Raw genomic sequence first — 144,179 nt, 5'->3', positions numbered from 1 at the left:
CTGCTCTTCATCTTAGATGGAAATACCTAAGCTAACTTACAACACTTTTGATCTAATACAAGATCGTCACCTACTGAAAAATGAAATGCACTGACCTTTACTGAATCAGAACGAGACGCGATTGTAGTGCACAGAAATGTTTGAATGAGGATAATACAAACTGGTTTGTTCAAATATTGGTAGCGATATTTCTGTCCTCCAAAAATATTGAATATGCAAACCCACGCCCTCGTTGACCCCACAAGGGGAATCTGCTCTGTGCCTTTTTGGCAAATTGTCTGTCACTCAGGGCTGTGACCTCTGAGCTACTCTCTGTCGAAGAAGACTGGTTACCACAGCCTGCAGGTATGATTAGGACCTCAATTTATCAAATGAAAATCCCTCAAGGGCCCGAGTGTTGCTGAGACTGAAAGCCTTAGAGGCCATTCAATCTTGTTAGTGTCACACCTGTGGGAAACCTGACTTATTTAGCGTCTGTAATCTTGAATTTCAGCAAATAGTATTTAACACGGCTCTTAATTTGTTCACACTGTCAGCTCATTAGAACCTTTTTTTGTTTTTTACCTCAGAGCAGACACTCTTCACACAGGCCTCTGTTGACCAGTGTGAATCCTGGTGGACTGCACCCAGGGAATTATGCGAATTTGACACCACAAGGACAAAAGGTAAACCAAGATTGCATTACATTCGACAATAAGGGTGCTACTTGACTAATCCAGTTGTTCAGCTAAATGGTATCAACACACCCTTTCATATTAAGCAGTTTGACTGCTTATAGTCATATTTACACGCAAACAAAGATAAATATATTATTAGCAAAGAAAAAACAAACCTTTTCTCTTTGTAACTGAATTATTTTATTTATTTATTTATTTTATTACATATGGAATCTAACAGGGACCTGAAGCTTTATACAATCCAGTGGGGGGTTTCTGTAAATTATACAAAACCTTTTCATATGGAATACAGGATAAAAACTTATTAGCTGCCATCATTGCTATTCTTAGAAACATATTAATATATTTGGCAAGGGTTGTAAGTTTTGAGGTGCTGGCTACAACCCAGTCACTAGAAAAAATATTGGCAACTTATGTTACTGCTCTACCCACCAGGCGCCCCCAAAACACCCATATTTGGTGCCTAAAAAGCCGCTTGTCAGGTGTATTGCCATCCACTATCCCCTTCACCTTCAGATGGCAAAGTCAGCTCATACACTACGTCGCTATAGAAATGTGTGAAACATGCAGATGAAATATATTTGTAGTTTGCAGAAAACAACAATGCCAACATTTTCTTCTGTCGACTGAGCCGGGTTTTGAGGATTTCGTTGGGTAAAGCTTTTCTAGCATAGTATAGAAATCAAATTCCAACACAAAGATTTGACCATGAACATTTGACCGTTCTTTCCCAGCACATTCAAAAATCTGAAGTCCAGCATACACCACTTATGTAAATTTCCAGCTCCATCACATTACTTTTATTTAGCTGAGGCTTTTATCCAAAGCACTTACAATAAATGCATTCAACCATGGTTGTCAGCTTACGCTGGACTAAAGCCTCTGTTAAACAAAGTGTGAGTACAGTGTGGTAGCAGACTTTGTTAGAACTTAAAGGGATTGTGTGAAAAGTCACATCTTGGTCATTAATGTAAAATAGTTCCAGTGATCCACACGGGAAATGAGCATACGTCTCTGGGGAATCACCCTGGGTATCTGACTGTCCGCCCACTGATTAGGCAGTTGTCACCAGAGGCCTGGTTGCCAAGGTAACTGCCCTCTGTCACCTCCCGTTCTCATTCGCTTCCTGCTGCTCGCCACTCTCTGCTGCGCTCTCACTCTCCTTTTTCTTTTTCTTTCTCTTTTCAAAGGGCAAGTGCTCACAAACTTCTTGCGCATGCACCTGTGTGTATGTGTATGTGTGTGTACTTCCATGTCTGTGGGTGTGTATAACTGTATGCCTCTGCATGTGTGTGTTCGAATGTGTGTGTGTGTGTGTGTGTGTGTGTGTGTGTGTGTGTGTGTGTGTGTGTGTCAGTAACAGCATGTTTGTGTTATCAGTCACGCAGAGTGGCCACTGTCTCCCCTGGTGATGGACTGTGATGCCAATCTGTTGCAGCAGCTCACAACAAGTCTGTCAGTACTGAGCTGGAAAGATGGAGAGAAAGAGTTGTTATTCATTTATCCTTTCCTTTCATCACCATCCCACCTTCTTCACCCCTCCTCAAACAGTTTTCATCCATTTTTGCCTCCATTTTCTCTTTCCTTTTTCCCCCCATTCCTCACTTTGTTTCTTTCCTCTCCGCTGCCTTGCGTCCTCTGTGTCTCTGCTGCTCTCTTCTTTCCATTAACCTTTTCATCCCTCCATGTTTTGTCACTGCATTTCCATTTTGACTCGTCTTTGTCTGCTTTATGTCTTGGCATTCATCTTTCCGTCCTTGCTAAGTGAGTCCAACCTGGTTTCATGTCCTCAATCATTTACCATTACCTTCCACATTTCCTTCCTTCCATCTCCCTGCCCTTCATGTGCACTTCCTGTTTGCTTTTCTTGCTTTACCTTTTCCTTACTCTGCTTTTATTCATCTTTGGTCTTCTTTTTTTTTATGTCACCACATCTATAGGAAAAAAAATGGAAGAAATTGTTGCAGAGGTGTGGTAGGAATGAACAAGAATTGTGTTGAAGATAAGATTCACAATACCTGGAAAGAAACCAGGTATGATAGGAAGACAACAATGCTGCAGTGGAAAAGAGGAAAATGGCAGTGTGTGTGAGACTTAGGAACAACATCCTCTGGTGCAACTGAGGCTTATAGAAAATGTGTTTTTAAGATATTTGCAAGAAACTAAAGCACTTACAGTAACAGTGGTGTGAGATACGGGCTCCAGTGTGTGTCAATCACAGACTCTTGAGTTTACTTACAGCAAAATGCTCCACACACACTCTGCCTCAAATTCAGACACAAATTGTACCAGAGATACAGAAAAAAGATTTGTGGACCAGGGCACTGACATATCAGACCTGCATATCTGTAGATGAGAATAAGATTGCCTCTGGGAGGGTGAGACATGCTGCTGAGTGTAATTGTAACCTGGCAAGACATGGAGAGTAGAGGGACAGAGTAGGGAGTCACGGTTTGAGGTCAGAGTCACACATTTTAAAAAAAGGTCCAGGACGTTCAGATCCAGGAGTGACGGTCCCCAAGGCTCGGAGACACCCCCCTCCATCTGTGTGTGCTTGGCTGCCAGATGGATGCTGAGCTCTGCCCAGCTCGTATCGGAGCAATACAGACTTAAACTCATAGCTACCCACCTGGAACATGGTGCATTGCAGAGTATATTCTTCCCCTCTCTCGTTCCACTGGTTGCTTTTCTCTTTTAAATTTTCATTTTTGCATTCTCACTGCTGTTTGTGCAAGTTATCATCATATTAAAAGGATGTGAAATGCTTGCCATGTGAATATGCAAATGTGATGACAACAACAAACGTAGGAAACGTAATTAAATATTTGAGTTGTGAATGCAAAGTTCAGTATCGGCCACAGGGACACTCAAGGACTGCTAAACACTGTCTTTCACCGCCCTGTATTGATGATCTCTCTGTCCATTTGTGTGTTCTTCTCTTGGCACAGTGGTAATTGGTGTAAGAGTTTATGGAGGATAGGCAGGTCCTGCAGGACGGCCAGTCCTCTGTATGGGTCTAATTAAACACAGCTTTCTCATCGGCGCCCCTCCTTCTTCTCATCCCTCTTTCTTCTTCTTCTCCCTCTCGCGTGCCTGTGATGCACAGTGGGCTCATTAATTACTCTGGAGTTTCAGGATCAGCATGCTCCGTCTCAATGTCATCCAGCGGAAGAACATATATGCAGACATGGAACGACGCGGTCACCGTTCCTTGTTCTCCCAGATCGAAATACAAGTGCACGGCCCTGTCTCATCTCCCAGATTGCTATCTGACCAAAAAGAAGGAAGATGCAGAACAAAAGAGAGATTCAATCTCAAGCATGACAAGAAAACACTCGAAGCTGAGTCATAGTTTCAGATGTTGCAAAGAAGTACACAGCAAATACAAAGCAGGAAAAGCCTTGCTGGAAACAAGCAAAAACTCCTGGATGTAGTGAAATTTGTAACAATAAAAACTCCAGGGTGAACAACTTTTACTATAATAAGATTTGCATATACACATAGCGACTGGGAAACACTATTTCACTTTAAAACTAGTTAAAAAAGACGTGTCCAGAGCACCAGGGGAGATGACAATACAGAGACAGTCTCCCACGGACAGGCAGCTCTCATCAAAAAAAAAAAGCTTTACTGAATATGCCCCATTCTACAGTAATTGCAAGGCGGCACTCTCCAGAGGCTTTGGTAATTATTATGGGAGCAGAAGAGGAAGTGAGATGTCCTAGTATAGAAAGTGAAAGTTGTATTAAGATGGGAGAAGTCCCTATAGAGCATGGATGTATAAAGAGAACTAGATACAGCATTGAAAGCAGGGCCCTGGTCATTTCTATGAAAGTTGCTCAGTGGGGCATGAAGCCAAAAATGTTCAACTGTCGTGTAAAATTATCTGATCATCAGCACTGCTTCTGCATCATAAAGTGCTTCAGGAATGAGTCCTAAAATCCAGAAATAAGTCAGCATTTTAGGACTCCCGGTTCCCTCGTTGACTCTCGCCTCCCGGGGTTTTTGAATTGGTTTTGTGTTTAGAAGCCTGAAATAAGGTCTGTGGTAAACAGAAGCTTTCATGGTTTGTTCAATGACATGAAATACATCAGTAAATACCCCACTTGTGAACTTTGAAGCTTTTATGTGTCAAACATAACAAGTCGCTAGATGGGACTACAGAACTTTATCACACCGAACACAGCTTTACAGTTGTGCTGTGGGGGCGATGTTTAGTCATGCGACTGTGATGGAGTTCATCTGTAGCCTAACATTAGCTTTTTACCTCAGGTAAAAACATTGTGGCGATTATTTTGAAGAACATATCACACAGGAATCATAAATGCTTGTTTGATTTGATCCAATATCCAATGAAAAAAAACGTATTGGCTTTTTGACAAAGGAACCAGGGCGATGCTAACTTCCGTATTGGCTTACAAAAAAAACATCATCCCCTGTTGGGTCCAATGAGGTGCACCACAGACATTCACTAGCTAAGCTGGCTACTTTCTGTTTAGCACGTCACTGACTTGAAAGGGGGATACAATTATTTAATTTAGCTGCTTTTCTAGACTTTCCAAATGTTAATGGATTGAATGGATTGAATTATGATAATTATTTTGCGGGGTTGTGATGCTTATAAATGTATCTACTGATTACAGACCTCTATCTAAAAGTATTATTTGTTCCAATATAGCATCACGTAATCTGAGGATGTGATTCCACTGTTTGGCCAGCACAAAAATTTCTTCAGGACCCAGTACACTTCCAGGGGCCCTGCCATAATGGGCGGGAGGGGTGCATGTGTCAAATGAGCACAAGAATTATGCCGCAGAAGACATACTTTGTTAATCCCTGAGGGGAAATTCAATATTTCACTCTGTTGTCATCTGCACACAGGCCTGAAATACACACACACACGCACAAACGGCGATATGTTTGTTTTAGCTATACATGCATTAAATGGAGGGGGGTCAGTGTGGTGCCCTGGGCAGTTGGGGGTTCGGTGCCCAGGAGATGAGCTGGTGCCTCTCCAGCTGCCAGGCCACACTCCATATTTGGTTTGGACAAGGATTGGAACCTGTGACCCTTTGATTCCCAACTCCAGTCCTTACTGAGCTACTGCTGACATCTTTTAATAATTAGCATAGTGTGCTAGTATGTGTAGCATACTACAACGTATGTGACGTCTTATATATGTGATGTTTAATAACAAAAGTAGCTATTTAATGCCAAACCATGATGTTTTTTCTAAGCCTAACCACACAGTTCTGGAGCTGAACAGCAACCATTTTATAATGCTGTAGATGTGTTTAAAACTGTGACTGTTAAGACAGTGATAAAAGCCTGTTGTTTTGGGGACGGTCATATATGTTGTTTTTGAAGTCAGTGAAAATCAGTGTATTCTGTCTTTTATGAGTGAGAGCTGGCCGTGGGAGTTTATTTTCTGTAGTTCAGTTCTGTGAGTTGTTAATATACGCAACACAAATCCACTATTGCAGGGTTTAACCAACACAGAGACTCTTCAAAACATGAAGCACGTGTCAAATACAATGTATTTGATGTGATTACTGTACTTTCTTATCATCTAGTGAAAAGATAATTGCGTTTGTTCTGCTCTCCAACTAAAAGTATTATCTGCTCACATTATCAAAATGATGCATTTGTTGACCAAATCTCCCACTGAGAACAAATGCATCACTGAAGAGAAACCACAGTGTTTGAAAAAACTGATATTAATGCTTCAGAAAGAAAGCATATATTTGGAGCAGGAGTAGAGAGGAATGAAAGGAAGACTCAGGGGGCGCTTAAATGTTGGGATCAGCAGGGGACTTCCCCAGAGACTTTGTCTGTTTTCTTAAAGTCTCTTGCCAGAGGTGAAGTTATCTGAAAAGTCCTGCTGAGCGGAGGTGGTAATATTAGAGCAGAGGGCTGTTTTTACACTAATGCAACGGGGAGGAAGCAGATGATACAACAAGTTAACCCCTGGAGTTATGTGTTAGCCTCCCCCCACGCTTCCTCCACTTTAGCATGGTAGCATTTTGTGCATATGTAATATGACAACTAAAACTGGGAAAAGAGCTGCTTGCATGTGGTCAAAAAATAGAAAATGCTGGGGATTGACAGCCCCAGCACAACAGCTCATAGCAGGAAAGACACAGGTGTAATAAATAATCTTAACAACCTCAAACTTCTTTAATATCATTAGATACACCTGTGCTTTTTTGTTACAAGTCAACATGTCTGCTGTGAAAAAACGTTTGTGACATAAAGCTGCAGCGAATGCAATTCCTCACTGGCCCCTGGAGGTAGGAACAGGATAAAGAAAAGTCTGGAGCATGTGTCAAAGTAAGTCATCGGTTTTAAAATGTGGAAAGAAAATGGCAGGGTGAGGGAGAGAGAAAGACAAAAGCGTGAGTGCCTGAGAGCGAGGCGATGGGTAGAGAGGGGTTCAAAGAATGACATGGAGGTGAACAAAAAAACATAAAAGGCAGGTGGCAGTGTCTGAGAGAGAGAGAGAGAGAGAGAGAGAGAGAGAGAGAGAGAGAGAGAAAGAAAGAGAGAGAGAGAGAGAGAGAGAGAGAGAGAGAGAGAGAGAGAGAGAGAGAGAGAGAGACTGTGAACAAAGTTTTTTGGAAGAAAATGTGTGTCCAGGCTGAGATGGAATCACAACCAGACAGAGTGATAGAGATAATGAGTGAGAGTGTGTGTGTGTGTGTGGTAAGGGGAACAGTAAAAGCGTAGCAGGACATCGGCTTCTTTGAAAGCAATTATCCCTGGAGCAGGTGTTGTCAGATTGGTGACAAGATTTGCCAGCCCTTGCCAGCACATCGCAGGAACGGGGGATCAAATCTGTGATCTGGCAATACACTTCAATTTCAGGCCCCAATAAATAAAATAATAGCACTACTACAAAATATGAATACAGCCAGTATCTGGAGCAATAGGAGCAGGTGGTGAGGTGCCCTCTGGTCATCCAGAAGGAAAGCAGAAGAGCAGAAAGCTTTCCAACCAGCAGTCAAGACAAGGTGAAAGATGGAAACCCCAGAGCAAATGAACCGTGAATTTCTACAGTAGTTAAAAGAAAGTCGTGTTCTGATTTCATAACTGTCCAAGTTTGAAAGAGAGACTGGTGATAGCACAGACATACGGCATATATCCAATATATACATTTCTTTTCTGGGAGATTGTTTTTAAAAGTTTGTTTTGGATTCAGGGACTAGACTGTTAAATAATAATAGTTACACTGACTAGAGCAAGTAGATCATTTAACAGTAAACGGCACAGTGAAATACATACAAGCATACCCCAAAAATGTTTTCTAGCTTCCAGGATTATGCAGGATTATAAATTCCTGCTGCACTCATAGACTTCACACTTTGATGACATCACAGATTTCTTCATTGTTTTTCTTGGCTCCAGGAAAGTTTAACAAATATAAAACATCCATGGATCAATAATTCATCAAAGAAAGATTCATGATTTACCTTGTTTGCAGTTAGAGGTGTCCTGTCAGCAGTTTTATTGATGTTTTTTTTTTTTTTTTTTTACAAAGGTGGCCTGTCATGACCAGTCAAGCTCCCTGAGGTCATGTTTACTTGTCATCCCTGTGTTTCCTGTTTTATTTTGGTAATCACTGCCTAGTCTCGTGTCAGATCCCATGTCCTGTCAAGTTTCCCTCCTTTATGATTACTTGCCCTGCCCTAATGTGTTTCACCTGTGTCTCATTGTCTCCCTTGTCATAGAGTATTTAGGTCCCTATCTTCCCCTTCGCTGCCGGATTGTCTTTACCTTCAAGTGAGAGTTTCAGTGTTTTTCCTAGTGTTTCTTGACTGTGTTTTTGCCTTTTGACCTTTTTTTTTTACTGTCGATTTGGATATTTTTGCCTGTGTTACTGATCACCTATATACTAGTGATGGTGAAATTGAAGCTTCATGAAGCAGTGAACCACTTTAACACACCTGCTTCAAGAATGACACACTGCTTTGAAGCTCAGAAGAGTGACATCTGCTGGCTGTATCTCAGAACTGAATCTAAGTGGAAGACCTGAAAAAGCCTCAAGACTGCCTGTAACGAGGCCTCGCTCTTGGTAGTCACGCGATTGTGGAAGTGCCGAAGCAGGGATCGAAACACTGAGTCTGCTTTATCAGTCTTTACCTGGAAAATGCTTATTGGCCAACAAGGGATGTTTTTTTTCACTGCAATACCACAAGTGGCCACTGGGAAAAATTTGCTGCAAGGCTGATCGGCTTTTCTGCGGGCCTGGTCATACTACTTTGTGAAAATAGAGAATAACACAAACAGCAGCTCCCATGTTCTGCAAGGTAAAGTAACTGCTTTTGTCAAAGGAGTCTGATGACTTTGAAGAAAGCAGAGAATGGCTTTGGTTCCCCGTCAAAGATGGCAGTGTGATGGCAAGGTTAAGTGTTGCAAGTACTCCAAATATAGCATTCTCCTTTAACTAATATTGATTTTTTTTTTTTTTCGGTTGGTCTTTTTTAGGTGGCTAACAAAATCAAAACTGTCCCTTTAAGCTCAGCCTATACACGGCCACATAGTCCAGAGAACAGGATTAATCAGCCAATATAACTGAAATCACCTGTGCAGGTGTTTCTTAAGTGTGCAGAGCCTTTTAGACTGTTGCATTAAGAGATATTTTTTTGTATATTTTGTGATATTTTAAGCCTTGCTAATTTTGCTTTAGGCTAGCAAGTTTCCTGCTGTCCTGCTACAGTGTGTCTGAGCTAGTCAGTTTAACCTGGTTCATGTTACTTGTTTTTCTGCAACAGACTGATGAGTGAAAGGTGTGAAATGGACATGACAATCTTCAAGAGGCCAAGAAGCATGGTGTCTCAGACTGTGAGATGATGATAAGTCCAAAAACAGTGTTGTTAACATTAGCTAACAGAAACATTGATAAGAGGGCGAGCAGGCTGCATGAATGGAATGAATGTTTTTATCTTACTGTCATTTCACAGCTGAATTCATCATCTAAGAAAAGGCTGTAAAGTGGAAATGAAAAAGATCAATAGGTGATAAGCTGATGTTTGACTTAAGTTATCTACCCTGCCAGTAATTAATTAAATTTAAAAAAAGTCATTATTTCTGGTGATTTACTTTTAAGTAACTCATTATGCATTTAAATGTTGTAGTGCTGCTCATTGCTTAACAAGTTGGTATTTAAGTGTTTCATGAGGTCAAAGTCTTTATTCAAAATGCTGCAAAAGTTTTTAAAAAGTTGGGATGATGAGGGAAACTTTAATAAAGTGTAGAGTACTTAGTATATAGTTTTGAAATGTGACAAATGTTTGAACCTTGTTAAATAATTCACCCGTGAGTTTTTTTCAGTTCAGTTCTTGTAATAACTGAAGATGATTAAAGTCAAGCATATGGTAAGGTAATGGTAATATTAATGAAAGCAGTTTCATTGAAGATTTTACCTTTGGGTGTTTGTACTGCAGACTACATCATGTATAGCTGATTCAGATAAAACAATGTGCTCCTTTTAAGATAGACAGGATCAATATTTGAAAAGTGGCTCAATCTATCAGTGTAATAAGATCAATAACTAATTAGGTTTGGAGAAGCTCATCACAGCCTTTGTATGCAAACAGTGTGTTTTGTACATGCCTATAGGAATAATAGGTAAAGGGAAAACCATTAAATTTGTTTTGATTAGGTTTCATGCACCCTGAGGATACAAAATTAAATCAGTTCATACATTTAATTTCAGTAAAAGATTGACCAGCACCTGAAACATTTAACCTGTTTAACCCTTGAAAGAGTCTGTTTGGCCATGACCATCCTCACCAAACATTTCATCTTTCATTATTAGAAATACTCTGGATAAGCGAGAGAATATTATCAGCATCTGTAGATGAGAGGCTGCATCCCCTGTAGATCACAGATACCAGCCACGCTGTACCGCACATCAATAGAACTGACGTGTGTATCCACTAGTAGATCAGAACTGCTGCGACAGTGGGAGGAGATGGAGACAGATTGCATCGTTCCCTCTCCCAGCTCCTTATCACAACAGCCACACTTATCTACTCCCTGCGGAATGATGTTATTAGAAGCCCGAGTGAGCGGCAGGAAGAGAGACAAATGACTGGAAATTCAAAGAGGGAAAACTATGAGAGCTGAAAAGATAAAAGTTTTGAGCCAAAGTCATGAATCAGGGATTAAGTGCTGATGGTGGGAGAGAATACAGTAAACCATTGTTACTATAAATAAAGCAGATGCTGGATATTATTCTCTGTGTATTGACGGTATTGTCAGTTTGATAGCACTTTTGTCAAATAAGTCAACCATGGAGACAAAGGGGTGACATACTGTAAATCCCGTCAGGTTTCTAGTCTCATTGTCCCTTAGGGGAGAAATATTTTTGGAAGTGTCATGACCTCGTGCCCTTGCCATCACCCTTGTTCTTTTATACATGCTCCCTTGCTAGTTAATTACTCCTAACACTCAATCTTGCACTCATACGATTGTCGCCTGGTTAAACTGTGGCTGAGCACCTTTGTTGCATGTCATTCCTCCTCTCACTTTCCCTTCTTTTACTTTTACCCCTTTACACAATTGACAAAGTAAATGCCTCATGTATTACTACAATACTCAGTCACTCAATCAGGAGAATTACAGATTATCTGTGTGGTGATGAGGTTGTGTGGACATCAAAAACTACAACTCTTCCCTCCTACAGCCAAAGTCTGCATGTCAGCGATGGTGTGTGTGTGGGAGGGGAGATATGAAATTGAGACACACCTGGGGCCAGATTCCCCAGTTTTGGTTTTATTATCTGATAGGAAAGAAATGATTTTAAAGATTCAGGGTGCTTTGGCAAAAAAAATTCAACCTTAAAGATTTACATGTATTTAAAGAGGAACTTTACACTGATGATTTTTTTTATATCACAGCATCAAGTCGCCTTCGCTGTCGCCTTCACCTCGCACTCTGTGCGAGCAGCTCTTTAAGACCCATATTTATGTTTAATGTTAGGTGGTACTTCCAGAGGCTGTAGTAGTTATGACAGCAGAAAAGAAGGAAGTCGTGGTAGTTTAAAGAGCGACAAGAGTCCACATAGTGAGGAGGTTGGGGGTTGAAGAGTCAAACCAACACAGGACTTTAACTCAGGAGACCATTGTTTGTGTCCTGTGTGAAACCAAAACTCAATGTAGCATATACTTATTTCAAGCCAAAGCATGATCTTTTTTTCTAAACATAACCACATTAACATGGAAATCCAGATGCCCTGCCCCTAGCAAATTCGAATTTGCTCTGCATGGGGATCTGGCCCCGACGAGCATAGCCCAGTGAATAGTATATCGGACCAATTAGATCAGTCTATCTGACAGAGGCGGGCTCTGGGCGGGCGTAACGTGATGACGACAGCGCTGCTCCGTGGGAGTCGAAAAGTAAACAGCCAAGATGGCAGCTGCCGAAGGACCGCATCCATTCAATTTAGCTTTGGAAGAAACGCTAAGCCAACTACACTGATCTTTTTCCTTGAGAGAGGAACAGAAGGCTGCCCTAGAAGCCTTCGCTTCCAGGAAGGACGTTTTTGCCATTTTGCTGACAGGATACAGCAAAAGCATAATATATCAGTTAGCCCCACCAGTCGGCAAACAAATGGGGCTTAGTGCAATGAATATATCACCTTGTTTTTGCTCTGATTGGCCATCGTGCTATCCAATTGCATGCGGCAGCATTTGAAAGGCCTCAGTTAGTGCCGCCCCTTGGGTAAGAAAGGGTGTATCGGTGAGGGCCAGACTCAGAATCTTTCTAGATTTGAGTCTGGATTTCCAGGCTATAATCACATAGTTTTGATGCAGAACTGTGGCCATTTCGCAATGTTAACCATGTGTCTGAAACTTTGACCGTTAGTATTGGGGTGGTCATATGTGTCATTTCGGTATGAGGATATGTTGCATAATCAAATAGATTCGTGTTGCTGTATGATTTTATACAGGTGATTTTTCCACTAAAACTCACATTATATGTAAAAACTCAAAATTAGCTCATATGTTTCTGAGACTCTGAGGTTTGTCTGACGGTCATTGCTTTCCTGCATGCTGGAGGGAGAGTTCAGAATTTAAGGATTTAATTCCATTTTAAACAAATAGAAAACTCTTAGTATATGAATCCGTTCGAAAGCTGCAGTAAAAGTTGCAGTGCTGTATAATTTGCTGCTGACTGTCAGTCCAGCAGAAGATTGTTCTCTCTTGTCTGAAAATTAAATGAGAATTCTGTGATTCCCTTAATTGAAATATAATTGAAGCACTCACAGTGAACTTCTGTATTGTGAAATATTTCTGAATAATTCATTGGTGTCAGTCACTGGTGTGTAGGGAGAATAGATATTGGGAGAGGACACTACCTCCTTGGAGTTTCGTTGTTAGTGGTGATGGGGGGAGACAGGTGACTGCCAAGCCACATCTGCTGCTTCCTGTCAGTTACCTGGTACCTGCAGCTGTAGCAGCTTGATGTGCAGACAATCAGGGAAGATAGTATTAAAGGCTGAACTGAAGTCCATGAACAGAGTCTGACATAGGTGCATCCTGCTTAAGACCTCAATGGTAAGAAAACTAATCTTACCTAATTAGCATGTTTGTTTAGATCTCACACCCTCTGGACTTTAGCTGTGTTTGCTTTCATCACTTCTGTTTGTCTTGTGCACAGAGCTGAACTGCCAATCAGGGTCATTTTATTCTCAAATGGGCTCCACCAGCTTCAAAGCCAAGTCAACATGCTGGCCCGGCATTGACTGATGGCTGACCGTAAGCTTGTGTGCCAGAGCGGCAAAGGTTCCAGAATGGGATCTGTGGTCCTGTTTTAACCTTGTATTAACATGTGTCTTAGGTGATTGGGTCACTAGTGGACAGTTCTAAGTACAGGGATGGAGGTACCCAATGCGTCCTTGTTGTGTCTGGAGAGCTGAACACTCAGACCAAATCTAGAGGTGGTCTGGGCCTCATATGGCCACATTTCTTCAGCAGCGCATACACTAAGTTGTTCTTTGACACATTGAAGGACTGTCCGCAGAGCCACTCTTGTCCCAAGCTAGTGCACAATCAGTTCAGTGTCTGCCCGATTTGCACAAGCTAACACAGCAGCAGCCGTTAAATGGTCCCTTCCAACTTCCAACTGGTCTTTGCAAACAGAAATGATGTATGTGTTTATTTGCACGTAGAGCAGGGAAGTGAGTTCCTATCACAGTGGTCACTGGAGATGTATGCAGAGTTGCATTCTAATGCCAGGTGTGAACAGACAGACTTGGCTCTGTCCACTTGTGATCAGGGGCCACATTCACAAACATTCTGAGAACACTCTCAGAGAGCTCCTAAGTTAGCCTTAAACTTTATAGTATGGGGTCCTAGCTTCGGGGTGATTTAGTAAAGTTCTCAGAGCAACTCTGAGCAAAGAAGGGACGGAAACTTACCTTACTAACTTACCTTAGTGAGGAGCTGTGGTTGACCCTGTTGCTAGGCATGATGCATTCTTTTAACAGATGTGATTGGTTGTCACAGACCTGGCCTTTAGTGAGCCCGCAAGGTGTAAGGACACCCAGTGGAAATGAAATGAACTGCTGACTGTGAAAGTGTTGTCATTGTTAGTGTGATCACTCTGCTGATGGAAGGTTGTAGCAGACACAAGTCGTCACTGCTGCACTGTTGCATTTTTCAGTTTTCCAAATATCTTGGTGTTGTGATTGTTTAATTTCTGGTGTTATAGAGTTAGGTGGGAAATGTGGGTTTATGTCTAATGAGATCAACCACACATAATATCCACACATGATGTAATGTTTCATTTACTCACTGTCATCCAGAGTTTGGAGAATATTTCTCCGACCTCTTTGTGTTTCCACGATTTTCTCCTCTTCTCAGGAAACTCTTAAGCCCCTTAAAAGTCCTCTCTACTCCTTTCACCATAGGAGCTCTTTGAAGGTCTAAGATGCTCTGTGAGTAACTTTGATCTTTACAAGGACATTGTGATGACAAAACATCACAAAAAAAATTCACTCTTCTTTATATTTCATCACTAGGAGCAACTTTTGTACTAGAAAGCTTTTTGAATACTGCTCCGGATCATCCAACATGCATGTTAATGCCAGGTGTGGACAGGCTCTGTGGTTGGTCTGAAGAAGGACTGGATGAGTCTTTCAGAGACCACCATGACTACTGATGTCAGAGCAATGTGTCTGTCATTCAGGCACATAATTCTGTTTTTTCTTTGGAGGTCTTGGATGTCTAAAACAATGCGGCAGACGAACTGATTGAAAATGAATGAGAACAATGGTGAGAGCTGGGTGGTGCAGTGCCTCAGTGTGGCTGGGGAGACACTGTCAGGACCTCTCAAACCAAGTGTAAAATGTGTTGTGTTCATCAGCCTCTTCCCCCCGGTACTGAAAAAAGTTTCAAATATGCTAAAGTTAAGTTTGTGCGAAAAGTGTGTGTATGTGAGAATGTGAACGGAGGGGCACAACATCCCTGTTGTTGATGCAAATTAAATGAATCCTCTGTGTTTTCTGAAGTGAAGGAATATTAAAGTAAAACAACAGTAGAACTGCACACCAGCTGCCAAGGCGAATTGAAAATGTGTGTGTATAAAATATGTGCGCATGGGGACTGTATGTGCCTTGAACTGCTTTAGTCCTGCTGATGCCGAAGGCTTGTCAGTCATGAGTCAACACACAGCAGAGTAGTGCGTTCATGTCTCTCGCTGTCGGGTTGTTAACAGAGTGGGAGGGATGGGACAATGAAGGTCTCATTGATCCAATAAAGACAACACCCCCTTAATATCTCATTTATCCCCACAAAATGTGGCCATGCAAAGGACACGATTCAGTGTGTCCTGACAGATGTTTGTGTTTCTGTCCCAGCAAAGGTCAGGAAGATGTAGAAACTCTTTGTGAAGTGAGGACGTTTCACTGGCGTTCCTTAAAGCTTAAGATTAGAACATGTTGTAGGGCCACAGTACAAGAACATTCAGATAATATGTACAGCTACACACACACACCCTCCCTCTGTTAATTCATTATTATTGTTGTGCATCATGACTGTAGGCGTTTCCGACTAATGCTTTTATCAAGTCTGCTGATCAATTAACTCCAAATTTTAAGTATTATTTTGTCCTTTTTACACAATTTTATATAAGCATATAAGTTTTTGCACAACAGCTTGTGTTCAGACATTTAACGAATTATGCAGGATTTATACTTCTGCATCGAAGTGATGCCGCAACTACGGTGTAGGCTCTGCATCGAAGTAAAGCCTACGCCGTACCCTAAGCCTTAGCCTGACATGCACCTCCCCAGAAATGTAACTATACGTCTTGGTGCCGCAGACCTCCTGTCTATTTTTGTAAGCTGAAGCCACTTCCCTCAGTAGAACCGAAGCTTTATTTACTTTAATTTCACAGATAAGAAACAATAAATTGTGAAGACAATAAAACCTCCACAAAATAGCATTTTAACTGGTGTGTGATTTATTTTTTCAGGGATTTATACTTCAGGATTTATCCTGGCTTCAAACGAGGAGAGGAAATCTCCGCTCTTTGCTAGGCTAATTTACACAATGTAAAATGCCATAGGCTTGTGCTAGTAACATTGGCATGTTATATTTGTTTGGAAAACGTGTTTAGTACAAGACAGCTGTTTTGTAGGTGAACCATATGAATTGTAATGGAGCAGAATTTTGAAACATTACCTTTGTCAAATGTTGCTGTTGTCCCAGGCGTCTTATGAGTAGAGGAAAAGTCCACTAGCTGCTAGGCTAATTTATACAATGTAAAATGCCAAAGGCTTGTGCTAAAAACATTAGCATGTTGTATTTGTGGGGGAAATGTGTCTAGCAAAAGACAAGTGCTTTGCCTTTGAATGCTGCGAGACACAATGAAGGCCATTTGTGTACTTGTGTTTGAAATTGTCACTATGAAGTCATGTGTAATGTGTGTTTAAAGTGTGTTTTGGGTGTGTTTTGAATCAACTAAACTTTACAGCACTTCACAGAAACCCCGACGCTGACTAGTGTTTTGGAGGTGTAACTGCAGAGTGACACAGACACACCACTGCTCCAGTATAGAGCTAGGGTTGCTGTTTCACCCTGCTTCCAGTCTTTATCTTATGTATGCTATGCTCAACTAAGCTAACTCTCCGCTCCAGCATCAAATGTAGCACACAGGCATGACACATATCATATATCATCTAACTCTCAGCAAGAAACCATATTGAGGTGAGGTCTGTCCAATACTAATTGCTCTATGCTTTGAATTCAGCATCCAGGAAATCATGTCAATAAACTACATGAGTTACCTCATAAATCATTAAAAGTGTATTTGTAGACTGTACTTCCTATTTGATAAAAATCTGACACAAATATACTGTAGAACCTTTTGTGTTTGTATTTACTTTATTAAACCGATACTTTATGACAGAATAAGGGCCCAAGTGCGTGTGTCTCTGTGTGTTGGCTACCTGACAGTGATAATGGCTGTCATAATTTACCAGTAGGTCTTTATAGGATCTGATAGCTGTTTAATCAGTTGTTATATTCATCCCCGGGGGGTTATGAGCACTTGCAATCTATTATTACTCTGTGTGTGCGCGTGTGCTTGTGTGTGTGTGTGTGTGTGTGTACGTAACCACATACTGTGTAACTTTTCTATAATGCATGCTAATGACTGTAATATGTTTCTGAGTAAGTGCACACTACCTGTTAACCTTTATGTCCTGTGGTTTGTGTAATGTCTCACTTTCTTAATGCCCTGTTAATTAGCTCCTGGTTACGTTTCCTTACATTTGGCTGCTCTCGCTTTATTTTCCTGCAGGTGAATGATGAGGTTATTAACCCAGTCGCTTTGTTACACGGGCAGGCTGTTTTGATGTTACTTATTTATGACTGGCCATCTGGAGCATGTAAATATACTATAACACATCAGTGTGCCTGAAGGATTCAGTATTGGATGTTAGATATTGTGCAGTCAAGGTCAATTCTCCATATCCAGCAAGTACTGTAATTTAATTTACTGTTCTCATTGAACCATGGGTCTCTTCCTGTTTGTATATATGCGTACGCTCCATTCATGTATAAAGTATCAAATAATGTACCGTAAATATGTAAATGACATGCAGTATGATGATCATACCCTTGTATTCTCTTCCTTGAATTGCCCATAGTTACTGTATGCAGGTTGATTTAATGGGCTCCTATTACAGTGCAGTCCCATATGCGACTCCCATTCATTGTGTATTAGACACTGCTGATTTGCTGCACTGAGCATGATGGGATACCTGCGATTCAGACCAAGCTGGAAATGTGTAAAGAGAGTATGACAGTGTGACAAATTTCAGCCAGCCTATCTGAAGAACAATGAATAACCTAAAAGATACAGAACACACAAAAACAGGATTGCTGTGGAACTTAAAATGACATTAACTGCACTGGTATTAGTCTGTGCAGATCAGATGATTAATGATATTAAATTGGGCATAGTGTTAGTTCAGGCAGGACACAATGTGAAGTGCAGCTCACATCCCAGCTACATCAGCTGATCTCAAACAGTCCTGTCAACTGACAGAGCAGCTGATTGATGAAAGGGAGTCAGCTGATAGATCACACGATTCCTTTCTATGCAACCAATTGGCACATCTCATTCAGGGAGCCCTATTTAAACTGTTCTGGCCTGCCCACTGTTGCTTCTTCCTCCACAAGCCGCTTTGCAAACCGCCTCCACCCCAGCTCCGCCTTTTCATGCTGTGTCTGACTTATCAATGTTTGTCATTGATGCTGGCTCTGTTCTGTGCCAGGGTGGGCGGGGGGCTTTGCTGCTGCTCTTACTGCCTTAGGCTTTCCATGTAGGTGCATGGAAGGGCAGCGAGGTGTGCTCTCTCCACTTCAGGCTTTCCACATTTGCGTGTGGAAGGGCAAAGAGGTATGCTGACTCCACCTCTGAAGTGGTCATAAAGTCTGAATATGTGTCCATTCCTTGATTATTTATATTCCTTTATTTCTGTTAATTGAATTTTATATACTACACTAGCATAAAAGTATTCCTAAAGTTCAGTTATGACTTTTGGTTTTGGCATGCCAGCCCAGATTTTCAGTGGCCCCTTATGGCCACCCCTATAAAAAATTTCCAGGGGAGCTTCTTCATGAATGCAAACACATCAGAAGCGACACAATTATTGTATGTTGTGGCAATCAAGACAACCCATTGCACAAGTTCCAAACTACCCTCGCGACACATTGCTAGTGACTTCCAACACACTTGTGGGAAATAAAAATACAGAGAGACAACAAAGATGAGACTTGAAAAACATGTTAAGGGACAAAAACAAAACAAAGTTTGAGAAAGAGAGAGCCAAATGCAACCATTACAGTTTTTATTATTTATTCTGTGTGCATGTATTTGCATTTCTAAATTTCACATATTTACAATGTGCACTCTGTGAGCCATAATGACAAGGCAGGCTTTACGTGTAAACTAACGAGCAGTCAACTAGCGGCAGCCACAGCACCCTAACAACAGAGCTGGGCTGACATTTTGTTGTTTTTGCTGTCTAATCACTTGATAGCCTACCAGTACTTTGCTTTCATATTCCTCCCTCAGGGGTAATAACTCATTACGGTATGCTAGCAGGGGGAAGTGCAGCTTGTAGTTTACAATAAACGCTGCTTTGTAATGCAGAACAGTTACATCAGTATGCACACTGAATCTCCGCTAAATATTTCATAATATTTAGTTACACACACAGACATGCTATAGAGGGAGTGCACAGGTAAATATGCACAAAATGACATGCAAAGACACATGCAAACACATTGATATATTTCTCTGTATATAGATATCATTTATAAGAGTGAGCACTTGCAAATACCCTCACTCATTAAACATAAAGTGTGTGCCTGTACACACACACACACACACACACACACACACACACACACACACACACACAGAGGCTACACGTTAATCTTCATTAGAGCCGTGATTAGGGAAAGAGACCTGGGGGTGTTATTGGTAATGCTGATGCTTCTCTCTGATGTCTTCCACTTTGTCTCTTTCAAATCAGGAGATATATCCCTTTCATCTTCTCTGCTTAACTGTATCTGCTCCTTGTGTCTCATGTCTAAGTAATACTAAAATCACATTTAACCCAGCTGACATTAAATCAGACAGTCCAGGACTCTGAGTTTCTCTGTCAGAGTTCTGTGAGGCTTATTTATCTTAGAAAAACAGTTCCTATTGTGTTTCATGCTGCTGTACTGCAGACAGCTAAGGCTGAAATCTGTATGCCTCTGTACATTGTTGGCCATTATAGCAGTAAATGTTACTGTTGGGGTGGGATTCAGTTGGATTATGAGAAATCTGTGTTGCATTGGTACCATTTGGGTTGATCACTGTGGACAATATGCAGCTTTTTTGCAGCCTGAGTTGACAAAGCTGTGTACTCACAGGCTCAGTGCAGTGCCCATTCAAAACATGCCTGTTTGGAACAGGCTGATTGCTTCGCCCAAGGAATTGCTGCTTGCAGCATTTTCCTGAGCCACTTATACAGAAAAAAGTTTTGAGCAGGCCTACTTCGTCTTCCTCTGCCAATACTGACACTCCCAGTTAGAGACTGGGTGAAAAGTAAAGTAAGACAGCATTTATCTGGGTCGCTAAATCTGCCCCTGAAAACATGCTCAAGTTGTGGTCAGAAATGCTGTCAGAATAGACTTAGCTGCAGTATTACTTTCCAAATAGGCGTGTTAGTCTCTTGCTTTGACATAAACATATAAAGCAGTGCATTGATTTAACTAGCAGAGGAATTTTTGAGGCAGTAGCATGTAGTATAGTAAACTAAGCGCTCAAATGAGCCACACAAAAAAGGTGGAGCACTCTAAAAGACGTTGAGCGTGATGCTTTTTCTATAGGCGGCTGCTTACATCTCTCCTCACTGGGAACAATTAAAAATAGACACTGATGCTCAGAAAAAAATTCTTGCTGGACACAGGCCTTCACACACTTTGAGCTGCAATGGCAGAGGTGTGCTGTTCCTGTCGGCTATCTGCTCAGGCTCTTTGACTCCAGGAAAGCAAAGCAAGGTCCAGTTGTATCATTAGCTGGCCCCCAGGAAGTGTGCCAGGCTTTGGAGCCAATTTTTGTGGTGGCCAAGTGGTAGAAATATGCCTTCCTGGCCCATCATGCGATGCCCTATGGGCCAAAAAGACTTTTTCTCATTGAGTTCCATGGCGAAAGAGACGTCTTTAAATCAGTGGATACATTTTTTTGAGCATTACACCCCCTTCAAAGTGACTTTTTCAGTCGAAAGATTTAATCCATTTGGTCCAATAACATTTGGAAAGTCTAGATAAACTGCACAATTTAATTAATTTATTCCCATTCAAGTAAATGAAGCATTAAACTGGAAGTAGCTGGCTTGGCTGGCAGAAGTCTCTACCGTGCCTACTCTATGGGCCGCAGAGTGTAGAAGCAGTGTCCGATCATCTGGGTATTTTGGCTTCTTGCACCACAGATGAACTTTCATAGGAATAAATGGGCCCTGCTGCCAATGCTGTATCCAGGTCTCTTTATACATCCGTAAACATTAGTATATCCAACATCTGGCACAGGGAACTTAATCCAAAAAGCGCACAGGCCGCGCCCCAGCTGCTCCACAGGGTGCTATTCACTAAACGTTTATTAATATTGAATATTTTGCATGTCCAAAGTGGAACACATTTGACACTGCATGTCATTGGATTCCCACCAACACACCCACCAAGTGTGAAGTAGAGCAGATAAAGGATAATTGGTATATGTGAAGGATACATACATACATTCCTCGCTTTAGCTAGATGAGTGTTTTTCTTAAAATGTGAACTGTTTTATTTGTACAGTCGGGAGTGAATTAGTGGCCTCTCCCCAAAGTGCTGTACTCCTACCTTTGGCTGATATCTCCAGGATTAGTCTGATAAGGTTTGGCTTTGGTCTACACACACTTTCTTTTGTGAAAACAGTGAGGACCCTAAATATCTAATTATTGACTAGTTAGTGTTGGATGTTGGATGAAATGATGAAATGCCTTGGTATTTCTCTCTCTAATGAGTAAGAATCAGAGAAAAAAAGACATGAAATAAAGTATCTGAGTGAAGTTTTGACCATGGTTCGGTTATCCTCGCCTGTCTATGGAGGCAGGGCCTCAAAGGAACCACGTGTTTGGCTCACAGGGTACCCATGGGGATTTGGGCAACAGATTTAATTTGATGCAGACATATGTTGTAATGGTCTGGCAGGCTCACTCCTCTGTTATCAAGTTCAGGAGAATCCCACACGCATAAGAACCACACAGAGTAACTATGGCCACCAGTTTACTGCACATGGTGATTTCCCTTCTTGTTAATCTCTCTCGTTTCCTTGCTTTCATCTGGCTGCCTCGCCATCTATAAACATGTTTTCAATATGAGCACACTCTTGCTTTGTTTATACAACCTTCCCAATTTCCCATCCATATTTGATCACTCTTCATGCTTAAATGATAAAGGTAATTGTGGCTGCCAGCTATCTTTGGCTTCGGTTCAGAAACACAACTGGAACTGCCTCCAACAAACGCTCCTCTACCAATCAGAAATGTGATATAAAAGCACGTTCCACCCTTTGGTGCCACAGCAGTTTTGCTCTGTTTGCTTTAGGGTTTGCTTGATCATATTTTGTTTGTTAAAAATTAAATACTCAGGGTAATACAGTTTTATGTGCATTTTGTTCACCTGATGTAGGTTTCTTCATGGTGTAGCTCAGGGCCTACTGTACTGGTTGTACCTGTATCCTGCTCACTGATTATGAAAAGAGCAACATGCAGACAATTGCAGTTGCTCACAATGTTGCCATGAGGATGTTACTATGTATGCTAGTCATGTTTGCCTGCATCACTGCACCCATATGGTAAATGTGTATAGGGCAGAGACAGGGCAGAGTACAGCATTTGTTGAGGCACTGATACAAACTGTACTAAAATCTGCACACATTAGTTTATGCATTTTCTTTACTTGTATATTGTATCATTCTATACTGTTTATGTCTGATGTTTAATACCTTTGAGCATGATTTGATGTCTGGTTTGAAAATGTCATCTTTGAAAATATGAGCCCACACTGAAATAAAGCAAACTGAATAAAATTTATTCCATTTAATCAGAGACTTGATACAATGACAAGCACTTGCGAGTATGATTAAGCTCAATCAGACTGCGTCAGCTAAGTAAAGAGATACTAAGATGGAGGAGTAAATAATAATGCATGCTCTCACGACACTGTTTGTCTTTGCTTGACTAAATTGAAAATGAAATGATAGGGAGATCAAACATAATCTCCCCACAATGATTCGTATTTGATTTGTCATAGATACTGTATCTTCAGGAAACTCCAGCAGAAAGTCAGTCACTACTCTAAACATATGTATGATCAATTCTTACTCCAAGACCCTCTGCTTTTCACAATATCTCCGTGGAGCTCCCTGATTGGATCTGATACGTTCTGATGCATGTTTACCTGTGCATTCAGATCCTTTCCTTGGGTAAAAGTACTAATACCATCAAACCATTTTCAATCACTCATCCAAAGTCTGGTTACAGGGGCAGCAGGCTGAGCAAAGTATTCCACACTTCCCTCTCCCCAGCAACACTTTCCAGCTCCTCCTGGGGGACCCTGAGGCGTTCCCAGGCCAGCCGAGATATGTAATCCCTCCAGCGCGTTCTGGGTCTGCCCCTGGGCCTCCTGCCCGTTGGATGTGCCCAGAGCACCTCTAATGACCTTGTTCGACGTGAAGGAGCAGCGGCTCTACTCTGAGCTCCCTTCAGATGTCTGAGCTCCTTATCTCATCCTTAAGGCTGAGCAGCCACCCTTCAGAGGAAACTAATTTCAGCCGCTTGCATCCGCAATCTCATTCTTTCAGTCACTACCCAGAGCTCATGACCATAGGTGAGGGGTGGGACGTACAGTTGCAATCAAAATTATTCAACCCCCATTGCATATTAGGCTTATTGGCAAAATGTACAATTTTTCAGCTGTTTGCAATAAACAAAGTAGACAAGAACAGTTGAAATAGTTTAATAAAACTAATATTACCATGGGTTTTATCCAAATTCAATGCAAAATGCTACTTTTAATCACTACTGCAGTCTCAAAATTATTCAACCCCCTGTCTCAAGCACACCTGATGCAACTAATCAAAATTATTCAACCCCCTGTTTCAAGCACACCTGGTGCAACTAATCAAGGGCTTCATTAGTTCAGGTGTGCTTGAGATAGAACACATAAATACCTCAACTGGCTAGGGGTTTGTTGAGAGTGACGTTTGATTGCATGTTAGAAATATGGCTAAGTCAAAAGAATTGTCCAAAAAGCTCAGAGAAGAAATCATTGTCTTGCACAAACAAGGAAAAGGATACAAAAAGATAGAAAAAGCTCTGAATGTTCCTAGAGATACAGTTGGAAGCATAGTTCGCAAGTTGAAAGTTAAAGGAACAGTGGCTACACTACCTGGACGTGGCAGAAAGAAGAAACTATCAGTGGCTGCCACCAGATTCCTGAGGAGGCAAGTGGTCAAAAACCCTCGAGTGACTGCAAAACACCTGCAGCAAGACTTGGTGGCAGCAGGCACTGAGGTTTCAGTTTGCACAATAAGGCGCATACTAAACACTGAAGGGCTCCATGCCCGGACTCCAAGACGTACACCACTACTGACCCAAAAGCACAAGAAAAGTTGGCTCCAATATGCTCATAACCATATAAATAAGCCACAGAAGTTTTGGAATTCTGTTCTGTGGAGCGATGAAACAAAACTGGAACTTTTCGGGCCTATGGAACAGTGGTATGTCTGGAGGAAGAAGAATGAAGCATATGCTGAAAAGAACACCCTGCCTACAGTGAAGCATGGCGGTGGCTCAGTGATGCTCTGGGGCTGATTTGCTGCCTCTGGCACTGGAAACCTGCAGCGTGTGGAGGGCACGATGGATTCAGTCATGTATCAGGAAATCTTAGGTAAAAACGTCATGTCGTCTGTGAGGAAGCTGAAGTTTGGGCGTCATTGGACCTTCCAAAAGGACAATGATCCCAAGCATACCTCAAAGTCCACCAAGGCTTGGTTTCAGAAGAAGAAATGGAAGATTCTAGAGTGGCCGTCACAGTCGCCTGATTTGAACCCCATAGAAAATCTCTAGTGGGATTTGAAGAATGTGGTTGCAAAACGCACACCCAAGAATATTACTGATCTGGAGGCCATTGCCCATGAGGAATGGGCTAAGATTCCTCAGGAACGCTGTCTGAAGCTGGTGTCTCGCTATGCATCACGTTTGCAGCAGGTCATAACAGCAAAAGGGTGCTCTACTAAGTACTGAAGATGCTTGTCATGAAGGGGTTGAATAATTTTGAGACTGCAGTAGTCATTAAAAGTAGCATTTTGTGTTGATTTTGGATCAAAACCCTTGTAATATTAGTTTCATTGAACTACTTAAACAGTTCTTGTGTAATTTGTTTATTGTAAACAGCAGAGAAATTGTATATTTTGCCAATAGGCCTAATATGCAATGGGGGTTGAATAATTTTGATTGCAACTGTAGATGGACCAGTAAATCGAAAGCTTTTGCCTTCCGGCTCAGCTCTCTTTTCACCATGATGGTCTGGCACAGTGCCCGCATCACTGCAGATGATGTACTATTACCACACTGTAAATATACTCAACTACAAGACCTGCTTTCAAAACCTTAGTTTTATCCACAAACTACTTGTGTCAAAGGTACTCCTTTTGCTCTACATTCTTCTACACTCTACATTCAGTGAATGTAGAGTCTGTAGGCAAACCCCGGAGATCTTGCCTCCGGAAGCAGAGCGGAAGAGCCCTGGTTTCCGGTTGTAGGCTGTTTGTAGTCCGCGTGATATTGACCAATCACGTTTGAGCCGGCTGCAGTTGTTGCCAGGTTAAATGGTCCATGCGGTGAACTAACGAGGCGGAACATAATTGGCGTCAATGTACTTAGGTACAGTAATTTAGTAAATATACGAAGTTAATTTTAATGATTATTCTGAATATTTCCTGAATTTGATACAGGTCGTGTTAACAGCATATTCTGATTGCTGTTCTGAAATAGGCCTCATTCTGAGTGTAGCATTTTCTGATGTGGAGGATATGCGGATATTATTCAGGTTTTAATAGCCTTTGGACAGGTATGCAATGCATTTGAAATATGCATCGCAATGGGGGTTTTTACTGTAGTTTGTGACACACAGCCTCATGTCTGTTTACGTCAGCTCTGTGTGTTGTCATGGATACAATGTAGACGAACCAACTTGTCTGCAGTTTGCAAAGCGGGGGTAGAGATACATACCCAAAAGAAAATCCTACATTTCTGGTTGGAAGAAGGAACATGTCTTCTTTTAAACCTTATGAAATACTTAGATATCAACAGATTTTTTGATAAGCCAAATATCACAACGCCAACCTTTTCAAGAAAGTGGTTAGAGGAATGAAAGAGGGAAGCTGCGTTTACATGGTCAAACAAGTCTGACACCACTGGAAAACTTTGAAATGATTCTATTTTGACACAAATAAGCAAAATGACACGAGCCGCTTCAGCCGTTTAACTTATCCCTATTTTGACGTGATAAAAATGGCATGTTGTGGCACATAAATCTGAGTATGCACGGCTGCATATAAATGGCAGTGTTAGAATAAGGGCAATATTTTGTGCATGTAAACACATCCTTGGGAGTTTTGTTGTTGCTTTTCCCTCACAAACTTATTCCCTGAAAATATGATGTGATCCATTGAAATGATGGATCTGATTCACTGAATGCAGTAAAACTGAGCTCCATTGAGCTGTTTACCTCAAATCCCTTTTATTTATGAGGAGAAGAATGAGCTGTACTGTATATAGAAATGGAGTTGCAGTGTGGTTCTGTAAGAGCAGTGTTCTGTGGTCTGTGGGTTGAAATACAGGTGAGACTGCTTTCAGGGACAATTTACTGGCCATTATGTTAGGTACCTCTCACCAGAGTGGTCTTTTATACCCAAAAACAAAGGCAGGAAAAAAGGTGGCAATCCAGAGGAAAATAATCACCTCATGTGTTCGTCTTGGCCAAATTTACTTGCAATCAATAGGCTTTTTATGAGGATGTTTTTTTCCTTCTATTTAATCCCTTTGTTTCTTTGGGGTGCAGTGTTTTGCTATTAAATGCGCAATTTATTGCAGCAGGGGACCGAGACTGGCAGTTAAATTCCAGAAGTGTCAGAAATAGAAACAAGGGGTGATTTTTAATGAGACAGTGCAAAGGTTGTATACCTCTATTACTGCACTTATGTTTAGTGCCATTCATCACTATGGAAGGGTATGATTGGGTTCTTGGATTCTGGGCTTCTTATGTGTTTCCCATCTCGCTTGTTTGGACGGTTTCCCAGCTGCGTCCACTCCAGAGTGATAATGCGATTTATACACTGCAGCCACTTGTCTCTTGTCCATTCTCACCTGTTATGTTCTTGAGTATGAACACAAACTAGAGACTGACATGTCTCCTTCTAAAGAGGCTGTTAGTGTTTATTTTCCCATGGGACAGTGTGTACTTTCTGACTTGTTAATTAAATTTGGCCAAAGTTTTAAAGAGGAGAGATGGACGGAAAGGACAGTGTATGTGTGCTTGTGTGTGTGCATGGAAAAGAAGGATGGGCACTGTGCGAGTGTCTGTGAATCATAATTCAGTGATGGGCGCTAATGAAAAATAATTCCGGCTGAAAATAAGATTGAACGGGGAACCAGACACTGCAAGCGCCTGTCTTATCCTCTCCCTCCTTTGTCATTCCTCCCTCGTTCTCCTCTCACTCCCCCTCCTCCCATTATCATGACGTCCTTCCATTTCTGACTTCCTCCCTCTTTGAAGGCCAGAACCAGATAAAGGCGAAAGTAGAGGCAAGCAACAAATGAGGGTTCCCTAATACCCCTGAATATGCTATTATATTTATCAGGCCTGGAGACCAAGCTTGACAAATTTAATTAGCTGTGAGGAAAGACCCTTTCATTACTCGGTATATCCACCTTGGAAACATTGTTTCACTGTTTGCAAAGAGGAGCAGCACTCCACTTCCTCCTTTGATATATTTTAAAGTCGCCTCAGTGTCTAAATGGAACATTGACATTATTGCGCAAGGGAACAAGTGATAATTCAGAATGGAAACGGACTGTATTGTGCTCTAATGACTCTCATTGTAGGTGCAAGAATGGAGGGGTAATATGGCGAGTCTTTAGTGACTTTGCTATCTCCATGTATTAACACTAAAATGCCATTAACATAAAATATTAAGCAGAAACTTTATATGATTTTGCAGTGGTTGGGTATAATTCACTAAGCAGTCTTACACCTTTATATTTATCATTTTGGTTTCATCTTAGTCTTAGATGGTGCTGCAGCAATGAGTCCTTAGAGCAAGAAATGAAAGAGCATTTTTGTATTTGCGGTCCCCTCGTGGTTAGTCTGAGTGGGCGGAAGTTTGCTGCATAGATCAGCCTCTCACTGGGCGGAACAAGCCACCCGTTGAAGTCCCGCCCTACCACCTCCGGTTGTGTAGCAGTTTTCAACACGTCCTTTACTAACTTTTGCGGTGTTTGATCTTGCGGGGATGTAGCCATTTTTCTGCCATGGTTCGCGTCCTGTAGGCAATATTTTTGTGGGCGTGTTACACCAAAACCTGTTTCCCCCCGGCAATATTTTTGCTGTGGCACCGCGTGAGAGTCAGCGCAGCCAGATCTTTATTTTCTTGAGAAAGGTCTGGTGAGCGAGACTACCTCGTGGTTAACACAAGCTTTAGAGACTTTCATGTTTTTTTTAATGACATAAAATATGTCAGGAAATACCTCGCTTGTGAATTTTGAAGCCTTTATGTGTGCTTTTGATGTTTTTGTAAAGCAATTTGAATTGCCTTATTACGGAAATTGCTATATAAATAAACTTGCCTTGCCTTAACCTTGTGGTTTGTAACAAGTGGCTAAATCACAGTATGTTCCAATACCCATACTACCATATTATAAAGTATGCCAGAAAAGTATGTCCCAATTCATATCATGTCAAATGCAGTGTGCCAAAAATACCAGGATTTTCTATTACACCCAATGTGATTTTGCAGAATACAAGCCAGCATGCTTTTCTGGCTATTCTGATCCACAATCCTCTTCGTAGTGAAAGGTACTTCAAATCTACTGTCAGAAGTTGAAATGATGGATAACAGCGCATTCAGGTGACTGATCAAAAAAAAAAAAATCATAAATAAAACCAAGAACGCAATGACGTAAATATAAAATAACAACAACAGGAATGTATAGCCTATGTAATGTTATCATTGTGAATGTTATATGTTAGAATCTACAATGTGTGCAGAACTTATTGCAACATAAGACCTCCATCTCTGGTGGGCTCGCTGAACAGTATCATCTCCATGGTAACGAGCAAGAGGATCAAAGTTCAGGGCGTAATGTTGTGAGAAAGTAGTATGTCCTGATTGTGTGTGTCCTGCATGCAACAGAACATACTTTTTAAGGGCAGCTGCAGCACCTACTAAAAGTAAAAAGAAAAAGTATGTGATTCAGAACGCGCCCTGAGACTACAGAACATCATCACCCCAAACATCCTTACAGTCTTGTTGTGGTGGCGATGTTAAGTCATGTGTCCATAGTCAGGTTTGTTTACAGCCTAAAGTTAGTTTTATACTTCTGGCGATTGCATAAGAATCATTGAAACATTTCATGAAAGTGGTGTTCATTTGTGAGATTTGCAATATTATGTTGCTGAACAAAATGTGTAAGTTGCATAAGCTTTTGTTTGCCACAGAGCTTATTTTCTGCAATAATTCAGTGGAAAAATCCCATTGACTTTTTGTCGAGGGAAGAAAGGGCATGTTAACTTCCTCGCTGGCCTACAAAAAGACATCATCCATGCAGCACTTTATTTCCTTACCTAGTGCTATGACTCAACTCAAATGGTGGCATCAACATGATTGATGATTGTGTGTGTGTGTGTGTGTGTGTGTGTGTGGTGTTTCTGCTCTCTAAAGAAACTGAGATATTGACCTGACATGATTTTGTTGTAAGTGTTGTCAGAATAAATTGATCAATTAGCTCACACAAGTCTGTGTTTGTTTGACCCATCCACCACCCCTCCTGCCCACTCTACATGGACTTACTTGGTCTTTATACTACGACAGCTGATCTGATTGTCAAATATTGCTGTGGATAGGTTTATACTGGAGATGGGTGAAAGCCTGGTGTATCCCATAGACGCAAAAGGATGTCTTAGGCATGGATAGGGTTGCAAAGGTATACCAGTTTCAAGGTACACCATGATATTAAAATTGATGGTTATTGTATTGTGTACATTTGCTTATCTATGATATTGAGAAAAAGGCAACTGGAAACACAGAAAAGGGAGACTTTTTACACATACTTCCGTTAAAAATGGTTTCAAATTTCAGATATAATAATAACATGTTTGTTTAACCAAAACTAACCCTTCTGTTTTAATTCCTTTAAGAGTCATTCTCACAGATAATAATTCTGTAATACTGTTATACTGTGAAACTGCAATAGATTCTAAGACGATTATCATACAGTGAAAATCTAATACTGTTGTAACCCTAGGCATTGGTACCACATGTCAAGGGGCATGACAAAGCATCAGTATTTGACGTCCTGGGAATAAGGATGGACCCAATTGCCCTACCTCGCAATGTTAATGAAAATGATAAATAATTCAATTATCAGTGTTGTGATTCAGCTCCACTCAATTTATTGGGTTCTCCTTGGCCCATGCTACACCCCTCCATACCCCACCAAGTTTCATGAAGATCAAGCCAGTAGTTTTTCCATAATCCTGCTGACAAACAGACAGAAAATCCAAACTGAAAAATAACCTTACGTTATGTATACTGTATGTGCCAACAAACTGGACGCAGTGGAGAGAAGAAATATCTGCAGGGGTGCATCTGGAAATGTGGTTGATGTCTTCATCGCAAATCAGTCTACACGACGGAGCGGTGAGTGATGAATAGCCTGTCTAAGTGATTTAAGTAGCATGACAAAACTTATGGTAATTTTAAACAAATCAGAGATTGCTCAGTTACAAAGGTTGGTCATGTATATAGCTGTTATCACATGAACATGATGAAATATGAGCAAATAGTGGAAGGGGAAGGTTGTTGAGTGGACTTAAAGGATTTTGTTTGTTTGTTTGATTTTGGCAAAAGGGCGACACGGTGGTGTGGTGGTTAGCACTGGGTTCCCAGTTTGATCCCAGGTGTGGGAGCCCCTCTGTGCGGAGTTTGCATGTTTTCCCCTTGTCAGCGTGGGTTCTCTCTGGGCACTCCGGCTTCCCCCCACAGTCCAAAGACATGCAGATTGGGGATTAGGTTAATTGAAAACTCTAAATTATCCATAGGTGTGAATGTGAGCGTGAATGGTTGTCTGTCTCTATGTGTCAGCCCTGCGATAGTCTGGCGACCTGTCCAGGGTGTACCCTGCCTCTCGCCCAATGTCAGCTGGGATAGGTTACAGCCCCCCCGCGACCCTCAAGAGGATGAAGTGGTTAGAAGATGATGGATGGATTTTGGCAAACTACTATTTCCAAGGTAAAGGGTAAAAATTCAGGCTCAATAGATTAGTTCTTATGCACAGGAAGCCTGTTTGCCTTTTTAAGATACAGATTCATGAGGACACATTATGCTGGCTACTTTATTAACAATATAAGTTTAAGTAAGCTCACTGTAGAGACACTTTTAAGGCCTACAATCCCCGCACAAAGAATTTGACACGATATGACACATGTTGCTGTCCACCTGCTGTATTTGCAGGAGAAGCTAAGGCAGGCAGGTAGTTCCCAGTGTTGAAGTAAATAGACATAAGAGACAGTTCATTATCTTTTATGTACTCTGTGATTCAAGATCGCCTAGTGCACTCTTTTACACCCTGGATCCTATTCAAGACAGATCCAATAAGTGAAGTTTAATTTTCACACATGCCTCCTTCTCGCCTTTGATTGAGATCATAAAGATAACAGACATCTGTCGATCCTACTGCCAGACTCAGTCCTTTTATGTGCCCCAGGGTTTTTTTATAACTTCAAACTATGATGGTTAATTTCTGTGCTGTGCAGAGCGAGAAACAAGATGAAGAGGATTAGCTATTGTATTCACTCGTCCCTGTGTTGGGCAAGGCTGAAAAACTGAGCGATATAAAGTGTGAGCTTGGCAAAGAGCAGACAAAAAAGGAAGTGGTAAAAGAGTTTAATTTCCAGCTCGGCAGGGGCAGCCCAAGTTAATTAAACTTTGCGTCTTGTTTAACACAGTTTAAATAATTTATTAAGTCCATTAGAGAGAGAGAAAATGGAGGAGGAGGGGTGGTGGAAAAAACTCTGCTTTAATTTTATCATCCTGGGAGTCATTTGTTTTTCTTTTTCATTGCCTACGATCAAGAACACAGCCTGTAAATGTAACAAGGAACAAGTGAGTGATTCTCTGAACTCACAGCCAAATTTAATAACGCTTTAGGGTGGCGTGCGATCAATTTCTGGGTCTTTGGAGGTTAGCAGATATTGGGGCACCTACTCATTTAGTTTGAAGCTTTGTAGAGCTGGGTAGCATTTAAAAAATTGATGCCAGTACCATCCCAGTACCTTTGAAGTGATACTGACACCAATAAATTACTTCATTTGATGCTTTCCCCCCAGTTTTTCCAGTAATAATACATGTTTTTTTTATCAGATGCCATGGGCTTGCAGTGTAGCCATACTTTGGAACATTTTGGTGGTATCTCAGCCTGCCAGAGACACCACTCTCAACTTCATCACACCACAGACTGTATGGGTTGTAGCTGCTGCGGTGGTGGGCCAATCACAGGTCACACTAAATCGAAGAACTATTGTGATGATTGACTGCGAGGAAAACTACATACAATTTTTTTTTTTTTTCCTAGATGTGGGTACAAAAAGGATTGAATGCAGGTATCGTTTGACTGAAGAAGTTTTGATAATACTTGATGCTGGGTTATTTCTGTTGATATCTTAAAGGGATTGGGTACCGATACCCATCTCTAAGCCTTTGTACAGTCTTTTATATGCAACATATCTTTGACCACAAACTGAGCTGTTACAGTCTGACTTAATACCAGTGCTTAAATATGTAAATTAAAGTAATTGATCACAATTTTTTATGGCTGCATAACTGAAGTAAGTTTTTTGCTTCAATTTATCATAGTAAATGTTGATGACAATGTAATGGCTGGTTGGTAATGGTTGGAACTGCATATTGAAAGTGGCTTGTAGGGACCAATCTCTCTGCTATCAGGTTATCTCCCGGGAAAATGAAGGCCTGAGTCACGGCACAAAGGAAGCTACAATGCAACCGAAACAGGAGGAGGATAGGCCTTTTGTTTTCCCCATAGACTGTATAAATATAGATGAAATCACCATGATGTCACCCACTGGTTTGTGGACTCCTGTTTTGAGGCCTTGAGTTTGGCATTTTGGTAGCTGCCATCTTGGATTTTTGGAGCCACAACTGACCATATTTGGATAAGCTGGTGGAGCGTTGGAGGAGTGAGTGGTGGATCAGACTCTTAGACTGTGGTCACACCTGTTGAGGCAGCCTCTTACTCTTAATATGTGTAAATTAATACAACTTCAAGGGGTGAGTTATATAAGAATCAACCCACCATACAGTTGTCATGAAGGAGGAAATTAGCTATAGAGACCAAAACCTATGTTCATTTCTGCTGTAAAGTCGGGCATTTTAATTTGGGGGTCAGTGGAGACTTGACTCACTTCTGGAGCCAGCTTCAAGTGGCCATTCGAGGAACTGCAGTTTTTGGCACTACCCACTGGTTTCATATTCCAGCCACAGAGGTTGCTGCTTGATTTTCCCTGTCGGCTATTGGTACCCATGGTTGTGTCTCGATGGTAACCCTAGATTTGCGATACTCACAAATGTCTCACTGTTTTATACTTAGGCAACACTGTGGTTACGGTCTTTTATTGGTTTAGGTGTAAAAAGCACTTAGTTAGGGTTAGGGAAACATATTAGTTTGGGTTTTTCGGGCATTTTCGTGAATCTAGGGTTACCATCTAGACACGAGTGGTAGCTGTCCCCAGTTACCAAAGAGTATCAGTGTAAGTTCTTGGAGTTACTGTCCTCAATAGCATAAATGGCTGATGGTTGAACAACTTAACTAAAACACACTAAGCAGTGGCAAGATGCAGCTTGCTGCAATAAGTCATTTTTTCTATGGTCATTAGGAGTGTTCATGTGTTTCAGCCGTGAAGTATTTCTTTGTAACACAGGCCAACATTTCACAGGAGTCACAGGATCCTGTTTACTGATTGGCTGCGCATAAACTCTGGCTGTGATTCACTGCTAAAAGTTAAACTATCCCCAACTTTTAGTTTGGCCCCACTTTGTCATAGAATCAAATGGCTGCAGCTCTGAACAGCCACCACAGCTTTCCACAGACCTTTCATGGCCACATTTTGCAACTGATTGGTGTGTTTGGTGTAACTATGGAACTCAAAATGCAGTGGGTCCTGTGTTATTGATGGTTACTAAGCTCTGAAGGAAACGGAAAGCAGTTGTCTTTGCAAAAGCAGGACTAACAATAATACCAATTGAAAAGGGGAAAAGTTGAGAATTTGTCCATTTCCACTTAAACTGTGACCTCAGATTATTCAAAAAGCCTCTCAAATAACCGAGTGGATCTCTTACAAAGCTTTTAAAAAGGCAGGAACAGTGTGTTCTTGATAAATGCAGGCTGTCTTTTCTCTCAGAGCAAAGACAGCCTGCGGGCCTGAATCTGTGTGTTTTTGTTCACACTCTGTTCATCTGAGAACTACGCTTTTCACTCCTAAAATGTCAGAAGTTTGACGCCCCACAGAGCCAACCTCTAGTGTCATTATTACTTGGCTAGAGCCTTCTCTGTCAATCAATACAACCTTGAAAATACCACATTCTGTGCGTGTATGTGTGTTTGCAACTATGTGTAAGTGGTTGTCATGAAACAAATGTATGTTTTATGACACACAGCTGTGTTGCTCTCCTTCTCCACTCCTTTCACCTCCTGTCTCCCTCTGACAGGGTGTTGCTTGCACTGTCTGTCTGACAATAAGAGGTGAAAAATGTAATTTGAAGGTCAGTTTGAGGTCAAAATGTGCAATTTGTCACCTTTTATGTAACATTTGTGTCAGCGTAGAGAATGGAGCTTTGTTTTGGAGCAGTTACTCTTATCTATGAGAAAATAATTGAAGGATTTTAATTGATGTAAGCCCGTACAGTGGTGCTGATTATATTTTAGACGCTGTGTGGTTCAGTGTTTGTGTATAATCCTGTATGATAATGGCAGCCATGTTTCTTAAAATATGCTGACTCCCTGGTGATGTCGAGTAACACGGTGAAAATAATTAGTTTTAGCAATAACTGTTTGGAGCCACACAACCTCACAGACAATACTATACACACCAAATGCACCCGCCTTCCCTGCCTCCTCAGTTGTTCAATTTGCAAATGAGGTTAAGTGTCACTGAAAGATAAGAGACAGTAGGATGCATCAAGTAGGAGACAGACAGAGAGACACTGAGACACACAAGTGACTGCTCTGCGCCATGACAGATAAGCCATGCAATTCTCTGGCAGCTCCTCATATCTCTTCTTATGCTCGATTGTTGGGACAGAATAACCTTTCAGGAGCCCCCCTCCCATCCCCCGTCCATCTTCGTCTTTATTTTCAGCCTCTGATTTCAACTTGAATACAGCATCTTTCAATACACCTGAGGGGTATCTGGATTTTAATCCTCAGGCCTTGGTCCCGCTCTTCGATGCAATTCCCAGTCAGCTTTTCTTATTGTATTGAATTCACCGAATTGCTAACAATGTGTGAGGAGATCTCATTATCAGGAACCTTGGGGAGATGTGATTGTGGCAGTGAGGGGGACAGAGAGAGACAACAGAAATGAGTAGATGAGTTTTTGTAATTCATTACAGAATAATTTCCCCCCATGAGTAAGTTGGTGCAGTTTGCTCCCCTCCGCTGAGGAAGATAAGATTGAGTGGAGGCAGCAGATGAACTGAGAAAAGCAAATTGGATGTGATGTCATGTGGGAAAACACCTCCCTGCTTCCATTACCTATAAATTAAATGTTAAGTTACTGTGTTTTAGGAGATTAATGGTTATCAATGTAATCAATATAGTTTTCATTCTTATTACCTTGTCTGTCTCTACAACAGGGGAATAATGCTCCTATTTGTGCACCTCCACCTTATTTTCTTTTTTCCTAATTTTTCTGTTTTTCATTTATTCTACCTCCATTTCTTTCTGTTTGCCTGCTTTAACTCCCGGCTCTGACTCAGTGGAAAGACTCCTGTAGATCACAGTATGTGCTTTCTGATGCAAACAGTAAGTCTCTCATAGGTTTTTATTTTCTCCCTCCCACTCCCTCCCAGCCTGCACCTGGTCTTGTTTCAGAGCACAAATAGTCTAAACCTGCACATCTCATCCATATTTTACACAACGCCCTGCCTTTGTCCACCGCTGTCTTTTTCACTCTCCATACTGTCTCCCTTCAGTCTGGGGGCACACTGAGGAGCAAGACAAGAAGAAAGTAGAGACTGTATGGCTTGTGAATGTGATGGACAGAGGAGGCTTAAGGGGAAGCACGATGGAGGCTGGAGAAAGAGGGAAAGTGATGAGAAAAGGTGCAGAGGCAGGAGAGCTGAAAGGCACAGCAGCTAAATTCAAAGCCTGTGTGTTTGTGTGTACATGTGTGGGGAAAGAAAAGGCCCTCCCCAGTCTTTGGGTGAACACCTGAGCCCAATTACTTGCACAAGCCGCATTTCCTATTTGACTGTGAGGGGAAATGCTCGTACACACACCTGTCTTTCTTTCCTATTCTCTGAGAGTCTAAAGGGTAACTGGGAATAAATATAAAATTAAAACAGTGTTCATTTTACTCCTCTCAGCATTTGCCATCTTTTTCCAGAACTGATCGTAACCTTTTCTCTCACGCTATGTAGCATGCGAAACAGAGTATGGTGAATGTGCTAGGAAAGGTAGTATCGGCATGGTCACTACCTGGAGCATGCATAAACGGGGCCTGGGTTTGTTGAAGGTGGTAGTGCTGTTTAGGCTGAGAAAGCTTGTGAGTTTATCTTCTCTATCTCCTTTAACTTTAATCGGAGTTATGATATGTAGCATGTGAAATAGGGTACGGTGAATGTGCTAGGAAAGGCAGTATCGGCATGGTCACTACCTGGAGCTCGCATAAACGGACCCTGAGTTTGTTGAAGGTGGCAGTGCTGTTTGGGCTGAGAAAGCCATGTGTAAGTAAGGTAAAGGAGGTTGTTGGGTTGGTGTGGGGAGCAGTGAAAGCTGGCATTAGGGGAGTGTCTCTGGGACGGCAGAGATCACTGTCTAGCCTCCTGGAGGTGTCGTGGGACTGCCAAGGAGCTAGAAGAAACACACATATTAGTCATCACTGCTCACTGGTCTGTAGAGTTAAGCCTTGCCATCATAGCTTATCGTAGGGCTTAGGAGGTTATTCACTGAGCGCTGATCCTTTCTCTAGAGCACAACTTTATTGTGTTTATTTGAACTGATACAACCCAATCAGTGTCATCAATTTTTGCCTGTAACATTTTCACAAACCACAGATATGCAACATTTGTACGTTATTATTTAGCAGATATGGTAAAACTTCATGTTTCTATATGTTTTCGCAATGTTGTGGTTGTGTTTAGGCTCAAACATCGCTTGGTAATGGTTAGGAGGATGGGATGCCATTGCCTTGCTAAAAAACAACCAGTTTTGTTGTTCGTTGGTCTTGAACAGTGATCTGCAGCTTGGCAGACATCTTGCCATGGTGTCCCACCATCCATCATCCCAACCACCTCTGGAACTACATCACTTTAGAAATACTGATATACTTATGAAGTGTACAAATGTATTCATGGTTTGCAGAAACATACAATGATACCTCAACTCAGTGCTCCTGCTGATCAGGTACCTCTCTGATACTGGTAATCGGTTTCTCCAAAATTGTAAGTCTGTATGCCACACTGCATCAAAAACCTGAGATTAAGTTTTGAGTAAAATAACATGAGACTAGGGCTTGGTGTCACACACACAAAAAAAGCATTGACAGCCCGTTGTGACTGAATCAATGCAACTGATGGTGGAAATATTGAGTGAACAGCAGTGACAGAGAAACTGTATTTAATGTGGATCAGTTGATACCTGGTCTGCTTAATGAGGCTGATAACTGCAAGGTACATGCTCCTCCTCGTGTAATCTTGAAAAACACAGTCACTTGGCTTTTTTTAAGTTCCAGAAACTTTATCTTTGAGATCCAGGGTTTTCATCTGACAGCCACAATTTGTTAGTTGCTGTACACCTACAGTACGGAAACACACACATACACACGGAAACATACTTTGTGCTGTCTAACGAGCTGGAACCTCAACCGAGCAGCAAGTTGGCAGGATAAACGATGCTCGCGTTTCATGGGGGAAATGTTTACTCTGGTAAAACACATTGAACACAGTGTGCAGATAGTGTGTCCTCCCTCTGCTTCAGACAGTCTTCATCATTAACTCTCACACTGTGCTCCTAAAATAAGACAAGTGCACACAGTACAAGCTGGCGTACACCTCTTTAGGTACAGAGAATGAATTTCCCTGGTTTCTTCTTGTCTTCTCCTGTCACTCACATTGTAAATGACTTTCAAAACCATTGCAGCAGTACATGCAAGCCACCCTCAGCCCTAAAGCTTAAACTGTATCTAGTCAGAGGAACGCAGCTGTTTCTGAAGACGTTATGTACCCTGCCAGCCCAGTCGGCAGAGGAAAATGTTGGCATTGTTCGTTTCTGCAATCCACAAATATGTAACATTTGTATGTTTCATATATTTCATATCAACAGTACTAATGTGATGTAATATATGAGGGGACAGTGGATGGCGTGTCACATAGAGGCCGGCCAACCTGCTGATTGCTGCAGACTAATGTTTGAGACGAACAAACAGCAAAACCGAGTCTTCAGTGTCTCTTGGGTTTTTTAGTCCCTTAACATGAGTGTTTATTAGCAACCCATTGCAGTATTTCCAGTGAGGTTAGTGGCATGAAAAGCTTTGTTTTCTTTACCAAGGCATTGTTGTGTTTTCAGTGGGGATTGCGCCCCCAAAACTGAATATTTTTAGCCAAACGTGACCTTTTCCTTATCATAACCAAGTGGTTTTTGTACCTAAATGTGATCTCATGTAAATGACAGTGTTTTTTGAAATGTAAGGTTTCAACATATCTGCTACATAACAACAGGCAATGGTTTAAAGAAACATAAAATGCTAACATGTTGGTGAAGATTCTCAGTCATCCAGGTCATGTTAATTGTAAGGACTTTAGGCACCTGCACTATCTTGAGTTTCTTGAAGATGTTTTGCATCTCAATCAAGAGGCCTCTTCAGTTCTAACTGACAGGTGGGGAGTCGCAGGCTTTAAACTCTGTGTGGGTGTGAACCCTTACAGAGTCACTGAGCCATCATGTGTTTTTAGGGTTAGATGGGTCCAGGGGTGAATGGGTTTATAGCTGTCTGAGGAGGGATCTCAGAACTCCATTGTAAGTGGGTGATAAGTGGAGTAGAGAGTATCTGAAAAAACTCAGGATTTTCAACAAACATCCACATCCCTGTACATCCCCCTAACCCTAACCCTCAAACCCAGCAACACACCCAGGCATAAGCAGAGTTATGTAGTGTATGCCGTTCAATGCACCCAGGAATGCACAGATTTGTACATTGGGAGCCCAAACAGCCACTCCACAAGCACAGGAGAGCCAGGTCCTCAGGTCAAGAGTCAGTTGTCCATTTATATCAAAAGGAGAAGGGACATTCCTTCGGGGACAGCAGTGTACACATCTTGGCCAGAGAAGACAGATTGTTTGAAAGAGGCGTGAAAGAAGCCATCTACGTCAAACTGGAATGACCGTCGTTAAACAGAGGAGGTGGCCTACAGCGCCCCTTATCACCCACCTACAATGCAGAGATCCCTTCCCAGACAGCTTAAAGCCCAGTATACACTGTGCGATTTTGGGTGGGTCAACAACTCACATGTGATCTCAATGACTCTGGTGATTCTGGTGCCATTATATTCTATCTAAATCCTTCCACCCAGATATGTTTCAATAGCTGCATGCTCTCTAACAAACACCAAACTATACACAGCATCCATCTGTTCATGTTAGCTACTTTGTATAAACGATAAGAAATCTAAAAAACCTAAAACTTATGAACATTTTCTTCGCGATAATGTGAAGTGAAAGTCTTGCATCTCAAAAATGTCACCACTTGGGAATGTAAGAACATGTGACAAACTGCAGCGGTTTGTTTGTTTAAAGTGGATTGAGACATGGGGGAGCATTTAGTTCTTTAATAAAACTTTAAGTGCGTAAATAGTTAACATACTGTAGCTACAGCATTGTCCTGCGTATACGGAGCATTGCATTGAGGCAGAGCAATGAAGTCCTGCTTGCATCAGCTGATTGACATCAGCCGCCTCATTCATGCTTCACCGTTAGTGACTCATACATACATCAGCATGTATTCATCAGATTTTTTCAGAGCTCTCTCCAAGAGCAGCTGCCTTTCCTGCCAAGTCTTAACTGCATAAACATTTACTATACATAGTCAGTTCCAAGAACATAAATGACTCTGATTGAACTACAATCAAACTGCCATTGGAGATGGATGTATAGTTATATATGTACACTTCGGTTCAGATCAGATGTTTAGTTATGTTTGGCAGAAGAGTCTGTGATCTTTAGGGAAGCTCCCTCAGTAATCCAAGGTGCATGCCAAAGGATTCTGCTATGAGCACAAAATCCCTCATCGTATTCATCCAGTAAACATTTGAATCTATTAAATACATGATTCAGAGAACTTCCTGACATCATAGCATAAGCCAGACAAGTTCAGAAGTGTTTGAACAAAATACCAGGAGATGAGTTGGATGACGGAGGGAGCTGCAGCTATCACACTGCTGTCTTCGGAGAGATTAGAAGAGTTAAGCTGCAGCCACACCGGAAACGCAAAGTCAACCTTTAAGTCCAGCTTCTGTAAATACATTTGAATGCTATAGGTTTTTCCCAGTCAGCTTATACTAGATGCTGATGTGACACTAAATATACTGATGCCAGCAAGCTGAAGAAGCATCAGCCACCAAGCTCCTGCATCAGTGTTGTGTTGGTTATGTTGTGGGTGCTCAAGGGCAAATAGAGTGGCACTTGTGTATATTGTTCATCTTCTCCCCAGATTCTTGTGGTAGTGTGGGGATTCACACTGGTGACCTGTTGTTCATGAGATGTCCTAATTAAGAATGCATTCATTCTAGGTCATGTAATTTGTAATGTAATATGCTTCATGGTCTCATCATTTGCATGTACCATTTCATTAAAGCACAGCCCTCCCCTCTGTTTCATTGGAATGCCTCGGAGCTACATGGCATGATCATTAGCTGACACTGACAGACAATATTTCACCTCATTTAAATGCCCGAGAAAATCTAGGCATCTCATTTGAATTTTAGCGGCCACTGCAAGTTAGTTTCCCACTCTGCCAGGTAGGCAGTGGAGCATTGGCGGATGCGGTCGGGCCAATAGGTGTGTGTATGTGAAACTGTTACTGAAGCTTGGCATTAATAATGGGATCTTCTTCTGAGAATAATGGCCCTACAGACTTTTGCCACAGTCTTGATTTGTTGCTAAATTTGGTTGGTTGTAAGCAATAACTGCCCCAAATATGGAGGTTGGTTTTGAATATATATGTATTTTAGATTTAAGCCTCTTATCTGAATAACATAGGTTGATTTGATTGTGTATTCGTGTATGACTTTTTCAGTGGACGCCTTGAGCAGTGATTTGCATGCATGACTAAGAATCATAGTGTGAGGCTGGACCTGCTTTATATGCTTATTAAACAGCTTTGTATTCAAAGTCGGCATAGATTAAACGTGCTAGGATACATGCAAATTCACATACAGCCCAGCATACAGTCTTCCCATACTGCATCAAGGTTGTGGATGAGGAAAAAAGCTTTTAGTTGTGGCAGTAAAAATACTTCTGCTGACTAATGAAAACAAGAGACAGTCATAAGATCAACCTTTTTTTATTTAGAAGGAACTTCTAAAATCTAATTTTGGTGAATGATAGCTTTTCATAACATCCAATTTTGCTGAAGATATTATTTCACTCGACTAGTGAGGGAGCAGGAAACTATTATAAGTGCTGTTCTGTCGAAGCCCTTCAAGGGGTCAATCAGAATAAGTAAGTAAATATCAGTGAGCACAGGGCAGAGGTTAGAGACCAGAGAGTGATTGCATTCTCTTGTGTCTATGTATCATCCGCCAGTGTTTAAGCGTCAGGGCAAGTTAAGTAAGATCTTTCATATATTGTGAGGAACATCTAAAAAAAAAAACCTTTCAACTAAATGAAGTGCAATGTGGGGCAGCTTGGTGGTTGAGTAAGTTTTTGAAGTGGGGCTGTATGAAGTACTTAGCCATAGTCAGTGTATTACCTACAATACAGTCATGTCAGTGCACCCGCAGTTAATAGAAGCAGGCAGGAATATCAACACCAAAGCTAAGCAACATGCTGCTGTGGACAGGGTCAGCAGCAAAACATATTTTAGCCACCAAAAAAATCAATAATTTAAGTGTACGCTGTATTTAGAATATTTTCACTGCTTAACCTTGCTGTTAGACAGCAATTTACGTGAAACCTGAAGTGAAACCTATCTATGCTCTCTTCAAAATCAGACTCCATTGTCAGAAACCGTAATTTTACCTCACATAATATGGGAGATGCTGATCTACTGCTGCCTGGATCAGTTAGTTTGTTTGCATTATTGTCTGACTGACTTTGGTGGATCCAACCTAACCTTTTGAAAACACCAAAGTCACACAATAACACAAACAAACTAGCTGATTGAGGCAGCAGTAGACCAGCAACATCTGTTTTCTGTAGCTTTGAACTGGGCATAGATACGTTTCAATTTCAGTTCAGTTCCCCATCAGAAAAGGTTGTGTGATGGCAAGGTAAAGTGGTGAAAATATCCTAAATTTAGTGTACACTTAAACTGATATTGACTTTTTTAGGTGGCTAAGATACGTTTTGCTGCTGCCCCCTTTAAGGAGCAGAACAGGTAACTGTAACTTAAACCTGGGTGGTACCTATTTTTTTATGGTATACGGTATACAATACTAATACTGTGCAGCACTATTAACACACTTCATTCAAACAGACAGAAACAAAATAAAACTCACCAAAACCATTTTGTTTAGTCTCGTTAGTCATCTAGTTAGTTAGTCCACTGTTCCAAAAATCACCAACCCTGGTTTCGTCTAAATAATTCCTAAATTCAGCAAGTTAGATGTAGAAACATGCTGTTTCTCCCCGCAGTCTCTTTCTGCTGTTGCTGGCCGGCTTTTTACAGTCCTGTGCCGTTATCCCCACCCCCCACCACTCAGAGTCTCAGTGTCTGTCAGCTCAGCTGCCTGCTCCACCAGTGGAGCCCATACACGGACCTCTGGTGGCGTGTATTGTGCACTATATACAGTGAGTTAAATAGAGAGAGGGGAGCAGCTGTATTTTTGACCGTATTTTAAAATCATCCTGTCGGATCTCTAAATATACTGTAATATTGTAACACCACCAAGCCTACACCCACTGAACTTTTAGCATCACTCCTTCCTGTATTAAATACTATAAGATAATATGGACAGATTTTAAAGTCCAGTTTGAACAGAAACCCACCTGTAAACCGCCACACTTACCAAGCCATATTGTTATCAGCTGCTCCAACAGTAGCGATCAGTGCAATCTATATAGAATTAATGTGATTTCTTGGAAATCCTGATCATCTTTCTAAAGCATTACTCTCAACATAGCTGTTTCTTTTCAAAGAGAAACAAAACTCGTAACTTGTATGTTGCATGTGTCTCCCCAGTCATGTATTTTACATTATGCAATGCAAAATGCAATAAAGTGAAAATTGCAAGCTTGTTGGTTGGTACAGTGGGTACTCCAGCAATTGTCATACTCAATGAAGTGTCACTTGAGTCATTTTTTCAGACCTGACAACAGCAGAAGACATTATACAACTGTTTTCACGGGCTGAGTAATACTAACCATGACCAGCTAACTGTTATTCATGAGCGAAATCAAAGGAGTGCTGCTTTAAAGGTCCAGTGTGTAAGATTTAGAAGGATATATCAGCAGAAGTGGAACATAATATAATAAGTGTTTTCTTTAGTAGAAGCACCTGAAAATAAGATTTGTTTTGATTTCGTAATCTTAGAATAAGCCGTTTACTATCTACATAGGGAAGAGGTCCTCCTCTGCTCAGTTTTAGCTGGTTGTGATCTGCAGTCCTCACTGCTAGGTGCCACTAAATCTCCCTTAATCTTACACACTGGATCTTTAAAGGATAATGCCGGCATTATTACTTTGTTTTATTAGCTGTCAATTAGTTGTGAAAAACAAAATTTGAATGTTGATGATGAAATGAAATTGACCAGTGTTTTTTATTCTGAATTGAAAATGTCAAACAGGAGGCTAAGAGTTCCATGGTTCTGTATTGTCTACTTTTCTCAGTCCTTATTCATCAATAACATGCATTTACTGAGCCGTTCACTTTTATAGCACCCCTAACTGCCATGGAAAAACACTCACTCCACACACCGCGGTCATGTGTCACTTTCACCTCTTTCTTCAGCAGTGTAGAAAAGGAAATCTAGCCAGCCACTTTATTCTCTCAGGACCCTTTTCAATTTACAGCATGGATTTCCCATGGCTGTCAAAGCTGGGTGAGACTCAGATGAAGGGTTTTCGGTAAAGAAACCTGAGGTGTAACAAGGCAGTTGTACAGCTTGTATGGGTTCATCACAAGGGCTAGAGGCAGATGCATTGTGGAGTCAATTTATATGTTGGGGAGACATGAAACCTTAGTGCTGTCTATTAAAGTGATACTGCTCCCCAAAATCTGTCCTTTTAGGATCAATCGACCCTTAGCTAAGCCCTACCCCTTTGTTATCGTCCGTCAAGCTGTCGGAGCTAGCATGGAGCCCACACTGTCAAGCTGCAATCCCTGGAGAAATATGAAAACATTATAGGGAAAAAAGTTATTCCAGAGAGAAGCAGACAGAGGGGTCTACAATATGCATTTGAGGGATATATCCAGGATGTCAAACTCACTCTGCAGCAAAAACAGGTTCAAAAGATGAAGACAGAGACCCGGACCTCCACCACCAGGCAGGCAGGGAACTAAACATCGTTCTGCACATACTGCAATAACACAGCCTAGCTGCAGCCACTGCGGCTGAAAAGTGAAGCCAACACTGAAGTGCCAAAGACTGCAGTTCTTTAAATGGCCACTTGAGACTGGCTCCAGAAGCCAGTCAGTCCCCACAGACCCCCATGTTAACATGCCCAACTTTACAACAGAAATAAAAATGTTCACAGCTTAGAGCAAAAAATAATTTTGGTGTCAACAGCTATTTCTCCCTTCATGACAACTGTAGGGGGTGTACATTTCTATATAATCTGTTAACATTACCTTGATGCTTAAAGTTGCACATAATTAAGGGCGGGCCGCTTTGAGTGACAGGCTGTCAATAGTGTCCTCGGCTTCTCAGTCAGATCCACCCCTTGCTCCTCCACAGCCACACCCTATCTCCCAAATATGTTCACTTCTGGCTCCAAAAAACCAAAAGATGCTTAACTTGAGACTTCAAAACAGGAGCCCACAAACCAGTGGGTGCTGTTACGGTATCCATGCCCATTATTTTACAGTCAATACACATAGCTGGTTTAAATTAGTTAAGTTTCCCTCCACTTTTCCTGTAAAGCAGTATAGGTCTTAATTCACTGTTATCATTTAAAAGTAAAATCGGCATGCATACACATTCAGTTTACCTTCAGTCGGTAGCTAGCTAAGCCAACTATTTTCAGGGTGTGATTTTGGTTTTGGAGCAGGGAAGAAACACATTTCTCCTTCCAACCACGCAGGCGCAGAACGTACGTGCCACTTGGCCGTTGGATGTAGTCCATGTATTGTGTTCAAATGCAACTGACACAGGGCGACGTGAGGCGACATAGATGACATAACAGTTGGCTTTCGTCGGCGCTAGTTCTTTGATGTCGGTTTGGTGTGTCCGCACCTTAAGATTTTTGATGACTGTGTCAGTCAGCACTGTAACAATTGCATCAAATATTTTTCTTTAAATTTAGTTGTGGGTCAGTTTTTACAGTTCTTCTTTTCTTATGTTTAACTTTTATGTTGTTTGTCTAATCGATTATTCAAGTCTTGCACACAGACTTACAGCATGTCTTGCTGTGCAATCAATAATGATTTGTAAATTAAATTTCCATTCAGGTAGTTTATTCATTATTCATTCATTATTATTCATTTAACTTCAACCCAGGTTGTTTGTTTACTTAGTAGGGGGGGCTCACATTCAATGTTTCTGACTGTAATGTGTTTGTCGCCCACATACATCCAGAGCTGCAACTGTTTAGCTGAGGGAGCAGCCTCAGTGCCGGTGCTGATCCTCTCAGCATAGGCCACTGGTGAGGATAATTGATGGCAGGTATTACTCCAATGATCCGCTCTGAATGGAGGGGTGAAACCGCATTCCCCACTTCACATGGACTACTAGTTGGAGTCTGTGACAGCTCTCACCTCCAGAGTGAAAAATCAGCCGCACTCTAACTGTCAGCAAGTGGAACACCAGTGTGCATTTACTTAGTGAAAAACTGATGTTTTAAACTCACCAGTTCTCAACTGAATGTTGAGGTAATGAAGATCTTACAGAGGATGCCTACAGCACATTTTGATTTATGTAGTTTAATCAGAGGAATAATGACAGTTGTAGTCTTTTGGCCTCTGGTCAACTCTGTCTTCAAGAAATTATGTTTCTACAGTATGTTACTAGACTGCTGTCTTATTTAACTTGTGGCAATGTAAGCCCTTTTTACACAGAGATGGTGCTATAAGGCCGCTACAGAGTTCCTTCTTTATGTTGTCTTTGCATTTTTACACAGAACTGAACAACGGCAGCATCATTCCACTCCAGGGTGTGATTTAAGTTAGCCAGCTGGCATCTCAGAAGAATAGGAGGTGTAACAGGCATAAGGTTTAACAAAGCAGCCTCGGTCTCAACTGTGACATATGCGTCGGCAGTGCTTTCTAAACAAGATCAATGGCATAACATGGCAAAAACAATCATTTACCATCCGTTATATGGCAGTTGATCTCGTCCTCTGCTCAGAGGGTAAGAAGCTCCGGACCTCATTGTTTTCCCAATTTGCAAACTTTTTGATTACTCTTCTTCTTCTTCTTCTTCTTCTTCTTCTTCTTCTTCTTTGTCTTCTTTGAGTTAGCCGCTAACTGCAGCTAGCTGTTTTTTTAAATCTCCCACAGTGGGATGTACGCATAACACATCATCAAAGTGTCACACCTGTCCTGCCCGTGGTCTCGTCCTATCAGCTGTCCTTTTTACGCAGACATGGATTTGGTGCTTACTACTTCTGCTGCTGGCTTAAAGGTGAGACAACAAAATGGTGATGACGCGATTTTCCCGCCTTGAACAGGCAGTGTAAAAGGGGCTGTAATCACTGCCTGGATTATGTTTCTCTTATGTAACAAAGACTGAAAAAACAGCACGCACATCCAAAAATGATAAATACTGGGTGCTGGACAGAAGAACAGATGTAAAATACAAAAACAGGTCCGCACACCAGAAACTGCTCCTTTTGTAAATTTTATTCGGGTCACCATGTGATGTTTGGGGCACCAGCACTTCATCAGACATCTCAGGTAACAAAACACTACATTCATGTACCAAGCAGGCTTCACAAAGTGTTGGTTGGGAGGGGATTGCGGGTGTACAAAGTGCAGGACATTGACACCAGAACCCGAGTTTGCGTCCAGACTATTGACTCTGGATAGGTTTAGGCAAGAAAAGCAATGGTTAATGTTATAGAAAAATTGTGATTTAAGTTAAACTAGTCCATACCCACTGAGTACAGCATACCATACCATGACTTAGTCATACCAACAATTAGAAAAAAAAACAAAAAACACTGGGCCACAGGGGGAGCCACAGCGATGGGTCGCGTTTTAGCCATTTTTAAGCATTTTTCTGTTGTTATAGCGCCACCCAGTTGCCAATTAGAGTTAAATTTCTCCAGTCACCTTGAGGCGTTCTGTTCTACATATCTACCAAGTTTAGTAAAAATCAATATGGTGGTTAAGCTTAGATAAGAAATTAGCTCTCTAGCGCCCCCATTTTGTTTGATGGGGTCAATAATGGAGGAGTCCCCTCAGATTATGTGTGGTCATATGCCTACAAAGTTGCGTGGTGAACGGTGAAACCCTTGAGATGTTATACACCTTTATGTGATGAGCCACGCCCTCCACAATATTCATTGCCTTATAGAAGCTCAGTTTTAGTAAGTCTTCCAACTTTTGCCAAGAGGGAACTTTAGATATTGGTCTCTAGATTATGTTCACAGAGTTTCATGCAGATCGGTCAAACTTCCTTGGAAGAGATCGATTTTAAATGTTTTTCAAAAAATTCAAAATGGCGGAACATCTGTATAACCAGGAGTTATGGGTTCTTGAGGTAAATTTGTTCCTCATGAGGAGAGGCATCTCTGTGCAAAGTTTCAAAGTTTCATGTCTCTACGACATACGGGGCATGAGATATGCCCATTCAAAGTTTGCATAGCGCCCCCCTTTGGCCAGTTGATGTAATATTGCTTCATTCGCATCCTCCCATGACCCTCTACCACTGTGCCACATTTCATATGTGACTGACCAAGTCAGTGAGGAGAAAAACGTGGAACAGACACACAGACAGACACACCCACAGACAGAGTTTTTGTCATTATATAATAAGATGTAAATTTAAAAGGAAGAAGATGCAGTCACTTAAATGAGATACTATATTGCAAAACTGCCTTTTGTGGCAAAAACATCTTGAATGTGTTGTCAGTGAACATTTAGAATCAACATTTTTGTGACTTGCCAGATATTTTAATTAGCAGCGTGTCCTCATTATGTTAAAAGAAAATGTAATTTGCTCTGCAATACATTTTCCTTCAAACGTATTTACTGTTTCAAATTAGCTGTTTTTACACAAAATTTCTAGGAGACAGATCTGCTCCAGTGGCCCAATTCACAGGGGCTGAACAGAGGAAGGTCGGATTTAAATCGAGAACATAACTTTGGCCAGAGGCTTAATTTACATTTATCCTTTTGACCTTAAAGATCACATTAAGTTTCTAAGTTTTATTTTCCCCTTGAATTCTTCCATCTGCTGAATTTGCTTCTTCCAAGGCCATGTGCAATAACACACACACACACACACACACACACACACAAATGCAGCCAAGCTTATTTTAGCTGAACCAGAAACACTTGCCATCACTTTCCATAATGACTTAGAGTCATGTGTCAAGGTGGGAATGTATTGAATGCACCGAAGCAAGCAGAAAGGAGTGTGGATTTCCTTTTTTTTTTTGCACCTAATAGCATAACATTAATAATTCCCATTAGTTTGTAAATGACTGTATATGGCAGCTACAGTTTGGTATTTGGGCTGCATTCTGATACTGCATACAGCGAGGGGGTAAGCTGCACACTCAGTGTCAATTTGAGTGTGTATTTTGTGTAAATAATAAATGGCAGTGACTGTATACTGCATGGGGGATTTGAACAAGTCATGCTATTCCAGTGTTTTTGCTGCATTGGAAGTGAATATATTAATGTATAAACAGAAACAGATAAAGGGAGAGACTTCTCAGAGCATTTATTTGCATGAATTTGCATGGTTTATATGCATGTGTGTAAATAATGGCATCTGTTTGGGTCTGCGGTCAGGTACCTGCACACAACCACATGTCCACACACATGTCCACAAAGTGTGTAATATCTTTAATAAAGGCCAGTTGGCAGAATACCTCATTAAACGCTCTGTCACAAGTCATTCATCAAACTCTGCCAAGCAGACATAATAAAAGTTTTAAACACTTCAGTGCCTCACCCGTCGCTCTGTACCAATAAAATATGCATAGCATATGTATTGACTCCAATATCTGCCTGCTATTTCAGTCTGAGCTGTAAGGGGTTGTACTCGTGGAGCAGGAGGGAGAGAGTGAATGAAATAAATATGCAGAGTAAACTAAAAAAATAAATCTGTAGGGAAACATCACTGTCATCTGCCGTTCTCGAGGGACTGCTGTCCCCATTGATCGCATGTGACGTGTCATTGATCAAGTGACCAATAAAATCACCATGAGGTTGATGGAGGGTGTGGGAGATTGGCTTTTGTGCCCTTCCTCCTCGTACGCACATTAACACTGATTGGGATGTTGAAGTCAATAGGACAGGAAGTCAGGTTGCTCTGTGACTATGTTAAACCGTGACAGATGATACCATTGTACCACTGTTTCATACACTCAGACACCACAGTAAGGTCATATTAGAGTCGAAAAATGCTGATCACTGTTGTTTTTAAACACCTTTTCCCCTCCAAGAAGCTATCTGCCAGCTAGATATTTGTCCTCCGCCTCAATATATGGGTTTGGATTAAAATGTTAAAGCCAATATTAATGGACCAGCTGACTAAATGGTACGTTTTTTTTGTGTCTGTTACACAATATGAGAATAAATCCTATATAAGTCTCGAAACCTCTGGATTTGCATATTCTGGCTAAATGTCAGTCAAAAATGAAACCCTCTATGAAGTATTTTGAAGTCTTTTATCTTTTGTGCGGCACATGGCCACCTCCAGACGTGATGGAATAGTGATAGGAGCTGGGACTGACAAAAATGAGCTGGGACTGACACGTTTGACAGCAAAGGAATGAATAGAGGACAGGGTGTGAAAAAGAGGCAGACAGATGCAAGAATGAGAAAAAAAATGAAAGACACAAGGGCCCACTGGATGATTGATTTTTGTCACCCTCTCTGCCATCTGTCATTTTAACTCTGTTATTTGAACTCTTTGTGAAACCTTGGCCCCCTAAAAAATGTTCATGTGCTACATTTGCATAAGCAAGTATTTTTTGCAGGTAATGAAAAGCTACCCAGATTCTACAAGGAAACATTGCATTTATCAAACTTGTGTTTAGACAAAGCTAAAGTTAGGGAAAGAGTGTGGTCTTGGATAAATATGGAGGAGGTCAGTGCTGACTCAGAAAACAACAGAGGGCACCTTGAGTCGTTCAATATTTTACCCAAACCACAGTCTCTTCCTAACCTTGACCAGGTGTTTTTGTTTTGTTTGTCAAACTCTGCTCTCCAGTGTCCTGAGTCCTGTGCTTTGAAACTTAAAATTATGTCTGCTGTGTTCAATTGTCAAAGCATGACTTGTTTAGGAGGTGTTTTATTTTATTTTAATGGGGCAATATGCTCCCAAATTAAAAACACATATTTTTCCTCTTACCCGTAGTGCTGTTTATCAATTTAGATTGTTTTAGTGTGAGTTGCAGAGTGTTGGAGACATCAGCCATAGAGATCTCTCCCTTCTCTCAAATATAATGGAACTAGATGACACTCAGCTTGTGGTGCTCTAATTGCCAAAAAATAAATTTGAAAAACTCAACAGCAGTGTCTCTTTACAGAAATGATGACCCAGTTACAGCATCATCATGCAGAAGGAAGTGTCCATCTACTGCTAGCTCACCTGGCACCACTGAGCTAGCTAACATTACCGCTCAGCTGAGGAGGACACCATTAACTTTTACATCCTGTGTTATCACGACCACAAGCCTCTTGTCCAAAAGAAGATGCATGCTATCATCCCTACAGTGATACGGTTGGCAGGTGTAATTCAGTAGAAAGAAAATAGTTCCGACATAAAACTGCTCACAACAAGGTCTGTGGATTATGAGTAGCCAGTTCAGGGAAATTGCTGTTGAGTTTTCCAAATGTATTTTTGGGCACCACAAGCTGAGCACCATCTAGTGCCATTATATTTGAGAGAAGGCAGACATCTCTACATCTGATATTTCTCACTTGGCAACTCGCATCAAAACAATCTCGACTGATAAATAGCACTACATTGTTGTTTTGGGGGTGAACTATCCCTTTAAAGCAGAGATATTTGGCTGTCAAAAATGGACAGCCAAATGTTGGAGGACCATGAGAATACAGGGACTTTATGTGGCCAGAATATCAATGACAGGGTTGTTGTCCACTACATAGCTGAAGGGACAGAAGGTAATGGGGACTGGCTGACCCTACTGGGACAACAGGGTTACAGTTTTTCTTCCTCAGCCAGCACTACAAATATCTTAGGGGTTGTTGGACTATCAGCTCTCTCTCTGATGGACTTTTTGTCAGTATGCCATTGGTTTGCTGAGGCAAACACCTGTGACATGTGGAGCCACAACAGTGAACCTTTATTCTATAACTCTTTATTTCCTCCAGTGTAATAGATAGCTGGAATCACTAAACTGGAACATCTGCTGTCTGCACGGGAGAATGGTAACCTCCCAATAGCTTGTTCAACTGACTAGACTGATTTTGCTGCCGGAGGGGTTCATCAGGGAGGTGCTGGGTTTTCTACCAGATGCTGCAAGCAGCGAGCTGGTAATGTCACAGATGTGGGAGGACACTGAGTCCCCTTCACTGTTGGAAACAGTTAGTAGAAAGCAGGGCTTGTAAAGGGGAATAAAGTGTACTGTTATACGTATGGGCAGGAGACATGTGCAGTGTATAATCAGGTGTTAAGGTCAAGTGAATATTCAGTTTGTCCTTTTGTCTTGTCCTTAGGGAGAACGTAAAGGGAATCGCAGATAGGCTCTGCAGATCTCGGTGTCCCTGCATGTTAAATATGTACAGTGAAAGAAGAGTACTTTAATGTACAGACTTTCAGAAGGGACTTAAGTATTTAATGTCATCGTACTTGACACTTGTTCTGTTGCAAGCTGTAATTTAATCACACATTTCCATCTCTGTCTTCCTGCCTCTTATACAGTACAGGCCAAAAGTTTGGACACACCTTCTCATTCAATGTGTTTTCTTTATTTTCATGACTATTTACATTGTAGATTCTCACTGAAGGCATCAAAACTATGAATGAACACATGTGGAGTTATGTACTTAACAAAAAAAGGTGAAATAACTGAAAACATGTTTTATATTCTAGTTTCTTCAAAATAGCCACCCTTTGCTCTGATTACTGCTTTGCACACTCTTGGCATTCTCTCCATGAGCTTCAAGAGGTAGTCACCTGAAATGGTTTTCCAACAGTCTTGAAGGAGTTCCCAGAGGTGTTTAGCACTTGTTGGCCCCTTTGCCTTCACTCTGCGGTCCAGCTCACCCCAAACCATCTCGATTGGGTTCAGGTCCGGTGACTGTGGAGGCCAGGTCATCTGCCGCAGCACTCCATCACTCTCCTTCTTGGTCAAATAGCCCTTACACAGCCTGGAGGTGTGTTTGGGGTCATTGTCCTGTTGAAAAATAAATGATCGTCCAACTAAACGCAAACCGGATGGGATGGCATGTCGCTGCAGGATGCTGTGGTAGCCATGCTGGTTCAGTGTGTCTCACAAAGACACGGCGGTTGGAACCAAAGATCTCAAATTTGGACTCATCAGACCAAAGCACAGATTTCCACTGGTCTAATGTCCATTCCTTGTGTTTCTTGGCCCAAACAAATCTCTTCTGCTTGTTGTCTCTCCTTAGCAGTGGTTTCCTAGCAGCTATTTGACCATGAAGGCCTGATTCGCGCAGTCTCCTCTTAACAGTTGTTCTAGAGATGGGTCTGCTGCTAGAACTCTGTGTGGCATTCATCTGGTCTCTGATCTGAGCTGCTGTTAACTTGCGATTTCTGAGGCTGGTGACTCGGATGAACTTATCCTCAGAAGCAGAGGTGACTCTTGGTCTTCCTTTCCTGGGTCGGTCCTCATGTGTGCCAGTTTCGTTGTAGCGCTTGATGGTTTTTGCGACTCCACTTGGGGACACATTTAAAGTTTTTGCAGTTTTCCGGACTGACTGACCTTCATTTCTTAAAGTAATGATGGCCACTCGTTTTTCTTTAGTTAGCTGATTGGTTCTTGCCATAATATGAATTTTAACAGTTGTCCAATAGGGCTGTCGGCTGTGTATTAACCTGACTTCTGCACAACACAACTGATGGTCCCAACCCCATTGATAAAGCAAGAAATTCCACTAATTAACCCTGATAAGGCACACCTGTGAAGTGGAAACCATTTCAGGTGACTACCTCTTGAAGCTCATGGAGAGAATGCCAAGAGTGTGCAAAGCAGTAATCAGAGCAAAGGGTGGCTATTTTGAAGAAACTAGAATATAAAACATGTTTTCAGTTATTTCACCTTTTTTTGTTAAGTACATAACTCCACATGTGTTCATTCATAGTTTTGATGCCTTCAGTGAGAATCTACAATGTAAATAGTCATGAAAATAAAGAAAACACATTGAATGAGAAGGTGTGTCCAAACTTTTGGCCTGTACTGTATCTGTCTGTCTTTCTTAAACATACTCGGAGTACAGTAACTCACAGAAATCAATGTGAGGCTACACACCCCTACATTATTAAGGGAGGCGGCTGTGTGTGCTGTGTTGCTGTAATTTCACAGACAGGACAGAAAATTGCTGCTGCACTGTTTTCTCTTGATTGCAACTTTCAAGAATGCAGCTTTTCTAAACAGCCTCAATCAGTGGTTTTCCAGCAGGAGTTCTGCCTGTGACAGACAATAGAGAGCTCCTGCTGCGACACCTGTGGCTGGGGTGAGACCAGACAATCTCAACCCACACAGAGACCATACATTAGCGAATATTGATTCACCCTTTTGAATGGCCAAATGAGTAATTCTATTCCTTTCGATGTATTAACATTCCTAAAGGAGTCTGATTGGTTCTGCAAATGTGCAGTGGCTTATTAGTGTGAAGCTGGACGATAAACAGTGTGCCTCGGACAACTACGCAGTTACTCCTTAAGACACAAACTCACCTCTTGAACATTGTGCTTCTTACAATGGCACTCTTAATGCAGTATAAGCTTGGCTGGTTGTCAAAACAAAAGGAAAAACTGGCTTATTGTTGCTTTGAAATCACACACATACACTTACAACAACCCTTTTCCACTTCAAAAGCCCAAAGCAATATAACATAAGAGGTACAATACTCGCACACATACACAGATGGAGGCACTTGACATTCCCTCATGACGTCATGTTCGGTGGTACAGTTTGTCCCAGTTCTCACTAATCTCTGTATTAAGTTGGGGTCAAACTTAAGATGAATTAAGGAGGAACTAAAGCAATGATAATGCACAGCAACATTATGTGTTCTTCACTCAAGGACACAAGGTTTGAATGTGTGGAGCATACAGATCACTTCGGTATCAAAGCACAAGCCTGTGTTTTACTATCCCACAGCCTTGAAGAGTGGTTTGTACCGCTTCGACAATATCATTTAAATATTCATTTTTCATATGTGTAATTAATCCTGCAGGGCTGCTTTGCTGGTTTTTCGATTTGAGTCCTATCACTTTAATGTGAGGAAGATGTGAATATCTGACATTAGAATATTTAATAGGTCCCTTAATCTGCTAATTTCTCAGAATAAAATCATTTAAACATTTGTTGGAAATGACTTTGTCATTTAATTGAGTGATTTCAAGCCCTTGAGTAAGTAGATCCCATTTCACTGGAGTTCTAGCATGTGTTATTTCCATGTGAAAAGTAATGATGATGATGATGATGAAGAGATGAAACCCTGAAGTGTATGAAGACATACGTAATTGAACATGTAAATCGTGTTCCTGTAGCTTATTACATGGGTAATGGCGGCCCAGCCGCCAGAAGAAAATGTTGGTACTGCACGTTTCTACAAAGCATAAATACATTACATTTGCATGTTTCATATAGATAATTTTAATGTTTCTAAAGTGATGTGGTATATTTTGTCAACTGGAGGGGGTGTGGCTGGGTGGCAGGACTGCAAAGCACTGTTCGAGACCAACAATCAACAAAACCATTTATGATTTAGTGAGTCATTGCTGTGTTTTCAGTGGATTTTTATGCACAAATGTGGGTGTTTTGTTGGGACCTGTTGCTGTGTTTCCAGCAGCTTTATAGCTATATATAGTTGTTTTTTCAGAGACATAGCTGATTTCCCAGCAGGGATTGTGACCCAAAACTGGGTATTTTAAGCCAGAACCTGATCTTTTCCTAACCATAAGCAAATGTTTTTTTTGTGCCTAAACCCAACCACATATTAACCACAGTGTTGTTAAAACATAAAGTTTCAATGCAACTGTTAGGTAACATGCAAGTGTAATGTGTCTGTAGTTTGCAGTATACAAAAATACAATGCCAACATTCTTTTCTGGTGATTGGGTCAGCAAATAGGACACTCCTAACAATTATTTGCCCAGACCAGTTTAAACTGAAGTTCAAACTTAGGGCTGTTTGATAGTCGACACAAAGACACGCAGACGCAAACGCATTGGGACGCATCGAGACACTTTGGCCGCCATGATGCGTGCTTGCATCTCAAAATGTGTTGTCCATTTGTTGGATACATGATGCAGCGACGCCTGTTATACCATGCGTTGCCAGCGGGGGTGATAATGCAAGCGACATACTTGAAATTAACCACTTTTTGTTATTCACAGAAGAAGCAGTTATGGCATATGGCGGGCGAGGAGGAAAAACTACTAGCTAGCCGGAAAGTACCAGTGACTCTGCTACCCCCTTTTTCGTTTTCAAGTGTCGCTTGCATTCAATGTATTGACTATGAAAGGAAGTGCGTTGCTCGCATCACTTGCGTTGCTTGCTCACATTGTGTGCGTCGACTATGAAATGGCCCTTAGACTCGTCAACTAGTCTAAAAATAGAACACTTAGAAAGCAATTAAAATTGACCTCGATATAATCTATAACATTAAAATTGTCAAAAAAATATTGCATTTTCATGTCTACCTCTTCAGAAACTAGAGAGTTATTAAGAGGAATATTGGATTTTTCTGTAACACTAACTTTTTAGTGCATTAGCTTTAGCAATCCTGTCAGATCATCCACCCACTAAGTGAGAGCATATTGGTTGGCCAGTCTGGTCCCGCTGGTCAATGTTAACTTATTCAAGTAACACTTACCGTGATTGACCCGACATGGTGCATTCGTAAATTCAGTCACTCTACACTAAAATGAGAGCCCTGCTGGTCGAAGAAATGGAGCCTTATATTTCTGTATGAGAGAGAGTGTGCCCTGCCACTTGAGAGTGCGGATAACTGAATGGTACATTCAGACTGCGTTATGAATTTACGAACTTTCCAGTTTGTGCCAGAGTCCACTTCGGCACTCGGAAAGAGTATTTCTGAATGCACCACTCACATCATCTTCCTCCATTGTCTAAAACAAGTCAAGAGAACTTGCTAGCTAGCGCTAGCTAATGTCTGTAGAGAATTGTATTGCCTCCAGCTAAGCCCCGCCCACCAAAAAACGTCATACTGTTTAAATAATACCATTAAATGTGTGCATACTGTAAAAGGGTCTATTGAGACAGGCATTTATTGTCAGAATGTGTAGCTACAGTAAAAGGGACTGGATGTTCAATTGGGACAGGACATTTATTTGAAGTTTTATGGTATTAATAAAATAATAAGTTTAACCGACTAGTATTTCCATTGCCGACTAGCAAGAGTAGCAATGTTTAATCGAGTTGTCGATTTGTCTACAGACCTCATTTCCTACCCAAATGTAAACAGCAGTGAAAACAGTTTGTCATGTGTGATATGTGTTAATTAGATTATATGGTGATTTATGTGTATGTGTTGGGTGCGTAAATACAAGCACAGATCAAAGCCCTAGTTAGAACTGATTAATGTCTGTGTGGGGGTACAGGAAGTCTCCATCATGATGAATGGATCTCTGCCTCTAATTACAGGATGACACCATAAAGTAAACACACATTCAAACACTATATTATTTTCATTTTCATATCTAAAGACAGAGACTTGAAAGGGTTTTGCGTCCAGGTTTGTCTAAAAGTCCCAAAGAGCAAGCAAAGACTCTGTGTTTCCTAAAATAAGCCTGCCACTGGGGTTAGATGTTGGCTACTCTAAGTATTAATTGCTTGTTCTCCGAAGCAATAACAAGATTATGTCAGTACCAGTAATTGGCATAACAGGTGGGCATGTTAACCCCTTCACTCCCCAACCAGCATCCAACACTCCCAGTTGGATCTTTCTCCTCCTCTCCCTCACACCGAAAACTCTTTCAACGGAGCTGGACGTTGTTGCCCACTCACCCGGATCTGCTCTTCTCTTATGAGGTAGAAAAAGTCGTTTATCTGTGCTTAGTTGATATTTGGCACAATGTGTGTGTGTGTTGGCTTCCTAGAACAGCGCGGTAAAGCCTGTTTTTAAGATACAAAGGCATTTTCAGATCTTCAGGTATATCAGACTGAAAATCTGTTTTTCTTGATAGGAGAACATGTAATATTTTTGCAGCCTTGTGCAATAAGTTGGGATTTTTTTTTGCGGTGTTGCCACTTGTTTCTTTCCTTCCATTTTGTAATGGGCTGGCTCCCTGCGCGCGCACTGCCGGTGCTCTCTAATTAGTGCGCGCACTCTTGTGTAAAGGTGGAGGCTCGGCTCGTCTCTGCTGCGCCGCTCAGAAGAAACTTGTGCGGTTGAAACTTTGACAAGCATCATTAAATGTGTGCCACATAGCAGGACACATTTTAAAGTATATGCTGCTCAAGAACTCACCCAATGTCTGACGAAGGAGAGGAAACCGACAGCGGCGAGAGAGCCCACCTCTCCGAGTCTCCCTCCCCGCCTCTGTCTGTCTATCCTCCCGGAGGATCTCCTCCCTCATCGCGGCCCCTGGACATCTTTTCCTCCGCCTCTCCGCTGCTGGGGGACACAGACCCGCCTTACCTCGCCACTCCGGAGTGCGTCCACGCGCCTCCAGAGAACCGGGAGCTCGGGTTCTCCCCGCACTTCACACCGCCAAAGTTCTGCCAGAGCACCGGGGACATTGGCTCTCCGTTATGCTCGCGGCCGGATGTGCGGATAGATGCGGTGTACGACCACCGCGATGACCCGTTCCCCAAGTGGAGAGGACGAGGAGCGGCGAACGCTGAGCGCTTTCAGCACCGCGGACAGAGGCTCCACCGGGCTCCGGAGCTCTCAGACCACGGGAACCACTTCTCTGCTGAGCACATCGACACCGGGTTCAACTCCGAAACCAGGCAAACGTGAGTCATAACGTCATATTCACCCACAACTTTTGTTCATCCACCCAGAGGCATGATAAATAAGTAAAGTCACCGGTTGTTTGGCCTTGTGTGAAATCCATGTGCTTATTTATAAACTCTGCAATTTGCAGTTATGCAAAGAGGCTCCTGAGCCATACTTTAGAAATGGCAAAGCTGTTCTGGGTTGAGAGAATTTAATCAACACCAACTAATCCACCTGGGATGTCAACAAGTAGAGGACAGGGTTGGAGAGTGCACAGTAAAGCAGTCAGGATTTTCACTGAGCCAGCTGCATCCACCTGCCTGTGCAGCTATGGACCAGTGATTGACTCTCAGCTGTGCTTTACAGGTCCTTTATGGATTAACCTACATCAAAGGGACTGGACTGTGATATACAAAAGATCAATCTCACCAGAGGGTCATCATATATTTTGCTGTCATGCGCTGCTTGAAAAGCAAAGTGATGTTCCCTTCTTACATGGAACCAGGGGAGTAGCACTAAATTCTGGGTCCCATGCATGAGTAGCCTCTGTGGGCCCCCCACCCTTTCTCTCTTGATCCATGTGTCTCTCACACACCTTTTGAATTCATTTTTTACAGAATCAGTTTGCTGTCTTTCCCTTTCTTTTCTTTTTTGGAAGCTTAATTCCTCTTTCTTAGGGAAAGACATGACAGTGTATGTTGGTGCTTCAGCAGCATAAGCAATCACTTACTCAATGAATCCTATGTGCAGGGGCGGACTAAACCATTTTGCAACTTTAAGGGGTGAGAGGGGCCTCCGAGAGCTTCCACTATTTTTTTTGTACAAAGTTCAGTCTTTTAACCAATGTAGTCAGCCAATTTCAATTTAGTTATGCCGCTATTTACTTAGAATAAAAAGGCCCCCGCTTGTTGGGTGATCAGTCCCACTATTCCCCCCACTATGACACCCCTGCATGGAACATTTGTGGTGGATGCATTAAATCTATGTTAAACTTGGCTGTTATTTTAACCTTGTGCTGAAGTATGGTGTTTTTGAAGTGTGTGTGAGTTTGAATGAATTAGTGTGTCTTTGTGGAATTTCCACCACAGCCCTGATGACGTCCTTGTGTTGAGAGAGAGCATCTTGATTGGTTCCGGTGCACAAATACATAAGGCAAGGAGAGTGTGTGCGTTGTGTTAGTCTGAGTAAGAGTGAGACAACAGGGCAATACCATGTGACACTGAGCAGACTACAGAAATTGGCTTGCACAGTACATCCCCACAATGTCACACTCATCACACACATAAAGCGTGCACAGACTCACTCATAACACCCTGACTGGGTACCTCTCTGCCATTTTACAAGTGGCTGATGTGTCCTGTATAATTTCTCATAATTGTCCTTTATGTTTAACTACTTCAGTGTAATACAAGTGCTCACAGGACCTCTTGGCGGATGCGGTCCATTGCATCCATGCAGGAAACATCCATGCGGGCACAAATGGAAGATAAATGGTGACACTTAATGGATATTCATGTAGCACTGCAGGCTTAGTTATGTCTATCAGATATTGAGAATGGCAGGCCTCACATGGGCTCTTTGATCTTCCCTGGTCTGCTCCTTTGATACACCAGTGTTCAACTTAAAAGGCCCTGCATGGAAAAAACACATGTATGCTCTCACAGATGCCCCACTAGGCCAACTGTCGGACATCTTTGTGTGTGTCTGTGTGTGAATCAGAGAGTAAGAGGGGGCGAACATGCCTGTTTCTCATTACCAGCAAAGTATGGTGAGCAGCTCACCTTTGATCTTAAAAATTGGTAATTTACTGCTTGAAAGAGTGTCCGTATGTGTGTGTGTTTGATAAAGAGAAGGAGAGAGACTCCTCTAAGATATTCTGCTCATGTCTGTGCACTGATAAAGTACTAACTCATTAGTCAGTTCGGTAAATATTCCTGCTGAGTGGAATCTTTTTTCTCTCAAATTGTGATTTCAGACCTGATTTATTTTCATTTCTTCCTTTCTCTTTCTCTAATTCACCGGTAAATGACCTAACCTACTTGATTGCTGAAACTGAAAATAATGAACTTGTTGGCACAACCTCAGAGAGTTCATAACACAGGAACTCGCAGTCAGTGACAAATATTTTATGAGATTTTCATTGTGTGCTGAAGCTGTGCTTGAAGTGTTTTGTCAACACTTTCACCACATTTTTCAGTGCTTGTCAAGCAATCCTCCCCTCACTGAAATGTACTGATTTTTCCAACAAGTTTAGAAGCACCTTCTATGTGCTCACATCCATTGTTTGGAATGGTCTTTTAAAATAACATATGCCATTTAGCTTGTTTAAACATACTAGTAATCCCACTGACATTACTGCTGACTGCCATGCCAAGACAACCATGTGCTTCTAGATGGGTTTACTACAGTGGCTGACAAGGACAAACAACTGCCCAAACCATTTCCATTAGGAGAAACGTTCTGCAGCTTCAGAAACAATGTCAATCAAAAACACATCTGAAAATCCAGACAAATACATCCTGGCAACATGCTGCAGAAAGCCAAAATAAATTCACACACTTAAAACACAGAAACGATGCAAAGTAAAAACCACACAAATCCTGAAAACAAATGCAACAGAAAAATGCTGCATAATGCAGTCAACACAGTGAAAGTTCTTTAGGCGTCTAGGTAGAACACCTTCATATTCACCCTGAGAGACAGAGACCTTACAAGAAAGGGTGGTTGTTTTTGAAGCACAAAGAAAATTGGAGTAAAACAGGCCCCCAGGAAAGCTGCTCAGCCTTGATTCCAATTTTTTCCAGTGGCCACTTGCGGTACTGCAGCCCCAAAAGCTTTTTCCCCATAGACTAAGAGATGTCTGTAAAACTGTTGACAGGATATCTTGAATTGGAGACAAGATCAGTTATGACTCCTTCTATTATACATTTTTGATCCATGGAGGTTTTAAATTTGTAAAACTTTCCTCAAGCTAAAAAACAATTTAAAAATCCCTTATGTCTGACAGTGTAAAGTCTATACGCGTCAAGCTGGAAATCCCGCATGGAGCCAGTGGGTGAAACATTACTATGCATATTCAGTGGACCGCACACCGAGGAAGTAAACGCGAAAGCTAGAAAGTTGTTTTTGGCGTTTGCACCAGCAGATCAACTCCATAGGAATGAATATATGCCATTTTGGTATCCAGTACCAAGTTATTATTATAATACATCTATGGAGCAAATAGGCAACAAGGAGACCCCCCCTCTCTACCTCTGTACTTTGAGAGTCGAGAGATGTTTTCAAGCAGTGGGTTCGCTACAGTCCACAAGCTCTCTTAGCTTTTTTAGTCTAATAAATAAACAAACAAACTATGGACACAAAATGTCAAGAAAGGAAAAATACTAACACCCATTTTCCTTATTAAACAAAAAATGCGTCTGTACACCTTCTAAATTCAGGTTTCTTTCTTTCACCAAAATAAGACTAGCCTAATTGCTAACTCATTGTAAAACACTCTTATTTAAAAATAAAACCCACCGAAACCATCTTGGTCTTGGTCCAGTTTCCCAACTATCACTGACTCTGGTTCAGTCGAAATAAACCCTTAATTCACCAAGTGACTTGAAAATATGTTTTTCCCTGCTGTCTCAGTTGCTGGCCTGCGTTTTACTAGTCCTGTAATGTTATCCCTTCCAATCGCAGTCCCCATCTCAGCTGCCTGTTCATCCAGTAGAAACTGACCTCTGGTGGTGCATCCTATGCACTACAATACATCTCATCAATACAGCATCACTGTATCAGTTTAATAGACAGGAGCATATGTCATTTTGGTGGTATTTTACACCTTTAGGTTAAAATCCCTGATATACCATACTGTGATACCCCCCAAGCCTTGAGCCAAATGATTTCGGCTATATATATATATACATATATATACATACAGTACAGGCCAAAAGTTTGGACACACCTTCTCATTCAATGCGTTTTCTTTATTTTCATGACTATTTACATTGTAGATTCTCACTGAAGGCATCAAAACTATGAATGAACACATGTGGAGTTATGTACTTAACAAAAAAAGGTGAAATAACTGAAAACATGTTTTATATTCTAGTTTCTTCAAAATAGCCACCCTTTGCTCTGATTACTGCTTTGCACACTCTTGGCATTCTCTCCATGAGCTTCAAGAGGTAGTCACCTGAAATGGTTTCCACTTCACAGGTGTGCCTTATCAGGGTTAATTAGTGGAATTTCTTGCTTTATCAATGGGGTTGGGACCATCAGTTGTGTTGTGCAGAAGTCAGGTTAATACACAGCCGACAGCCCTATTGGACAACTGTTAAAATTCATATTATGGCAAGAACCAATCAGCTAACTAAAGAAAAACGAGTGGCCATCATTACTTTAAGAAATGAAGGTCAGTCAGTCCGGAAAATTGCAAAAAATTTAAATGTGTCCCCAAGTGGAGTCGCAAAAACCATCAAGCGCTACAAGGAAACTGGCACACATGAGGACCGACCCAGGAAAGGAAGACCAAGAGTCACCTCTGCTTCTGAGGATAAGTTCATCCGAGTCACCAGCCTCAGAAATGGCAAGTTAACAGCAGCTCAGATCAGAGACCAGATGAATGCCACACAGAGTTCTAGCAGCAGACCCATCTCTAGAACAACTGTTAAGAGGAGACTGCGCCAATCAGGCCTTCATGGTCAAATAGCTGCTAGGAAACCACTGCTAAGGAGAGGCAACAAGCAGAAGAGATTTGTTTGGGCCAAGAAACACAAGGAATGGACATTAGACCAGTGGAAATCTGTGCTTTGGTCTGATGAGTCCAAATTTGAGATCTTTGGTTGCAACCGCCGTGTCTTTGTGAGACGCAGAAAAGGTGAACGGATGGATTCCACATGCCTGGTTCCCACTGTGAAGCATGGAGGAGGAGGTGTGATGGTGTGGGGGTGTTTTGCTGGTGACACTGTTGGGGATTTATTCAAAATTGAAGGCACACTGAACCAGCATGGCTACCACAGCATCCTGCAGCGACATGCCATCCCATCCGGTTTGCGTTTAGTTGGACGATCATTTATTTTTCAACAGGACAATGACCCCAAACACACCTCCAGGCTGTGTAAGGGCTATTTGACCAAGAAGGAGAGTGATGGAGTGCTGCGGCAGATGACCTGGCCTCCACAGTCACTGGACCTGAACCCAATCGAGATGGTTTGGGGTGAGCTGGACCGCAGAGTGAAGGCAAAGGGGCCAACAAGTGCTAAACACCTCTGGGAACTCCTTCAAGACTGTTGGAAAACCATTTCAGGTGACTACCTCTTGAAGCTCATGGAGAGAATGCCAAGAGTGTGCAAAGCAGTAATCAGAGCAAAGGGTGGCTATTTTGAAGAAACTAGAATATAAAACATGTTTTCAGTTATTTCACCTTTTTTTGTTAAGTACATAACTCCACATGTGTTCATTCATAGTTTTGATGCCTTCAGTGAGAATCTACAATGTAAATAGTCATGAAAATAAAGAAAACGCATTGAATGAGAAGGTGTGTCCAAACTTTTGGCCTGTACTGTATATATATATATATATATATATATATATATATATATATTTTTTTTTTTTTTTTTTTTTTTTTTTTTTTGTTTTTGGTGGGTTACCTATTCCAGTTGACATTAATATTAATGTTAATATGATAAAGCCCAAATACAGCATCATTGGTATAAAAGAACTACAGCCTGGCTGGATAAGGGATTTCTGCAGTGCTGTGTTGGAATATAGTTGGAATCACCAGCAGCAGCAAGATAGTTTCTCCCCTTTCTGACAGTTTTGTTGTTAATAAGAGAGGGAGCTGCCTGCCTGGACAGAGAGTCTGAGTGATCTGCAGCAGCCTCTGCCTTAGATGCAGAATTAAAAAGAGAGCTGTGTGGACTCAGTAACAGATTGAATTGGTGCACTGTGTACAAAGTGTTGCCATATAATCATGTTGCAGACTTGCTTCAGACCATCTATTAACACTAAATCAAATGAAATGTGAAACAGATGTTTTTTTCTTCAGGTGTTTGTGAACCAAAGCAGAGATTAAAGGGGGCTGAATGTTGGACTATTCAACAAGTAGGCAGCAAGATGAGTTAGTGGGGTAGGATGGTGTACAATTTATGTGTATTTATTAAATGATAGTGTGAGCTCTTCTTCCCGTACCATGAAATCATGTTCTGCTACAAAGATGGTCTTGGCTACACATATGGTAACTGTGACAAGTCCTTTAGTCTTAAACATGTAAGAATACAGTTACACTCATTAGGTATTTAAGTAGACCATAGACTGTATAATGCATATCCACTATTACATCACTCATTGGTTTGTGGATTCCTGTTTCGAAGCCTCAAGTTTGACATTTTAGCCATTGCCACCTTGGATTTTTGGAGCCAGAAATGACCATATTTGGACAACATTCATTCATTCATTTATTTATTTTCCATAACCGCTTATCCTGTTGGAGGTCACGGGGATACCATATAGACACCAGACTATCACAGGGCTGACACATAGAGACATGGTCACATTCACACCTACAGGCAATTCAGAGTCACCAGTTAACCTAACCTGCACATCTTTGGATTGTTGGAGGAAGCCGGAGTACCTGGAGAAAACCCATACTGACATGGGATGAACATGCAAACACCCCCACTCCGAGGTTCAAACCCCCCCCCACCCTGAATTTGAACTGAGAACCCTTTTGCTGTGAGGCAGCAATGCTAACACATTCTATCACAGTTGTTATTTGGACAACAGAGTGGAGATTACCCTAATACTAACTGCTAGCTTGGTTGCATTTACAGGTATAGTTAACTGTGATAATGTTAATCACTCACGAAAAACAGGCTTAAAACATAATCTTTTTAAAAAAAAAAATTACTTGCCGGAAATACTGAACACCCGACTCCTTAGAGGATCTTTCAGTAAAACCAATTGCTGAGCAAGATTTTTTAGACAATTCAAAAGTTACAGTTAAGTTTCATGAACTAAAAACACTGAAATAGTGACAGCTAGGCCTGAATTATACTCTGTGAATTGGGGGATACACCATGGGTATGTTATGCTGTTATGGATGTTATTCTATCCAATGTTGTCGCCATGTTAGCGACTCGTCAATGGACGGCACCCACCTTTCACTCAAAACTTTATAAAATTCCACCCCTCCGACAGTTGTCATGTATGGGAAAAATCAGCGTTAGAGACAAATGTTTTTTTGTACCAGGCTGTAATGATGTTTAATCTGTAGTGAAGTTGGGCATTTTAACATGGGGGTCTATGGGGATTGACTCACTCTTGGAGCCAGCCTCAAGTGGCCATTAGAGGTACTGCAGTTTTTGGCACTTTGGTGTTGCCTTCATTTTCAGCCCTTGAGGTCAACCCGGTCTCACTCCAAAGTCATCAAAAATCCGCCACTTGGGCAGTGACTTGCGGCGTAAGACACTGACAGAATAAGCCGTCCTTTGATGTCGGCTGGTCACTATTATAGTTTAAGAGCAGCATCAGGGGGAAACACTGCAAAAACAAAAGTTAAGGCATCAAAGGTCCAAGTTGGGCTGGCGTGAGGGGTGGTGGATGGGTCCAACAAACACCGACTTGGTGTCCAACAAACACAGCCTTTAAACCAACTTTGACCTGGGAGAGTGGTGATTGTATCCCGCAAGATTATAAAGCCAAACCACTTGCTTTTGTTGCCTAAACCTAATCATCATTTGTTGTTCAAAGAAAAAACAAACATCAATTTGCGGTGTTGTACCGATGTAGTGCGTTTAGAGACTGTGAAAATGGAAGTGTATTTTGAAAGAAGACAGTGCATCTAACAGACAGAAGTTGACATGTTGTCCCAGAACGTCAACAACCAACGCACCCAGGGTACCTTTCACATCATATCTGGATGTTGAAAAAGTCCATGACCAAACGTCTATATGTGAAAAAAATGTGTTGTTGAGGTTGCCGCTTGAAGCAGACATACATACATATAATCTCCTTCACTCACTAGTTTTTCTTCTCGTTCATCTCTTTGTCCACTCCCCCACCATACACACAAACACACACTTTTTGTCCATCCATCTCCATTACGCCTGTCTCTCCTGTCTTTGTGATTGTAATGCCACGCAAAATGATGCAGGTAAATTCTATTTCAGATCAGAATCACAAACAGTCAGAGATGGATGGAGATGAAGATGGAGAGAGATGGAAAATGGTGATTCATTACCTCACTATGAGGTTATCTAAATGGGCTGGCAGCCAGACTGTCCACTCATGTGTGAGGAATCTTCCCAATGCCTACAAATATATGAGTTTGTGTGTGTGTGCTGGGGGAGATATGAGGTGCACACTACAATATAATGCATTGCAATAAATCAACCCAAACTACAGCCTTACCAAACACATATCTTTCAAACATTAAGAGTCATGAGGGTGATATTCACTGCATGGTTACTGCATGGCTTGCAACACATTTTACAGATGATGTATGTTGTGTCCACATGCTGTTTGAATACTAATGATTTCATATTTGTCCATAGGTGCTCCTTGTGTCAACATTTGTAATCTTGTGTATGTTCATGTGTGAGGTACTGGTCTGCAATTGTGTGTGTGTGTGTGTGTGTGTGTGTGAGAGAGAGTGTGTGTGAGAGAGAAAAAGAGAAAGGTTTTTTTTTGCCATCTTGACTGGCGGCCTAAGGCACATACAGCTGATTGTGTAAATTGAAAATCAACAGCTGCAGACCTTTTAGACCCTTTAAAAGCACACTGACACACACTTTCTCCTTCCCTTTCTCTGTCACTCGTGCACAAACACACACAGACACACACTCACACTTTTCCACAGTGATTTGCCTTGGTGAGCTCTTTAAATCTCCTCAGTTCCACATCCTTTGACGCCTCCAGGGAATGTTTCCACTATGAACAGGTTTCCATTTTCACCCTTTCCCTTCAGTGTCTAGCCCTCTGTGCACACACACACACTTGCTCTTTCACACATAAAGTAAGCCTGTATTGCAAACAACTTCTTTTGCAGGTCTTATTATGAAGCTGGACCCCTTGTTATTTGTAAGGTCACTGCACCAGTTCACATTACACAAGTCATTTGTATGGGCAATACGAGCCAAATTATACTTTTAAAGTTATTGAGGTTAGCAAGTAGATTTGATTCCTTTTAGTTCACTCAACAAGATTTGTTTCAATTGTCATGCTGTATTTCATAAATTAAATCTCCAATCTAAATTTGTTATTTCCCACCGGAGAACCAAACTGTTATGGATAATCATTTCCCACCAACACTACTAGTAATTTTCTCTTCCCACTTTTCATTTCAAATTTTATCCATATTTGGTATCTCCTCCTCTGCTCCCACACTGTCACTCAGTCTTTCTCCCTTTCATTTTCAGCTGTGGGAAACAGGGCTTCTTTCACTATGTAGGTCAGAATGTCAGGCCACACAGCAGATGCAGACAATGTGGCTGATCTTTGTGTCCCAAAAATACAATAGAAGTACAACAGTCCAAATGAAATGTGTTTTTCAGTATATGTAACCGCCGTTCTGGTGTAGTTATATTTGACAAGTCTCTATTGATGAAGATGATTTTTTCCTGCTCTGTCTTGCTGGGATGTGACAGTGTGCCACTGGAAATGGGGCTCCATTTAGGACAAAAAGAAGACATTGAATAGAGCAGGAGCTACGTGTCCATGCCTATGTGCATCCATGTGTTGGTAGATAACGACAGATTCACCATTGGCCAGAGAGTCTCTTTGAATGACCACTGTCTCATGGTGGGAATTTGTCATGCCAGAGCCAATTACAGTGACAGCTTCATCGCTCTCTTGCCAATCAGAGCTGTTGACCTGAGATGGCCCCACAGTAAGCTCTGACCCTGATAGCAGTCCATTGATTTGACCAAGGACAGACATATATCAGAGATGTCTTAGAGGGACTTTCACAGGGGTCAGGGGAGAAGTCTGTGCTAAGCGCCTGCTGATTGTGTTTGAGCAGTCCATGTGCACAGACGACACTCACACAAGGAGACAGTTCTAACTTTGTTTGCCTTGTTACGCCATAGTCAGTTTGATGTAACTAATGATACTGTCTTTTCCTCTTGCCTTCATCATTTGCTCTCTTGCTCTTTCCTTCACCCTCCATCACTTCATCACTCCTGATACACAAACACATTCTTTGGCTTTGATCTCCATCTTCATCATTGTCATCCTTGTTCTTTTTACTTTTTATTATTTCCAGGGTGGAGGCCATGCATCGCCGGCACACCACACTGAGAGAGAAGGGGCGTCGCCAGGCAGTGCGGGGCCCGGCCTATATGTTCAATGAACGCGGCTCGGCGCTAACACCAGAGGAGGAACGTTTTCTGGATGCTGCTGAATACGGAAACATCCCTGTGGTTCGCAAAATGCTGGAAGAGTCCAAAACCCTCAACTTCAACTGTGTGGACTACATGGGCCAGAATGCTTTGCAGCTGGCAGTGGGCAACGAGCACCTAGAAGTGACAGAGCTGCTTCTAAAGAAGGATGGTTTGGCCAGGATTGGGGACGGCCTGCTTTTGGCTATCTCAAAGGGTTACGTCCGAATCGTTGAAGCCATTCTTGCCCATCCCGCTTTTGGCGGAGGTCTCAGATTGACTTTGAGCCCTCTGGAGCAGGAGATGCGTGATGATGACTTTTATGCCTATGACGAGGATGGAACACGTTTTTCACATGACGTCACGCCCATCATCCTGGCTGCTCACTGCCTGGAGTACGAGATCGTGCACATCCTTTTGACGAAGGGGGCCCGCATAGAAAGACCCCATGACTACTTCTGTAAGTGTTCGGAGTGTGTGGAGAAACAGAAGAAAGACTCGTTCAGTCACTCACGCTCCAGGATGAATGCATATAAGGGCCTGGCCAGTGCAGCTTACCTGTCGCTCAGCAGCGAAGACCCTGTGCTGACTGCCCTTGAGCTCAGCAATGAGCTGGCAAGACTGGCCAACATCGAGACAGAGTTTAAGGTAAGGTGGTCTCTATTCTCTCTCTTATAGCTTCTATTTTTTTGCCCAAACCTACCGTTTCATGTGGGTGGAAAAAGGGTTGACAGAAGTTTTGGCAGAGTAGCGAAAAACAGGAAGGTGAAAGAGAGGAATGCTCACTCTGAAGACACACACACACAACGCATGTAATGTAAAGACTATAGAATGATGAAAGGATCAGGACCACATGTGACAAATTTGAGTCTAAAGTCAGAATTCTGAATTTCAAGTCTTTAATCTGACTTAAAGCTCAGAACTCAAATACAGTTTTCACATATGGCCCTAATCCTCCTCTGTAAATGATTAAACAGCTTTACTGTGAATATAAATTTTACCCCTCAAGTATGATTACAGTCCTTGCATGTTCCCTGTGACATTTTTATTTTTTATTTTTTCATGAAGTCAGGCTGAATAGTTACATCGTGCTTGATGGAAATGCCAATGTTTAACCCATACCTGCGGATGATTCACCTTCATCATTTTGATATTGACCGGCTTTCCCAGTGCACTCCATGCTTTTTATTTCTCCTCTGATCCACCTATTACCAATACAATCTCTAACCGGGTTGTGGTGATTAAGAACTGTAAAGTGGAACACTTTTTTGTTTGATGGAAAATATGGGATTTTGTGTGCTTCTACTGAGAAAAAAGATTGCATTTAAAATACTGAAGTTGCCAAAATGAAGCTTGCTTCAATGATAATGCTGCCAATACTACAATAGAGAGCGTGTGTGTGTGTGTGTGTGTGTGTGTGTGTGTGTTTGTGTGTGTGTTAGAGGACATAAATTGCTCGTATGTGATAGGCTGTGACTGTTTGAAGTGGCTAGATCTAAGTTCTTTATGTCTTTGACTCATAGCAATCAAACACACACACACAGGGTCCAATGGACAGAGGGATGTTGTATGCTGTAAAGCCCTCTGAGCAAGAGTTATTTGTGATATTGGGCTTTATAAATAAAATTGATTGATTGATTGATTGATTGATTGACTGACACATGCAGATACTACATTATGTGACGCTGAAAATGTACCTATAAAAAGTCAAAATATTTTAAATTAGTAATCAAACTTACCTGGATGTGCTGGTACACCTTTCCTGAGTAGGGCTGGGTAAGGTGTTGACCGACATAACCCAGTACCAAATAGTATCGAAATGTCTCTGTTCAAACGATACCTGCATTAGATCCTTTTTTGCACTGTGGGTCTGATCCCAGATCTATCTGACTGCTTGCTGGATCAGCATCTGTTGCTGAAGTCTCCGGAGCCACTCTCCTCGCAGTTAGCACAAGCTAACACAGCAGCAGCAGCTAGCATCCAACACTGAGCAGTTTAACAGTCCCAGTAAACTTTTTGTTACGGCTCTCTAGAGCTGCTCTTCTCTGCAGTCAGTCAGTTCAACATCTGCCCGACACAGCACAGCAGCAGCAGCCACCATCCAGCACCACAAACTAACACCAACACCAAACTGCTCAACTCCGTCTTTAAACACATAATACCATTAGATAACGTTAGCTGTGTGATGCTAACAGTTCGCCCCGTCACTGTGTATGCAGCTAGGTGGACTCTCATAACAGTCCCCCGCACAGAGCCCAAACTCCAGCAGCAGCAGCTACAACCCAAACAGTCTGTGGCTGGTTTAGAGTTCACAACAGGCTGAAAAGATTACAACCCAAACCGAATTCACCCATGGGAGCTGAAGCCTGAACCCAGCCCATCTGAGATCATCACATAATATATTGAGCCTGAGCCTGACCAAACCGGCTATGTGGCATCACAAGCCATGCATGTCTTCAGTGGAAAATGGACCAGCTTAATGGATCACCAACTCTCCACACTGTATTTCCCCACTAGAGAAGCTCCCTGCTCCGGCCAGGAGGAAGGACAGAGAGCCCAGCACAGAGCCTGGCTGCTCCCTGTCCTTCTCGCTCTGCCTGCACTTTTTAATGTTTTTTATTTATTTATTTTTTACTTCTTCCCACAGCCTGAGCCTTTAGCAGTCAGCTAAGGGTTCAAGTAGCAAAAATATATATAAACATGAAAGATGACTAAACAACACTAAAGTGCTATAATAAACAAGTCCATTCTAGCACTATATTTTGGCTCAGGTGCCTTCATCAGCATTTTTAGAGAAAATCACCTTCAATTTGTCTCCAGCTGTCCATGCTGTTTGTTTTCTGTATTCAGGATGGTAATAATTACATACATTTTGTGAGCAATCTCACTTTGTCTCTCTGCCAGGGAGACCTGTTAAAAGCCACTTTGCTGCCTCTATGGCATTGGTCATTTTTGCTAGTCTTATGTTCCACTGTGTGAAAAAGGTGCCCCTTTCCATTTATCCCCCCTTTTATCCAAAGTCAGCAGAGAGTTTTTGATTTACGGTAATAATCCCCTCTCTTTCACCTCAAGCAAAGTAATATGTGTACTTAGCTGACTAAATAGTTGGCTTCAGAGCAAATGTTCAGTGTTCACATCCATAGTTGATTGTCCAAATCCAGTGGTGGGTTTTCTTTCATGAAATATAGGACTCCATTTTAAGGAACATTAACAGTTTTCCCCCTCTCTTTTTTTATTTCTGTTTGTCCGTATGCATCACTTCGTCAATCTTTCTGCCCACCGTTGTGTTTGTCAGTCAGGCTTTCAGCTTGTCATTTTGTTCCCCATCTCCAGACAAGTTAATGAGGGGGGCTCACCTGAGGGACCAGAGTTGTGTTGGAGCTCATCTGTCTCATTACCATCTCATTATCACCCCCCTGTCTCCTCTGTTTATTTGTCTCCCTGTCCCTCTTCATATCATCCTCTCATTACGTCAAAATATCAAATAATTTTAAGACACTGTGCCAATATCCTGAAACACGGTCCTGTTTCATATTTGGAAATCAAATAGAGACAATAAAAGCTCAGGCAAAGATTCCATTATCGTAATTATGACACCAGGGATTGCTTCTTAGTGTTTTCTGGGTTTGATGTTCTGACAGAAAAGTTTGTGAATAAAATATTACTCAGCAGCCGACAGTAAACTTTGAGAAGTTGGAGAGTTTCACAACACATGAATGATTGATTACAGTCAGCCACACAGAGCAGCCTTTGGTCTTCTCTTTCTAAGGAGTTCAATTTGTTTTTATCCACAACTCAAAGTACTGCTTATCAGCGACTAGTGAATCAGCTTTGCCATGTGTGTTTTATTATGTTTCTTGGTACTCTGGAGGTACGCTGTCTTGTTACCTCACTACAACTGAACTCCCACTCCTGCAATGAGCGTCATCCTGTTGCCTGCCTCTTATTCACACTCTTACTCCCTGCACACAGGGCAGGAGAGATTACTCTGCGTCTTTCAGTCGTCTTTCTAGACTTACTGTTCAGGAAACTGTATCAACGGCAAAAAAACATGATCAGGGCATTCCTGGCTTCCACTGTATTTTGAGATTAATGCAACAAAGCACATAATGCTGCACAGCACGGCTCTACTCAACTCGACATGCTCTTTTTTGGTTTACCATCAGCAAAGTTGTAGATAGTATCTGGTATCTGGTAATGAAGCATAGCAGAAGTTCAGTCAGGGAGACTCTCTTTACACTCATTTCATTCAGAAATCTCTCTCCCTTACTCCAGCTTCTATGGCGTCACTCCAAGTTAATTTTTTTTTGTTTAGATATTTTTTGGGGGCATTTTCACCTTTAATTGATAGGACAGACAAGCGTGAAAGGGGGAGAGAGAGAGGGAGTGACATGCAGCAAAGGGCCACAGGCTGGAGTCGAACATGGGCTGCTGCGGCAACAGCCTTGCACATGGGGCGCCTGGTCTACCACTAAGCCACCGACGCCCCAACTCCAAGTTAATTTAACTAGATTTTGCCACAGTTTCCCTGAGCCAATCATATCTTTGGCGTGAAATTTAAAACTGTTCTCTTGTGTGCTGCTGTCAGTAGTCATTTCAGAAGAAACAGATGTGACCCTCCTGCACCCCATTCACCTCCACCTCTAGCACATCCACTGCCCCTTCCTGCTCCTCATCCCATCATCCTCATCCTTCAGCTGTCCCTCTCCTCACCTCCACCACCAGCGTCTAGACTCCACCAGGGAGAGTATTCCTAAACTAAACATGGCATCTCTACCCCCTCAATTTAAACGCCAAAGAACTTTTCAGTGGTCTAATTGTCAAAGAACCTTGAACAGTTCATCTTTATTGTTCACCATTTAATACATTTTTCAAGTCTCTCCTGATTGAACTTCTTTTGGTACCGGTGCAGCCAAGATTCCAAGTGAGCTGAGTTGATACAAGAATGTGGAGCTAAAACACTCTGTGCATTCCAATACGCATACTACCATACTTCAGTATGCCAGAAAAAGATTTAGTATGTCCCAATACATGGTATGTGCAATGCAGTATGCCAAAAATACCAGGATGTTCTACTACACCCACACTGATTTTGCAGTATGCAAGCCAGCATGCTTTTCTTACTATTCTGACCCACAATCCTCTGCGCAGCTGACGATACATCACATCGACTGAGCCGCAAACAGATGACTGCTTGACAGCTGAGTGACAGCAATCAGAAGTCACAATGATGCATTCAAGTGACTGATGACCAATCCAATAGTAATAAGAGGAATATTGATTGTTTAACTGAACAAAATAATCACAAATATCCCAAACAATAACAGGACATAACTATGAAAATAACAATGACGGAGAAACGCAGATGTCATTTCACTGTTGCAAATATGTTAGAATTTACAAACTGTGTTAAAGTTAAACTACATACATCGCAAAATAACAACAGCAGAGCTCTCCGGGTTGATCTTCTGTCTGGAGAAGATATTCAAAGTTCAGGGTGTAATGTTATAAGAAAGTAGTGTGTCCCAATTGTGTACATAAAAGTAAAAAGGATAAGTATGTTTTTTGAAACGCACCCACTATATGATTGGTAGGAGAGAACTGCCCCTTGCGTGACTTGGGACATCCTGCACAAACCCAACATTTTTAAATAGCTAAGCTACCGTCACTACCTACTGCAATTCTTTTAATCCTGTCAATCCAGTTTTTTAAAGAAGCAGCCTGCAAAACTGCACCCAACAAACTGATGAAGTACAGACTGTCCTCTGTTTGGTCCGTTTTTCAGCAAGTGCTGCATTAAATATGAAGTCACGCCAGAATCCAGCCTACACTAAGGGGTACTATCAGCAGTGGACAACAAAATAGATCAAAAACATCTGGTACCAAAATTGAGTCGAGCCAAGCCGTACCATGCAGTGGAAATGAGGCATTACATGCTTTTTTCGTAAAGGTTACATTCTTAATTAACCATATAAACAAGCTAAATGTTTAGCATCAGACTTTGCTATGGGACACAGCTCTTGTATCCACTTGTGCTTACAGAGAATAAAAAATCAGCACATGTACACACAGTCAAGTGCAAGCAAACAACACTTTCTCACCCAGTGGCACACTGATGCAACCTGTCAAAGTGCAGAGATGAGAGTGCTGCTGGTGTTGCACGTCGGGTGCTTATGTGGGGACTGCTAAAGGCATATCAGGACCTCCCGAACAGCCTCACATTTATCTCCAAACATCTTACTTTTTAAGACAGCCCATCAATTTTTCATAAGAGCCTCTGGACACAAGCACACACAGACACAGACACAAACACACCCTTGGGAGAGACAGAGGGAGGGAGAGGGAGGCAGCAGGGGAAGGTGTCGTTTGATTTTGTGAATTACATTTCACTCTGTTCTTGTGTCATACCAATTTTGGTTTAATTTAGTTTAAATTAAGACACACAGCCACAGAGATTGTGAAAAGCGTGGTGAATGAGTGTCCATTGAAGGCAACCTCTCCCTCTCCCTCTCCTTCTCTCCTCCCTCCATCTTACACCTCTCTCGCGCCACGTTTGAGGCTTGACTCACGTCCCCCCTTAGTTCACTCATCTGTAACCATTCTCACTTTGCTTCACACTCCTCTGTCTCCATCTTCAATCTCACAACATCGTTCTCTTTCCTTTATCTCGGCCCCCGAGGCACAAACCACATACCCTGAATTGTGATTGTTTTTTTCACATGTGCTGCATGTGTGTGGTGTTTCTGCGCATGTCTTCTTCTTATGGCTTATGAAGTCTTATGATTTATTAAGAAAACATTTTTGTACATGCACTACCCTGAAGCTAACTTTTCCCCTGAATGTAAACAGATATGAAATTGTTATTGATTTCTTTCACTTAGCAGCCCAAAGCTGAAATGCACCAAATCCCCACCTTCTCCTTCATGTCCCCAAAGGGCCAGTCGGTGCTTGCTGCCCAGAATTTACTTTTTAATTTCCAGATAGCGATAAGCCTTTTGACCAGCCTTATCTAACATGCTGTTCAGTTTATTTTTTATTTTCTGTGATAAATCCAGGCCCGAAGACCTGGATTTTAAAATGCATGATATTTTTCGCAGCTGTTTGGTATTTAAGAGGACGGACACACTGTGACTTTACAAAAATGATTACACCATTTTATATTCAAGACAGACACTGTCCAAGTCACACGAGCACGAAACTCCTCACTAAAAGGGTCAAACACTGGAGGAATGCAAATAATATTCACCGTCACTGAGTGCAAAGTACACACTTTATCACACCTGCTTACAGCAGAAGTGTGCCCTAAAAGGAAGTGAGAGTAGAGCTGCTAATTTAAATTGATCGCTGAATTAATGATTTTGGTGGGTAGACCTGTGTAAAAGTTTGGATGAAAGTGGGCATTATCAACACACTGTAATGGTATGATTGTACACAGAATAAACACGGCAGTGAAAGCATAATGAGAATCACTCCGTAGGGACTCTAAACCTGCCAGAAGCTCCAATCTGCTGACTGCAGTGCTTACCTGCTTGGCCAAATGTTGAGTAACAAAACAAGCCTGGAGGGCGAAGGTAGTGATAGAAAGAGGGCTGAGAAGTGAACTGCGGGGGCCCCAAGACAGAGAGGCAGAGGGTTGAAACTAGGGATGCATTCATTTATAAGCCACACATCAGTACTGGCTGATACTTGCCTTGTTGACTGCCATCGGCCTATCAGCAGCTAAGATTAAATTCACAGATGGCAGTGGTGGATGTTTTGCACAGGCTAGAAAGCAGGACTCAAGACTGACAGTGTCCCATCGTTAGACAATAGAAAATGTGTTTGGGACAAACAGAGATCTTTACTGGGACATCATCAAAATGAAAGGACGCTGTTAAAGGAAATGGCCACTTTAGAATGAAAATACAGACAGTACTTACTGGCCCTCATGCCGACAAGAAGTCCAGTGTAGTTTTCTAATCCACAAAACTCATTTGGGGTATCGGAGGATAACAGCTAGCCGGATTTTTCCATACACTTGAAGTGCATGGAACCCACGTCCAAAATCATTTTGAAAATGTAATAAAACTCTGCTAATGCATTTCAAAAACGTTAGAACGGCTCGTCCGTCGTAATCCAAGTGCCCTGAAGCCGCGGCATGCAAAATTGACTTGAAAAGACATAATTTACTCCACTTTCATAGCATAATTTCTCACCATGGTCAGTTGGCCTGCACCTTGCGAGACACAAGAACAAAAACGTCTCTGAACGCAAGTTGCCATGTAAACACAGCATGCCTGCAGGCTAACTGCACGGACGAGCCGTTCTGCCGTTTTTGAAATGCATTAGCAGAGTTTTATTACATTTTCAAAATGATTTTGGACGTGGGTTCCATGCACTTTGAGTATATGGAAAAATCCGGCTAGCTGTTATCCTCCGATACCCCGAACGAGTTTTGTGGATTAAAAAACTACACTGGACTTCTTGTCAGCATGAGGGTCAGTAAGTACTGTCTGTATTTTCATTCTAAAGTGGCCATTTCCTTTAACTCAGCATTGATGCGTCAGAGGAGGCACCCTTGATAATGTGACATTATGAACAACATATCTGTGTTGACTTCGGCAACACTAGAAGTAGTTAAAGTAAGCTGTGAGCAGCCAGGGGCTGGGTTTAAGGCCTGACAGAGGTTGCATTGAGTAACATTACAATGCGTTCAAGCTCTCATTCGTAAAAATGTTTTAGTAGTTGTAGTTTTTCACGGGAAACTTCAATAAATACAGTTGTTTCAAGGTGAAATTTGTGAATGTTTTCACAGCAATAAAAAATAGATACTAGAGTATTATGTGATACTATATATTATATATAGTGAAAAGACTTTTGAAGCAGTTATTTAAAAAAAAGTTTTTCATGCAAAAGGTTAGAGGTTAGAGGTTATTAAAGGTTGTTTCCCTGGCACCAGATGGTGAATTAATGACAACAACTACAACGAAAAGAAAAACTTTGGTATCCACCATTAGCTAACTTATCGGCCTAGAGTTTTACAGTCAGTGCTTTTGTAGTTAAAGCTGGAATGATTTATGAATAAACAGAAGGAAAGTTAAAAAGGCCTGACAGGAATTGTGACTTGTGTTTAAGTGGGCAAAGGTACAGTATATTTAACAGCCATGGTTCCAGAAATAAAAGCCAAATTACATTTAAGCAATATAACACTCAAGGATGTGATTTACCATCAGTATTGGCACATCAGTGATGCGGCTGTACGCATCACTGATGTGCCAATAATGACTGTAAGGCACACCCTTGACTGTAATAATGCGATTGAGAGTCACCACAGAATAAAAGATATCATCAAAATACATTCATATTGTGGGGCAAATTATTCTTAAAATGAAACACCTTTTGCTAGGGTTATCTCCGTATCCATGGAAATACTAAGCGGCAACATCTGGGGCTAGAAACTGAAGCCAATGAGTGATGTAGCTACAGTAGCTACGTCCATCATGTCAATGGGAAATACATGGGGTCTGACCAATAACTGGAAAACAATCAGTCATGTCAGTAGACCCCCATGTAATGAAAGTTAGTTTACTACTCCAGTAAATATGTTGACCCTTAGCAACAACCTAGCAACAGAAACTATTCTAGTCTCTGCTTAGTCAGCCAGCCAACTTGAGCTAATGTTTATGCTTTGTAGAGATTTTGGGATTTCCCACACTAAATAAATGCCACACACATAAACACAAAACTGAGCTCAGTCTTGTTGTACCTATGATATCTGCTAAATTAATCTTCCATGGAAAGATTTAACTACTACAGCAGCAATCTTCACATGTAGGCTATTTTTAAGATATCCCTACAATCACCAGCACAGCTGATGTGATCCAAACATTTATAATTGGTGACCCACCAAAATGTTGTACAGACTAAAAGTAAACATTTATTGAAAAAAGACGGATGTAATCATTTCCATTTACCATGTTTTCATCCAAATAAATATTAAGCTTCAATCTATATTTGTCAGTGTTATGTCTTTCAAAAGCAACATTTTCACCAAGGTCACAAAACTGTTTTGCTCTCCAGCTTGCTGCACACAAAGGAGGCGCACATCTGCATTAACGGGCTGATCTAACAGCACTCTGACCAGAGATGATAATTATAAAAGACAGTTGATTTAAATCAACAAAACAATCAATTTTGTATTAATATTGTAGCCTGCTGGTTTTTGGTCCAGCTCTGGAAGTTATTTATAGTCATGAGGTCATGCTGATTTCAGCACATTTTGAATGTCAGTTTGACCAGTTAGACTGCCAGGTCGGATGTACTTATATAACCAGTGTTAGCTTCTCTTCATCAGGGAAGTCAATAAAGGGTTCAATAAGCAACAATAGTGATGTTTCCATTCCGTTAATTAAAAAGCTGCACATTGATAACTCTGATGCATTTGTTTCAGCATATACAGATCCACGCTTTGATATTAATAACAAAGATGTTTTTTATTCTTCATAAGTTGAAAGAAACCTTCGACTGACTGGCCTCACGTTGATTACCTTGTTTTTTAACACTGAGTATAAATGTCAGTCAGGTGTCTGTCATTGTCCTGAAGATGGCTGTGTGCAGAAATGTCGTGCATCAGCGTTGTGAGTGTGCAGCTTTCCATCGTCTTTTTCTATTTCACTGATGCACACAGGTTGAAGCAATTTTTGAAAACAGTGGCAATATAAAATGCAAATCAGTGTTTCCATCGACTGCTGTTATGCAAATATACTTAGGAGAGTGCAACAAGACAACACCAGTAGTTCTTCTATTACTGGTAAATCCATGCCATTACTTTGTTGCCTCCCGGGAAGACAATCATGTTCACTGAATGAATGGATCAGCCTCCTGCGTTCACTCTGTCCTCCTTCTCCTTGCTCTCATCTTTGTTGTGTTATTCTCAGGCGCCCTTTTTATTCTTTACTTTTTGGCCTTTTTGCTGGAGTGGTCATCTTCTGGTATATGTTGTTTCATTCAAATTCCATCCATTTTCATTCATTTTATGTGCAAATTTAAACTGTGCATAAAATCGGATAAAGCATTTATTCAAAGTGGATCCCTTATTGTAGCTTTTGTGGTGTTTGAGTGCACTCTATGACTGTTGAACCTGATAATGTATAAAAACTAAGAATGTAACAAAGATATTTTCCAATGTGAGATTACTGTGAAATGATCATTCTACACGGTGATGTTCATTTCTTGTCGAAATTACACGGAATTTGCTTGGCTATTAAGATAACACAAGTCAACTGGACTCCCTCAGTAGGCAAATATCATTTCTAAAGATAACCCAGCTCTCTGCATTCTTCCTGCTGACTTTTTTTTGTTTTCATGCCAAGTCATGTTGATTTATTTCAAAATGGAAAGGTCATGAACCAAATCACATTATCATCCTATCAGTCTTTTTACACTAACACGGGCCATAAAATTGCAAATGAGAATAAATGTCTCTTTGAAGTTGGCATTTCTCAAGTCATTAACCCCTCAAAAAAAAAACATGTCCAAGCTCACACAGGTGAGGACCCACACACATGCAGGCATGTAATACAAGAGAAGCTGTTTCAAACTTTTTTTTTTTGTGAAAGTTTGAGGAGAAGACACAGCATAAACATGTGTAAAACAAGACAGGAAAAGACAGCAAACATTGGGACAGTGATAAAAGACAAAGGAGGTAGCTAAGGACACAATCACAATCTGCGTTCATACATTTGAAGAATGCTGCCTTGTCTGAAACCAGTTTACATGATATCCTCAGTTGATGTTTAATTAAAGTCCAGTTTCTATTCCCTCATGTCCTTTTTCCCATCTGTCCTCTCTCCCTGTCAGAATGACTACCGTAAGCTGTCCATGCAGTGTAAGGATTTTGTGGTGGGTGTGTTGGACCTTTGTCGGAACACAGAGGAAGTGGAGGCCATACTGAACGGCGACGTGGATCAGTGCTCTCCAAGCCCCTACAACCGACCCTGCCTCAGCCGTGTCATACTGGCCATCAAGTACGAAGTCAAGAAGGTGAGGTGACCAAAAAAAATAACGGATAAATCAACCGTAAAGGATGAGTGGTAGTTTCAGTTATAGTTCACATTTTGTTCACAACATGCAACACTTATAATCTTGTATTCTTCTAGGATCATCACCAATACACTGTACATACCAGTAATGAAAGCAGGAGCACAAAGGACTGAGAAAAGCGGCAGTGGTGGTTGTTTAATCAAACATCTTAAAGTGGCCTGTTAACATGTATAATACCAAAGCAGGAAGTGGTGTGATTATTGTAGTGCAGCAAATCATTAGGATGAGGAGGCCAGGGTGATCTTTTCTATACTTAAACATACTCTAAATGGGTACTCCAGCTATTTTGTAATGCATTTTCATAAAGTTGGTGGACTTGTAAGACATAAAATCAAAGACGAATTAGAGTCTCTAACAAAGGGCCAGGTCCAAAAACACTGAAGCCTACATTTTTTCCATAATGCAACTTGGTAACGTCTGGGTTTGGGAAACTTGGTACTAAATTAGAGCAGAATATCAAATTCCCATAAAAAAAAAGATGTAAGTAGAATTTCGGTTATGCTTATTGTTTCTTGAGGTAAGGTAAAGTAAACTTTAATGTCCTCGAGGAGGAATTTGAGATACAGACAGTAGTCATGAGTACAACACAATACAAACACACAGAATCCAGTATCAAACGCTGTCAGAGGTAATGATGGACATTAATGGTTACTGCCGGTTAAGAGAAGTGATAGCAGACGGGACAAAGGATGATCTGTAACGCTTAGTGCTACATCTAGGAAGGCAAAACCTCCGCCCTGATGGAAGCATCTGAAACTCAACAAGGAGGGGATGTTGAGAGTCTGAGAAATCGACCAAGCTTTAGAGGTGACACTCTCTCTTTATACAGATGTTGTAGATTTCGATTTGATATGAGGACTTGTTAGAAGAACTACATATTCACCCTAGAGCCAAGAGTCCTTGAGCAAGATACTCAATCCATACCAGCTACTATAGCTGATGTCCCTGTGAAAGAAGAGCAACATAAAAAAAAACATAGGTGAATGAATAAGACATAACATCAGAAAATTCTTATCCACATCCTGTTGTGTTTAGGATTATTTTGTGTGTTTTATTGCAGGCAGTGATTTACATGTAACGTGTGCATTCGTGTGTGTGAGCAAGCTGGTGTCTATGAGCCATTTTGTGCACATGCACATACTGTATGTTTGCGTGTTATCGTGCGTGTGGCCTCAGAGGGCCCCATGTAAACATCAAACTGGCCTCTATTTCAGAGTTAAACCCTGCTGAGCAGAGGTGTTCTCCTAAATGTCAAACCACATGCCTTTTCCCCATTTCTCACTACAATACTTTCTCTCTCTCTCTCTCTCTCTCTCTCTCTCTCTCTCTCTCTCTCTCTCTCTCTCACACACACACACACACACACACACATGCCTCAGATAAATCCCAAGAGTGTGTGTGTGTGTGAGTGTGTGTGTGCACAAGAGTGTGACCAATATTCAGGGAGCTAATTACACAGGAAGCACGGAGAGAGGGAGGGATAGGTTGCCATGGCAACCAGGTGAAACATGACTGTGGTGTAGCGCATGTGGCCGGACGCAGACAGGGTTTGTGTCATGGATCATTGGGTTGATAGACCGGTCACCGGACACCAGTGGGAAACTATGTTAAGTACGATTGGGTGTGCAGGGGGTGTGTGGTTTCCCCCTGTGAATGTAGAAACGATTGAATGCGCACATACACGCGGTACATGTGTGCGTTTCGATCGGCGGATGAGAGCAGAGGATGTCAATCGTCAGCTCTGGTAAATGCTCCTCGACGGTGATGGCTGAGGCTGATTGGTGAAGGGGTGGAAAGGATCAATGGGTGGAGAAGACAAAGGGGGAGAGCAGGTTTGATCGGATGTAACCTGTTGCTCAGATGTGTTACCAAATGTTACCAAAAAACAACACACAAACACAGAGTTTGATTGTTACACTGGTTGACCTCCTACTGAGTATCGATTGCCCTGTCGTCCACATCCTTCCTCCAGCTGGAACAAAAACATCCATCCTCTCCTTCCTCGACAGACCAGTAGTTCTCAATCATCACTTCCTTTCTTGAAGTCACTAACAGATGCTTAAATGCCAGACCAAGCCTCATCTAATAAAGCAAACATGCACCAGTAATGAGTGTAGCTGCTGCCTGCTTCCTTTTTTCATACTGTATATCAAAGGAAAAACTCCCCCCCTAAATGGCCATATGTTCATTAATGTTTATTAGCTGCCGGCCTACCACTGCCTCAATCATTTAGTTTGTTTGTGTTATTATGTGACTTTGGTGTTAGGAAGGGTTATTTCATATTCACCAAAGTCACATAATAACACAAACAAGCTACAAATGGAGGCAGCAGCTCCTGTGTTCTATAAGGTAAAATTACTGGTTTTGTCAATGGAGTCTGGCTTTGAATAAAAGCACATTTAAGTTTTACTTTGAGTTCAGTTTCCTGTCAGAGAGGGCTGTCTGTTGGGAACGTGCTAAGCATTAAATGTTAAATAAGACCTGGATTATACCTCACGAGTTGTGTGATAATTTTAAACAGATGTTTTTGATAGAGTTATTAAATATGGTCACCTGTGAGTTCAGTTCATTAAGTTTTCCTCACAAGGTCTGCATAAAACAGTATGCGTTACTGATAAACAAATGGGGTCATTTGGGGGATGAAATATTCCTTTAAATTCATTTCATTTTACATCTCATATTTTAAATAAAGCCGAGTGGCAGCTGTGAATATAAAGTTAAATAGAAAAGCAGCCTACACACTCAGCTATTGGGACCAACTTGACCACCAGAAGCCCTCCTCATGAATACAGTATGTTTTGTTGTCTGTTATTAATTTTATATTCATTGCACTGTTGTAATTCAAAAGTAAATGAAAGTGCCAGGTGTAGCATTGGTGCTTTTTATGATAGAGATAGTGATATGTCTTATAAGAAGCAGAAAATAAACTCAGCCTGCTGCTTTTGGCATTAAAATCCAAACAGTATGTGGATGTTGGACGTAATGGATGGACATATTGTTCAAAGAGATACAGGCTGGACCATAAAAACATCAACATTTAGAATCATAGAGGACATCTCCTTCACCATATGCTACCTATTTTTAAAACACTGTAAAACACGATAAGCCTATGAGCTGTCTCTAGAAAAAAAAATGATTTTCAAATTTGAACAAACAAAAAATGTCCCACAGCCCCATGATCTAGATAGGACCAATTTGAAACAATCACTGGTGTAATTTTCTTGTCCCTGGAGTGTTGTGTCCTGAGAATGACGCAGTGGTGATGGAGTATTTGGACTGTTAATAGTACTTCAATTAAAGTACACAACAATGTATATTGTCGGACCTCTCTTAATCAATATTCATTGAAATACAGAGGATCATCTCGTTAGAACAACCTTCTTCCATCTCTGTAATCATCATCTACATTATCATACTTCAAATCAGATCTAAAAAGGACTCCAATTTGCAAAGACTCTTAATACTTAGTTGATTCATTTCTATTTTTTTTTTATTTTTAAATCTTACATTCACAAATTCTACATAAAATTCCAAATGCATTAGCAGCAAAACGAACTCAAGTGTAAAACATAAAAGTGCCAAGACAGAAGGACCCCTTTCAGAGTGTCATATATACTGTACATTATTGGATCATTATTATTGATGGATGAACCTGTAATTAAATTCATTCATTCATTCATTCATCTTCTAACCGCTTCATCCTCTTGAGGGTCGCAGGGGGGCTGGAGCCTATCCCAGCTGACATCGGGCGAGAGGCAGGGTACACCCTGGACAGGTCGCCAGACTATTGCATGGCTGACACATAGAGACAAACAACCATTCACGCTCACATTCACACCTATGGACAATTTAGAGTTATCAATTAACCTAATCCCCAATCTGCATGTCTTTGGACTGTGGGGGGAAGCCGGAGTGCCCGGAGAGAACCCACGCTGACACGGGGAGAACATGCAAACTCCGCAAAGAAGGGCTCCCACGCCCAGGATCGAACCAGCAACCGTCTTGCTGTGCTAACCACCACACCACTGTGCCGCCCTGGTAATTAAATGTTTGAGTGAAAACATTCAGTAAAAAGGTTTAAAGATAGTTTGCCAGAACATATTTTTATTCTCTCTCTCTCTCTCTCTTTCTATATATATATATATATATATATATACAGTACAGGCCAAAAGTTTGGACACACCTTCTCATTCAATGCGTTTTCTTTATTTTCATGACTATTTACATTGTAGATTCTCACTGAAGGCATCAAAACTATGAATGAACACATGTGGAGTTATGTACTTAACAAAAAAAGGTGAAATAACTGAAAACATGTTTTATATTCTAGTTTCTTCAAAATAGCCACCCTTTGCTCTGATTACTGCTTTGCACACTCTTGGCATTCTCTCCATGAGCTTCAAGAGGTAGTCACCTGAAATGGTTTTCCAACAGTCTTGAAGGAGTTCCCAGAGGTGTTTAGCACTTGTTGGCCCCTTTGCCTTCACTCTGCGGTCCAGCTCACCCCAAACCATCTCGATTGGGTTCACGTCCGGTGACTGTGGAGGCCAGGTCATCTGCCGCAGCACTCCATCACTCTCCTTCTTGGTCAAATAGCCCTTACACAGCCTGGAGGTGTGTTTGGGGTCATTGTCCTGTTGAAAAATAAATGATCGTCCAACTAAACGCAAACCGGATGGGATGGCATGTCGCTGCAGGATGCTGTGGTAGCCATGCTGGTTCAGTGTGCCTTCAATTTTGAATAAATCCCCAACAGTGTCACCAGCAAAACACCCCCACACCATCACACCTCCTCCTCCATGCTTCACAGTGGGAACCAGGCATGTGGAATCCATCCGTTCACCTTTTCTGCGTCTCACAAAGACACGGCGGTTGGAACCAAAGATCTCAAATTTGGACTCATCAGACCAAAGCACAGATTTCCACTGGTCTAATGTCCATTCCTTGTGTTTCTTGGCCCAAACAAATCTCTTCTGCTTGTTGCCTCTCCTTAGCAGTGGTTTCCTAGCAGCTATTTGACCATGAAGGCCTGATTTGCGCAGTCTCCTCTTAACAGTTGTTCTAGAGATGGGTCTGCTGCTAGATCTCTGTGTGGCATTCATCTGGTCTCTGATCTGAGCTGCTGTTAACTTGCGATTTCTGAGGCTGGTGACTCGGATGAACTTATCCTCAGAAGCAGAGGTGACTCTTGGTCTTCCTTTCCTGGGTCGGTCCTCATGTGTGCCAGTTTCGTTGTAGCACTTGATGGTTTTTGCGACTCCACTTGGGGACACATTTAAAGTTTTTGCAATTTTCCGGACTGACTGACCTTCATTTCTTAAAGTAATGATGGCCACTCGTTTTTCTTTAGTTAGCTGATTGGTTCTTGCCATAATATGAATTTTAACAGTTGTCCAATAGGGCTGTCGGCTGTGTATTAACCTGACTTCTGCACAACACAACTGATGGTCCCAACCCCATTGATAAAGCAAGAAATTCCACTAATTAACCCTGATAAGGCACACCTGTGAAGTGGAAACCATTTCAGGTGACTACCTCTTGAAGCTCATGGAGAGAATGCCAAGAGTGTGCAAAGCAGTAATCAGAGCAAAGGGTGGCTATTTTGAAGAAACTAGAATATAAAACATGTTTTCAGTTATTTCACCTTTTTTTGTTAAGTACATAACTCCACATGTGTTCATTCATAGTTTTGATGCCTTCAGTGAGAATCTACAATGTAAATAGTCATGAAAATAAAGAAAACGCATTGAATGAGAAGGTGTGTCCAAACTTTTGGCCTGTACTGTATATATATATATATATATTTTTTTTTTTTTTACATTGAACCCTAGGATGTCTCTGCAGTCAGTCTGTCAAATAAGCCACCTTCTTCCTCTTTGTGACTACTGGGCCATTTCATGTAGCTGTCAGTGTTGTTCTGGCACCATGTTTGCTCAGTGTGCTGCTGCTGTACAGACTTAAGATCCCCCAAGCGATCTGTTAAACAATCAAAAACAAAATCCAAATGTTTTGTGGATATGAGAAAAGCAAATTAGCATTGCCTTTCTGAAAATCTTATTGATGGTTGTTCACACCCGTCCCCTCTTCCTCTTTCCTCTTTCTTACATTCTCCATTGATTTAAATTTCTTGTCCCCATCTCTCTTTCCAGTTCGTTGCTCACCCCAACTGTCAACAGCAGCTGCTGACTATCTGGTACGAGAACCTGCCTGGTCTGAGGCAGCAGTCTATCGGGGTGAAGTGCTGGACGGTGCTGGGGGTCACCATCGGTCTGCCCTTCCTGGCTATCTCCTACTGGATAATGCCATGTAGCAAGGTAGGAACACACATGGTGCACACACACACACGCACACACACACACACACACACAAGAAAAAGACACCAACTCCTCCCTGTCCCCTGACCTCCAGCTTCTTGCCCTACTGTCACCACTGATCTGAAACAGAGGTCATCACCAACACACACAACTAAACACACGTTAAATTTTAGTTATGGTAAAATAGGTATGGACAGATTTTTTTCTTTGTGCAGTGCTCCCTTTCATTCACAACTTTTAAACTAATACATGACACAAATACTAACTACCTGGCCCGTGGTGCTGCATGTCCACATTGAATCCTCTGGCTGGTTAGTACTAGAGACAACACTGAGATTTATCTCATTTCGGTTCAGTCACTAAATCGCAGTCATTTCTAAATACGACTACACTTTTTTCTAATAACCCTATCTAATAACAGCAGCAGTGTTGCAGTTGATTGGTGTCCCCACTTTGTTTCCCAGAATGCCTTTTGTCAACAACTAGAGAAGAGCCATGCTGCAAACTGTTTTGTTTGTGCATACAAAAGGCGATTAAGTGTGATTGTTCCCCCATGAACCATATTGTTAACCCTGAAAAGCATTGGTGTATTTTCAAACATTCTTACATACCCGACAACGCAGCACTTATAACACAGAGTAAGCCACATATTAAAGTCATATTGCTTGTATTATTAACAATAATAAACAGGTATGTTGTTTTGTTATTGTGCCAACTGAAAGGAATATTCTTATTTTATGCTGCAGCGACTATTAACACTTCATATTACAGTGTATACCTGTGGCAACAGTACTAAATAACTATAGCCTGCGAGTGGACCAAGGGTGCTTTAAGACTCATTACACCAAAGAAAACAAGATTGTTTGATGGATGAAAAATCAATGTCTTTGTTCTTTGATTCTCCTTGTTGACTAAATTTATCCTCTGTGCACAAGCCATTTAAGGATATTTCTGCTGAGCTTGTCAAGCTGAGCTCTACATTTACATTATCTCTATAAACAGAGAAATGCATATGTATGTAGAATCTGAGGGAAACAGACTACAAACGGACTACAAACAGGAACCAGAACACCTCTGATACCAAAATCTCGTCCTGAGTAGTTTTGAGCAATTACGTTTTAACAGTCCTTGTGGAGACGCAGAAATGCACCATCCAAAATGCAGTCTTGGAACCCATTGCCTATAGTCTGAAGAGGTAATTTAACGTAATTTCTACACTGGATCAGCCCAAAATATTGGTCCTCTCCCCCGAAGGCTTTATCATTGTCAGACCAAAAGCTGATTGATTCCAAGATTGACATATACATGTCAAGGTTCAACTGCACTTCATCATCCTCAGCTGTACTTGAGTTGAATGGCTTTACAGCATACAACATGCTTCTGTCCTTTGGACCCTCACAGAGGATAAGGAAAAACTCCCCAAAAACAACCCTTTAATGAAAAGGAAAGGTGAATTGTCCAGATTTAGATTTACAATATGGTATTTTTCGATTGCCATTCACACTGCTCCTAGTTACTCTACTCACAGTTGCATATTCCTGGTTTGCATAAATGTACAATGCCAACATATATAACATATTCTGGTGATTGGCTTGTTACAATAGTTAAAACTCAAATGGTTTATGATGGAAAGATATCACCTCCACAGACAGTTGTCCAGACTGGCTGCTGCATACTGTATTACTCTCCCTTACTATGAATCTGTGTGCAGTTTCTGCCAAAATCTGTTTCTGTTTCTCACACTTCCTCTTGGACAAACCGTTTGGGCTCACTGAAGTCATAAAGATTAATTCTCAGTGGACCATGAGTATGTGGCCACTGGCCACTGGCCAAACATAATGGCAGTCCATTGACTTGTTGTCAAGATATTTAACTCTGGACTAAAGTCAATCAGACAAAATCACTGGCACACACTGAAAACATAACTGATGGTTTAAAGAGCACTGTGCAATCACCATTTGATTATAGGGCCCTGAGGCAATCTATCACATTTCGTTAATACTCCATCAAGCAAATTATAATCTGTAAAGTGACAAAATATGACAAAGGCCACACACACACACACACACACACACACACACACGGAAATAGACAGTACCTGAGTGAGTGGTTATGCAAATCTGTTCATTAACCTGGATAATCCTTTACTTCATCATCGAGTGGTGTGTGTGAGTGACTGTGTGAGTGTGTGTGTGCGCTAAGGTGGATTCAAAAACAATGTTGAGGACCTGTGAGTGGTTCCTGTTAGGTGTGACTGATGAATTAGTCATTTTGTAGACTCAGAGAGGGAGAGTGCAGCTGATGTCAAGTGAGAGAGGTGATGGAGAGCAGTAACGCTGAGAGTGTCTCCACCAGCGAGACGTGGATTTAATCATGAGACACTAGCTGCTTCTGATCACTGTTTCTCAAAAACACCTGTGCATGTTAATGTGAGTGCACGCACGTCTAATATTTGATTATAAATCAAAAAACGAAACGATGAGCCTGTGTGTCACAGTCTGCCATTTTCTGACGCAGCTGAGAGAGCAGGAAAAAGGTAGCAGCATAGTTAATGACAAATTAATGAAGGATGCAAAGCACCTTGTAACTGTGTACAATTAATATCATGTATTAATTATTAAAACATTCTAAAAGTACAGTTAAATAAAGAAAATAAACCTTTGGGATGTTAAAAGCAGAACTGAGGAGAGTCCATCCATCCATCCATCCTCAACCACTTATCCGAAGCCGGGTTGTGGGGGCAGCAGGTAGAGCAAAGCATGGAGACGCTTTCCAGATCCTCCTGGGGGATCCCGAGGCATTCCCAGGCCAGACGAGATATGTAGTCCCTTTAGCGTGCTCTGGGTCTTCCCCTGGGCCTCCTACCAGTGGGACGTGCCCGGAAGACTTCCAACATGAGGCGCCCAGGAGGCATCCTGATCAGATGCCCGAACCATCTCAACTGACCCCTTTCAGCTCTACCCTGAGCTGCCTCCGGATGTCTGTGCTCTTCACCCTATCTCTAAGGCTGAGCCCAGCCATTCTATGGAGGAAACTTATTTCCGGCACTTGTATCCGCAACCTCATTCTTTTTGTCATTACTCATAGCTCATGACCATAGCTGAGGGATGGGACGTAGATGGACCAGTACATTGAAAGCTTTGCCTTCTGGCTCAGCTTTCTGTTCACCATGATGGTCCGGCACAGCGCCCGCATCACTGCAGGCTCTGTGCCAAACCAACAATCCATCTCACGCTCCATTCTACCCTCACTCGTGCACAAGACCTCGAGATACTTGAACTCCTTTGCTTGGGGCGGTAACCCACTCCCAACCTGGAGGGGGCAATCCATCATTTTCCGTCAGAGAACAGTGGCGGCAGACTTGGAGGTGCTGACTTTCATCCCAACGGCTTCACACTCAGCTGCAAACTGCTCCAGTGCATGCTGGAGGTCATGGTGTGATGAAGGCAACATAACCACATCATCTGCAAAAAGCAGAGATGCAATTCTGTGGTCACCAAACCGGACCGCTTCCTCCCCGCGGCTGTGCCTTGAGATCCTGCAAGAATATCACAAACAGGATCACAAACGAAGTGTGATAATAAAACAAATTAAACTGAGAAACAAAATGGATGTTTATGCACACCTATTAATGTGATGGCAAGATATAGGCTATTGATGGATTTGATAGTAAAATAAAGAGAGAATACCACAGGGGAAGCTTTGATGTGTTTTGGTTGATTGTCAATCATGTGTTCACCTACACCTGGGGCTAATCATGTCATTTTGCTCTGCTCATATCAACAATTGCTTGTCTCTCACAGCTCATAATGTTCTCAGTTTTTATTGCACAACAACACACCATTATCAGAACCTCAAACCATATTACATTTCATATCAGTGGGGGGAGATGAAGAGGATATTAATATTTTTGCTGCTCAAAAATAAGTAATAAATCATCGAAGGCAGACACGGAACACACGGATATAATTGCTTTAGAAATCTCCCTTAAGAGAAACATACGAGATATGGTTTGGAGGTGATGGGAAACAGATGTGTGTGTTTTGATGTTGGATGTTTCTCATTGATTGGAAAAGGTGAAAAAAATGGTGTAAACATGAAGAGAGAGATGGGACACGTATTGAAAGAAGCACAGCAACCACTTTTCAGTCCTCCCTGAGTGACAGAAAAGAGATGGAACATGTCTAAAATAAGATAAAAAAAAAAAACAAGTGACTGATAAAAAATTGCCTGCAGACGCCCAGAGCAAGCTTCATGCTTTTGTTAAAGAAGTCTGTCTCAATATTTGATTACATTTATGCAGCGCAGTGTACAGCTTCACTGGAGGGGTCAACTTGTAGCATTTTATTATTGATGAACTAATGCTGAGAAGACTTTTATTCCATAGCACAGATTTAGAGTGAGACATTGCAGATATTATATGTGTGAGGCAAGAATATATAACTAACAGAGGTGGAGGACTAGAGTCACATGCTTTACTTGAGTTGCAAATTTAAGGACTTTAGACTTGGTGGACTAACACTGACAAAAGACTCGACATGACTTTGACTTGGTATTTATGACCTGAGACTTGACTTAGACTTGAGAAAAAGGACTTGACTTTTTTTTTTTTCAGTTAAATTACCCCCCACTCAAAAACCCTAAATACAAATCCAAATACATTCTGTAACTCACAAAACAGGAATTGTGTCATCCTAATTCTGAGACACACCAGCTCTTTATTTATGGTAATTACAGCAGCCATCACAATCAATTCGACAATGATACACTGACATTTATAAATGCCATGTGTTGCTCCCACACTCCCACATTAGAGAATCATTCTACTATAATTACTGTCCTGCAGCCTGTCATCCTTTTAATGTGCACTAAATAGGAAAAAAGGGAAGAAAATAAGAAAAGACAGAAAAAAAGAAGCAAGGAAATAATAAAAAAAAAACATCAGGAAAGACAGAAACACACAGGAAACAGGTGCACAAGGAAAGGAGAGGAGAAAAGGAAATATGGAGAGAAAGAAAGAGAGAATTGGAATTTTTAACACAACCTTTATTAGCTATCACAAGAAAAAAGATACACAAACACCAGTTATCAACACATCTTCACATCACTTCACAACACATCACAAAACCAGCAAGAAAGAGAAAGAAAGAGAGAAAGAGAAGGAAGAGAGAAAGCAAAAGAAAGAAAGAAAACAAAAAAGTAAATGACAGTATGACAGGAAGTATAGAGAGAAGAAAGAAAGAAAGAAAGAAAGAAAGAAAGAAAACAAAAAGGAATGACAGAAGGACATGAAGTATAGAGAAGGAAAAGAAAGAGAAAAGAAAGAAAGAAAACACACAAAGGGGAAGACAGGTGGACAGGAAGTTTTGTATAGGGAGAAGAAAGAAAGAAAGAAAGAAAGAAAGAAAGAAAGAAAGAAAGAAAGAAACACAAAAAAGGAAATGACAGAAGGACAGGAAGTATGAAAAGAAAAAAGAAACAAAAAACAGGAAAGGAAGAAGGAAGGAAATAATGAAATAACAGAAGGAAAGAAAGAAACTAAGACACACAGGAAACAGGGGCACAAGGAAAGGAGAGAAGGAGAGGAAAGAATGAAAGAAGCAAGGAAAGAAGGAAAGACATAAAGAAGGAGGGAATGGAAGAAAGAGAAGTAAGGAAACAGAAAGAGAAAGACAGAAAACACGAAAAAGGAAATGACAGAAGGACAGGAGGTATAGGGAGAAGAACAAAAGGAAGACAGAAATCCTAAAACAATAGATAGAAAGAAGGAAATCAAAGACGGAAACAAGGAAACAAAAGAAGGCAACAAGGGAACAAAAGACAGCTAAAAGAGGAAAGGAAATTAAGAAAGAGAGAAAGGAAGTATAGTAAGAAAAACAGCAAACAAAGCAAAAGACAGGAGTAAATGAGGGAAAGAAAGAAACAAGGAAATGAGGAAAGCAAACAAGGACACAAACATGGAAACAAGAAAGAAAACAAGGAAAGAAAGAAAGAAAGAAAGAAGGAAAGAAAGAAAGACCAAAATGACAGATGGACAGGACGGACCCCAGTGTTGTGGTTTTCTGATTATCTTATTGTGGATTTCCTGATCTGGATCTTGATCCTTGTCTCGGTCTTCCTTTGTTCCTGTGTATCTGTGTGAGTCACAGAGAGAATGGCAACAAAAACACACACACTTGAACATGTATGAAAATGTACATACAGTATATCTATAGTATTACAGAGGGTCTGTGCTCATGTATGGATGATAAATTATTCAGTATGGATGCCTGTCAGTACACAATCAATGTCAAGCCTGCTTCTCCCAGGTGAAAATATGTTAGGGAATAATAAAGGACACAGTAGCTCCATTCTGGCCTTTTGAGATTCACATTTCTCTTTTATGTAGTCTGCATGCGCATGCTGCCAGTGGCCACCATTTCTTTGGAGGGGAGAGGATCAGCTCTTGTCACCATCACGCTCATAAAAAAGCAACCCATGGGGTTTGCAGTCCTCACACAGCAGTAGGCCTGACATAGGATGACCATCTCATTTAAGCTGAGGGGTGAAATGGATCAGCCTTATCACCACAGAGGCAGAGCCATCCCAGGGGCAGGAGGAGGTTGTGCAGGGTTAAGATTCACCAGGCAACCTCTTCCCACAGGGTTTAGTAGTGTGTGTGTGGCATGGGGACAGCTATTGAATCTGATGTGTCACTGTGCACGCAGAGCGAGGAGAAAGCCTGTGGGTAGTTAATATTGAACACAGCAGGTTTAGAGAGTGGTGAATGTTGGCATGTCAAATAAGTGTGTGTGTGTGTGTGTGTGTGTGTGTGTGTGTGTGTGTGTGTGTGCCTGGATGTAATTTTGTTTATCTTGGCGTATTTTGTGCAATTATAAAAAATGTCCCTCTGTGTGGTGGCATGTTTAACGCTTGCATTACGATCTCCCCATATGGTGCATTTCCACTAACTGTGCCGATTGTTGGCATCTATTTACTTTGGCATTGTGTGGCACATTCGTGAATTACAACAGCTGCTGTTTTCCTGCTAAGATGATTGTTTAGTGATGCTGTTCTGATTTTGATCTCCAAGGGCCAAAAACTGTGGAACTCTGAAAAAGGCATGAGCACTAATTTATCTCAGTAAATAAAAACTGATGTTATGTTTGGCTGCGATTTTACTCTTTTGTATAATCACTTTTTTAAGTGTTCCAAGAAAACATAGCCGAAACATGTATCAACAGCCTGATTCCCTGAAACAAAGACAAATTTACAAGTTGTACTCGCAAACACAAATGAACACAAACCATACAAATAAATGGGTCCCTGCACATTCCTGCCAATGGTTTTACATTATTCCACTGAGCTACAGGGGGTTGTAAAGCGCCAAGAAACACAGCAAGAAGCAAACAATGGCAGGGAAGAAGAGGACTGCTAGCCAGGACAACATGGTGGTAAACAATGCAGGATTCCAAATGTTTGAAAAACATCATCAGCTTTGCAAATTTTTCATGAGAAGAAAAAGCATTCAGCACATTTGTAAAGCTTAATAAGTGACACAATGTCGTTTGATTTTTGGGGGCGGGGGGTTGGTGGAGACCAAAGCAGAGCTAGAAGGTGAGAGAATACCGTACACAGTTCAGATGCACGTTGGAATGCAAATGTTGCTCTGTTTCTATGAAACTGTTCACTAACATATTCATGTAAACTTTTTAAGGTGATAATGTCACTACTGTGTTTACAGCTTGTTGTGCTGCCCCTTAATGTGCAAAATCCACAAAGGCATTTCTCAACAAATATTATTTCTCCCTCCCTTAGGGCTGCCCCCAACTAAGAATTTTCCTAGTCGACCAATAGTCATCATTTAGGGCCATTAGTCGACTAGTCGCTCACATGTTTATGATATTAATTTAATTATTCAATGTTATATTTTGGGCGGGGCAACACAACAGTTTGAGTTGAAGGTGTGAGAATGAATAGTATCAGTAACATTGTTAACACTGTGCTACATTACAGAAATACCACACTGTACTAATGAACCTTCATTAATATGGGCCTATATTTTATCTACAAGTGCACGTCACACACTGAGCGAGACGCCTGTTAATGACGCTGTCGGCAAAGTAGTAATGATTGTGCTAAGTGGCTAATTGGCATGTAGCTACTTCCATGTTTCAGATGATACGTCATGTTTGTAGTCGACCAATGAAGATGAGTTTACATATCACCTTGGGTTCGTCCTTCACCTTCTCAAAATGATCCCACACTTTGGATTTCCTGCCCGACATGTTATTAACTAGCCTGTGTTATAACTGCTGGTACCAGGCCTGTAAATTAGGGTCCGTACACATACTGTGTCTTTGACTGCCTGGAAAATGCGAGGTCGGGCTCTGCTACTCTTGTGCCTTTTTTATGCCAGCTTTCAAGAGTGCAGCGGAGAGTTGCGTCTGAGGTTGCTAAGCAGCCTTAACAAGCATCGTATAAAATCGCCTGTTTACCTGAAACCCTGAGAGCAGAGCTGATCTTCTTCCAGGTGCTGTTTATAAGTGTGTAGGCATATGGTCCGTGGGACAGATGTAAAGCTCTGGGTAGCCCTGCACTAACATGATCAACTTTTCCGTATTTATCAGACTGAATATTTACAGAAGAAGAGAAAGATATGTCAGATGTGATTGGTTTGTAACCTGACTCCTGTTTGACTGCTGAGTGTGGCCTCTTCCTGTGTCTGTCCTTTCAAATTAAATTCCCACATGGTCCAATCATATAGGTTTTGATTCACTTTGACAAGGTGCAGCTCCTAATAGAGTTTCACTTTTCCTTTGCGACTAAGCGACCAATGAAATCTTGCAGACTAATGACCTTCCTGGTCGACTAACATTTGGTCGACTATTAAGGGGCAGCCCTACTCTCCTTAAAGGAAATCTGTCCTTAAAGGTGTACAATGCAGAAATTGTCTGTTACTGTTTGTAAACACAACATTCAAACTTGGCCCCACCTCCCTTCACTGCTTGTTAGTACACGGTAAGTAACTGTATTATTTTAGGAATGTTACATTTGTTGTAATAGAAAAGCTGATGCTATAGTAAACTAACTAAGCTATCAGCTGGCACTTACCTATCCAGCAGAAAACAGTCCAACTTTGCCTTGTTCGTTATCGCCATCCACTCCTTCATTGCTCTCCGTGAAAGCCAGCCCCACATTAATTTTCCTTTTGGAACAAACTTTGTCTGCTCGGTGTTTCACCTTGCTATATTTGCTTTTTTTCAGCACTGTGTCCATGTTTTTCATAGCTTCCTCTTGGAGGCATGCTGCTACTATCCAGAGCCAGATGTATAGACAATACATATGCACAAAAACCTTTTCTCACACACAAATTGGCATTTATAAAGGAAGAATGTGAGGTGAGAATGTTTGCACTTCACCATTCTTCAGACCAGGTGTGCACGCAGTTTTAGCTGAGATAGCTGAATCTACACAGAGTACAGAGACTCTGCAGATAAATACACCACCGCACACTTCTAATGGGTCTGATGATTGAGTGGTTGCATTTGTGTGAGTCTGTACATTGTTTTTTAGGAAAATCCTGCATAGTTTACCTTTAACCTTCATTTAACAGTTGATTCTTGGTTAATATTTGGGAACAACAAATTCACAATGGAACATTTATCCTATTATGTTAATCTTCTCACATCCAGCTCGGTCAGATCCTGCGAAGCCCCTTCATGAAGTTCGTGGCTCACGCTGTCTCCTTCACCATCTTCTTGGGTCTGCTGGTCGTCAATGCCTCTGACCGCTTTGAGGGTGTCAAGAACCTGCCCAACGAGACCATCACAGACCACCCGCGACAAGTGTTCAGGGTCAAGACCACCCAGTTCTCCTGGACTGAGATGTTGATCATGAAGTGGGTGTTGGGTGAGTCACCTTCTCACACACACACGGTGCGCACACACACCCTGCCAGTGTTTGAAATTCTGCTCAGTTGCAGCCAATTAAAATGCAAATAGATGTAAGGTAGTCACTGTTGAGGCAGATTCCCCGTCATGATAAGAGATAACCTTGATACAGCATATAAGAGAGTCGAGGCAAAATGTTACACGGTGGATTTTCTTTATGAAGTGTATTTTTTAATCAGTATTGATGTACTTTGTCCGCACGCAGTCAAAAGAGGTTCATGGCCATGTTTCTACCTACGTTTTGAAAGTTTTTGATGATAATCAAAAGTACTGAAATCAGTAAAGTTCCTGCAAAGAGCCTGTGAACCTTTTTGCCCAATGTTGATATGAGACAGAGATAAAGATTAATACAGCGCCATGCCAACCAACTGGATGAAAGCCAAGGCAATACAAAAATTCATTCTCTTTTATCTTTTAAAGATCAAATAGAAGGTTCCTGGTTGGATGGAGAACAGGCCAAACCAGCTGACGCAGTAAGGTGGCCATACTGAGTCCTAAGGATAAGCTCGAGTGCCCAAAAGGTGGTGCTGAGGAAATATATGGTGTTCTCTATCAAACATTCATTTCTAATTAAACATGATTGTATATCACCATCTTGATTTTTGGTCATTGTAAATTTTCATTTCATTTTAAATAAAGTCATGTTTTTCAGAAAATGAAACTCTTATCACCAAATTCATACAGTTTTGAAGCTCGTAAAGGCACGATGACAAGCTAGCATCAAACACTTGTCAACCGCACTCTGGTCCTCCTCATCGCCTATCTCCCTCCCTCTATGTATCCCTGAAATTATGAATGAAAGGCTTAACTATATAGCAACAAGTGTCCAGGACAGTGGCTTTTCATGTGATTTCAAACAAAGTCTTGGCTTTTAGAATATTAAAGCCTTTTTAAACCCACTGACTGGCGGCCGCTCAAGTTAGTTCTAAGCAGCTTAACATTGCGCATCGAAATAAATGCTAAATGCTTAAATGGTTGTTAATATCGACATGCTACACATCGTTAGCTTGGTTGGATTCCATGAGTACCAAATATAATCCATACAGATGTGTCCATTCCTCAATTATACATATACGTTGCTTTAGTCCAGACGTACTTAAAGTCCATCGCTAACTTTGTTCATCAAATGGAGCACAGTCCTTCCAACATAAACAATATTTTCACGTCTTCCTGCACAGTGTTGTTGGGCATACTTGTTTTTGTTATCTTGCTGGCAAAAGAAAAAAAGTGTCCCCCAGCTTCTCTGTGTATTTTTTCACCCTGAGACAGCCCTGGAGTACAACACGCACTCCCAGTTTGGAAGGCTAATGGGCTTTGTCCTCTATCATCTAACTCTGAGGGCACAACACAACAAACTTTTAAGGCCTTTGTCTCAAATCATGCATCAGTGACAGTCCTTATGTGATGTCACATCTTTTGCTTAATATGAGGAGTACAAACACTAAACTGACATTATTAGAAAGACTCCTTTTCCCCAACACTATATAGAACTCAAATGTGTTTCAGGTTTAACATGACTGAGATGATAGAGCATGTCACGTATTAGATGGAGGGATAGAGAGAAAGAGAAATGGATGAAAGATGGGAGCTGTTGAGGGAGACGGGTGAAAGTAAAGGGAGGGGTGGAGTGTGTGCCACACAAAAAGACAGGCAGGAAGAAACAGGCAGATAGACGGGGGTGACACAAAGACAAACTCAACAGATAAATAGCCCGTAGCAATATCTGTCAGACCTCAGCTGCTTCCCATCTGCCGATGTTCTTCCTTTCATCTACAAAGACACACATCTAACAACATTATGTGAGCAGTTTGTGTATGTTGGTGCACATACGCTTGTGTTTTTATTTGTTTACGTGTAATGGCACCATTATTTGCCCATCCGGGGTGATTTTTGGCAGCAGGTGCTTTGGTGTGTGTTTCTGTCCGTGCTTGTGTTTGTGTGTGAAGTGAGTGGAGGCTTAGGTGGAGCAGGGTAATTGTAATTCCAGCAGCATGCTCTGAAGGCCTGGTAATTGTTACAGAGATGATACTGATCAGGGCGCCATTTCAGTAAGCAATTTTCCCCTTGTTTTGGCTCCAAATAGAGAATGACAGAGAGGTTGCGTAGGAGGAATTAGGTTTTCATTTTGAGTGTGTGTGTGTGTGTGTGTGTGTGTGTGTGCACCTGAATGGTTGAGTATTTAGTATAGACTTTGTTGTCAACATATGTTCATGTTTGTCTGTGCATGTATAAACTTCTTTATGTTTACGTGAGTGCCTGTTGGAGCCTCCTCCAGAGCTGCCACGGTCATGAAGTTCCTAGAAAAGTTGTGAATTTTGAAAAACTGTTTTTCAGACCTGGAAATGGTTTGGCATTATATTTATTTATTGTTCAAAATATGCTCTTAAAAATCCTAAAACACGTTGTGCTAAGTACATTTCTTGTATCACTAATTTAAAATCTAGACCTGCTAAAATCTAGACTTTCACATTGAGATTTGAGACTCATAAGAAACTGAATATTTACTGTTAGTACGTTCTATGATGCTAGTGACAGTTAAAATCATATAGCTATTTGATGGACTTAAAAGGTATCATGATTCAGACGTCTATACATGTATAGATGTATGGATAAGCAATGTCCGGCCACTGTGTTGGCAAGACTGAAGGGACATGATCAGCCCTAATTTATTAAAACATTGCTTCCACTCAGGTTAAGTCAAGGCCGCAAAATCATTATAAGACATGTCCATAAAAGAAATGTTTGTTTAGCAAGAAATAAATGTATACAGATTGGTCAAAATTACAATGCAAACAGATGTGAAATGCATTGACATCTACAGGATCTCCTGTTGTCTATCCCTTAAGAAGGGGTGCAGCGTTGACATTTTGCAAAGTATCCATAAGTGCTGGTCTGGTCTATTGGCATATGGAGCTAGTTGGTAACAGGAATGTCTAATGAGTGAGTAAAGTTAGTGCTAGCAGTTTGCTTAATGCCTGCAAGCGTTTGTTTAATAATGTATGACCAGTGGTGTAGTGGTAGTTCATAAAGTGGGGGTACTGCTAGGTAGATGGGCAGGTTACCGAGGAGAAAGTGGGTTTACTCTCCTATATACTGCAGTGGCTTTTTGGCTGATAGGTGTATGTAGTGTAAATGGACAGAAACAGAAATAAGTATACCCCATATGCCTGTGTATACACTCCACTACACCACAGTGTATGGCTTTATCATTAAATAGGCCTTCCCATTTCAAACTACCTAAATAAAATCATGGAAATGGGGTTGAATATTATGGAAAAGTTAGTGTGGAAACCCTGCCCCTCTTTTATTTGTACCTATCTTGTGTGTATTTCCCATCTTTCCACAATGTGTGTATTTGTGTTGCCATCCTCAGGTATGATTTGGTCAGAGTGTAAGGAGATCTGGACCGACGGGCCGCGAGAGTACATCATGCACTTGTGGAACGTTCTGGACTTTGGCATGCTGTCCATCTTCGTGGCTTCATTCACGGCACGCTTCATGGCGTTCCTCAAGGCGTCCAAAGCCCAGCAGTACGTGGACATGCACGTTCCAGACGAAGACCTCAGTAACGCCTCACTGCCTGATGAAATCGCCTACTTCACATTTGGTAAGCATTTAGCAGTGTTCACACTGATGCTTAAAAAGTCTTTAAACGCACTAAAAAAGAAGGCCTTAATTGGTTTTGACGGGTCTTAAATCAATCTTTAGGAATAGGAAGTAGGAATTTATAGATTGTTTTTTCTGACGTTGCATTTAAAATCTGATGGTAACTAGTTACATCTATTTTTTAAAGTAATTAACTGAAGGCCTCTCACATTAATGTCAGGTAGATCAGAACAGTGAAACCAGCAAAACTTTCGTCTCCAGCCAGCCATCAGCGTTTACATAGGTTACTTAATGGCTTTGCAATCTTTGCAATAAGCTTCTGCCCCCAGGGACGAATTTTCGCGGAAAAAAATCTGCTTTACAGCAGGAAATGCGTCATGTATTGCCAAACAGGTCGGTCAGCCAATCAGGGACTGGAGCTGGTCCTTATGAGGAGTTGGGCATGAGATAGTTGAGTCAGGAGCACAATGGCAGACGGACAAAGTTTGGAGATAAGTGAAAAACAGCCTCCCAAAAGAAAAGGAGCTCCTCTGTCTGAGGAGGTGAGGATGCACAAAAAGGAGAGTGATAAAAGAAGAGGAAAAACAAGAGTAAACCTCAGTCAGGCGTTCAAGAGATGGAGGGAGCTCCGTGACTAAAGAGGCTTCAAAACCGGTGTGCAGCTAGCTTTCTTTCTAATGGATCAGTAAGTAACACGGCTAAATGTTAGCTAGCCGAGAGAAGACTGGACTGTACTGGCTGCTAGTTAACTCCTAGCTGGCCAGCATCGCAAATCGCCGCAGCCAGGGACCGGGTAGCGAGTGTTGGTCAGCTGACATCCTTGTTGCCATTCTACGGCAGCCCTCGGACAGTGACGGGGTTCCATTCCCCTGTCGGGAGTTATTTTTCAACAGTCACCGGCTCACTATACATTATCCCTTACGTGTCTACTGTTGTTTGTACTGATACTGTACATATTGGTATCATTTACTGTGAGCTGTTTGTACTGGTACTGTGCATTCTGGTATAATTATTTGCATTACTATTTGTTTTTTCTTCAGATATATCTGATAATTGTTGCTCGGTCTCTTTACTCATTTATTTAGTAGAGTGTCCACACACCTTCTCATTCTACATATACACAGAGGTATACCAGTGGCTTTACAGCCTACATTTTATTGATTATCTCTGATCCCCACGGTCAATTTGGTCTTTGCGACAGTGCGAGCATTAAAAAAAAAGTCTTAAAAAGTCTAAACTCTAACTTTTGAAGATGTCTAGGAGTTCATTTGATTCACTAATTTCTCTGGTGTTCACCACTTCCTGTACGTGACACTCTTTGCTTTGTTTTCTTAGCCATTGTCATTGCCACTATTCTTGATAACTTCACAATTCTTTTGATATTTAATCTGAAAAGCATAATTTTGTTGCCGCTCCACCAAATGCCACATTACCTCTCTTCTTATCTACCATACCGTTTTCCCCAGGAAAGGCCAAGCTGACACCACATGATAAAATGTAAAAGCTTTCACGAGGTGCTTGAATCATTGTTGTGCTGGATCAGATGAGGAGCAGCAAATCAGATGAGTGTTTGTGTAAAAATGTCACCAATAACTCAAAACCCGAGCTGGGGCACTAGAAGATGAGGGTGCATTTGTCATTTAGATGAAGAATGATGTTTGATGAAATATGCTCGATGGCAGCACAGCATACTCAGTCAGCAAATACATGCACATGCATATGCATATGTACAGGTGTAAGTGACTGCAACAAACATTAAGAGTATACACGGGCAGATGGAGCAAAGAGTTATTTTATGAATCTGTAAATATATTTAAGCTCAGAATGACAAGAGGGGCATTAAGATTCAAAACCTGCCTCAGACACTAATAATATCTGCCTTCCCTACTCATCTGGCTTTAATGGAAAAATACACATTCCTGTGCTGGATCTGTGTGTCTACTTGTTTTCATTTCAGAAAATTAAACTTAATATTAAACCCTTCAAGATCACAGAACTTTTAGTGACAGAACTTAAACTCCTCTACAGCATGAAAACCTGCCGCAGGCTGCAGGCTACTGGACTGTACACTTCCTGGTGGCCAATGAAGGCAACCTTCATCAGTGCTGTCATCTGGTGGTCTGACTCTGTCATGACACATCAGTAATAAATAGATACAAATGTATAATACTGTGATGTCAGTTATTATCTCCGTTAGCTGTTATCCATATCTGCAATGCACACATTGTGTATGAAATATTTACTCCTTGTCTAAGTCGCAGTTTAACAGCAAAATACTAAAAGGAAAAAAAAATCCTTTACTTTATATTTGTCTGTTTGTGATCTCCACTTAATCCATCTCTTTTATGTCCTCTTTTTCCATCCAGCTCAGTGATGTCTGTCTGACTGGGCCTCTTTTTCTATCCCTCCCTGCTGTCCTCTGTCTGTGTCCTTACTTCTCCTTGGACACTCTATCCCTTTATCCCTTCTCTGTGCCGGCCACTCATGTCTTACTCGCCGCCTTCCCTCCTCACTCAGCCTCCTCTATCCTCACTTAATCCATCCTCTCGCTGTACCTTCTCCTCCAACAAGCACATCTTCCTGAAAGCCAAGATTAGGAACATCTCCTGCAAATATTTGGGTCCCATTGTAACCAAAGGTTTGCTTTGTACACACCCAGAAATTAAAAAAAAAAAAGAAAAACAGTTGAATGTTGAAGCAGCTGAGTTCAACATCAAGCCAGAGGAGTTTGCAATTTGCATAATAGGCTTTTATAATAATAATAATAACATATCTGACTTATATAGTGCTCTTTAAAGTCCTCAAAGGGGCTTCACATAGTGAAAATATTTAAGTAAAAAAAATCAACAGAACAGATTGAATCCATAAGGGAATTAAAACATGGCATTGAAGCATCGGAGGGGGCGTGCTGGTGATGGAGGTCAGAGAGATACAGGGGGTGCCGGGTTGTGAGGGGCACTGTAGGTGGTGAGCACAGCCTTGAAATTTATCCTGTGTTTAACCCGGAGCCAGTGGAGGTCGTAGAGGACTGGGGTGATGTAATCATGAGAGCAGGTGCTAGTAAGTAGGCAGGCGGCAGAGCTCTCTGTATTCTGGAGTTTATGAAGGGCATTGTTTGTGGTACCATAGAGGATACTGTTGCAGTAGTCAAGCCTGGATGTTACAAGTGCATGAGTAAACATCTCTGCAGCAGTAGGTGAGAATGAGGGCAATGTTACAGAGGTGTAAGAAGGCTGTTTTGATGTGGCTGACATTGGGCAGGAGCGAGAGGGTGAGGTCAAAGATAACACCACAGCAGCACACCACCACCGGCACAGTGAAAAATAAATCATCCTCAGAACAGTTTTTTTTAGTCTGATATAATATAATAAATTTAAATCCTAAATCCATAAATGCAGCTGAGGAGGATTGTGGTTGATTAAAAATGTCATGTCAATGTCAATGGCATAAATTATGGAGCTGTACTTGCATACCTGATGCATCAAGTTTTATCAGAGTGAAAGTGTTAGCTGGGTAAAATCTGGGGCTGACTGCACAAAAAAAGTTAAGATTTTCCTTGAAGTCCTAGATAAGGTTTCCCTTAAAATGAAATTGGTTGCATAAAACACTCTTAAGTCTTCTCCTTAATGTTTCCTTAAAATGTTCACTTAAGTGTTAAGGGTTTTCTCCATGTCTTGGTCTTATACGCAAGGAATCCCTAGACCACTGCGCAAAAGACCTTAGCAACTAAAGCAAGGTTAACAAAAAAAAAACAACAACTTAAGGTACCGTGGCAAAGTTTGATTGGATAACAACAGGAGTGAACACCCATAGTCAGCTGATTAGAGGAAGCAGTGGGTGTGGGAGGGAGAGAATTGTGAATGGATGAGCACAGAGAAAGTTTTCCTGATTGAACTTATTCTGAGCTTCATTTCTCCAGAAGTATAATCTTTTCCTCCTCTGGCCAATATGGTTTTCTTGTCGACTTTTTCTTTCGCCATTTTTTCACTAACTATAAGCCAACGTTGTGGGACAATAACAGGCATCACAAGCATGAGTCCAAGCAAACAAACTATCTTTTACTGCTGTAAAATCTCTTTCAACGTAATAAATGAGTTAATGTTTTTCTTCAACTAAGGAAACCTTTTAAGGGGTTCTGTGCAACCGTGTAAGTCCCTCAGCTAAGGAGAAGTAAAAATCAAAGTGTTTTGTGCAACCCGTCAATGAACCTTGTAACTTGTAACTAGTGGGCTTCTGCATTGTGTTGGTTAGAGAGAAAAGACACTGGAATCTCTTCCTGACTGACCTCTGTTTATTCTGACAAATAAATAGGGAAACAGAGCCTCCATCTTAATTCTACTGCCCACTCCAGCTCCTCTGAACTGAAACACATATAAACTCTGGAGTCTGGAGGTTCTTCCATTCAAAAATAAACTGTAACCAGATAATTTTCTGTAACTACTGTTTAACAACGAGAGATAAAGGTACATATGACCCTTTTAGATCTGCAGTAGCTAATTCAGATGATACAGTAACAGCGTACTCAGCTGCTTCTCTCTTCCTTTCTTCTCCTCCAGCCAGGAACAAGTGGCGCCCCTCAGACCCCCAGATCATCTCAGAAGGCCTGTACGCCATCGCTGTGGTGCTGAGCTTCTCGCGCATCGCTTACATCCTGCCAGCCAATGAGAGCTTTGGCCCGCTGCAGATCTCACTGGGGCGCACGGTCAAGGATATCTTCAAGTTCATGGTCATCTTCATCATGGTGTTTGTGGCCTTCATGATCGGCATGTTCAACCTGTACTCGTACTACCTGGGAGCCAAGTACAATCCTGCCTTCACAACGTGAGTTATGCCCAGCTGAGAGACTGGCTATGATTAGATTTTGGCTATGTTTAAAGGTGTAGTATGTAGGAATTGTCGTTAAGTGTAAAACTGTGCATAAATATAGGGAAACACTGACCCACGTGTACTTATATTTTGTAGACAAGAAATTGGCAACACAGATGGTGAGGTGATAAACTGAAGCCAGATTGTGGAATTAGATGTGAGAGGAATCATTATAAGTATTATACGTTTCTTATAGATCCACTTCATAAACATTCAAATGCAGCAGTGTTATTTGTGTTTGTATCAGTGAGCCATGACTTTTCCATGATCGCCTTTTGATTGCAAAACATATGTCACCTTACATCTCAAATCAAATCCCGCTCAATATCTCATTAGTCCTGTCTCACCATCAAGTTCCCCACCGCCAGAGCGCAGAGGAGAGGGTTAGGGCCGGACTGTATGCTGCTGACACTCGAGAGAGCGTTGTGCGCAGCTGAACGATGCCAGGCTGTGGCAGGTGACAGGAATCAAGAAAGTTGGCTTTCCTTTACCCGATAATAAGCGTGAATATACTGAGTCATTTTCACCTCAACCACATTACCCAGGCTAACTGATTGAATTAATGTCATCATTTGTAGAAAACCAAGATAACATCAAACAGCAATGAATAATTGCAGCACACTGCACCATCAGTTTTCAGATGTTTATATGTGTAAAATGGCTGCAGGGAACAGGAGTGTGCTGTCAGGCACACAGAGCACGCTGGAGACACTGCGGTACTCTACTTCTCACCTGCTTCTTCACCACCTGCACATATGGATTGTGTAAATTAGCAAAGACGTCAGGGTGCAAATTTTTTTTTTTTGGCATCCACCCTTTTTTTAAATGTCATGTAGCATCTTGATTTCTGCACCAGGAACATTCATTTTCTTGGTTTTTCTCTCGGTTGTTGTTTACCGTACAGAACTACTGATCAGCCAACTCATGTCTATGTCAGCATTAATGAGTGGTTTGGGGTGACCATTTATGATTGATTATAGGCATGTAGAGGGCGAGGTATGAGGCTGGTCCATGTGCGAATCGTTCCAAGTTGATTTAGGGTTAATAAAAGGAAATGGCACACTGGCAGGCGTATGCAGGGTTTTATAAATCAGAATATTTTTTTAACTGTACATTTCCTCATTTATTTGTATGCAAACATTTAGTGTGGATTCTCCACAGAGTTTTAGAAATGAGACTCCCAGGTCCTTTATAAAGTCCTGGCCTCACCTGCATGCTGTGTCTAGGAATGTCCCGAACACTGCAGAATAAGAAGAAAATAAGAAACTACACAAAGAGGGCAGATTCACTGCACTTAAATACATCACCACACACTTCTAGTGGGTCATATGATTGAGAGGGCATACTTTTGTAGGACTCTAGAAATTGTTTTATAGGAAAATCCTGCGTAGTATATTTTTAAACGTATTTGCTGGTTTGCATCTTCATGTCTGCATCTTCTTCACGCTCTCTCACAAACTTCCACAAACACTGTGCAGCTACACGATGGTGCCGCTACATTGGTTTCATATTAGAATTGATTGCAAAAAGAGAAATGATTCATGTCAGAAGTATCTGATTTGGTTCCCATGTTACTGTAATTGCAAGTCAAAGTCACGGAACAAGGAAATCCCCGGGACAATAGAAATGGTCACATGTCCTCCTTGATGAGACCATTTGCTGGGTTCATTATATCCATGGTGCTTCATCAGTTGCAGAGATCGAACTTTGATCTCCCCTCAGACTTCATGTAGGCAATCAGGCTATTCGGTGAAATTTAATAAGGAGAATGGTGAATGGGATGGCTGACTCACTAAAATCTATAACAAACACGGGTGAACTGTGGTTTTGTCTCATAGCTTTAACAAAGTTATTAGAAGGAAACTGGGATTTTACCCAGCACTGTTTTGTAAGTAAGTGAAGTTTATGTAATGTAGCACATTTCACAGAGCAGGGTCACAGAGTGCTTCACAAAAATAGAATTATTACAAATAAGACCATAAAAAAAAAAAGGAAAAAGCAATGAGCAACAACAGATCTTAAAATACACAAAAATTACAACCACTAGACAGCAAGAGGTGAGACAAAGGTCAGTTTGAATAAGGGAGTCTTTAGCTGCTTTTTAAAGGTGTCAACAGAGATCGCAGACTGTACATCTGAAGGAAGAGTGTTCCACAGTGTTGGGGCCACCACCTCAAAGGCACATCACCTTTTGTTTTCAGACAAGGGCAATTAATAAGCAGTAAGCTCTGGAAGACCAACTGCTGATTAGACCCTGTGTCCTCGTATGGGGACATCATATTTTGGGTTTACCTGACCTTGAACTTCATTCTTCTTAACTTAGACCTGTTGTCCTCTTTGTGGACATTTTTTGTGCAATGTAGTGGTAGTAAGAGCACAATACACTAATCTATGTCAAATCCAACACATTCTCACTCCGACCTTGTCACGTTTTTTGTCATGGACTTTCCACGTCCACATATGACGTGCAAGGTACCCTGGGTACGTTGGTTGTTGACATTCTAGGACACTATGTCAAGTTCTCCTTTTTAAAGATACATTTCTGTTTTCACAGGAAATTTCACGTTTATATTCAAAATAAACGCACTACATCGGAACAACACTGCAAATTGACATTTTGTTTCCTTTAACAACAACACACATGGTTGGGTTTAGGCAACAAAAACATGTAGTTAGGTTTAGGCAGCAAAAGGAAGTGGTTAGGTTTAGGGAAAAAAGAACAGGATTTGGCCTTAGAATCTTACGAAATGGGAATACCAAGGTGGTGTTTGTTGGTCCCATCTGCAACCCCTCCCGCCCGCCCCACTCAGACTTTTGCCGCTTTCACTTTCATCCTTGTCTCTACTGCGTTTCCCCCTGCTGCCACCGGGCGCTGTTGAATTATAGCAGCAACTGGCAGCGTATCATGCCAACATTAAAGGACGCCTTTTTTCGTTGGTTTCTGGTGCCGCAAGTCACTGCCCAAGCACTGGATTTCGACAACTTTGGAGTGAGACCATGCTCTAAAAACAAGATGGCAGCCATCTCTACCAAGTCAGTCTACAGATGATCCTGATACTCAAGTGGACAAGATCCAAAATCTGATCAAATGTTATGGTTGAATCTTATTTATTTATGATTAATAATGTTTGTAGTTTTGTATGGCAACAAATTTGACCAATTTTAGCAACAGTAACAAGCTAAGATGCTGTTTATTAGGAAGTACTCATTTGAGGACATTGGGACTTTATTGTCATCTCGTTTGAGGACATTGGGACATAATTATCATCAACAACACCTAGTTTTTTATACTTGTCGGGTCCTACTGACCCTTATTAGCAAGAGGAATTGAAATGCATACCAAAGAAAAGTTTGGGTCTTAGGAGGGTATAGGTGTCCGACCATGCTGCTCTGTAATTGAAAATAAGAATTTTAAAATGAATCCTGAACTTGTGGAGAAGCCAGTGTTAAGATTATTAGACTGGTGTGATGTGAGTCATCCTGCTGGACCTGATTAATAGCCTGCAGCGTTCTAGACCATTTATAGAAGATCCAGGGACAACGTGTTGTGGCAGGTGAAAAGGGCATTGCTGCAGTGTGGCCTGGATGATATAAAAGTGTGAATGGTCATCTCTAGCTCAGGCTGTGATACAGCAGACTTAAGTTCGGCAATGTTTGTTAATGGAAGAAACATGTACAAGTCAGTAATTTGATATGTTGATAGAAGCACATAGCCAAATAAAGTATAAGTCAAAGATTAGACTGTCCAGCTGAAGAACTTGTTAACTGTATCGTAGAGGAGAGATCCACTCTGCTGTAACTCTCGCACACACACACAACCATTTTGGACAAAAATTAAAATGGAAGGAAAATTGAGATGCCAGGTGTTAGTGAGAGGTGTCTGTGGCAGCAGACTCTGTCTGAGCCGTGAGAAAAACACATCAATATTGGTATGATTTAAAAAAGAAGAGACACGACATGCAGTTAATGATGAGGCAAAACATCTCAGCCTACTGACTTTCCAAAATCTATTTCCTTTTAGATCAATATGGATGTGGAAGTTACGAGAGAGGGAAAGGAGCTTTTGAACTGTGTCTGAAAAGTTTTTGATACCAGTCCAAAGTATTAGAGTTTCTCAGAGGCATGAGAACGTTCCCATCGTTCAGTAAGTGCCAGGGTAGTCAGTAAAATCTGTGGACCAGCTCTGATCTGAAATAAGATTTAACACACCAAGAAAGGGGTTGACAGTGGTATGATGGAGTCCATTGTACCAAATGAACCCTTCAAGAATAGGTTCACATTTTTTCTAAATCTATCTTTTATAAAAATCCACTTGGCATAGATAGATTTTGAGGTGTAATTTCCACTGGGGATTAAAAGGCTACTGATTGGCCAGATGTCAGGTTCTGCCTGAGAATGTGAATTGACCTGCTGATTTTGCTCTGATATACTCCAAAGAAATGCCACAGAGGACGAGTGTATTTAGCATATTTAGTATTGTTCTGGCGGAATTTAGCATGATGAACAGTTTGATGCTTTCCCAGGTTTTGTTAAGATACTGTAGTCCCAATATACACTGATCTTATTTAGGTACACCTTGCTAGTACCAGGTTGGACCCCTTTTGCCTTCAGAACTGCCTGAATTCTTCGTGGCATAGATTCAACAAGGTGCTGGAAACATTCCTCAGAGATTTTAGTCCATATTGACATGATAGCATCACACAGTTGCTGCAGATTTGTCGGCTGCACATCCATGACATGAATCTCCCGTTCCACCACATCCCAAAGGTGCTCTGTGGGATTGAGATCTGGTGACTGTGGAGGCCACTGGAGTACAGTGAACTCATTGTCATGTTCAAGAAACCAGTTTGAGATGATTTGAGCTTTGTGACGTGGTGCGTTATCCTGCTGGAAGTAGCCATCAGAAGATGGGTACACTGTGGTCATAAAGGGATGGACACGGTCAGCAACAATACTCAGGTAGGCTGTGGTGTTTAAACCATGCTCAGTTGGTACTAAGGGGCCCAAAGTGTGCCAAGAAAATATCCCCCACACCATTACACCACCACCACCAGCCTGAACCGTTGATACAAGGCAGGATGGATCCATGCTTTCATGTTGTTTACACCAAATTCTGACCCTACCATCTGAATGTGGCAGCAGAAATCCAGACTCATCAGACCAGGCAACGTTTTTCCAATCTTCTATTGTCCAGTTTTGGTGAGCCTGTGTGAACTGTAGCCTCAGTTTCCTGTTGTTAGCTGACAGGAGTGGCACCTGGTGTGGTCTTCTGCTGCTGTAGCCCATCTGCTTCAAGGATTGACGTGTTGATTGTTCAGAGATGGTCTTCTGCATACCTTGCATGTAACGAGTGGTTATTTGAGTTACTGTTGCCTTTCTATCATCTTGAACCAGTCTGGCCATTCTCCTCTGCCCTCTGGCATCAACAAGGCATTTTCACCCAGAGAACTGCTGCTCACTGGATACTTTTTCTTTTTTGGACCATCCTCTGTAAACCCTAGAGATGGTTGTGTGTGAAAATCCCAGTAGATCAGCAGTTTCTGAAATACCCTTGGATACATTATCCTCTTCTTCTTACTGGCCAAAAAGCAATTCCCTCCTAGCATGACTACACTGTTAAAGAAGGGAAACAAAATCCAGGGTCCTTGTTCTAGCTTTGGCAGTCCAAGTTAGACAAATCAAAAGGGACTATTGTTGTATTTGATAATTGAAATCATCCAACTGAAAAGGGGTGATAAACCGGATGACTCTGCATACACTTAACCTGCTAAAGCTCTGCATTTAACATTATTATCAGGGACATCCACTGCAAATGGTCAATTGCACATTTGAACTAAAGGCTGCCGACCATAAAACTGACTATAAAACTCCCTAAATATGTTCTTTGACTTCCACTTAGACATTTACATCAGCAACAAGAAATTCAAAGTGTATTCTATCAGTTTTAGGGTCACATTTTCACTCTCAAGTTGTGTCTTCTATCAACCCGTCCAACAAGTCTTGCAACACATCAATCTGAATACCAATGCCTCTGCCTCCTTCCTTCATTTTTATCTTATCCACGTGTCTGCATGCTCATTCTTTCACATCAGCTGCAGACAGAGTGACGGTGGATCTTTCACTGTCATTGTCTGATGCTTGTAGGAAAGTTATCTGTCTTGGGCTGCTGACAGAATCTTTCAGCAAGTCTGTTTATCATCATTCATCTCAAAATGAAAACTCTCTCTGAGGTCTCTCGCTGTCACATATCATTACTCCTTTTCTCAGAGGGAGACATCTGCAGATTTGAACAGATGACATTACACCATTTCTGCTCAATCCAATAGAGCAAAGCATCGCTTTACAAGTTGGTCTGTAATCATGTTGTCAAATGCTTGCTGTTTTTGTTTTTTGTTTTACTAACCAGAGTGGAAAAGTTTATGTAATTGCAGTTTGGTATATTTATCTGACTTATAAAGGTTGACTCTTACTAGTTGAAAGAGAGTCTGGACTAAAGAAGGCACGCATAGCTCCGTTGTTTTTCAAATTTGGTAACGAGGCATCCCACCCGGTCAGAGCAATAAACAGGTTCCAATCTGTACATTTAGTGGAGCATGATGTTTATGCTCTTTTGCATAATTTACTGTTTTTTCATATCAGTGAAGGACACATAGTGTGCCTTGAATTCTTGCCCTCGGCTAATTTTGTATTAACAGGCTTTCCAACAATGACAAACTGCTTCCAGGTGTCAACATCTGTCTCCTCATAAGCATAAACCTTGTGCTGCTGGCTTGTTTGCTGTTGCTTGTCTGGAGTAGTCCCAGTGAACCACACAGTACTTTGCTGCACCTTAGTTTGCTTGCATGAGGACAAAGACCTGCCTTTTCTGATTTTTGTGGGTCCAGTTTTTGTCTTGGATCTAGGTTTCCCCTCCACAAACTAACCAAGCATAAAAGATTAAATAAGATGGAGTCAGAATGACCTGGGAGCGTCACCACCACTTTGTTGTTTCTAGTTGTTTTGGCAAGCTGTACAGTGATTGTGATCCAGTTTGCGTGGCAGAGTTTCCACGCCAGACTGCTTGCCTATCCATCTGTCTGCGTGTCTGTTCTTATCTGGTTATACACCTGTCTGTCCATCTGCCTGGGCTTGGCTGTATGTATATCCACTTGATACAGGGACATTTCTCTTTGTGTCTAACTAAGCTTAGTCTGGAAACACTGTTCATTTATACACCCTTGCTGGCAGAAACATCATCAGGTCAGAAAGACACTATTATATATCACACCAACAATGGAAATGCCACTTAAAAATAGAGCCTCAGTTGTTATTTAAATGCACCAGATGTTTGACCACCATTAAGGCCCAGACACACCAAGCAGTCATTAAAGAACTAGTGGCAACAAAGGTCCACTGTTGCATCGTCTCATGTCACCTGTCTCTTGGCCATAAAGTTGTACCTGAACACACCATTAAGACTACAGCCAGTGGCCAGCTAGCATACATCCCATGTCTGCTTGAGAGGAAATAACTCAGCAGGCAGCTGTAGTCTGTAATCGCCATTAAAAAAGGGAATACCGAAGGACCGGATAACACAAACAACTGACCATTCGCTAAATCCCGCCCCGAGGTGCAGACTGGCCAATCATACCGTAGCATTGGGCCGGCTCAGACCAGGGTCCAACAACAACACAGCTGTGCTCCATTGACTCTAATGCAATCATTTCAGATTTCCTTCATTTTCAGGCTGGTTTTGTGGATTTGGAGTTAAATGTTGTGCCTGGGGGACGTCGTGTATTAATGATACTCGTTACCTGGAAAGGCTGGAAGAAGATATGGACCGTTCCATTGCTATTCTGTTGCTAGGGCAACAACTTTGGTCCCTGTTTACTTCCTGTCAGCTTCTGCATTAACATATATTCAAACAGGAAATACTAAGGGACCCATTTAGAATGTTTATGTTGTCCAGTTTGAAACAGTCTATACGTTTCCTCCCTGTTCCAAAACCAAAATCAAACCCTGAAAAGTGTAGGATTAGCTAGCTAGCTACTGAAGATATAGCCTACTGAATGTACACATGCTGCTTTTGCTTTTTAATGATTATAACAGTGAAAAAAGATTGACTCTGCTGTACAGGAACCAGTGAAGGGAAGCAGGGAAACTTTGCTGATATTCAACCAGCTGTGTGTCATCGCATTGTACGCATACTAATGTTGTTTGACTTTCCCTGGAGATTTCCTGCCCGTCTGGCGGCGGAGGTCGGGGTACTGGCAGTGGCACAGGAGGGGAAGCCAAACACCGTTCATCTCCACACACTGCAATGCCACACAGCTGGTTCAATATCAGTGAAGTTTCTGAGTCAGTTTGACATCCTGGATATATCCTTCTCTCTGGAATCACTATTTAATTCTTCCAAAAATAGGATAATATTTCTTCAGGGAGTGCAGTTAGTTACAGTGTGGGCTCCATGCTTACTCTGACAGCTTGTTGGACCATCACAAAGGGGTGGAGCTAAGCGAAAGGTCAATTACAAGCTGCAAGCTCAGCGCCTAAAAACACAATCTTACCTACCCTTTAGATTTCACATCCTTTTGACTTTATCCATTTGTTTGCTTTTCTCTCTTCTGTTTTTCTTCTCATGAACTGAGTTGAACAGCCAATCATAGTAATTTCATTTGCAGATGGGCTTCGCAGGCTCTGATTTTACATGCTGAATAGACCAGACAAAGTCAAAAAGGGCCAATGGTGCGAGACACACCGCCAAAACTGAGGCAACAGTCAGCTGGTGTGTTAGGGCCCTTAAGCTGCATTCACACTACATCAGGCATTGCACTGAAATGCCCGTCTTCCCATTCATTTAAATGTGGGTAGCAGGGGCAGCAAAAAAACAGCTGTCTGCGGGGAAAAATTAAAACAGAATCAACTTTTGGAGAAACGCAACTCAACGTCACGCTGCTAGGGCTGGGGATCAGACCACAAGATTTCTGTAGTTGGTCTCTGCCCTCCACTCACCTGCAGCTAATTGTCACAATGCCTGATTATTTATTTATATGTTGTGAACGCTGCCTAACTCACATATTCCTATCACCTGTGAAGTCTGGGAGCAATTTCCAAGCTTATGACCTGCTGAACATTCATAGACAGAATCACTGATCATAAAAAGTGTGTGATTGGACTTCAAGTGTCGGGACTCTACTTTCCCATGCCGACTTACCCTGCGCCTCTGTGCTGTGCATACAGTAGCTCCTCTGCTGAGGCGCAGCGCAGGGGTCTTAGAGGCTGTGAGTTCTGCTTGGCTGCCCACACGGATCCAAAGACCCAGCCAACGTGATGAGCCGACGGACAGAGGAGCAGCATGAGACGGGAGTTAACTGACAGAGATGCAGATAGACAGGTAGAAACAGATGCTAATGGAGTCGAAATGGACAGAAAGATTGTGGTCACAACCCGTGAGTCAGACATAGTAAGGAATTCTCGAAAAAGAAAGGGACAAGGACAGAAAAGGCCCTGCAGACAGAAGTGCCTTATCATTACTATTACACAGCCGTTTTCATCACGAGGGTACGATCCAGCTTTGTACATTGTCGCCTTATCACTTCTCTCTGCTTTAGAGATCAGGGTTAACGCAGCAGTGATAAAAATAGAAACCATTTCATCTTCACAAACTCTGACTGTATTTCTTGTCAGAGTAGTTTGGCTTTTTTTTTTTTTTTTGGTAAGAAAATGTCCCTGCCTCTGAGTAACCCACAGTGGTGTTCCTCTGACAGTTTCCAGTTGCCTACACACGAAGTATGAGCTGCATAGAGACGGATTTAGCATGACAGAAACCCCCTCAAATTCTGTTGCTGTTGTCAGTGTCGCCACCAGGGGTCAGTTTGGCTCCAAATCTCAACCTGTATGTTCAGTGGTTGGCAAAGCAGAAGCCTGGAGCAGACTGTGAATTTATTTTGTACTGTGTCTAATTGTGTAAAACTATATGTATTCAAATCAATATTTTGCCTTTCAATGTCTCATAGACTTTGCAGGCGGCGCACCGTGATGCATTGGTGTTTCTTTCTGTCTGTGCATGTTTATTTTTCTGTCTCACTCAATTCAATTATCAGGCGCGATTGCAATCTGTTTGGTATAGTGTTGAATATGCGGCGTGCAAATTATGAATTCTCTAAAAAACAATGTTCCGTCTATCTCTTGTCTCTGTCACACAGCTGAGTGTCCGTATGGATGCGAGTGTGTGTGCTCATCTGTGTGTGTGTGGGCTGTGTGACTTTAGCTGTGTGACAGGGCATGTTTGATGGAGGGCAGAAGAAAGGGCTAGTCTGATAGCTCTGATACAGGAAGATGAGGAGGGAGCCAGGTGTAGGTAGTAATGATACCCCAGGAGGGGCCACTCGTGCTGGGGGACAGAGGAAGGGATGTGAAGGGAAGGAGAGTGGGGTGTGGTGGTTTAGCGAGGAGGAGGAGGAGGAGGAGGAGGAGGAGGAGGATATCGCTCTCACACATGTAGACTCACTTGCACCAGCTAAAAAAAAACCTCACACACATACACATACATGCACAGCTGGATAGAGCTTAATGAAGACTGGGCAGTAATAGCGACACATACCCAATCCCCAGAGGTGCGAAGACTCAGACAGCTATCTGACTCAGACACTTAAAAAAAACACCACATTCTCTTTGTTGAATGCCCACGCATTAATGTGCAAATGCACTTTAGCAGGGGACATGCACAAGGGGCACACACATTCACACATCTGCTGTGTCACCGTTTATTTTTGCATATGCTGTAACAGGTGCTTACAAACATTCATGTGCAGATCAATGCACACAAATGCTTATCAGGATTCTGATTTGGACAGCGGTGGTGGAGCGGTTACTCTATGTTCTACTCAACCATGCATGACAACAGTGAACAGACAGACAGACAGAGAGGGAGAGGGGAGATAAAGGCAGATAAAAGAAAAGATTGATGAAATAGCATCGTTGTTTTGAAACAATCAGAGGTGGAAGCCGTGCATATTTTTGGGGCAGAGTAAAAGGAAAAAGCAAGGTGTCAAGGACCTTGGGGAAAAAAAAAATCTCAATAATGATTATGCCGATGCCGAAGTGAAACAGTGGAAATAAAACTGAATAAAATGCAGCACAATCAAAGGGACAGCTAACAGCACTGCAACAAAGTAAGGAGACAAAGTCCACTGGGAGGAGGAGGAGGAGGAAGAGGAGGAAGGAGGGGGGAGATGGAGGGACTGAGGGATGAAAGGAGAACCACAGGGAGAGATGTATATGCAGAGGAGGGTGTTTTTGGCTCGGCTGTTTGTTCAGGCAAAATGTGGGAGAGCAGCCAGGATGCACAGACAAAGGAGGGAAAAAGAAGGGAAGGGAGGATGAGAGAAGGTCATGCAGACAGACGCACGGTCGCACAGGCTCAGCACAGATTTAGGCTGCACACATTTTACCAGTGACCATTTAGAAAGGTGGAAGGAAATCACAGCTCATACACAGTATACAGATTATGTTTTTCCAGCATTCAATTATTGTTGCCTCTTCCCTTGATGTTTCATTTTTCATTATGTCACTTAAAGTCACTGAGTTCTTCTTGGAACCGCTTGCCTTCATTTCATAACTGTAAAAGATGCATGTCTTTGAAATGAAGTGAAAGACACAACATGCGCACTGAGACAGCACCGGCAAGACAGAAGGCATATCAGATTAAAACCAAGGGCAAAGCCATGTAATGGAATGTAAATGGAGGGAGACAGAGAGAAAGAAGGCAGGGATGTAAACTGAGACAAAAGAGAGGAGAGAGGACTGGATAAAGAATGGCATATAGAAATGCAGAGATGAAAATGCAGGGCTGGGATATGAAGTTGAAGTGAAGAATAAGAGAAAGTGGAAATACAAAGAGAGTTTTTGAGTCTGGGGTGACGGATAGAGTTTGAACGTAGTGGCAAGCCTGGGATCCTGGTGAGAGAGATGGGGTGTGAAAGGAGGGTAATAGGTGGCTAAGAGAGCCCAGAGTGAAAGAGATGGCTGCAACGGAGTCGGGGTGAGCAAAGAGAGAATTTATTAGCTCTGAAGGCGAAGGCAGAGGTGTCGTGTTCAGCCTTTACCAGTCAAGCACATCTGAATGTCAAAATGAGGAGAGGAGACACAATTACAATCAAGGCGAGACAGTCGGAAAGATGAGGCAGACAAAAAAGAAATGGGATGGGATGTCACCAATATGTCAATGCTCAGACCAGTAGCTTCAAAGTTTCTGTCGATATTCTGTAGTTTTTCCAATAAATTCTTCCATTATCATGACAAATGATGGCAAGCATTCAATTTCCGTCTTGGCGAGATGTAATCCCTCCGAAATAGCTCTGAGACCATCATTTGACACGAAATCTTTGTATTGAAATTCAGTTCTTTAGTTGAGTTAAAAGGCTGTAGAGCTGGAAGATAACCCCACATATGGTCATGGAAAAGCTCCAGTGCTGTTCATTAGGCCATCACATGAAGAATTAATTAGGCTGACAAAAACAAGCATCTGATTTCTGGTGTGTTTCTGTCAAGTTTGTCCGGTGACAACTGTCATTAGCAGATTTTATCAGCTAATCAGCTTACAGTAGCTCCATGAGTTTCTTGAAAACCCTGTCCCTGGCTAAAATTGTAATGTTTCCAGCCCACTTCCCGTTAAAGAGGTTGCACGTAACACTTCTTACACAGAGATCTTGTGCAAGGGCCACGACAAAAGCCCTTCATTACACCAGCTTTGCCTTATACAGAGCCCAACAATGCCAGCATAATGCTGCCCCAGTGTGTGATTTTAGACAGTATGCTCCCATTCAAGAAGCAAAAGAGGCATGACAGGTGTGAAATTTAACACAACAGCATCAGCCTGTAGTGTGACATATAACACCAGCAATAACAAAAGCATAATGTGGCGGCTGATCTCGACCTGTGCTCAAAGGGTAAGGAGCTTCGGTGACCTCGTTGTTTTCCCAATTTGCTGACATTTTCAGCTGCTTTTCTGCTCCTTTGAGTTAGCTGTCAACTGCTATCAGCTGCTGTTTTTTAAATCTCAAGGTGACACATCATCAAAACATTACACCCATCCTGTCTATGGTCCCCTCCTGCTGGCTGACCCTTTTACAGAGACTTTGATTTGGCACAGTTACTCTGCTGTCGGCTTAAAGGCGAGACAACTCTGACCCCACGTTCCGAAATCGTACCTTTCGGCAGGATATTCCCACCTTGGCACAAGCTAGGAAAGTTAGTCTTCTCACCAGCCAAAGATCCATGTAAAATAGATAACAACAAGGAATCAGTAATTGCAATTGTCATAGTGTAGAGGTTGTAAGCCCAGGTATTATAAATATACATCCATCTATTTTCTGTAACCGTTTATCCTTTTAAATGTAGAAGGGGTTGCAACCCATCCCACCTGACATTGGGCGAGAAGCAGGGTACACTCTACGCTATCCTATCACAGGGCTGGCACATAGAGACAGGCGATCATTCATGGTCACATTCACACCTGCGGGCAATTTAAAGTCACTGATTAGTCTAACCTGCATGTCTTTGGACTGTGGAAGTAAGCCAGAAAAAACAAAAGCGCCCCAGCTGGCCAGCAGGCTCAGACCTGGACCCTCTTGCAGTGCGGCAACATGGCCAACCACTGCATCCCTGTGCTGCCCAGTATTACAGCTGTGATAAGGAAAATGTATCATCAGCTTATTTCTTTCTGAGTTGAAGGTCATGTGTGGAGGATTTAGTGCATCAAGCTGTGAGGTTGCAGATTGCAACCAGCTGAATACCCCTCGCCTTATGGCTCAAAATGTGTATGGGAACCTATGGTGGCCTTCAGATAACATGAAAATATCAAAGGCCCTCTGCAGAGCCGGTGTTTGGTTGGTCTGTTCTGAGCTACTTTGAATACATGCTGATACAACATGGCGGGCTCTGTGGGCGAGGACCACAGAGGTCTCATTCTAAGCTAAAATTAAAAAAAAGAAAACACAATGGTTCTTACTTTCTGGTGATTATACACAAATGAAAACATAATTATAATTATTTCAGGGGGAAAGGCTTTGAGGATATGGACTCAGCATTGAATTTGGTGAACATAACATTTGAGTAATAATATCACAGGTAATCAGTTTGGCTGAGGTTGTTGAATTGTAAACTTGCACAAACCTTTGTGTTCTTGGTTTTGGAGAAGCTAAAAAAACAACAACCAATCCTTAAAAACTCAGTGAGTGTCACCTTACTGTAGCCTAGGGTTGGGCAATATAACGACTATCAAGCAAGATGTAGATTTAGACAATACCGTTTATATCGATATAGGGTGAAGTTGCGTTACAAACCACATACCAGAGTGCATCCAATCTCTCTCACACTCTCTGTACAGCTCTGCACCACTCATTCACTCATAAGTTCTCCAGCAACACTAAGAGAGATGCACAGATGCTCCTCTGTTTAATCTGTCTGTTAATTGGTCTATAATTTGCATGCTAAATCATTCTGTGAGATGAATGAAGTTAGAGCAGTAGCACACGTACAATACTGTGGGCCTTTTCCACTATTATATTTGGCCACGCAGAGTCAAGCCATGCTGCGCTGATTTGCGTTTCCATTGTCAGTTTAGATGCGCTGTGCCATGCTGAGCTGCGCCAAAGATGGACCTTCTCCGGAGTAGGTACAAAAGCCGGACTGCCCGCCCTCAACTGGTAGCATTGACGTCTCGCTGACCGCAGCCAGTCAACCTGCAGTGTGTGTTCATCTCTCAGGACTTTTGCAGCTTCTTACTGAATCTCTGTGGTTTGGAGTTTAGTTTCTCTCCTGCGTCTCCTGCTTTATTTTACTGTTTCATGTTTGCTATCAGCTGTATTAGAAGTTGTGTGAAGTTGCTGTTCGAAAACTCGACATTTCCTTATTTTGGTGCTTCACAATAAAAGTTTTTACATAACAAAATAATGGGGGACTTTAACTGTGAGGAATATATAGGAAGGAAAATATGTTTATTATAGAATTAGTTAAACTTTGTTAGCCACTTTTCTTCAATAAAGGCAAGTCTAATAATACAGCAGGGAGGAAGAGTAAAAGTAGGAACAGCCACTGTGAGATGTTGATGAAGAGCTGCAGACAACAGGCTCTTACTGCACCTCTGCAAACAGCTCCCCTCCAACAGGTAAACTTCTGTTACCTGCCCTGCTGCGGAAAAACACACGCAGCATAAAATAACAGGGGACTTTAGCCATGGATCAGCTTACAACTGAACATGTAGCCCATGTTGTAGAAAATACTGAGGTATACAGTGGTGGAAAAAAGTTTTCGGACACCCCATGCATTTGTGAAATATTGCATTAAGAATCACTCTTAGGTCTTCAAGTGCAATTTCTTTTAGTGCAGCCACAGCCAAAATACTAAATAAATCCTAAAAAAGCCATTAAAAACTTAAAATTGATTGGTTCCATAAAAATACATAAGAAATTTTGAGTATTGGGTCATTTTGGTACCAGTGATGAAGGTTGTTCTTTTTATTAAAAGACACAATTTTTGTTGCCAAGCTTCATGTCTACATAAAGCCAGCACATTTGAAAGTTCTTCAGACACAAAAATGGCTAAAACAAGGAACCTAACGCAGGAAACACACCTGAAGATAAAGATTCTCAGCCAGGAAGGGTACAGCTGCCGCCAGATAGCCAGGAAGTGCAGATGCAGTCCTTCAGCAGTTGGATACACTCTGCAGAAATACAGACGAACCAACAGCTTGGAAGACAAACCAAGATCTGGGCGTCCAAGGGTTTCTTCAGCAAGAAATGACCGCATCCTGATCCGCATGTGCAGGCAAAACCGCCGAATGACATCACAGGAGCTTCAGCAGCAGTGGTCAAACCAAACTGGTGTCCAGTGTTCCACCCGCACTGTACGTGGCCGACTTTTAGATCATGGCTTAAGGTCCTACAAGGCTATCAAGAAGCCCCTGATCAATGAGAGACAGAGGTTAGCCCGGCGTCGTTGGGCCCAGGCACACAAGAACTGGACAGCCAGGAATTGGAAGAAGATTTTGTGGTCAGATGAGTCCAGTTTCCAGCTTTATCTTCCTCCTACTAATGTGAGGGTACGCAGAAGGCCAGGTGAAGCATTATCTCCAGCATGTACAGTACCTACTGTCAAGCATGGTGGAGGCAGTATCATGGTTTGGGGATGCATGAGTGCTGCTGGTGTTGGTCATCTCACTGTCTGTGATGGCACATTGAACTCTACCAAGTATTGTACCATTCTCGAAACCCACATGCTCCCTTCTGCGCGTGCACTGTTCCGTCGAGGTAAAAACTGGATGTTTCAACAAGATAATGCCCCTTGCCACACATCCAAGGCCAGTAGAACTTGGCTGCAGGATCACAGTATCCAGGTCTTAGAGTGGCCAGCTCAATCCCTGGACATGAGCCCCATTGAAAATCTGTGGTGGATTATCAAAAGGTCTGTTTCAAAGCATAAACCAAAGAATTTAGAAGAATTAAAAGCAGTAATTCAAGAAGAATGGGACAAGATTACCCCTCAACAGTGTGAAAGGCTCGTGGGGAACATGCCAGCCAGGATTAGAGCTCTACTACGTGCCAGTGGCAGAACTACTAAATATTAATTTGATGATGTGATGGTTTATTTATTTTTTGTTCAGTTTTGAACACATTCTCTGTTATTTGTTGACTTTGATACCGACAATGTTAAGAACTGACATATTGAAACTGTCAAGAATTTAGTTATGTTAGTTTTTCTTGTAAACAATAAACAAAAAAATATAATTTGTATTTGTTTGTATCTGTCTAATGCAGCCACACCTTTTGAAACACAAAAAAGATTTTTCCACAAATATTTCATGATAATATTTGAGATTGTGTAAAATTTTAAGGGTGTCCGAAAACTTTTTTCCACCACTGTATATTGTGTATCACCATTCAGCCTGAAAATACAGAGATATGAAGTTTTGTCCATATTGGCCAGTGCCACTGTAGCCCCATGCACACTGCTTTAACATGTGGAGAGCTTTGATTGAACAGTTACTGTTTTAGGGAAGAGTTTGAAGAAAGGCCAATTAACAGTTTAATTCATTAACAAAAAAGCTATTTGCTCATGTGATTTCCCAGCTGTTTTCCTAGAGGACTCATCAGTGTGACTGGCTTACATCAAACATAACAGCAGCCAAACTCAGCGGGACACAACAGTTTGTGTTGCGGATTTTGAAAAGATCAAGTAAGTTTTTTATTTGATTAAAGCTGTCTTGAAAAGATGAGGACAACCCAGACTAAAAGAGAGACAGAGAGAGACAGACAGTGAGGGAGCAAGCAAATTAAAAAAAAAGAAGTTGATGTCGTCCTTGATTCACTATCAAAACACTCTTAATTGCTCGTCTTGTGGTGTTGTATTCCCTGCTTAATAAGATTTCTCTCGCAACTTGCCTGAAGACACGCACCAAAACAGCATCCTTTTGCATTGCTCTCTTTTTCGCCTCATTTTGTGTCCCACCGCCTGTCGCACAAATATACACACACTCATAAACAGGCACACTCGGGAGACACACACATCAGTTTTTCTTCAGTTCCCACTTTCTCTTTCCCTCTCCGTCTTTTTGTCTCTCGATCAAACACACACATATACAGTACACATACAGGCAGGCAGCAAGCAAGCATCTCTAGGGAGCATTCATTCATTAAAACCCGAGGTCACCATGGTGACAGCTCCTTTGGTGCGACCGATAGAAAGTTAAACTCAATTTAATATTTGAAGATGTTTCGTCTATAGTTGCCTGTCTGTCCGTCTACTTGTCTGTCTGCAGGAGGGGAGAGGAGATCGAGGAGGAGAAATTTAATATCTTGCTAATGACTGAGGGGCAGAGGGAGAGTGACAGAGCAGGAGGCTGGGTGCAGCCGTTCACGAGGTCTACATTTACATTTACATTCAGCCTTTGTGAGAATATTGCCGCAGATTAAACAAAGAAGAGAAATATATGAGAGTGGGGGAAACAATGAAAAAATAACAGTATAAATCATAAGAATAGATTGAGTGACGGAAAAAGCTAAAAGCTGTTGGGATGAAAGATGGAAAGGGGTGTGTGTGTGTGAGGGGGGGTGATTCATAGACAGATATAAAAGCAATAGGAATAGGAATATAATGAGAAAATTGGTGAGAGAGATGGTGAAAAAGGAATGAGAGGCAGAGATGATAGTGAGGGAGAGAGGAGCTAAGACAATGACAGAGACAAACTTAAAGCGTAAAGCAAGAGACAGAGAGTGCATCTCTGGAGGAAGAGGTTGATTTGGGCCTGCTGGTGATTGGGTTTGCACTGCTCCTGCAGAGACGAGGTGACTCACCAGTCCCCCGCACACACAGATGCACACAATGCTGTATGTGGTGTCAGTCTATACAGTATGTGTGTGGTAGAGGAAGAGAGTAACAGTAAGTTCTTTACTGCCAGTGTCCTGCAAGGGTAAGGGTGTGTGTGTGAATGTGTGTGTGTGCGCGCGAGCATGTGAAGGTGTCATGCTGCGTGCAGCCTATTGGGAGCTGTCACTCTTAATAAGAGATAATAACACACTGTCCATCTCTGTCTCCAGATGCCCACTGTCCCTGCTGATTCACTGCCTGTTGTGCAATGATGTTATAAAACACACACACACACCAGTTTGAAATGAAATAATCTCATTCTCATGTCGTTAAAAAAATCGTCCATCATCCCGCACATCGAGCATCTCATAAATCTCAGTTACAGCTTATTGCATAATACACACATGACCAGTACCTGAGCTGACATTAGCGAAAGACAAATTCAAATTTTATCAGTGTTGTTGATCTCCAAGGATACATCTTAGATTTTTCATAATTGCACTTCCTCCCGGAGAGGCATCTCACACAGATCAAATAAGCAGAAAACAAGCTGAGCAAAACAAATGATGGTGCACAACAGCACCGGCTGTTGCGTGCGTCAACATTATCCAGTTGGGAGGAAGACCCTCTGCTCTCATACTTGAACGGTTGATTTGCAAAAACAGATATTTTCCTATTTATTTTCACAAATCATGTTTGTTTTTTTGCACTCCAATCAAACCGGTGGCAGTGTAATCATTTTAAGACTGACCTTATCTGTTTATTTTCGACTGAGCTCCTCACTTCTATCAATATTTTATCTGTATATAATGTATAGAAGTGTGAAGTGTAATATATGTAGCTATACTGGTACATTGGTTAATTGTATAGTGCTGTAAAGAGAGCTTCACTTCCAGTTTCACTGCCAGCGCATAAATGTCACATACACATCTTTGGACGTCAATATGAAACTACCACTCTGCCCAGGCGAACAGATGAACAGTGTGTATAAATAGCCAGCTACATGGTGAGTGTGTACTTTTAATTGTGTGAGTACATTTGTCCCTGCCAGTGTCTGCTTTAATGGCACAATAATGTTGCCTGGAACGATGCCCTTCATCATTATCTACACTCACTGTGGGGTTTTTTTGTGGGTTTTTTTTTTTGGAACATAAAAATGTAAATCGAGCGAGCATTTCACACGGGTGGGAAGGAGAGCCGGGAGACAGAATAATTTGATTAAAAAGATAATTTGGATGTAATGTAATAGCGACCAGATAATTGTCCCCCTTTTTTTATTTTTTTTTTTATATTTCAAAGCCAAGGAAACACATTTCTATCTTGTAAGAGAAGCTCCCGATAAGTGACGAGGCATTATTTAAAGAGAGGAGGCTCAAAATAACAGCTTTTCAAGGCAAGGCCACCAAAATCACCTTCCTCAGCTCTGTTGATAGGCTGGTGGATGTGTGTGATGTGAATAGTGAGTGAGAAGATGGGATTGTTGATACCAGCCTTCGGTCGCTGTTAGTCTCACCGTCTGTCTGGTGTCTGGGAGCATCTATTACAGCAACATAAAGAGGAACTTCTGCTCATGCTTGTGAATGTGTTTCAGTTTATACACGTCTCCGGTGTAAATCTATTGCGCTTACAATAGTGACACTGTAATGTGCATGTTAAAAAAGATGCTTATTTGTCTTGTAATTATTAAAAGTCATATATACAACAATCAGAGTGTGGGATGGGATTGCCTGCACACGGCTCTTACCTCTGAGAGCACCTCTGTTATAAGCAAACATGAGATGACAGAGCTGAAATGGCGGTGGCAAGCAGTGCTAGTTGATCAAACAGCGCTAACAATGGCAGCAGAGCTAACGGTGATAATTGGCATTATGAGGGGCAGCCTGCAGGGGGGACCAGATGGTGGGCATTATGCAACCCAAACCACAGAATAAATGTTGGCATTGTATGTTTCTGCAAACCATGGATATGTTACATTTGTATGTTTCAATTTTCAATTCTCACAGATAAACACTTGGTTAGAGTGAGGAATACGTCATCCTGCTTTTTTTGTTTGTTGGTCTTGAAGAGTGGTCAGCTGCTGTCTGCGGCTATCGGGAACCATCTTGCCTAGATGTCACACCATCCACCATCCCCTCCCCCTCTTTCTAATGACAAACTTAGTACACATACATGTAATCTGAATTAAAAATCTTTAGAAATTTTGATATATGTATGAGACATACAAATGAAACATATCCATGGTTTGCAGAAAAGTATGATGCTAACATTTTATTCTGGCGACTGGGCTGCGTTAAACCTCCACGACAATGCCATCCCAACCCACAAGTGGCACTGCTCTTGTGCACAGTACAGAGCAGCAGCGATTAGCTAGCTGTTAGGAAATTAATAGGAAGGGAGGGTGGGGGAGGAAACGGTGAGGGCGAACAGTTTCAAACGGAGGGACTCGTGCATGTAGGTAACAGAGAAGCTCCAATTATTACACGCACAGAAATACATAGAAAATAGTGGTTTGCTGCTACATCAATTCCCAAATCTTGAATTTTTAACACAACCTTTATTAGCTATCACAAGAAAAAGATATCAACACAAACACCAGCAATCAACAATAAACACATCTTAGTTTTCACAAAAAAATGAAAAAAAAAAAAAAAAACAGAACCAGCAAAGTAGGGGATACGGCGCATTCTTACACCAACACATGACCAAACAGGAGTTGGTCTGTTTCAACAGAACATCACACATGTTTGTTGCCCCATACGTCCATAAATCTATCCACATCTCTCACAGCACAATAATAACTGCAGTCCAGTCTTTTTCTGGCTTTGAGCATTTGAATGAAAATAGCTTTTGCCATTTTTGCCTGACCAAATAACTGTATTCTGACTGTATTTGAACCCAAGAATAAAAACCTGCTGATAGAAGACCTCACCAAACACTCTGAATAAATTCCATTTTGTGTTTTTAATTTCCAAATTCTTGTATACAGAAACTTTAGGTAACTTGATGAGGTGGTGTCAACCAGTTCAAATATCATTCTGATTCACAAAAAAGATGTTTCTATGTCTACTTCCTGGAGGCAGTATGTACCAGTGAAAACTTGTTACAAAGCAAACTTGCACATGATGCTAAATTCTATTTAAGCATTTAAAATCATTTATAATTAAGTCTCGCCCACTTCAAATCAATGAGAACAAAAGACAATGAGAAATCTGAATTTTGAAGTAACCAAAGCTCTAAAGCCCCTTTCCCACTGGACAGAAAACCCACTAACACCTGCTGACATGTGGCTTTTGTATTTAATGGGAAAAGTCACAATCAGCATTCACTCCCAGGACAAATGACTCTGCAGTAGTGACGGGTATTTATCGGCTCCAGTTGGCTCTGGTCTATTGGCAATGGGAAAGCAGACTATCACGCATTTGACCAGGTTTTCCTGTGTTTAAAAAACCTGCATACAAGCACTAACTTTGGTGGGAAAAGGGTACATGTCAGGCAGAAGTGTGTGTTCATGTAGGACTCCATCACTGATTGAGAACCCATGTTTTCAGGGACCTTAAGTCTAGGAGTGTAATCGTAAGAAATTGATGCTAGAAAGCGTGTTTTTTCTCTCTGTTCACAACCCCACAAAACCAATATTTCACATGCAGGTTAGCGGTGATTCTTGGCATATTATCATAAGGACATCTGTTATGTTAGCAGCTGAGCAGATGATGTTGAAATTTGTAGAAATCAATGAAAATGGGATGTCTTTTCTATGTGAAAGCATGTTTGAAGCGCATTGGAAAAACCATGCATTCAGGGGTTAAAAGCAATAAATACATGGTATGTACTGACCATTCATCACGACATTCAGCTGAAGTTCAGGGATGCACAAGGAATAGTGACTCAAGGCCAGTCTGATACAAAGAGTCATTCAGGAGATGTGTCTCTAATGAGCAACAACAATGAACAAAATCATTCTATGCTCAACGTGATTTACGAAAAGACAGTAAAGGGTTTAGTCATTACCGAGTTTCATCTGTCTATCTCTACCTGGTGGAAGAACTCAATGTGCTTGTAATGTTTTCCTCGAAAGCAATGTATTTTTCAAGGAAGTGTGATGGATAAAGGCACAGCGTGTTCTCAGATGTTTCGCAGCTCAGTTAGAGAGAGACAGACAGAGAGAAAGAGAACACACACAGATCTGGTCTTGAAAGTTAAAGAGTGTATTTACTTTCTGCCTAAAAGGTCAAAGCTGAAGTAGAGGAGTCTCTGGTTTCATGTGTGAGTTTGAGAGAGAGGAGGGGAGAGTCTGTGCCTGTGTGTGTCTGTCTCTGTCTTTTTATGTATGTGAGGTTGTGTTTTTTCTTCTCTCTCTGTGCTTTCACCTCGCGCTCTGCTTGCCAATGTAACTGTGTCTCTTTGAAAGACATTAAGCTGGAAAACACCCACAGCCTCAGACCAGGAACCTATAGATCTTCTTCTTCAACAGCCTCTTTCCACTTCCAGCCCCTCCAGCAATCCAACCAGGTGGCTTCTCCCTCCCTACTGAGCCCCCCCTCTGTCACCTCAAACCCTTGCTTGCCACTCATGGAATATTTAACGACAGACATGCACCTGAATGTCAATGCTGACAGGTCTTGCAGTTTTATGCTGTTACCTCGGGTCAGTGTCAGAGAATCAGCAGAAATGTGACTGTGGACCTCAGCAAAAAAGACCAATACATTTTTTAACTGTAACAGAGTTTGATTTTTCATATCTAATTGTCAGGAAGAAAAGGAGAACTTTGTTTTTCAACCACAACTGCTGTCTGGTGTTCAGGGTTTGGGACTGATCTAGGTACTTTTAAGGGTACTGACCGAATTATGTCAAATTACTACCAAGTATCAAGACACAGTAAATCATTCAGTGCCAAATTTTAGTACCTGTGAGTGCATCTGGGTGAGAATAAGCGCTGATTTTGGCTGTGACGTGGCTGCTGCTGATTCTGGCCACTTTGATAATGGAGAACAGAACAAAAACAGGTCACAGCCGGTAACATAGCGCAGTGGTGCCAGAAGCCTTCCTTGTGTCTAGACCGCAAGCATATTTTTCATTTGCACGTCTCATGCAACAGATAGGTTTTATATCTGCACAGCTGTCTGCACCGGCTCTGTGCAGACTCATGTCTAGGGCCTGAAGCATTTACTTACGCTTAAAGTCTATTGTTACCCCCATTACAGGTCTCTAGTATAAGAAATGACAGGAATTGAGGTACAGGAGAACTTACTACAGAAGTTCGATATACAATCTATATTCTCCCACCTCACCCTTTCTCAAGATTGGCCTCTTAGCTATCACTTACAAGGCAGGGTTTAAGCTCCAATGTCACAGTTGTGCACACTGCAATCAATATGTCATTTGACATTTCCAAAGTATCCACATGTGATTATCTTCACACCTAGCACACCTTAAGCCCGCCCTCCATCTGACTGGGCTTAACCTGAGCGACTGGCTAATTAGCGGGGGAAGCAGGCAGATAAAAACAAACAAAAACAAATGAAAAAATTAAAGAAAACTAGTGTGGTGTTTGCATGTTCTAGCCGTGTCTGCATGGGTTTTTCCCTGGGTACGCCGACTTCCTCCCACAGTCCAAAGACATGCAGGTTAATTGGTGATTCTAAATTGCCCATAGGTGTGAATGTGAGTGTGAATTGTTGTCTGTCTCCATGTGTCAGCCCTGTGATAGTCTGGCGACCTGTCCAGGTTGTACCCCGCCTCTCGCCCAATGTCATCTGGGATAGGCTCCAGCCCCCGCGCGACCCTCAAGAGGATAAGCGGCTGCGAAAATGGATGGATGGATGGATGGATGGATGGATGGATGGATGGATAGTCTACCATAAGGGCAATACCCGTATCTTTTTGCCGCTTACTAGCTCACGTGCCAGGGCGGACTGAACAAAGAAAAAGACCAAACCAAATCAAACCAAACAACGTAAACCTTTTCATGGCAAGAGCAGCTAAAGGACCATCGATGCTCTGCAGAGACACAAATGGATACTCTTAAAAGCACTTCACTACAGAATAATAAAATACACACAGATCAAGTGTTAAAAAGCTACATGACTAAAATTTAAAATACCTGGTATGTCAATCTACTTTCTTACTGGCTACCAGCCGCCTTCAACCCAGAAGGGAAGCAGGTCTGAAATGCATGGATACAATAAATGTGAAAAGCATTCCAGTCTTCCCAAAACGCCAGCATGGGATGAGATGTGCACCTGTCTCATCCCACCAGCCTGAACCAACGTCACAGCCTGCGTTCCTCCTCTCTACATTAATGGTGCCACTACCTGGTGCACCTTCTTTTTTCCTCCGTGCCACCTGTCACACTATGTTTTCAGCAATATGCACATAAAAATGAGGTTGATGCCCAATGAAAGACACCGAATAAATATATCTATCTGCATTTTGCACAGAGCCAGAGAGCAGCACACTTCCACAGACTCTCCTTTCACGTTTGCCCAGCAGCAAAAAACAAAACAGGAAGTTTGGACGTAGTTTTTATAACTGACATGATATTGCTTATTACAGAGAGAGTAAAGTACTCAAAAAAGTACCAATGGGTACCGGCACTGAATTCCAGGTACCAGTACTGGTACCGGTATGCGTTCATATGTGAACAGTACCCAACCCCTCTGGTGTCTCTACATGATCAGTCTCACAAATTTCATTTACACTGACATTCAAATTAATTTGGGGAAAGTAAACTTGGCCACCATGAAAAATGTCCAGTGTCTTCTGAAAGAGTTTAATGAGCCCCTGGTTTTAAATGTTTCTTCATTTATCTTAATACATACGGCTTTGACAACTCCCCCAAAACAAGCCCTCATGCACGTTCATTTTAAGTTATGACGAAGTGAAAAACAAATCCTTATTGTTTCTTCATTAACTGCAGTTACATTTCAGCATTTATTTTGTGTAAAGGGCAGCACAGGACACGGCTGCAGGCTTAATGAACTGACTTCTATAAACCAAACGATCTCTCAAATGCTGAAGTTGAGTCATTTCCTGATATTTTCCGGTTCTGCAGGAGTCAAACATGTTTTCACGTACGTGTGTGCACTTCATGTGTGTGTTTGCATGTGTAGGTGTGTGTGTGAGAGAGACGGATAAATGGGATAATGTGTTCAGATTGGACATGACTCATCAGTTATTTCATCAGTGCCACCTCATAAACCCCACGACATTAAAATGCATTTTGTGTGTTTGTATGTGTGTGTGTGTGTGCATGTGTGTTGTTCAGTGAGAGAGCAATTAGCTGCTAACACAGTGGGCTTTTATGTGTGTATTCACTGTCATGTACTGTTTCCTTACTGCCACATCTTCTCTCTCCCTGCAGAGTGGAGGAGAGTTTCAAGACTCTCTTCTGGTCCATCTTCGGGCTGTCTGAAGTGATCTCTGTGGTGCTGAAGTACGACCATAAGTTCATAGAGAACATCGGCTACGTGCTGTACGGAGTCTATAATGTGACGATGGTGGTCGTCCTTCTCAACATGCTCATCGCTATGATCAACAGCTCGTACCAGGAGATAGAGGTACATAAATAGGACGGTCAGTCAATACAGAAAGGGTGTGATATTGTCAACAAGTCAAAAAGGATCATTGTTTGATCACCTCTGAGCCTGCAGGAGAATTAGAGTGGGTTGAAATTACCAAGAGACTTAAAAAATCAATACAATGGCAACAAATAGAAACAGAATACAAAATAAAAGCAGGAGTCTCACTGAGAAGTTGTCACAAAAAGAACTGAAAAAACAAGAAGTAGAAGTAAGTAAGTTTTTTTTCTCCAAGGTTTTCACAGTTTTGTGGGTATTTGTAAACCCTCTTTCACACACAGTTCCCTGTAAATTACTGGGATAACCTTTCAGACATTGCTAGTGATTTTCACTGTTCACACATTCAGAAACATTCCAGTCTTGTGCCTTTTCACACTGGCCATGACGCTGTCAGAATAGAAGGGGCAAGACAGTTCAGCAGATGGCCGTAATGCAACACTTTGCATGCCAACCGCCATAAAATTCAACAGACGAAGAAGGTGGGGTGATGGTGCAAGGCTGTTAAATGAAAGCTGGGAGACCATGTCATATCGCATCATATCATATAAAACAATTGACCTATGGCTAAGCAACACCCCCCCTCCACTCACTCGGACAAACTATCAACATTCAGTGACCAGCGCTATGGCAGCTGTCACAGTACACGGCATTTCGCAGGAGGCAACTGATGATTTTTGGGGACATAACGATCAGATGTCATTGAGAAGTAACCAAAAGGTCCTAAACTACACATTGGAGGGATATATTCATCCTTTTATTGTTGAGAAGGTCGATGAAAAGCTTAAATTACAAGCCAAAATTTACAGGTCACAGTGTACGCTTGTGAACCACATCTCGTTGCCGTCGCCATCAAAGACAACAAGTTAAAGTGCCACTGAAGTTAAGGTTTTTGGCTCAGAATATGAGAAAAGGATAACGGCCTTTTTACCATCTTTACCAAGAGTGTCTCTCTGTTAGTTTGGTGCTACAGTATTTACACTGAATCATTCAGCATAATGTTTACCAACCTTTGTTATCTCTGCGATTACAGATAAATTAATGAAGCTAAGCTCCAGCAGTAAACGTTAGCTTAACTAGAGCCCTCTGAACAACAGCTAACAATGATGTACGATCACCAAAGTACAAAAACTAGAACAAAATAGGCTAATGAACTCCCAGCAAACAAGCTGACATGATGAACAACGCAGGAGCTAACGTTAGGCTAACTTTAGCTAATGTTAGCTAGAGATGTTAAAGATAACTTTATATTTCTTTCCAGCAAAGTGACAATATGTTGCCTCAAAGGGTCCATGTCACTGGTCCGACAGCCCATTGGTCCGACATCCCATTAGTCCAGCGGTCCGCGGTGCTGAACAGCTCCCGGCGGGCGTATTTCTACCTTGATGGTGCGCCGCAACCGGCTCTGGGTCAGCTGGGAAAGACTTGAGGTGAAGCAGGCTCACAGCTTATGTGTTTGCCACTTTCTTTTTCATTTTAACCCACACCATGATCTTTTCCTGACCCTAACCAAGTGGTTTTTGTGCCTAAACCTAACCAGACCTTAACCACAGGGCATCATGATGATTTCGGAACGGACTTCGGAACAATGGGTTTAATATGGTCGAAACAATGGGATGTTGGACCAATGGGCAGTTCCCGCCTCAAACACAATGTTGACGTACCTTAAAACAGATAAAGACATCCTTGTTAATCTTATTCACGTTGAGTTGATGTTGTGGTCTAACGTTACCACACAACTTTATCCAAAGGAGACACTTTTCTCGGTTGAGATGTGGTTTAAAGTGTAAAAAATACACCTCGTCGCCCAGCCTCTCAAGATATCTTGTGTCGGAGTTGCATGTATCCCATGCACAGCGTTTGACCATTTTTAAACTTCAAATCTCTGAAAAAGCTTATAACACCGAACAAAACTGACTTTCTGTAATGCATTTCAATGGATGTCCAGGCAGGGAATGTCCAAGTATAGGGAATGGCTATACACACTGTGATTGGCTCATCGCGTTTGAGGGCGGGGCTTAGCCATAGGTCAATTGCTTAATTTCACTGAGACATCGGCAGATGGCCTTGAGTCAGAATATATTTTATGCAAAAAGTAAAGGTATGGATGAGGATTCTGCAATTATTGAAAACATAAATAAATGAAGCTTTGAGTTGGTTCATGCAGGACAATGGAGGTCATATGCCCCAGCTCAGCTAACAGCCAGCTGATTGGATCACTGTTTCTTATCAGTCTCACACCAATCACAGCTCACTCCCATGCAAGGTGGTCCATTTAAATATGGCTTCCTACTCACTGATCCCTGCTACACTAATGCTGCCACATACCACTGCTGCTGCTGCTGCTGCTGCTGGCAAAGCTTTTCCTTTCACCAACCCAGTCTCCACCTTTCTAATTCAGAGTCCTACCATGGCTCTAAGGTTAAATGGTATTTTATGTCTTGCTTTGGCCCACACTTGTATACCTGGGGGGTTTCCTGTATTGCTCTCCCTGTTTTGGCATAGCACTCTGTTTGAAGCCCTCAGTGCCAGGCATAACTGTTTTTCAGTTTGTTGAAATAAATGGGTAAATCTATGATGAGAGTGTTGCTGACAGAAAATGTTATATTGTATGGCCACTGCCCAAAAAGTTCTGTGAGGAACGCACCCAAGGAGGCAAAAAAAAAAAGTGCATCCAAAGAGCTCCTGATCAGACAGCATCACTTTATTGCTAGCATAGTCTGCTGTAAAATCTCCAACATCACAGCTCCGGTTACACTTTGTATGTGTCACACCCCATAGCTCCCATTGGGTCAAAGCCTCTGTCTTAGCCTTAATTTAGTAGCCTTGGGGCAAGGCTGGATGTATGTGTGTGCGGTGCAAGGCGTCTGTTATTATTTCAGGAACATGACCAGTGAGTAGATGTTTTTGTCCAGTGCCAAAACACACAGAAGAACATGTGTTGCTTGTTCATTATCAAATCAACTGCAAAAGCACTAGAGTAAATGCTAAACTGTAAAGAGGTCACAGATTCAAATCCATAATCAGCAAGGTCTTGTTATTGGTTCGCTCACCCTTTATGTGCTTGTTCCTCCAATGTTACTGCTTTTATTCTCAGCACAGTCGTGCTGACATTTTCCTTGGTAAAGTACTAGAGCCCCTCTTACACATGCACTGCAAACATGAAATTATCTAGACATTACCTGGAGGAGCTGATTGTATCGGACATTAAACAGACTTTTGCTGCCAGCTCCCTAGTATCAAGTCCGTGTAATCTCCGATTGAGCCCATGTGTGAAATAGAGCAATTAATAGTCCAGAGAATTCCCAGCAAGCGAGTGTCATTGCTGATGATGCTTCCATGAGGCTTATGCGAAACCGGAAGAAAACAAACATCCGAGGGTGAAGAAGAAGGGTCATTGACACAAAGACAGCAACAAAAATGTCTAGAGAGATGAGGAGATTCGATATTTTGTCGGTAAGGGCGGAAGCCAAAATAGTCAGACAAATTAAAGGAACAGCAGGAGACTTTGTTGTTTATTAGCAAATAACGAACCAGCTACATGAAGATGATGTAATCTGCATCATATCCTGCCTCCTGTACGCTTTACGCAGGCGCCACCCCTCATCTAAACCAGAATGTTTCCAGTAGATGAGAATGCATCTGACACAGACATTCTCCTGTTGTGTGCTAGATATGTGAAAGGGAAACTCCTGACAATGCCCTGACTTGGGAAGCTTGGGAAATTTGCAGTACAGATCTTGCTGAACATTGACCCCTGCTCCCATTAACACATGACCCAAACATTTTAGGGAAAGACTGCATGTGTGAAAGACGTTTAAGTCTTCACTGGTCACCAACCCTTCTTGTTTCAAATACTCTCTGCCTCCGTCTGTCCGTTTGTCTCTGCAGGAGGATGCCGACGTCGAGTGGAAGTTTGCCCGAGCCAAGCTGTGGCTCTCCTACTTTGACGAGGGCCGCACCCTGCCCGCCCCCTTCAACCTGGTTCCCAGCCCAAAGTCCTTCTACTACCTTGTCCTCCGCATTAAGTCCTGCCTGATACGCCTCTGCAAGGCCAACAGCCGTCGCCATAACAACGAGCTGGAGCTGGGCATGCTCAACTCACAGGCCAAGGTCAGTGTCGGGAATCATCTCATTCCTTATCCAGTGATGAATTGCAGACATAAACAAAATAATATTTTGCTATTTTGGATATGTTATCGTATGTGACAGGGAACAACTAATGAGCTGATATTGTTTTTGACATTGTGAAGATGATTAACCAAGTTTCAGTAGCGACTAAATAACAGACTCTTTCTCTTCATATCAGTATTATTATCTCTTCTAAATGCTTTGATTGAACTATTCCTACATTTTCTAGGAACTGTGATGCGAGCCAGTAATTACAAGCTAATTATGAACAGCATGCAATTTGTTTTTCTTGCCTTCCATTCAGCAAATTATTACTGTTAACAGGAAAATGGTATTATGAATTGACATTTACAAAGAAAAAGCAAGTTATAATCAGCAATTTAGATCAGTTCCATTCAGTTTTTTCTCTTTGCTTTTGTGCATTGTTTTCTTTTATTTAAAGGACATTGTGCTGCATTAGCTGACAAACTGTTTACCATACTGATTACTGTCCATCCAGACGTTCCTCTTTTGCAGAGTCCTCATATGGCTTCAGTTAAAGAACTGTCTAAATTGGAAAAAAGGGCAAAAGACAAGCTCACTAATTGCCTGTTTACAGTTTACAGATCAACTGTTTGTAGCATGACTGTCAATTACTGGCTCTTCAGCATGTATAGCACAAACATAGTCCTCAGATGGCTCCATCATTAAGACCCAGGAAATACATGAAAATCCCACCGCACACCTGGGATGCAACTTTAGCTTTGCTCACTTTCTCCCCCTCAAGGATTGTCCATCTAAATAAAATCACCGTAATGAAAAGAAAGTCTCACATGAGGGAAATAGCATAGGCTGTTTAACAGAGAATCAGTCTTAGCGCTGGTGTTGTCCGCAGGCATTTCCTCCATCTGATTCCTCAGCTCAAATGGCTCACCTCAGTGCCTCGGCAAGGCTATTAGTCAGGCCATTGGATCTTCCCGCATCTGCTCAAATGCCTGTGCAGGTTTCAGATGGGGACAAGATGGGTTACACCCTGCTGCCTCCGTGAGCTCCTGAACTTCTCTGCAGCTCTGACAGTTTAAACTGCAGAGCCAAGCAGGTGCGGCGAGAGATCGATGCAAAAGCTCACACTCGACCACGGTGCGGTGTCGAGAATGTCAAGTGAGATACGGAGAAGACAGCGTGGTCTTTCTGAATCAGTAATTTTTTCCTCTCTGTCTTTTGGTCCTCGTGTCTTATGTGGGATATCGACCGTTTGAGAAAAGTGAGGCGCTTAATTGAAGCTAATTGTGTTGGTTTCAAAGCAGCATATGCTCAGAAAGATAACAAAGTTGCAGTTTGTGAAATGGAAAGAGAAACTGACTGAGCCTCTGGTTATGTATAATTTAAAGAACATTTGTATATGGGTTTGATGAAAAAAAAAGTAAGCTGTAGTTCAGTAAGAATTTGTACTGTGTGAATATGTCATATATGTCTTATATATTTACTCCGTCACATGTATTCATTTCAGACTAGATCACAGAGTATGCAACAAAGTCAGTCTGGCTTTGGTAAACCTCTGCACAAAAGATCACATCCACATGAAGCTGAAGCAGTACTTGCCATCTGGTTGTGCGGTTCAATAAAGCAGTGAGGAGATAAAAACGTTAATTTGCCTCTTTATTGCAATAATTCAGAAGGTGTTCTCTGTTTTACAGAGTCATAATAAAAGGACGCATTTTGTTCTTTCAGAGAGCACAGGATGAGTTTCCCTGCAAAATGAAATATATATATAGAAAATCAATGAGAGCACAAATGAATGTAGCTCTGAATGGTGTCTTCTTTGGGTGACTGTAGTTCGTAAATGACACCTATTCCAATTGATTCGCTGGTAGTACATAATATGGGTTTGTAGAGATGTCGTATCATGAACTTGAGTATTTTTTCTGTTTTAATGTACAGCATTTTAGAATGAATGTTTTTAATTTAGTACAGACACATTAACTATTTTTTTCCACATATATACAGTATCTTGTATTTTCACAATTTTAAAAACTCTACTTGCTTTCAGAGAGAACTTGAAAAGGCTTTAACATTGAAAGCTAATGTGATTTGGCTTTAGCTTAAAGGTTTGTCAGTTATTCTACAGAAAAAAACAAATATTCCCATGTGTATTATTCTTTATACAGGGACAGTTTACCCCCAAATCAAACATACATATTTTTCCTCTTACCTGTAGTGCTCTTTATCAGTGTAGACTGTTTTGGTGTGAGTTGCTGGGTGTTGAAGATATCAGCTGTTGAGATGTCTGCCTTCTCTCCAATATAATGGAAGTAGATGGCACTCAGCCAATGCCCCAGGAAGTGTGCCAGGCTTTGAAGACAATTTTAGTAGTAGCTTGTAGACTATTTTCCATTGATTTACACTGGGAAAGAGATGTCTGTAAATCAGTGGATACATTTTTAGCATCATATCCCTCATGAAATGACCCATTTTCTGATCAGACTTTGATACATTTGGTCCAATAAGATTTTGGCAGTGTAGCGAAGCCATTAACGGAGCGCTAAACTGAAAGTAGCTGGCTCGGCTGGCAGAAGTCTCTAGTGCGCCTGCCCTGTGTGTCATACAGTCTGGAAGCAGTGCTGATCATCAATTTTATACAACTGCGGTTGAACCGTTTTGGTTTCATGTACCACTGAGCAGCTTTCATAGGGATGAATGGGGCCCACCTCCAAAGCTAGATCCAGATCTCTTTATACATCCATGCACTTTAAAACTCAACAGCTATTTTCTTGCTACCAAGATACACCCACCAACTGTATCACTGCGCAGAAGGAAGCATTCATCTACTGTTAGCTAACCAAGCACCACTTCACTAGCTAACATTACAGCTCAGCAGAGGAGGACACTGTTGATGTTTACATAACGCACGGTCACAAGCACAAGCCTCTCGTCCATGAGTAGATGCACATTTCCTCCTAAACGGTGATACGGCTGGCGAGGGTAGATCGGTAGAAAGAAAATAGTTCCTATATGAAGCTGCTCACAACAAGGTCTGTGGATTATCTTGAGTAAGTGGGTCATGATTTCTGAAAAGAGACATTGCTGCATTGCATTCTTGAGTTTTTCAAATTTATTTTTTGGTGCTTTTACTCCCACTAGCTGAGTGGCATCTATTCAATTATAGTAGAGAGACGGCAGACATCTCTACAGTCAATATCTCTCAACACTGCAACTCACACCAAAACAATCTAGACTGATAAATAGCACTACAGGTATAAAGAAAAATAGGCGGTTTGATTGTGGGGTGAACTGTCTTTAAACTTTTATACCATCCCCCTGTTATATTAAGGTATCTCCATGCCCCTGCAGCTTTAGTGCATATACAATAGCAGCTAGTTGCGTGTGTCCACACTCAAGTTAAAACTCACTTTGACACAGCAGTGCTGAAATAGCACACAAGCTACAAAGCAAGGTCATGGACGTGGAAGGCATCTAGAAATGAGTTAATAGAGATTCACTCCGGTCAAGTGATGCCATGGAGTCTCTTGGCCCTCTCTTTGAAGACATCTGTGAGCACTAGATACAAAGCCCTGCCTCTCAGTGTTGTTTTGTTTTGGCAGTGTGTTGCCTCCTCTAACACCCTTTCCAAACGCTCCCATTATAAAAAATCACTCACCCATGAAATGTGGCGTTAACACTGAACTGCCGTCTGTATCTCACTGTTACAACAGGATGAACGCCACAGGACTTATCCACGCCCAGGAGAGGAGTTCATCCCCAAAAAGTCTAGGAAACACCCGACCAGATACCAGGTAAGATGGAAGGAGAAGAGTGGGTGGAGCAAAGATGAGACAAAGCAGAGCCAGAGAACCTTAGGAAAGAACGACGGAAAAGGAAAAAGAAATAAAAGGGAAAAGAATAAATAAAATGAGAGAGAAACATTCAGGAATATGGAACAAAATAAACATATAGAAGCAGAGAGTAGCAGGCAAAAGGATGATAAGGGATGATAGGAAGAGAGATAGAGGGAGAAAATCAGAGGGGTTTAAGAGATGAAGAGAGGCTGATATGAAAGACAGAGGTAAGGAAGAGCGAAGGAGGGAGGAAGATGAGGCAGAAACAACAGAGAGGAAAGAATTTTTCAAGAGTTGGGATGAAAGGACATCGACTGAAAGGAAGGCAGGACTGAAGAAGTGACTGCGAGTGAAAGAGGGAGAGGAAGGATGGCAAAAAGAGAAAGAGTAACAGAGCAAGGCTGAGAACGGCTCTAATGAGCTGTTTGAGGGAGATCGAAAGCAGGCACTCAGTAAATGAGCTCAAAGTATCACGCTGAGGAGAGAAGAGATGCTCTCCTCCTGAGTCTGCCCTTCACCTTTTCCCTGAGGGGAATCTAACTTCCTTCACTGGTCCACTGCGCTTTCTCTCTCAGCTCTCCCAGTTTGTGTTGGGGTTTTGTTTTTTTGGTATAGTTGTTGTTTTTTTCTGTTTTTTTTCCGGCACCAAAAAATCACGCACACACCAAGCATTGCGACTTTTTTTGTATGTGTGTATTATGTGTGATGACAGGTATAGACTCATATTCAGAGTGCCTACATGCAGAGATTGACTGCTTGAGCCTTGGCAGCAGCTGCAGGACATCCCTACTGGCTTCAGATCAATACTCATACATTTCACACACAGTCTCCGAGACACAGTGCTTTTCTCCACCACTGTCTGCAGGATTGTGTGTGTATGTGTGTGTATGTAGGCGCGTATGCACGAATGAGGATAAATACGCCGCGCACGGTCACATCACCTCATCACCCTCTCTCTATAATCTTCTCCTTTCTCCTCCTCTGTATAGAAAATCATGAAGCGCCTCATCAAGCGGTATGTGCTGAAGGCTCAAGTGGACAGAGAGAGCGATGAAGTCAATGAAGGTAAAACTCCTTTCTTCATTAAGGCCCACTCTCGTTTCGTAACTCTTGTCTCAGGGCATGTGTGTGCATGAGTGTATGGACTGTTAGGACCGTGACACACCAAGCTGACAGTTAGCTGTTGGTTAGGTTTGGGCCGTCAGTAAGAATCTGTCGCCCTAGTGTTTTGCAGTGTCTCCTGCCGTGTTGTCAGTGGTCAGCGTTTTTTTTTTGGCCAATTCAGCATGTTGAATCAGCATCAGAGACAACAGAGCCTGTCTGTAAATTAAATCACTCTTAATTGGCACAAGCAGAGAAACAGAAGTGAGGAAAGTAAACAAATGACTTGTCAAGAGGGCATGAAATCAAAACAAACTTGTTATATAAGATAAGATTATGTTTTTAGCCACTGAGCTCTTATGCCTGGTTCACACTACACAACATTTTTGTCCATTCCGACAGTCATTATGTCAGATTAGGCGATCATGGAGTCGTAAAATCTTGCCGTGACTTGGCCAACAGACATGACAGACTACACGCTGGTCCACCTCCAATTATCGCTGGCTGTCTTTCACGACGTGTGTGATGTCATCTTGTCCTATTTTTATTATTATCGCTATTATTTCAGTCACTGTGTCTGTTCATGTGCCAGCCAAAATGTTATTGTTGTAATGTAAAAAGCACCACCAGATGGCAGAAGCTACATTTGTAGTACCGCATGCAAACTAGGAAAGTCACCAAATCCTTGGGATGTTTCACAATAAAAGCCTTTTTAGAAAATGAAGGAATTCTTTCAACCGAAAATATAATGGGCTTTTAATTTTAAATGGGTACAGGAAGTGTTTAGACTGAAATGACAGCGCAATGCAATAACTTTATCAAGGCAAATGACAAAAAGAAAATCAAACATGCTAGACTTTCTGTCAGGGAGTCACGAGGCATCCCAGACGTGGCGCCGGTTGTCGTCTGCTATGACACACTACACGATATAAAACTGGATTATCGCGTATGACACTCATTGTCGTTCACAATCCAAGCCGACACTGTACGATGCTGTGTCAGGCTAAAAATCAGGCTATCGTGTGGTGTGAACCCGGCACTAAGCACACACAATACACAGTAAAATTGTTCTTTTAACATCTGGTTGTGTTGTTAATGTGCCGACTAGCTAACTAGCATCTGGAATCTGTCCTGTCGGTCCTCTGGTTTCCCTTTTTGAATGACGAATCCATACTACCGCCACCTGCTGGTATGGAGAGTTATTTCCTCTCACACAAGTGTAGAACACGCGCGCTAGTTGGCTGTTAGCTGTAGTCTTTGCGGTGAGTTTAAGTGCAACTTTTTGGCCGTGACACAGGCGACGAGAGGCAACACAAAAGTCGGCCTTCATCACCACTAGTTCTCTGATGTCAGTTTTGTGTGTCTCAGACTTTACTGAGGGACAATAAGTAGGAGTGACTGTGTGTGTGAGCTAAAGTCCATGAAATGAGGTCACACTGTATATCACTGTATTGCATGGCTACATATACTCACACGTGTCAACCATAGCACAGTCTCTTGGCCTTGTAGATGAGTTCTTACCTGCATACTAGTCTGCATTTGCTCAGGTTCACGCATCCTGATTGTTGCGTCCATGTGTGATTGTGTTGCAGGCGAGCTGAAGGAGATAAAGCAAGACATTTCCAGTCTCCGCTATGAGCTCCTAGAAGAGAAGTCCCAGGCCGCTGGAGAACTGGCTCTGCTCATCCAACAACTTGGCGACAAGTTTGGCAAGAACACCATGAGACACTGACAGGACTCACAAGAAGGAGAGAGAGGGAGAAGGAGGGAGGGAGGAAGATGTGAAAGGGGGGTGAAGTCAGGAGGTGGGGGCAGAGGGCAGGGTATTTTTAAGACCTTGATAGGGGAAGAGGGAGAAAAAAAGGAGGGGAAGGAGGATGTTTACGGGATAAAAAGGGAAGAAAGGGGAAGAAAAGCTTGAGAGAAACAAACTGGGCACAGAGTTGCTAACTTAAAGCAAAAGGCAAGTGTTTTGTATATGCAATGACCAATTAGGGAGGAATGTGAAAGGAAGATAGCTATGACTGCAGGATCAAAGGGTTAGAGGTGAAGTAAACTCAGTCAGAGGGGGTTTGTCTTGACAGTTGAATTCTAATTAAAGGCGATGTCTTGCGGGAGTGAGAGAGGAAGACAGAGTCTTGCAGGTTGGGTGAGAAAAAGAGGGAGACGAATGAGGAGGAGAGCACAAGCGCCATGAGATACAAAGAGGCACCACAGGGCAGAAGACCGAGGCAGTGCAATGATGAGGGCCCCCACATCCGCTGCCAAGAGCTATCAGTGCATCACCAACTCGGAGGAGAGAGAAAGAGGGAAGCCCAGAGAAGGGATGACACAGAGAAAGAGTGCTGGAGGGTGAAGGGGGGGACAAGAAAGAAGGATATCTGAAAAGAACTGCCACTGTTATGTTACACCAGAAAGGCAGGCTTTGCTTCTATGTCTTCACTTTGTCAGGACGAGCATAGTGTCGCCTGTCGAGATGGTGTACACCCCTTTATACACCTTTATACACCAGGCTATCTAATTAATGCATTTCCATCCACAACGCACAACTAATGATCAGGAGTCAGATGACTCAGGAAAAAGCGGTGAAACAATGTAGGATTTATGCACTCATAGCTCCCTCCGAAAATGTAACATTATTTGTTCTATGTCGGTCAGAGACCTTTGTATGTCCACATAACACACGTGTTGTATAGATATTTATTACTGCAGCTCCATGTGAACTGTCTCAGAGAAATGTTATGTTAGTAGAAAGTGACTTGGTAGAATAAAAAAAAAGGAAAAAGAGGTGATAACGTTTCCTCAGACAGCATGTCTTTTTCACTCAGAATTATTTAAAACACAATATACTAAGTAAGCACATGCTACCAGGAAGCATGGGTAACCTATGAATAGCAAATGCAGACAGAATATAGAGAAACAAAAACATTTCACATGATACCTCTCCCATTTTGTTTAAAGCCAAGGTCACACGCGTATTTGAATAACTTCAAGCCAATAAAAATGTTTAATATGACCTAGAAAACTGTTGTGGATGTTCTCCTTTTTATTGTGCCTTCGCAGCACAAAGTG

The 144,179-nt window shown here is 41.7% G+C and overlaps 1 protein-coding gene across 1 annotated transcript; it reads left to right on the top strand.

Moving 5' to 3' along the window:
• Window positions 1-58,376: 58,376 nt before the first annotated feature.
• On the top strand, window positions 58,377-143,002 carry trpc7b (transient receptor potential cation channel, subfamily C, member 7b). The gene is made up of 12 exons (XM_033632462.2): window positions 58,377-58,995; window positions 69,228-69,990; window positions 81,181-81,363; window positions 87,573-87,737; window positions 97,412-97,628; window positions 101,043-101,276; window positions 105,832-106,096; window positions 131,847-132,042; window positions 135,952-136,173; window positions 139,884-139,964; window positions 140,996-141,071; window positions 142,700-143,002. Exons 1-12 carry the CDS (start codon window positions 58,508-58,510, stop codon window positions 142,837-142,839), a joined length of 3,030 nt encoding a protein of 1,009 aa, XP_033488353.2. The 5' UTR covers window positions 58,377-58,507; the 3' UTR covers window positions 142,840-143,002.
• The last annotated feature ends 1,177 nt before the right edge of the window (window positions 143,003-144,179 follow it).

Source organism: Epinephelus lanceolatus, chromosome 7 (assembly GCF_041903045.1).
Source record: "Epinephelus lanceolatus isolate andai-2023 chromosome 7, ASM4190304v1, whole genome shotgun sequence".
NCBI lineage: Eukaryota > Metazoa > Chordata > Actinopteri > Perciformes > Serranidae > Epinephelus > Epinephelus lanceolatus.
The sequence above is the reverse complement of the archived record's forward strand: the minus strand, read 5'-3'. Positions and strand labels throughout refer to the sequence as shown.

Bases quoted from the DNA above. Each gene is read 5' to 3' on its own strand.
- trpc7b (XM_033632462.2), top strand. From the start codon at position 58,508: ATGTCTGACGAAGGAGAGGAAACCGACAGCGGCGAGAGAGCCCACCTC. The intron at 81,364-87,572 runs GTGAGGTGACCA...CTCTCTTTCCAG, and splicing joins TCAAGTACGAAGTCAAGAAG to TTCGTTGCTCACCCCAACTG. The intron at 141,072-142,699 runs GTAAAACTCCTT...ATTGTGTTGCAG, and splicing joins GAGCGATGAAGTCAATGAAG to GCGAGCTGAAGGAGATAAAG.